Source organism: Lycorma delicatula, chromosome 8 (assembly GCF_047948215.1).
Source record: "Lycorma delicatula isolate Av1 chromosome 8, ASM4794821v1, whole genome shotgun sequence".
Taxonomy (NCBI): domain Eukaryota; kingdom Metazoa; phylum Arthropoda; class Insecta; order Hemiptera; family Fulgoridae; genus Lycorma; species Lycorma delicatula.
The window spans coordinates 11,466,519-11,583,811 of record NC_134462.1 but is presented as its reverse complement, the minus strand read 5'-3'; the positions used below and the strand labels follow the sequence as shown (position 1 = coordinate 11,583,811).

The 117,293-nt window shown below is 27.9% G+C and overlaps 1 protein-coding gene across 1 annotated transcript; it reads right to left on the bottom strand.

Annotated features, from left to right (window-relative positions):
- Positions 1 to 22,962: 22,962 nt before the first annotated feature.
- On the bottom strand, positions 22,963 to 102,723 carry LOC142328780 (protein SCAI). The gene is made up of 15 exons (XM_075372807.1): positions 102,263 to 102,723; positions 81,828 to 81,923; positions 75,437 to 75,523; positions 57,934 to 58,032; positions 54,801 to 54,897; positions 49,196 to 49,353; positions 46,103 to 46,196; positions 43,884 to 44,003; positions 41,315 to 41,480; positions 38,501 to 38,587; positions 35,416 to 35,506; positions 34,731 to 34,885; positions 31,587 to 31,757; positions 26,765 to 26,865; positions 22,963 to 24,008 (listed from the first exon to the last, which is right to left on the bottom strand). The coding sequence occupies exons 1-15, from the start codon at positions 102,361 to 102,363 to the stop codon at positions 23,865 to 23,867; spliced, it is 1,767 nt and encodes a 588-aa protein (XP_075228922.1). The 5' UTR covers positions 102,364 to 102,723; the 3' UTR covers positions 22,963 to 23,864.
- Between the last annotated feature and the right edge of the window lie 14,570 nt (positions 102,724 to 117,293).

Sequence of the window (117,293 nt, the reverse complement as noted above, 5' to 3'; positions counted from 1 at the left end):
CACAACCAAATTATAAATTTTATTCATTTAACATTACGATGTAAAATAACTATTTTTTCAAAGTATCAGTAATTATAAATGACACTTTCAAATTACATGGAAATTTTTCTTTCATAGGAATTTTCATGGTTAATTATGCAGTTCCTCTTCTGTGAGTTTAGTGGTTTTATGATGATAGCAATTTTCTTAAAAACATTAAGAAACCTCTTTCCTAAGAAGTTAAACAATCTATTCTATTCAACTGTTTTAAAAAAAAATTAATTCTAGATAAGATAGTTAATTGAAGTTCCTTAGAACGTGGTGATTCCACTACATCTGGAATGTCAGAAATTAGCTTCCTGAAAATTGAAGAGTGTAAAGTAAGGTAAAATGTGGGTTCTGCTCAGGATAATGAAGTAGCATGATTTATTCCAGTCAATAGATTATCCTTTCTTACTATTCACCACTTTTCTTTAACCTTGATCACTTTTTCCCAATCAGCTCTACGGATGCTTGATCCTACTAGATAATCAATGCTAAAGATATAGAAAACTTAATGATAGAGCCAGTGTATTCTTGGTATTATCGTAGGGTACAGCCTGTAGACCAACTTGGGATTCCTGTTTGTTGTATGGTGTCATCACAGTAAGCCTAAGAACTGAAGTGTCTACTAGGTAATAATTTTAAATCTGGCCTCCCTAAGCCTGTATAAAGAAAACTTTAAATGTCAACTGCCAAAATCACGTTCAATAAACTAGTTCCTGCAGATCACCAAAGTTAGAATTCTGGGTGAAATTCAACATTTCTGTTGGCCTTTTTAGGCTAATTACCAAAGCAGTTGATGCCGCATAAATACTTGATAAAAACATACATATTCAATTTATGTTATAGCTATTTACACAATTTTATTTTTATCAAATTTTGAAAAGTTCAAATGTCATACAGTTCAAGCATATTGATATCTCCTTACGCTTAAAATTTGTGTTTTATGTGAGTACATAAATGTCCTTGTACAAGTCTTACTTGAGTTTTGGTGGAAGTTGATTCTGCTGCTGTGTATAGTGCCTTATACAGTTCTTTTCATTTGTGGATGAATATGCATCCAGTATATCTGGTGTAATATTTAATAAGCACTAAATAACTTAAACATAATATTTTGAAAAAAAAGTGTCTGTGTGTATATATATATATATATATATATATATATATATATATATGTGTGTGTGTGTGTGTGTGTGTGTGTGTGTGTGTGTGTGTGTGTGTGTGTGTGTGTGTGTGTGTGTGTGTGTGTGTGTGTGTGTGTGTGTGTGTGTGTGTGTGCATCTGCATGAATGTGTGGTTTCCTAATCTTTTTTAATGTGGTTGCCATTAACAACACCATTTCTTACTCTATTGATGATGGAACTGCATAATTAGCTCCTTAGGGTTCTTAAATAACAATTTCCATGTAATTTGAAAAGAAGCTTTTATTTCTTTAGTATTATATATTCAATTGATAATTTTTTTTTCACTTAATATTATAGTTTAGTTGAAGCTAATATTTAGGTTTAATTGTTTTACAGGATAAGTTTCATTTTAATTTAGATTAACTGTATTTTATAATGAAAAAATTCAAAAGAGTTCAGAAAATAAATGTAAGCAGATCTAACATTATCTCTTTGGCAGAATTCCTTTTGCTGATCTCTATCATAATGGTTGTTTGAATACTATCAAATAATTAAAACTTTTGTCTTAAGACCACTTGTTTTTTCCTAATTTTACTATTCATTTTCTTATCAATAAAATTTAATTTAAAAAATATGTTTCATAATAAAAATTGGCAAGGCTCCCATTTTCTAAATATACTCTATATTGTTAATATTTATATTTCAAATATGGAATGAATTCGTTTTTCTTATGATTGAAAGTAAATATTTTTGTATTGTACGATAGTAATTATTATAACACTTAAGCAAAAGATAATTACAAAATGCTAAAATTTAAAATTTTTATTAACAATTTGATTTTAAAAAAAATTACATAATTTATTTTATTACAAGTAATAATAATTATCACTGCAATAATCTGTTACAAACTTTCAGATGAATACTATTGTTATTATAATATGTATTTTATTAATTTAATTACATATTCTAATTAATTTATATAAATGTATCATTAATAACGCAAGGTATTAAATATCATGCTCATAAATATTTTACTCTTAAGTAATTTCTTTTTAAAATTATCATTATTATTAATTATTATTGAATTTATACTTTCTTAAAATTAATAGTTATAGTAAATTTTATAATCCAGCTGATTTTTTTTTTTTTTGTAACACTATTTATGATAATAATAATAATAATAATGTTAATTTTGTTGTTTGTTATTATTATTATTATTAAAATACATATATATAATAATTATTAATATGCAAGCAAGTCATTATAAAGTTATTCAATTATCACATATAATATATGTATATTATTCATTATATATATATTTCATAAATATATTTATTTATAAAATAAACTTTAAATAAAATAAACATTAATATATATATATATTTTTTTTAATGTATTTATAAAACATTATATAATATCTAATAATTACATTTCATTTTTTCTTTTATAATTTAATCAGTATTTTATAATGATATGATATTAATAAACTGAAACTTATATTTTTTTTGTATTTATTGGTTAATGGTATGCAATTTGTCCTTCATTCAGTATAAATATTTGATAATATCATTAATGCTTAAGCTTAACTCAATAGACTAAAAAAAATAATAATAAATAAATACCTATAATCTAAATAATTTTTAGTAAATAATAAACTTGTACTGCTTATTTCCCATTTTAATTTATTTTCATTACATTGATACTGACCTAACCTTAACAGACATATATATTCTTAAGGTTAGGTGAGGTTAAATATATTAAGTCTTAGACACTATTATGTGAAATTAATTTGTTAACAGATTTTTATACAAGTATTAAATACTTTACAATTTCTGCACCATTTAAGTGCATTTTTATTAAGGTAAATTAATAATGATACACAACACATATATATATTAAACGGAGAACAAGTGATATACACCATTAACCTATAAATACATAGTTTAACAATTATTATTTTCTTTTTTTTCTTAAATAATAGAAGGAAGCTGATTATACCATAATAAGTTAAGCAATTTTTTTTTACATTTGAAAGAATATTTACAGAGGGAAAAATCAAGTTTAACTTATAATTTGTAATAATTAAATATTCATAATTTTATGTTATTTATATATATCATATATAATATATGTACACTGGTTTTAAACATTATATTGCTTCCCTGAACTCATGTAACATCAGAGATGCTTATTTATTATTATTTTTATTATAATTTTTTTTTAATTAATTTTTTTTTTCTCTAACTGAATAAAATAAATCTAGGTAATCAATTTATTAAAATTTCTTCAATATTTATATACATGTATTTTATAAATATTATTTATTATGTGGCAGATATATAATGGTATAACTATGTGATGAAGGAATGTTAAGATAAAACAGTATAACAATCCTTCTGATTATAAAAGAAAGATGATAAATTAACAAATCTAATGATTCCTTGTAACAGACACATTTTATAATTGCCTTTTTATTAATTTTTGGGATTATTTCTATTGTACAATATATGTCCTCCTATCAGGCCTTGGTTATACCTACTACCATTTTATCTGATGTCATTAGGGAGACTGATAGTTACAGCTGTAATTTTCTTGATTGATAGCTAAAAGATAACATTAGTACAGGTAACTTGTACATTTCAATTAGACATGTATTTAACTACAACATTTAATTTATGGTTCACAGAGACATATTTTCTATAAGGAATGAACATTATTTTATATGAAGAACTTTCAAGATAAGATTGTTAAAAATTACTCAATGAGATATATGAAAAAGTAAAATAAGGAAATGGTAGGGAAAGTAGTTACGGGAAAAAAGAATTTTTATAGTGTAAATGGGAAAGACATCTAGTACGTAAACATCATAAGCTATATATAAGACCTAGAGTATTGTGTTATAAAACTACTTTTATAAGGAATAAGATGAAGAAGGGAAAGAAAAACTACACAATGGAGAAGTAAATTAACAGTTTGGAGGATTCCACAGAGAGTAAGTTTTGAGGGATAGAGAACAGTGGTAATGGATGAATATCATTAATTAATAGAAACTTTGACAGGACAATCAGCACGTTTTTGTTTAAGGGAATAATAGGTTACTACAGTTAATAAAAAATTATAAATCAGACTCATTAACAGAAATTAAATCAATCATTAACTGTAGTGGCTCTGAATAAATTTAAATAAAAAAGCTGCAGACAAATTTAGTGAAAAAATATTTATGTCATGCATTGTATCATCCAAAGTTATAATGTGTACTGAGTCTACAAATACCCTTGAACCAAAAGATACCTCAAATGGACAATAGAAGACCATTATCTTACATTTTCTAAAAAAAAGACAAAAAGAAACCATAACAGAAATCTATTTATTTATTTAATAATTATAATTTATAAAAACCACTTAACAACTTTTTATATATGTTAAAGTACATTTGGATACCAAATCCATCTTCAGGAACTCAAAAAACGTTTATATTGTTCTTAAAATAAAAAAAATAAAATTCATTCATCATATGTAAGTCGTTATGTAAAATGTAAAAATGTATAACAGTGACTGTTATGTTTGAAAAATTATTGTGACTGGACGCTAAGTCAACATAATTTTTTAAACATGACGACCACTGTTATATATTTTTACATAAAAGTTTTTTGACTTTCTGAAGATGGATTTGGTATCCGAGAGCACTTGAACATACATAAAAAGTTGTTGGTAAGTGGTTTTTGTAAATTATTATTATTATTATTATTATTATTATTATTATTATTATTATTGTATAATCATATCAGTGGGTCATGTTTGATAAAATTATTTATTTATTCTTACAATGATTGACAGGTTTACATCTAATCACAACCACATTCATTTTTTTATAGTGGATGAGATGAATATTGAAGTGTATAAAAAATATCAAACCTGACCAGCATTCCAACCCAGAACCTTCCGGTTTAATTTGTCAATAATAGCAAACCTATAAGTACAGTTTTGGAAAAAAAAAAGTTAAGATGCATTCTTGTTAGCACCAACAACACACATGATAGTTCTCCACAAGTCAGTTGTTCCTCTTTTTATACAAATTTTAATGTGATAGGAAGGTATCTAAACTATATTAACATTTTCAAATTTACTTGAATGTAGATTGTACTTGATTGTGTGTAGTAATGACAATGAAATGCATGAACAGTGCCCTAAAATATGTTTAGTTTTACAATTCCTTTGGTGTTCTGAGAAAGTATGAATAATAATTTTATCAACAACTGTAGAAAATTGCTAAGAAATAATTATACATACACAGTTCCAAATAATACCAGAGTGCTGCATAAAAATAGAAGTGGACATTCCTGAAATTTAGAACATCATTACTGATACTTTTAATTTATGTTGCATATGGCTGAATATTAAAGCAAAGGTAATGGAAACCACCAACATTCATCAATTGCAGTGAAATTGACTCGCCTAAAGTTAATATCTTCTGCACCATTTCCTAGGCAGAGGTTGATAATTTGTTTTCATTAAATAAAACAGTTACTCTTACGGAAGTATGATAAGCTTCAGAACAAATCAGTTCCCTCATTGAATGAAAGTTCCAGCAATAGAGATGTCTCTTCATCAGTGTTTGAGTGCTGAAAAACAGTGGACTTGATTTGATACTCTATATCTGGCAGCATAGGTCACTGAATTTTATCACATTTGGCTTATTATTCTTGTGAGAGATACAGTGTAAATCACCATTGCCCACAATGCTGAACGTGCTCAAAAATGATATTATTACTGTTGTGTGTTACAATCTAAACAAGTACAGAGGAGTATGACACTATCATCTTAACATTGCTTGTATAAAGATATATAATCTGAATAATTTTTCCATTAATTGATGATTAAATGACTAATTAATAAGTTCTTTATTTTTGTATGTTCAAGTATACATAAAATTATTACAATTGAAATGATATTTATAGTTGGATGGATGTGTGTATAATTCCACATCTTGCTGAAACCAATAACAACCATTACAATTTGAAAGTGTTTGCAGTCATGTATACCATTCCTAAGATAAATATATTCTTATAGAAAAGCTATTAATGTATTACATATTACTACAGAGTTAATGCCTGTACACTACCAAATAATTTTTTTAATATTGTTTTCAATTACACTGTGTGATATTCCTTGAAAATTTGTTATTTATTAGTTCTATTGTATTTAGAAATCTTTGATCTATTTTTTTTTTTTTTATGTAGAATCCAAAGAGATATCTTTTACTCCTCAAGAACACATATTGTTTCCTGTAGATCTTTACAGGATTTTTCATTTATACCATATTAATTGATTAACATGATTATTTATCAGAATGTTATAAACTTATATAGTAGTAAACTACAGAGCAATTGTAGGAATCTCACATTCAGTACAAAAGTATATGTTACATCATAGAATCATTATTTCTGTTTTTTATGTCAATTGATGTTAATCTTATCTTAATATTGCAGTCATTTGAAATCAAATGAATAATGTCGATAATATTAACTATTACAAAAGAACTTCTAGACTTCATAGTAAAATACCCTAAAATATAATTTAAGACATCGTTAAATTGAACTGATACATATGAGAATAATTAACTTCAGTGATAAATTTTTAAAATTTAATAAGAAAAATTAATTAATTCAAATGTTTTATTTATGACTTGTATTTGGTTTTATTTGTTTTATTTATGTGTTGAGTTTTATTTGTGGCTAAAAATAGCTTAACAGTTGACGTCATCTAAAAAAAGTTTGTGAAATTTTTTTTAAATAACAAGATCATTAAATTTAAATTGTTACTATACTTGGTGTTTAGATAGGATGACATTATTTATGTTCACTAGACTATTGGTTAAAAAGTTCCTTTGCGTCGGAAAATTTCTCCACAAGCCTTGGAATACTTTAGTATTGTTGAAGTTTATACATATTTTCAAGACTTTAAGTGTAATCATAACAAAGTAAAATTCCATTAAAATCATGTCTGTAAAAAAAGATATAAAATAACAAAAAAAATTGATCTACATTTTAATTCGATATAATTAAAATAAATGTAATAGAATCTATGTATAAAAAAGTAGGTTTTGTAATTGAATTCATTGATTTTTATATCACATAATTGTTTTATCTATAGTATGAGTAATTATAACTAAAATTATTCCCTGAACTCATTTTTAAACACACATATTATAAACAATAATTAGTTTTAAGTTACCAGACACAATGATTTTTAAAATGGAAAATGATGAACACAATTACTGTAATTATTTATTGTAAATATTATTGTTTTATATAAGTATATTTCTTCATTATAAGGAAAATATTTCTTTATACTACCATTATAACATTTTTAGATAATTTCCTAATTGTAAAGTTGCACTTGATAATACTCAAGTGTATTAATTAAAGATTAAAAATTCTACTCATTTTACAGTTAACTTCATCACAATGTAACATAAGAAAAAATATGGAACTGATTAACAAAACAGTAATGATCATTTACAAAACCCATATTGTTACTACACATAGACATAATAAAACAAATAGTAAAACACAATAAAACCAACAACAGTATCATATTAAATAAGTGAAATGTTTTCAGTCTAAACATCATTGATTTAAAGATATCAATTTGAAAATATATGGCTGTTAGTGAAATGTTGTATTGTAAAACATAAAACAACTTAGTTGATGGAAAATTTGCTGCAATAGAAGTTTGATAATATGACTCTTTAATTAAAAACCATTACAAGTTGAGAAATTTTTGCTACAACTGAAATATAAAATAGACAATATGATAATACTTTTATAAATGATGATGACAACAACAAATTGCATGGATGATGAACAAATTAATGAAGACTTACCTATAAGCTCTGAAACTATTATTTAACAATTTTAAGAACCTGAAAAAATTATATAACCAGATTGTGGATGTATTTACAATGATTTTCTTCAAAACAATAATAAGCGAAAGAAATTGCAGTTTATATAATAATGGATTTAATAATTTTATTTGTAATAGAAATTATATTTACAACGGCTTACAACTGAACAGATAGTAGAATATATGTATTCAGTTTTAAAACTGTATATATGTATCACATTTTGGGCTATTGAAGAAGTGTAATCTTATTCAATTAAGCTTTGGAAATAACCAGTGGTAATCTTTGACTGCTGTATTTTTTAATAAATTACAGGTATACTACAAATATTGAAGTATACATTTACATATAACATGTCTGAAGATTTAATGTATGTTTACAAAATGTTCTAATAGCTTTAAGTGACCTGACACAATACTAGTCATTTTCAAAAATGGTACAGGCATTCCCAAGAATTGTATACTGTGCCATGATTACTAGGGAAAGTGGGAAGTGAAGTTGCTACTGAAATTCATCTCTGTAAAGTAACAGCTTCACCATAGGGATTGGTAGTATAGTAAACATAATTACTCTCAAAGAACGTAATTAACACAAAAAAGCCATTAGAAAGAGTGAAACACATAGAATAAAGCAATAAATTAATATATCTATAATGTGAATTTCGTCTCCAGTCTGTGGAAGACATATTTTTTATGATTTCCATATCTCTATAAACATCTGCTGAAGGAAAGTCTCTTTAAAAGTCATTGAGACAGTCTAAGAGGAAAAAAATTTAACAGAACATTATAAACAAACTGGTGTATTGTACTGTACATAATATAAACTAAACAAACAAAGAAATTCTACCCAATATAAAATAAAATTTCAATATTATAAATATAATATAATAGGTTATAATGAAGCCAGAAAAATTTGCTTAAAATACATTAATCACATTCTGAAGAATACACTTATCTCAACATAGTCAGCAAAATACTTGACAGCGTCTGAAAGAAAAAGGTTTAATTTATACATCCCTACCCAAAGGTGTTAAAAAAAAGACTGTTGCATTTACTGAAAAAGTCTATGGTTCCTCATTCTATTGTATTACATTTGTAAATAAGTATTAGTTATAACAGAGTTAGAGAAACCAGACCGTGAAAATTGCACTTTATTTCATATTCAGAAGATGCTTCTCATAAGGAAATATAAGTATGAAAGGAAATATGTTTGAATAGCTTCAACTTCACCAATAGTGCAATTCTTATCAGAGTTCAATATCAGAACTCAAGATTTAAGAACATGCCTAACCATTACCTTGAACAATTTTAAGAGTAATTGACATTCTGGAAATAGTGATAAATAGTACAACAAATCTTCCTAGACTTAGATGTAAACTAAGACTAAGATGCTTATGTCAAGTCTGACTCAACAAAAGCACAATGTATGCTGGGAGGAGAGTTATTAGAAAATGTGGATTGCTTTACTTATTTGGGATGTAAAATAATGTCAGATGGCCAATCGAAAAAGAAAATAGTGAATTATATCAACCAGGCTTTTAAAAAAGCGTAATCTATTCATTTCAAACTAACATAATGATGACCTCGAGAAGAGGAAAAAATTTTGTGGGAAGTGTGTTTTTTACAGAAACAAGACATTGACTTTTGGAGTGGAAAAGGAAAGGAGAATTAAAGCTTTTGAGACATGATTCTACCACAGATCAAGAAAATCTGGTGAATAGAAGGTGGCATTGATAAACCTTGCCTCAGGTTAAAACAAAGAAGAGACTTGAGGCTCAAATTTATTGAAGAGATTATGAAAGATGTGGGATGTAGTACCTATAAGGAATTGCTGAAAGAGATTTGCTGAAAGTCGGGAAGACTGGAGATTAACTGCAAACCAGTCCTAGGATTCTCAACAAAAGAAGAAGATTTATATAATTATAAAAATCATTTTATAATTTTTAATAATATTTGTTTATGTTAGTACATTATTCTATTTAAATTTACCTGTGAAAATAAAAATTACTCATCACTAATAATAATGGGTTATTAACTTCAAGAAATGCCAGTAAAATAGTATTAAATTATTGCAGAGTTATGGAATACAAAAATACTTATAAAACTTCCGTAAATGAGATTGTCAAATAAAAGTTAGCAGTATATTTATGTGAATAGAATGGCAGGCATCTTTCCTTTAATTAAAGAATTTAATTCAATAAAAGCAATTACAAAAAAATTATTTGCTAATGGAAACATCTTAGATTAACCACTCAAGTTCAGACATTTTTAGATGACATTGCTTAATAATAACAAGCACTCTACAGAAATGTTAATTTATGAGTAAATTTAGGGAATGATGTAACTCTTAAGACTAATAAAATCAATTCAAAGAAATGTTTACAGCTACAGAATAAAGATAAAATAATTGATACATTTGAAATCATATTATGGAACAGAGCTTGTTATAATAGAACCTGCACACACATGCACAACTCTGAACAGAATTTCTTAAAAGTGTAGAAAAACGATAACTTTATTGAATAAAACATATTTTAAGAATATGAGATTTTAAATTTCTAATATAATCTTTTGTTAAGGTAAAAATATATATAACAATTTTTGACCTTGGTAATACAATAGTAATTTATTTTAATGAAATGTAAACCTTAAACATAACATATACTTATTCTCCAAAAGTATTTAAAAGAAAAATCCTGATAAAGGTGAAAAATTTAAAGGACGATTCAATGGAAAGATAGGAAGTATAATCTAATTATTAAGGGTTTCTCTGAATGCAAGAACATTAATTGGCTGGTACATGTGCTCAGAATAGCTGCATCATTGATTATTTTTATTATTTTTTTTTACATTTTTTTCTTTACTTCTTTCTTTTTTTTCTAGGTTTAGAAAGTTCAGTCGTAGCAAAATTTTTGCAGATAGATGTTCTTCTTGACACCAGCCTGCTAGAGGTTGCTGGAAGCACATGATGCAATGACCTTCATTCGTTAGTCTACTAATAGACTAGTGATCATCTACTAATGACATTTAATTTTACTTTACCTCAGTTTCTTACAGGAATCAAAATATTAACACATTAAGGTTACTGGTTGCTTATATGTATGGCTTGTCATACTTATTCTAGTATTTCACTCAGACATTTAAATCACTTATTTTAATAAATGAAAAAAAAATGAAACTGATAAAAAATGTTGCTTACTTCAAATTGAAGCCAGAATTAGCTGATCTTAAGGTCATCAAAGAAAACAATTGATTACAATAATAAATTCTCTGTGAAATGATAGTAAAGTGAACTTCAGATTGTTTTATTAAGATCCTTTTTTTCAAAGATCAAGAATACACTGCTAGTTAAATGACTTGAGAATAATGAGAAAGGATTTTGGAGAAAGTTAATTCAAGGAAGAGAGAATTGGAGACAAACTGTGAAGAAGGACAAGTAGGTAGATAGTAGTGCCAGGATAAGCAATAACATCACCTCACTGGTACCCTGTTGTTAAACTATTTCATTTCAGTATTTCATATTTTTGCAAATTTCATTAGTTGGAAATCTAGGAATAAATAATATATTACATTTAAACTTACTGCCAACCAATCATAGGAGACTTACTGCCAACCAATCATAGGATTGAATACCAAAGAGAGAGCGAGAGAACTGTATAATGTAAAATGCATTAGAACTGAAAAAAGATTCTAATTAAATTTATGAATTGTTGGGTTTTTAGGAGCTGTTTGAAAAGTTTTTTACAGTGTTCTGATTTTATTCAACTAAAATTTTTTCCTTATTTGGATTACATTCCTTACTTTGAATCTTATATTTCTTTTTTAATTAGATATAAATGTTATATCTTTTGATACTTCAAGGTAGGATTGAGAATATAATGTATTAACACAGATGAACAGTAAATGTTGAAAGCCATGTTTAAGGGATTAGTAAGAAAAGCTAACCAAATTAAATATTTTTATATCACTCAGATTCTAGAAGGAAAATCATTATTAAACTTAATCATTATTAAGAAGAGTATTGAAATCTCCAGTAAGAAACATAGTCAGCTTTAATTAATTTTACTTATTAAATCTGTTTTTTTTTTCAGTTGCAGAATTGAATTTTTACAAATATGTAATCTACAGAATGTATTGGGAGAAGAAGATTTAACGTATTTAAAGAACTAGAGAGAAAATTTTAATGTTAAAATATGTCTGAGAATTCAAATTGTTTTTAAATCTATATTTTCTAAACGGATTTATTAAAATTCATTAATTTATCTCATATTTATTAAGTGAATCAGTTTATTTACATTTAGTTTTAATATCTTGAAGCTATTATTTAGTATAAAAACTACCTTGTAAATATATTGATTTCTTTATATAGTCTACACACGTATCTTTATCATGTTTCTTATTTACTGTAAAACTTTTTTATTGTTTTTCTTTTACAGTTTCTTTGCAATCTGCATTTTTTGTAATGATCTGAAGATATCTCAAAATACTAATTTGCATATAAAGTTACCTCAGCTGTTTTATTCTTTATTTTTCTAAAAAATAATAATAACAATGTAAGAAATGTTTCATATTTTGAATTAAATAACATTACTAATTTCTTTTTATCGCTCATATTAGTAAAATAATTATTAATATTTCTTATTTGATACAATAGTTTACACTTGTAATATTACAGTTTAAGCTATTTTTTAACTTTATACTTTATTTTTAAAAATAGAAAAGTAAAATAGGGTTTAAAAAAGTTCAAGCTTTTTAGGCTGAACACCGGGATAATAGTTGAAAATCAACTTTTTATTAATATCAATATTTACTTTTCATTTTAATGACTGTTTGTTTTTTAAAGATTTTATTTAATAATTTCATTTAAAATGTTCAGAAAACATGATTTAAAAACATAAATATACTAATTTTATTAGAAAAACTAGTGAAGAAAAGTAAGCTTAGTATATTATACATAGTTTAATTTTCTTGATTTAAAAAAATGTTTTAAATTTCATCATTTAATTTAAATAACATTAATAAACTTGTTTTCATAGTTAATTTTAAAATAATGACCATTCTTTTTATATTTAAGGAAGATGTATTTCATTTTCATCTGTTATTGCTAAATAGAATGATTAAGAAACATTTATGTATCGTATACTATATAAAACACATTCCACTGATCAGATTTCAGTTAAATATGACTTATTTTCATGAAACCTCGTACCTCCACTGGAATCATTAATCCAATTTCTGGTCAATGTCTACCAATGTATTACTTATACTAATACTGAGATTAAAATTCTCCGTTGGTTGTGTGGGTGGGAATTGTTTATTCACAAAAGAAATGTGGTCTTATTTTTTGTTACATACTCTTACTTTAGTGCATGATCTGTAATTGCAATACAAGAATTGTTTTTCTTCATAAGTTATCCAAAGATACCAGTATTGGTATTTGTAATAAAATTCAGGTTTAGTTAAAGTATACAAAAGAGATATGACAGCTTTGAATGCATAAAATTACCCTTCTACAAGTGATCACTGACATATCAGTAACAATTATCAGTTGAACTTAAATCTTGGAAAACCAATCTATCCTTTATCATGCTCAAAATTATTTAACTTCAACAAAATTCAATTCAAACTGTGCATCAGTTTCTTTGGGCTGACAGATATCTGTATTTTATATGGGATATTCTGTAGTACTTAATGAAATACAATAAAATAGTGGCATTGATGATGAAGTGCATCCAGTGTGATGAAAATAATGTTGGTTTGCTGTTATTAAATTAAAATTCTTTAGAAATTAACCAAAACTAATACTATTGATTATTATGAGTACATAAACTATTAAAAGAAATATTTTTCCATGTCAAACTTGTTTTTGAATTACATTATTACCAAGTGATTGATAGAATAAAAAGTTGATTGTTATAAAAAATTTTATATAAAGATTTTACATGTATATTGTGAAGCATACAAACTTATATCTTTCAAATAGTTTTCTCCCATATATCATCCTTGTAAACAAAACATTATATTGTAATTATACGACTATCATTTATATCTCATTTTCTGAATTTATCTCTTTGGGGGGGGGGGGTCAATTTGTGTCTCACTCATTGAATTGCTGTGAGGCCCAAATTTATTTCTCACCTTCTTTTTTGTTATAATTACAAAGAATTTAAGATTTTTTCAAAAACATTTGAGAAAAAAAACATTTTATAAAGTATAGTCAACTACTGCTGTTTTGGGCAGTCAACATCTTAGTATAAATTTTCTGTTTCTGTAAGCCGATTGCAAAATTTGATTTTATACACAGTAACAGAATCAAAGTTTCTTAATTACCTTGTAGAAGAAACAGCAGTCGCATACAAAGAGATTAATCAAAATATGCAAATTTTATATTGCATATAATAACCATCTCTCAGCACACATGAACAATGAAATTTACAAACGCATTAAATTCTGTGAAAACAGTATACTAAGTCAACAAATATAACATAGATTGAATATCCTGTTTGATTTCATAGTTAAGGATTTTCCCAATATTTTTAAGTCTGGCACCATTTTAAGTCTACCAACAGAACAGTGCTATAGGTAACTTTACTAAAGATGGAGTACTAATTAATTCAGAGAGGTTCTTTGAAAAAATGTCATTATTTTGAATGTAATTCTCTTAATAAATTAGTCATTTTAAAGATTCCAATATCTCTTCATACTCTTAAATTTAATACTGAAAATAATAAAGGTTCAGACATTTAAAATATGGTACTTTTTCAAAAGTGCTGTTATATTTTGACAAAATGTTTAATTTGATAAATGACTGGCCAGGCTGATTTTAACAGAGGTTTTTGAAGCCTGCTATTCAGTTTCATATATTACCTTTTTCCTAGGGTACATTTCAGTGCTTTTACATATTAAACTTAATGATCATTAATTTTTTTAATTTCTTTTGATCCATAAAGATGTTGACCAGCACAATTCTTATCATGAATAAATTCATTTTTTAATCAGATAACATAATTAGTAATTAGTGATTTTAATAAACATATATTCTGAGATGATCCCTGGATCCTAGTTTAAATCTAGTTAAAACTAATTATTAAATTAATTTTTAATTGGATTTGAACACTAATGTTTTACCAATATATTTTTGTCTTTTAATTAATGACACTGTTTTAGGTATAAAGCTTTAAAAGTTGTTTTGCAGCAGTATAATTTTAAATTAAAAATAAATAAATCAAAAATAAACATTTTTCTACAACTGTGCACTTAATATTATACATAAATAATTGTACTATTTAAATTTAAAAATATGGATGTGAGTTGTCTAAAGTTGTACAACTTATATTATAATTTGTTATACTACCATTTTAATTGCTTTATTCATAACATATTATTTACTCATATGATTTATAAACAATTTTATGTATATGTTTAATTAATTATATTCTGAGAAAAGTTTAATTTTATTATTTTTAATGATTATTAATTATTACTTTTATATTAACCAAATGCAGTTTATATTGTGTAAATTACATGCAGTACAACCCCATTTACCTACATTTCAAATTAACCAAACTTCCTGATAAAATAACTCCACATGATGAAAGTAATGAGTTTACCAATCGCTTTAGGTCAGATTTCAACAGTTCAGAATGTAACAACTTTAAAGGAAGATAAACTAAAGACTTAGACCCAGAAATATGCTTAATTATTTACTCCACACTGGTTCAGATTCACTTTGCCCTTAACAACTGCAAGTCATTGCAAATGGTTGCAGCACTTGATCCCTTGCAGTAAAAATTTATTTAAAAGCTGATATAATTTGTTTTTCCTAAATTCTTTATGTTTATGAGTTCTTGAAGTAAAAACTTAATATTGTATTAATAGGACATTACCTAACTGATAATTTTAATACGTTGCTGATAATGTGTATCATTCTAACTATAATAAAAAATTGTTTTCTATCATTTTTGAAATTGTATGCAGGTGCTAAATTTATGTGAAAAATGTTCAGCATTATGAAACATGAGAACGTTTTAAAAAATATTAAAATTAACAATACACTTTCAAACTAGATGGAAATTATTCTTCAGTTCTTTTCAGAGTTAATTATGTAGTTCCTTCATCAAAGGAATATTAGAGACAATGTTTGTAATTGTCCTTGTCTTTAAAAGGATAGGAAACCCCCTTTGTATATAGTTTAATAATATATCCAATCTATGTTTTTTATTCATTTAATATACATTTTATAAATTAAATATCATTACTGAGTTTATAAATTTAATAATGTGCATTTCATTGAAATTTTGAAACTTGTATATAAAATATGATAAAAGCAACATATTAAACAAATATATAAATCAAACATAGATATTATTTAATTACATATGAACAAGGTTTTCTAACCTTTTAAGGTGAGTGCTGTTAACAACAGTACCACTCAGCAGTAAATTAAATTTATTGAAACTGAATGAATAGTTTTAAGAAATTGAGCTTAGAAATTTGGGTTTGGATAAGATGATAAATTACCCTGATGAGTAGATTATTGTTTCTCACCCTTCAAACAATTTCAAAATTCTTGATTCCGTCTTCCCCATTGTTATAGGGAAGTAGTTCTGATCTTGGCTCAATTCTTAGCCCTGAGGACCATGTCAGAATCTTGATGGTAGTCAGTAATGGCTTGGCAACTTGAAAACTGTTTCCTATCTGGTGGCCTAAGTAAGCCTAATTTAAAAAATGTCTTTCAGGTAAACTTTGGATTCCTAATCCCTCCCCTGGTGCTTGGTTTTATGGGGGTACCATAAAACCAAGCACCTTTTGTGATTAACTTAATACAAAAAAATTATTTAAGATAATTTGCTACTAATTTTTGTTTCAATTTTTAGATTACAATATTTTGTTGATTTTATTTTTAAAATAATATGAGATGTAATAGATTCCATGCAGTGGTAAAGTAAAAAAATCATAAAATAAAGTAGGTTAAAGTATTACAATAAACAAAATAGTAAAAATTTATATACTGAATTTTTAATAGTATTGTTCCAACTAACTGGAATATTTTACTGCTGGTGCATTATTTATTTTTTATTATTATATTTTTTGTAGGAAATTAAAAAAATGTAAAAGTTTAAAAACCAATCAGTGGTGTATATCGATCTTGTGTGATCACATGTATAATGTATAAAAAAGTAAACTTAAGATGTATAAAAATATTTCTAGTAGTAACTGTTTATTTATTCATAAAATAACAACAGATTGACGCCCAATAATAGTCACTATGATGGATAACAATGAATCTTGTAGCATATAAATAAAAATTCCATACCTAAGCAGAACTTAAATATGGAACCTTCAGATGAAAGACAAAGATGCTACCATACTGCCACAGATACCAGCATTATAAAAAAGATAGTTGTAATACGAAATGGTTTTGTGACAATTACATTAAGTTAGCCAATTTTCTATAACTTCATCTTCAATAGTTTATAAAAAACTAACTCTTCACAGGGTATGTCAGTTAATAATCAATGAATAAATAAATGTGTGAATTTTTTAGTCAAATATATTTATAATATATAAAGTTATACAAGTTTCTTTCCTTGATACTTAACATCAGTAAACGTATTTGCTAATAAAAATAAATTATTTAATGAAAATCTGCACTTTTTTTAGTCAGAATGAAAGTTTCAGATTTAGGTTAGTTTTCTGAACATTTTGTTGATGCAATTGAACAATTTTCTTCAAAAAAATTATTATAGAGGAATGGTTATTTCTATAATTTTTCTTTTATCTCCCATAAATATTTTAATTATTCATTGATGATATGAAAGTTTGGTTATCAAAAGCAGTTCTGTTCCTAAATTAAATGCGGTTGTACTGTAATAACTAATGCAAAATCTTTTGTAACATTTAACAATTTTTTTTATATGATTTATGACAAATAGTTAATTAAATAAAATTAATACCATTTTTATTATTTTTAACCGTTTATTTATATTTATTTATTCATTACATAGTAATCATTATTATTTAAACTTATTTACTAAGATATTGGCAGTGGTGTTTTTTCTTCTTTTTTTTTAATATATGAGTAATCATAATAATGTTGTCAACAAAATATGATTTTTTATGATATAATTTACAAGCAAAGCATTGAAATCTGCCAATTGAAATTTGTTTAATAATATAACTACAGTAATAAATAAGTGTTTTTAAATTAAGATTTATTTATTTTTATTTTTTATGTGTACATTTTTTAACTAGTCCACATAAAAAGCATTTTATCTAGAATATTTATATATATATAATCTTATTTATTTATTTTAATTATTGTATAAATATATGATAATTTGAAATCTAACAATCTTAAATCATCATACAACCTTCTGTTATTATTTATTTATTAATTATTATGGTTACATAAGAATTAATTATTTGTACAATACTATGTATATATATATATATTTTTATTATATTATATATTTTAAAAATTAAAGCTTTAGTATGAGTCAATCTTTTATAATTTAAAAATTTGACCCAGTTTCTTGAGGTTAAAAATACCTCAATTTTATTGAATATAGTATTAACTTCAAATCACAAATCGCTGAAGTTATTTATTAATGATACATCGCTACAGTATATTTTTCTTTTATTTATTGTTAATCAATTGTTGCACAACCTGAATCCATTATTAAACTGTTTTATTGCAATGAACGTTATATTTTTTGATAATTATAAATAATTCTTGTAATTTTATATTTACTACATGTTAGTTTTAGTTATATCACTTTGTATATTTAAGCATTTCCAGCAGAAAAATTCATATATGATACAATAGCAGAACTTGTTTAATGTGTGGACAATAGTTATTTCATAATATTTTCTTTGTACATGCTTAGAATAAACATTTTTAGTTTTGTTTTAACTTTTAAAGCAACTATTCATGTGTTAATTAAGCAGAATTGGGTGTTCATTTGTTTTTACTTAGTAAATAAATTGTAGAAAATGAAACTGAGAACATATTTTTTTTAAATTATTTTTTTAATGTATGTTTTACATAAAAGTATCTTATGTATTTTTATTAAATTATTTCTGTTGCAAAAGACAAAACATTGTTGACAAAATGAGCTATATAAATGGAAGAAGAGTAAGAGTGTGGGTAGGTTTATGTGATAGATTGGGAGAACTGTTATATATTATAATATACTTATGAATTCAAAATACATTAGCGAGCATTAGCATTAGCGAGTCGGATAATTTAATAACACTGATCTAGCTGATATTTTTTGAATGGGACTGGTAGTTTCTGCTCTCCTACAGCTCACTGTAAAGCATTTAGTTGCACTGGAATCATGGATCACATCACAATCTGCTTTTGTTGTAAAATCTAATAGCAAGAATAATGGTAATACTGTGATGCTTGGCATTCATTTTAAGCACTGTAATTATCTTATCCAATCATCCCATGATATCAAAATTTATATTAAAAAGAAATTGTGATTGTATAAAAGCAGTGCAAACATTTCAGAATGTAGTGAGGCTGTTGAATGGAGATTTTAAGCTCTATATATCATAATATAGTGTACTCAGGCTATCTCAAGTTACCATTTGGTGAATTTTAGATCAGTCTTTAAAAAATTCAGCTTACTAACGAACTACATGGATTGGACTAAGAAAACTGAGATAATTTTTGCAGTCGGTTAAAGAAAATTAAAAATCTAGAACATAAGTTATGAAGTTATTTTTAAGTTATGAAGCTCACTTCCATTATCAGATTTTTAATAAGTAAAATCTCTGTTATTGGTCTTATATAAACAAGCGCTTCACACAAGATCACTTCAGTTCTACTGTTACAATATTATGTGCAACCTCTTCCTTTGGAACTAATGATCCTTAATTTTTTTTTAAACACTTTGAGAAAAGACTACAACCAAAGGGCATTCATTATAAAGGGTTCACATGTTAAAGGGTTTTGTAGTTCTTAAACTGTCTTACTATCTGCTAAACGATGAAATTTTTTTGAATGAGATGGAATACGTGTCATAGAAGCTGGTGATTTTAAAGGATTTATTTCCTACCATGTTATCTCGTGATATTTACGTTAATGTAACCAGCTGTATCCCTGAATTCACATGATATGATTTCTTCCTCTCAGAGGTATTTGAAAACTAAAGTATTCAATGTACCAGTATGGTTTAAAATTCCTGAGTTAAAACATTAAGTTCTGCTTGGAGATAATCAGATTCCTGCAGAGGTGGGTGAACTATGTCTTACACTTGCAGACTGCCTGCAGTGAAATTGTGGTCACCTGAGGGATGTTATTTTAAGATATAGAATATCAGTGAGGTAATTAAAATGCTTTTGCATAAAATATATGTTGATGTAATTAGAAATTAAATGAATGAACAAATTTGTTAACTATATTTTCAAATTATTTGTTTCACTGATACATGTGCACTAGTAATTGAATGGAAATACAAACCACAAATTCCAGTCAGTAATACCCTATCTTATTTAAATACACCTAAATTAGATATAGTATTCAGGTTAGAATCCTGAATGGTGAGTAACCCAAAGATCCAAACTGATTTAATCACTACCAGATAGTCCATGAATGTTGTGTTCTCAGAAATTCATATTTACATATCACAACATGCAAATGTAAAATCTTAATCAGTTTTCCAAGAAGTTTTTTATGTTTATATAAGCAGAAAATAAAATTTTGCTAATGGTATGGGAGGTATGAAATTAAATTGTTATTCTTAATTCAAATTTGGTTAAGTATTAATAAAAACTTATCAGGTACTTAATCAACAGAAATACTGAAATAAAAAAACCACTTTTGTTGCATACAACTATATTATGCAGTAATGGATCATATCATTGTTATGTTGATATATTCAACAATCTTCAACAAAAAACTGAAATAACTATGAATTTATCACACTGAGGCTATCCTCAGTCTGCTATTATTCATCATTTTAATGGATGATGTTATTAAGCAGGTATAAAGCTACAAATAAAAAGAAATAAAATTAGAGATTGAAGGATGAGATCCGTATATGTGTAGGCTCTGAAGTTTGAATTACAGAATCAAGTGACAAAATCGGAAAATATCTACTTGGGTAGAAGTTTGATGTTTAAAGAACACCAACTGAGCATGCTAAAGCAGTGAATATAATGTGTTATAATTATGTTTAGAACAAGTTAAGAGTTTTGAATATTTGATAACTACTTAGTTTGGAAACAATTTAAATTTACCATCATCTGAATAATATACTGTCAGGAAGAAAGGAACTCAATACTGAAAAATGAGGGAAATGAGGGTGTTCAATAGCATATTTGTTCTGGAGGATATTATGACAAGGAAAAAAGTAAAAACTGTTCAGGAACCAAGACAAGATGGCTGTGGACAGGAAACTGTAAAATAAATAGCTGATAAACACTTAGCAACACAGGAGAAATTCTTGGGCCTTAATTTTTTTCAGTGAAAAAACTTAGACACAAAGTTTACCTCTAAATTTGGGTCCCAACAATTTCAGTATGGCTTTGTTTTACCCTTGCGGCAGAAATTAGTGTGAAATATTTCTTTAACTAAACTTGAGAACAATGCATCCACACATTTGTTTATAGGGACATTTTTACTTATGTAATATCTAATATTAATCCCTGAAGTATTGCCATGTTATTTTAAATCATCTAAATAGTAAATTCAAATCAGTGCCACAAAGGTTCCATGCTTGTGTTATAATAAATTTGTTAATAATGTAAAACGATTAGATGTTTTTTATCGAGCCACATGTACATTACGAAGGAGACGTCATCATGTTTATAATTACTGCTTTATATGTTTATAAATTCTGTTATAAACCAAATATAATCTCCTACGTTCTTGTCCATTGCAATCAGCAATGATATTAATTTAATGCAAAGATAAAGGAAACCAGATTTTACAACAAAATATTTTGAAGTAAATTTTAAAAAATACAATTTTAGCAATAATTAAACTTTTCTCCATAATTCAAAGTCTGTGCATTCACCTTTCTTTATATAATTTCAAAAATATTTTGTTATATAATATAGATTAAATATAACAAATGCTCTTTACAATTTGTAGTCTTATTGTAAAGTAAAATCCTATTTTCAATTTTTGAATGACTAATGAAATTTTTCTCTGCTGGTTTTCCAAAGAAATTTTTTCATAGGAGTATTCTGATTGATACAATGGGAAAAATAAGAAAATATTTGAAAAACGACAATTTTTTTTTCTTAAAATGGAATTAAATTTACAGTATTATTTTAAGGAAATTCAGTAATTGAGTAAATTACCCTCACCAAAATATTTAAAACTGTTGTTACTGCATACTTGTATTCTGTATTTCATTCCCTGCCAATTCCAGAAACAACAGTAAATTTTGCCAATGGTAAGTTTTTGTTACAGTAGAGCACTGTAATAACAATAACGCAAGAAATGTAATATTATTTTTACATACTTATAAAAATCATTACTATATAATAAATATACATATAACTTTTTATTTAGTTGAGATTTAAATGTATAAAGTTTTTATTTTTTGTATTTTTCTAGTGACTGATTGGCTTTGTTATGGTTAATTAAAGAAAAACAGTATTAAAGTTATTTGAAGTCAATATTTTCTGACACATAAGATGTGATATTCACTAATTCTTTTTTGTAACAATCCTGTAAATTAGACTCGTGTTTTATTTCCATCCATTAAATTCCAGTTTTGATAAATTAATTCAATGTATAGAAAACATTATATTTAATTCCTGACACTTATGTTTATTATAATTTATGTTAATATTATGACAGATAAGACATTAAGAAAAACATATAACATTTTTTAGTTTTTTTTTAATGTAAATGTTAACATTTTTGGTTACATTAAGTTATTTATATTACTCTTAACATTATTTACATTATTAATAAGAAAATAATAAATAGAAACAGGTTGTGCATTTATACAGTATTTCATAATATGAGATTATTTGTATTACCTCAATAAACTCAATGTCTTGTTAACTATTCAAAAAGTGTCTTAAATAATATGTATTTCTGATAATCAGTTCAAAGACACTTTTAATATAAGGGACGTAAACGGTTATCAGTTTATTATATTGTTTATTATAGTAAACATTAACAAGTCTTTTATTGAATTTATAAGTGATATCATTCCAATAAGAATAATCATGAGTTTTCACATTTCGATATGATGAAAAATGATTTATTGTTATTATTTTCACTGCACATAATTGATTTCTTCTCATATTACCATCATCATTTTTATTATTATTATCATCACTATTATTATTTTTATCGTTAATAAAAATAGTAATATTAATAAATATTTCAGTCGTTGCAGCAGCTATCGAAGATCTGAAGAATGACTGAAAAAAATGATTCATTATTATGGGACATAACCGAGGAAATATGAATATTACAGTATTTGTGTTGTTTCTGTTGTTTGGTGTATTGTTGTGTAAATTATTTATAGTTATAACTGTATGTATCGTATTTAATATTATTGTAATTATTAATAATATATTTTTCTTTTGTATTGTATTGTCAATTAAGTATATAAAATGTAATCTTGCCATCCCTCTGGAGAGATAACTTATTATATTATAGTTTGTATTGTAATTGTATTTGTTGTACATATTGTTAATGTTATGGAAGTAGTTAAAAATATTAAGTATTAAAAAATTAATGAACAAATAATTATAATAATAATAAAACAGTAATGGATACGAAGGAAAGGACCTATCATAATAAAAGGTGGAATATTTTGTACTCCTGGCCTGTAATCAGTCCATCTCATTTGAGTCCATGAAATGAGATCTGACTTCAAGGTGTGCTGCAAGATCAAGTACTAAATGTTGTAGTGCCGGGTGTTCTAGAAGATCAGCATCAGGAAGTGGTGGTTGACATCTTGGTCTTAGTTGTCGACCCTATGTTACAAAAAAAGGAAATATTTAGTCTCCTGATAGACTAACATGTTTAAAATAACTTATTTTAATAAACTAAAAAATATCAGTCAGATAGAACAAAGAGGAGATACATTATGTCTATAATATATATTTTTGTCTGGCTGAAGCACAATCATTGATTATATTTGTAGTGGTTTATATTTCTGTACAGGAAAGGAGCCCAGCTGTGTTGATTAATACTTGGATAAAGGATTGGAACTTGGAGAACTTTTAAAATGTATTCTTCATATAAAAAAAAGACAAAAACACTCTTACCTGTTTACTACAGTGTACTCACCATACCTAATTAATAAATCTGATAAGTCAGTGGTTTGAATAAAGTTACACACACATACACCCACACACACACACATACACACTCATGCACACACACACCCAGATGCACACACACACACACAAGCACATATTTCTTACTCTAAACTAGACATTTTCTCTTATTTATAAATTATGAAGTGAATTAATGTTAAAAAATTGAAGTTAACGAGGAAAAAATGACCAGCTAGCTACAGGTAGGGTTTGAGTTAATTAGTTTACTTAGGGCAAGGCAATAAGTAAACATTAAAGTATTACTTATTAAAGATAATAAGTAAAAATTAACATTTTATTTATTTAAAATGTTAATTTATATTTTTACTTTGTTTCTGTTGGCAAAAAAAAAACTAGCAACATATCTTATGATATAAAATTGTCATAATTTATCTGGAATTGATGCTAAGACTAGTAAATTTAAGCGAGGATGTTGACCACAATACCAACTGGAGTAAATAAGTTTGATAAGTAAATTATTTTGACCAATTATAGTGAATTATATGGTAATTATTTAATTATATAATATAATGTTGTAGCCACATTTACTCATTGCAGTTAAAGATAAGTTCTCATTAGGAATTGCTTAGAAATTACAACATGCTTCATGTTCAGATGTTTGTGATAGAAGAGTTGAAGTGTCTGCATGTCCCACATGTACACAATAGTCCCTAGCTTACATGGTATTATGTATTATTAAAGCTGTGTGTAATTGAAAACCAGTAAATTAAGAGATTAGGTAAATACAAAATTTTGGGGGTAAGTTTTGATTAAAATATTGGATTGTATTATTAGAAATCATTTTATTTTTGAAACTGTGTCTCCTCATCCAATTTGGAAACTTTAATGACTAAAATGTTTTTAGATAAAGCAATGTCATTTTCCTATTTTGTTTTGCCACCTTCACAATCATATTATCATTTTATCAATTCTAAAATTTCCTTATTGATGAGTTTAATATCATTTAGTATTAAAATTTGTTCTCTCTCCCCTACTTGTAAATCACAAAAACATTCTCCCAGTTAACTGATTTCATATTTCAGCTACTACCTCACAATAGTGTTTCTTCATTATTTTCTTTTTTTTTTACAACTTTCTGTGTCTGTAATTTTGGCCAACAGACAATTAATGTTTTTAACTACAGTTTATCTCTAACATTGTTTTATACCCTCAATGCTTACAGATTTTTCCACTCTTGCTTAAATCTTACATTTTCTATTTTTCAAATCACCGTGTAATATATACGAGCACAAATTAAGTATACTGTATGAAAAAATAACACAGTAAAAAATTCTAAAAAAAAAAATAGTAAAAAAATTATAAAAAAGTACAATATTAAAAATATTAGCAGTATATCCTTCTACCATATTTAAGTAATTTCTAATATTTCTAAAGTTGTTAATATCAGAAATAAAATGTTTTTGTTTGTTATATGGTCTGCAATATTAGATAAATCTAATTTATTAATTTTTATAATTTATATTAATAGAATTTAAAATGTAATTTAATAGTACAAAGGAATAATATGAATCTTAAAAAGATTAATTTCAGTAGAATCAAATGTCTTGTTTCAGATGATTTTTTCTCTCATCTTTTAACTAATTTTCTTGCAAAAATACTCAGAATAAGAGCATTAGCTGTTTAATATTATCCTATAATAATCCAGCAGTAAGCAATAATATGACAAAAAACTATCTTCAAATCAACTGTATAAACCACGTAATGTTTTGTTTAAAAAACCGAATAAATATGTTATTGATAGTATGATAACCAAAGAAGTATACAAAAGAATGAAACTACAATATACATATCCGTACAAGTTGAAATATGGACTTTCTCTATTTATTGAAATCACCTCTAATATACAGTAAAAAAACTCTTGATGTTATTCTAGTTAAAAAAATTCACTATAGTATATACAATATACTATATATGAATATATATATGAATATATCATATTATATATATATATATATATATATGACATGCATTACCATTGGTAGGGGAATATTTTGTAGAAAAATATCATAATGTTTAAAATGAGGTAAAGCAACTTTGATACAATTTCTACAAAGTTTTTAATTTCATGTAGCTTTCATTTGAATCTCCAGGAAAAATTTCAATTTTTTTCTATACTCAATATTTAATCACTTGTGGCAGTTTTTATTTACATACTGATGTTTTTTTTTTTGTTGTCAGTGATATTTTATGAAGTATTGATGTTCTTCTGGATTATGATTCACAATAAACTATACAGTTTATAAACTATACAGTTTCTACTATACAAACATATGTATGTTTGTTTCTATATGCAAACATACTACAAATGCAAACATACATATACTAAAGTATATGTTGGTATGGTTAATCTTAAATTTGTTTAAAAAATAAATGTTTTCATTTTTTCTTACCTTAAATGATCTATGAAGATGAAGTACGACATCGCAGAATACATAACGTAGTAATAAAAGTCTTAAAAAGTCATCTCCAAAAAATTGTAAATATACAGGATCTGAAAGAAATACTTTTTTACAGCAATCATAGATGCAAAATTTAATTCAGGATATGAGAAGTGGTTGGTTGGATATGCGAGGTTTGTCCCAAAAGTAAGTGTACTGATTTTCTTATGGATGAACAGGTAATGTAAAACTTCTTTGATGTATAACAGCGTGTAGGTAGTGAACCTTGGTTGCACGTGCATACTTGTTCAACTGGATTGGTTGAGTCAGTCGCACGCTGCTGCTGTTCGTATATGATTGTGTTTTATAACCTCATTACTTTTGCAATGGAGGAAAATATTGAACAACATTACTCTATCAAATTTTGTATGAAACTCAACAAGTCTGCCACAGAAACATTTGATTTTTTAACCAAAGCTTATGGAGATGCCACTCTATCGAGAACTATGGTTTTTAAGTGACTCAAAGCTTTCAATGAGGGCCAAGAAAATGTTGAAGATGACCCTCTCATTCTGGAAGACCAATCTTGTCAACAAATTATGAAAATGTGAAAATGGTGTGAGCTGTGCATTGTGCACAAAGAATTTGTACCTCCAGGATAGACAGTTGAAGACTTTGAAAACAGGTCCAGTGAGTTCAAACGGGCACTGCACATGATTGGATGCTGCTCCACAATAATGCGCCAGCTCACACTTTGCTTTCAATTTGAGAATTTCTAGCAAAGAAAAACATTCTCCTACTTCCACAGCCTCCTTACAGCCCAGATCTAGCTCTGTGCAATTTCTACCTCTTCCCGAAATTGAAGAGTCATCTTTTTGGGATGATGGAAAACATAAAAAGAACTGTAATCAATGAGTTACACTCATTTAAGGAAAATGACTTCCAATACTGCTACGAGCAGTGGAAGAAACGTTGGAACCACTGTGCAACTTCCCAAGGGTTATACTTCGAAGGAGATAACTTGTAATTTCAGGTCCAATAGATAATTAAATAAGAAATCAGTATACTTACTTTTGGGAAAAACCTTATGTGTGTATATATATATATATTACTAATAGGCAGAAATAATGATTGTAGTCCAAGTTATAAAGATTTTATTAAAAAAGTAAAAATGAAAGAAAGATCATATGACATATATACAATGGAGTAATGATTAAAGTCTATTCAGTTAAAATGTAACATTATTGACAACAGATGCTAGTGGCATCAACATGTATTAATTATTCTATACTATGCATTGTAATTATATAACTGTAGATTTGTTATTAAGTCTTTTACCAGTTTATTTAATACATATGTTTATAACACATAAATATGTTATTTTTCATTTTATTTATTTATTATTGTTTCTGATGGGTGATATTAATTTTGTACCGATATAAATTTGCTATGCTCGGCTAATAATTATGTTCAGAATTTTTCAGGTGAAAAGCAAAGAACTTGCCACAGAGGTTGAAGAGTGATAGATTATATTTTAGCTTATACAGAGTTTTGTTTCATGAATATGGAGATGTTGAAATATATTAATTTATAACAAGTAGCATCTGATGCCTTGAAAAATTCTGTAAAAAACCAGCAATAAACTGATGCATTTCAATCAACATTTGATGCCCTGAAGGAGTTTGTATGAACCAATTAACTCTGTAACTGTAAATTAACAAACATATTTGAAGATACATCTTACAATCAGAAGGATTTTGTATAAAATCAGTAATTAACTACCATTTTGCCAAGTGTGACTGATGCCTTGAATGATAAATTAGATAATTAAAATTATTATACTTTATTTATGATTGTGCTTCTTTGCAGGTTTACAACTAAAAAGCAAATCATAATACATAAGAGTAACATAAAATGAAAGTAACTGGTTCAGAGGAGTAATGATGTTGGTTTTTTATAATGATGATTTTTTTATAATGATGTAATTATGTTGGTTTTTTATTTGTTAATCTTTCAAATTTAAATGATAAAAGCATTAAATTTCTGTTTATATCTAAAAATCAAACCAAAAAACTCAGAGTAAGATTCATGAATTTAATTTTCTGAAAGGGGAATGGAATTTTATTATTGCATGATTTTTGGTAAATTTAATATATGTTTATATTACAAGCAGAATTTTATTATAGATTTGAGATTTATGTATAAATTGAGTTAACATACAAATAATTATTCTGGACAAAATCTTCATCAGTTTTTTACAACATTACTTTCGTGTTCAATTTCAGCTGCTGCAGAAATAATTAGACATCGCAAAATAGCCTTAGCAAAAGAAGGCTCATTCTCATTTATTTATTCTTCTTGGGATATCAGGGCATTGTTCAACTACTGTTTATGGATATTTTAGTTTTTTCTTTGAGTGTCTACATGAAAATATGTTTTGTTAGTAAGAATGATAGTATGGTCAAGCAATACTGAAAAATCTAACATGAAGTCAATACTTTCAACCAACAAGTGGATTTTTAAAAACTTGAATCTCTGAAAAATTCTGCCCATGGATTTTTCAAAGATTTTAGCAACACTGAACATTATCGGTAATGATAGATCAGTAATTAAAACTAAAATAAAACAAACAGTTGCCAACAAATGGTTTTTATAATAAGATGAAATTTCATTATATTTTTAATACATATAAATTACATTATAGAATTGGAAACTTTCAAATTGTGGTCCTAAAAGTTGTATTTTATGACAAATTGTTCTTCTCTTCATATATTATATATATATATATATCTTTATCCTTATAAAGATAGATTTCCATCCTATTTCCTTTTAATTCCTCCTAAATAAGGAAATAAAAGTTGATTAAAAATATTTCAATATTAGCTGCATCATTTCATTTAGTTTCAGAGCAAAATGAAGTAGCTCTGCTGATCCCACCCCAGTGTATGAAGTTACCTTAAAATAAGCAGCATACTTATACTTTGGTAGTTGATATAATATTGGATTTTACACTGATCAATTCTGTTGCAGTGCCTTTAACTAAACTGTAACTAGTGCAGTACATATTTTATACTACTAACAAATGCACTTACTTTTGAAAAGTGTCTATATTTATTAACTAGATTTGAAGTTGTCCAACATCATAAAATGTTTAACAAAATAAAATTAAATTTAACCATCTTTAGTACTATTCTGCTATAAATTGTATTCATGTGCATAAATTCAAATATCAAGATAACTAAATTGTTATCAAGACTCATTCCTCTGTCAAATAAGTAGTTTTATAATTTTACTAACTCCCTGTTGTACCTTCGCCCATGCTATATGGTTACTTGCATTTCCTATAGCGGTCAATATTTTTATTTCATGTTTTTAGTCAAGTAACCAAAGGCAGGTGCAGGCAGTCACACATACAGTAACAGTGGCAATGGCTGTGTTGGTTGAGCCACAGAGCCCATACCCCTTAAAAAAATCAGAACGCAAAAAACCCAAAAAATGGCTTTTAAATATTTATCTGAAGAGTATTTGCAAGCCCAAATCTACTAAATATCTTGTTAAGTATAGTCGAGATTGGAAAAATTTACAATCATTATTCAAAATCTTTTTTATCTTTCTTCACCCCATTTCAAGGTCAAATTTCAAAATATAGAAATTAGTTTATTCACATGAAGATTACACTCACCAAAAATCAGGTTGATTTCTTTATATGTTACTGAGAAATTAAAAAAATAGCAATTTCAAAAAAATTAAAAAATCCATTTAACCCTTGAAACTCGAAATTTAAAAAATCTAGAAATTGGTTTTGATATTCACATGAATATTACACACACAAAAAAATCAAGCTGATATCTTTATTTTTTACCAAGAAATTAAAAAAAAATAGTAAATTTCATTGTTATTCCATTTTACCCCTTTAAACTCTGAATATCAAAAAATTCCTTTCTTAGTTGGCAGTTACACCGTAAGAACAACATGTATATAAATTTTCATCAAATTATCTTCAGTAATTTTTGCTTGGCGTTGATTATGAATCACTCACATTATGTTATCTTCAATTTCAATACGACCTTTACTGAAAATATTTCAACTGAAAAATATCTTAGAAACGGCTTGCTGTAAGAAAGGAGTATGAGAATTTAGTTGCCACCTAGTGGCCCAAATGAGAAGTGTAGCACTGTAATGGATTATTTATTATTTACACGTCTTAATAAATAATTTTTCATTTAAATAATTTATTACTTTTAGATAACATTTCCAAATTACCATGATCTGTCAGATTGAGAGTGTAACTTATGAATGCAAATGTTAGTCTTCAACTTACTAACAAATACCCAGTATGAATTTTGAAAATCAGATGATTGTTAGATGAGATATTTGATGATCATGATGATGATGTTTCATGAGCACCCCATTGCACCTCCCACAACAGCACCTCATGGACACCTTGTTTGTTACTGCTTGATGGTGATGATTGGTCTAGCCTCCCATGAGTTGCTCGCATACCTCACCACTCTAGCCATTCTAGCATATATAGATTTTCAAGATTTTTCAAGATGAAATGCATCTAAAAACCTTCTTATCTATGCCAAGAATCATGGGTAAAAATTAGGTTGTGATTGATAGAGTAGTTTTTTTGTTTATTCCCAAACAAACAAAAATCCTCTTCCTCTTTATATAATAGATTTCTTATCAATTATGAGTTTATATTATAATAGAAAGAGACAAGAGGGATAACTTTTCTCCCTTCTAACCACTTCTTATTGTGTTGTAATTGTAAACTTATGTTTAAAACTTGAAAATTTTATATAACTTGCTGTTACAAATAAATTCTTACCTATTCTACTACGACCAAAGAGTCTACTAGCTTCAGTAACAAATCTATCTATAAAAGATTGACATCTTTCCCAGTGATGTATAGGTACATTAAGAATGTTGCATATGAAACAAAATGCTGTAAGTGGACTGTGCAAGAAAAGGGTAAACAAACTTCCATTGTGATGTTGATCTGTAAAAAATATAAAACATTATAACTCAATAAATATGTCATTTTTAGATTGTTGTTGTAAGTTATTTAGTAATATGATTTAGGCATCTTACATAAAAACATTTTTCTCATACCTTATTTTACTTCCTTGTACAAAATAAAGGAAGTATTGTGAATGCAAAAAATTTCAGTTTTTAAATTTCAACGGAAATATCCATTTTGACCATCCCTGAATCCATTTTGACTAGTTTCAGTGTGACATATGTACGTATGTATGTATCTTGCATAACTCAAAAACAATTATGCGTAGGATGATGAAATTTTGGATTTAGAATTGCTGTAACATCTATTTGTGTAATTCCCCTTTAGATTGCAACCGACTGGACCAAAAGTGTCCAGAAAAGCCCAAAATCAAAAAAAAATTGGATTTTGGACTTTTTCTTTACTGCAGTAATAAGCACTCATTGAGAGATTTTCAATGATATATCATAAGTGGTACTTATTTTCGTTGGTTCCAGACTTATAGCCAAATAAAATTTTAATTAATGAAATATTTGGATCTTACAAGGGGAAGGCACATCGGTTTGAATCCGACTTCATATACATACTACTTGAGGAACAGAAACAAATTGATATATAAACTAATACAAATTGTTGATATGGACACCAAAAAAAAATGTGATGCAATGAGGTGTCCACCACAAAGCAATTGTGTAACTGTCCACTTTATTATGTAATTTAATAGGCATACAAGGAAGTCATGTGGTGTTCACATCAGATTTTTTATTTATATAAATCAGTTTAAAAAAAAATCTACTGAGCAATGATGCCTAGTGTTCAATTTGAGATCAGACTAAATTCCTCCTAATTCTGCTTACCTTTTTTTCAATTGCACTCGAGAAGAAATGATTTTTTTTTTTTAAATATGGAGTTTTAACAAAATAATATGAAGTTAAAGTGAAATAGGTAATAGCTTTTTACAAATTTTTCTTTTTGTAATAATCATGATAACCTAGAAATAATTACATTAAATTTAATTAACTATAAATAATGTATAAAAATATAACTTTTTACTACAGCAGATTTTCTTATAAGGAAATTATAAATCATATGTTCTATATTAGTATTTGTTTCCTGTAAAATCTTATTTAATATCACTTTTAAAAATGGTTTTCTTGGTGAAATTTTATCAACATTCCAAAGGTTTTCTTGGAATGTTTGTGAAAAATCTCTTACAATGATTATTTCTTTATACTCTAGTATAGTGTACATTGGGTAGTTATCTCTTTGATGGGAGAAAACTATCCAAAAATCCAAAAAGTGTGTGATCTATCATCATGTTGAATATATTTTTGTTTCAGTGACATAGAATCTAGGAAACAAAATGACTACTTTGAAATATATGGGTGAAACATTCCAGTTTTTCCTGTTGCTTAGAAAATAAAGGCCCAAAAATTATTTTTATATTCTTGATAACTTTTGATTTTATCACCATTTAATTATTTTTTCAACTCAAAAAAAAAGAAACATAAATCTCTTTATTACTTACAATGGCACAATTAACATAGTACACTTACAACGATTTTTATAACAGTAAAAATATTAATAATAAACAAGTTCTTTATTTTGTTATACGATAAAATTAATAAACAGCTCACTAATTTTGAGAAAATAACAAAAAAAATGAGTCGCTACCAATTTAGATATGTTAATAAAATTTCTCTCTGAAATAAACTAAACAGCTCATTTAAGTATACCTTAAATTCTAGGTTTGTGATAAATCCTCTTTTAAGAAATTCATCTTTCAGAATTTAAAAAAATGAACTAAATCTTTGAAGAAAGAAAGTCAAAAATTACGTTTACTACAAAGTTCAATTTTTCCCTATTTCGTAATCTTTACAATACAATTTATGTTACTAAATTCTCATGCATGAATTCCTGCTGTAGAGTGTAAAAGACACATTTAGCATGATTACAGAATGTACAGATTCCATACACTATTTTATACAGTTACACAATCTAGAACTTTCACTAGTCAATACTTTTTAATGATTTTTATAATTCTAAAATATTATTGCTTTTATTTTAAGCTTTTAATTTTTCTATTTTAGGATCAGCATTAAAAACAACAGTCTTTACTATTTATACCATATATAAAATGAAAGTGATTATTGCCTCTTATTTTTATGTATAATAATTTTTCACTATAAATTACCAAATTGCTATTCGTGAATTCAAGAAATGGTAAACTCTCTCTAATAAATACATTTTATATCTAATCAATTTTTCTTTACTACGAGGATCTATTTTTCATTTTATTTCTTTTGTAATTTATTTTCTTCTAATTTTCTTTTCTTATATTTTTTATTTTATTTCTTTTGCTATTTGCTTTCTTTCTACGTACAGAAAAGGAAGAAAACAATAGATTAAGCTGTTAGAGAAAAAGACCTCTAAACAAAAGAAAAATATTTGATAAATAGCATTAATAAATTTTAAAAGATAACATACTATACTTAAGGCCTGTGTTGTGCTTTGAAAATGGTTTTATATGTGGTTTGAATGTATAGATTTTTAAGGAAAGAAGTTGAAATTTTTTTTTTTTAAATCAAAGAATAATATCTAAGAAGGGATACTGTCTGAAAGTTAGATCCCAAATGATTAAGTTACAATAAAATAAAATTCAATTAAAACAAAAATTTAAATAACAAAAGGCATCTGAAAACATCACAAAACAAAAAAAATAAAAAATAGGCCAAAAAAACAACAAAAAAGAAATTTTTGCATTAGCTATTAAATTGTATCTTTGGTATTTACGTACAGATACAGTTGAAGACATCTAGAAAATTGAAAACATTTCTAACTCTTAAAGTAGTTTACTTAAGCCTAATCCGTCTTTTGTCATCTGCTGATAATGATTCAAAAGACTTACAGTCTAATGTTACTACATATTTTTTAAATACTATTTATACCAATAGGAAATAAAAAATTCTTTACCTTGGAATGTTGGTGGAATATCTTGAGGTGACATAAGTATTACTAAAGGTTGTCCAAAATATCGTGGAATGTGTTGAAATACAAAACTGTTATCAGAATCAACAATAACAAAAAATGGTTTTCGTGTAAATGGATAAAGATCTCCTGGATATAAACTGTAAATAAAAAATATTAATTTAATAATCTATATTAATTAATTAATTAAAATATTAATTAATTAATAGATAAGTAAGTACATACATATAAGCATAGACAAAAGTAAAGGTATAATAACAAATAATATATACTGATAAGTTTTATGTAGAGAATAAGTGAACAAAATTTGAAACCTAGGTGATGTTTAATTTATGCAATATAAGACCATTAAAATCTACGAAATATGTGAAATATATGTAGATATATTTATATTAAAATCACTGTCATGGAATTTTTCATAAGCTACAAAATTCCATTTCTATGTACTACACACTAGCTTCAAGGTTATATGTTGATATCAAAAAATAATAAATAAAATTTTAAACTTGAGACAGAACTTTCATGTTTTAATATTTATATATTTTTTTTATCTGAATAGTATTTTTTGAACAATATTTTTTTTACTAAACAATTTTTATGTTCTCAATACTATTTAAACTAATACACAAATGAAAAAAATTAATGGTAAAAAATATTTCTGATTTCTTACCAGTGCATTTCTTTTAAGTGCATTCCTTTTTTATTTGTATGTTCTAATTCTCTTTTGCTGCTAGTAATTACTCCACCTAAATCATAACCCACTGAAAAAAAAATGCAGTAAATTAATTTTTTTGCATCCTTCTGCTAGTTTAGTTTTATTGAAGTTTTATAACATTAATAAATTTAAATAATTGAGAGTATGTTTTTATTAAATAATTATTTTAAATAATTTTCTGTTATATTACAATCAATCCAACAGTAAACAAAAATATATTTTAGCATTTATTTATTTTTAAATATGATTTAAAATTTTAATTTTGTAACAACAAACCAAAAACAAAAATTGAGTAATAAAACTTATTTAAAAAAGTTTTCAGTTGTCTTTGCAATAAAAAAGTAGTTTTATAAAAATCTGGTAAGATAACAACATTTTATAATATAATTTTCACTGAGGTTGTTTGCAAAGATGACTAATATTTTGAAGTATACTTAAATATTTATAGTTATGCAATGTGGTTCAGTGTTCCAATACAAAATTTTGAATTTCAAATTAATATTTTCCCATCATAAATAATATAATTTCATAATTTTTTACTTACAATAAATATTACAACCAGTTCTTTTATACATATGTACTATGGCTGACAATTTGGAAGGCAGAAATTTGAGAAAAAATAAAAGAAATTAATATCGTACAGAAAATCATCCAAAAAAATAGTGTAGTTAATATCATTAAAAAAACATGAGATTAAATTTTTACTGTTGTAATATCTTATCAGAAACAAAAATTAAAACAGATTACAGCAATTAAATTTATAGTATAATAAACAATAAAAATAATTTAGGTAGCATTATTATTTAATAAAGGTGAAAATTTAGATGTGTAACATACAAAAACATTTAAAACATGGCAAAGATAATTACTTTCTTTCTTTTTCCTGTTTAGCCTCTGGTAACTACCGTTTAGATAATACTTCAGAGGATGAATGAGGATGATATGTATGAGTGTAAATGAAGTGTAGTCTTGTACATTCTCAGTTTGACCATACCTGAGATGTGTGGTTAATTGAAACCCAACCACCAAAGAACACCGGTATCCACGATCTAGTATTCAAATCCGTGTAAAAATAGCTGGCTTTACTAGGACTTGAATGCTGGAACTCTCGACTTCCAAATCAGCTGATTTGGGAAGACGCATTCACCACTAGACCAACCCGGTGGGTAAAAGATAATTACTGGTTTATGATAAGTACACAAATACTGTTAAACATATTTAAAGCAACCTACATTCTATATTAAACATATATGTGTTATGTATATATACACTGACGTAATCAGCAACCCGAAGTAATGTTCTTTGAAAGGGGTTTGCTAATTCATTTTAAAATTTTTAATTTCATTCATTTTTAATTCATTTTTTAATTTCACTTTAAAAACAAACATATACTTCAAAATTGAGCAGAGTTTCTGATGCTATAAATTTTTTTTTGCATGTCTAGTTATTTTATTACAGAAAGTTGCACACTTATTTACTGAAGATTATGTTAAAGAAATTTGAGATAACTGAAAAAAAAAAAAAAAATAATAATAGAAGATGACAAAGAATATGTCATTTTTCAGAATTTTTTAAACTGATTTCATTGTTTTACAATATCAGCTTATATGCATTTTCAATAAAAAACTAAATAATGCAATAAGAAATTTTTGGAAATATTTTTACAGAGTGGGTTATTTATAAAATGTTGTTCTCTTCCACATTTTTTATAAATCTTTTTTTCTAAAAGTAATTATTTTTTTCATATTCAAATTCCTATCTACAAATCTGTTTAAATCATAGAAATTTCAATTTCTTTTTAGCTATAAACTGGATGAGAGGCAATCTTCTTCTTTTTGGTATTATCTTATATCAGGGTTGGTGATCGTCCTGAAAATTGATACTTTAATTTCTGTGGCTCTAAACAACACTATGGATGTTTAACAGGATTTTATTAAATACTTGTGCTACAACATTCTCTCCTTTCTGAATTTCTTCTATCATTCACCTCCCCTTCCTAAGTATATGACCTAAATATTCAAATTTTTTTTCACAATTTTCATGAATTACAGCCTTTGTATATTGACTCACCATATTATTTATTTTATCTGTCCAAACCATTTTAAGTATTTACTGGTATGCCACATTTCAAAAGCATCTAACTTTTTATTCTCATGTTTAATTTTCCATTTCTTCTATAACCTACAGTAGGATTGAAAAAATATAGTAACTGACCACTCTAATTCATAACTGTAGACTACGATTTCTATTGGAAAGCTTGTACTTAGTATAACTAAAGAACTGCTAGAAGTTATTTCTGTATTACTTCTCACTTCAATAACTTGGTTGTTGTGTGGTCAGTTTAACCAAATACAATACATTTATCTAGAAATTTATTTTTTATTAATTTTAAAATTCTTAAAGTGGCATTAATTTAGTCTTATTTAGTTTGATGTTCAAACAATTCATTGCTTGCAACATTTGGGAAAGTATCTAACTTAATAAAATAACCTAATAAAGTTTTATTGATATCTGATAGTATGAATTATTTATGGAGTAGACTAACAGATAGGAAAGGGTTAACAAAAAAAAAGTAAGGAAAGAGAAAAGAAACTTTCTTGAGTTCAAGGTATCTAAGAACATGAAATTTGGCTTTGTACCATTTACATTGACATGTACAAGATTTCTTAGAGATTTCAGGATTATTAACTCACTAAAAGTGAGCTGTTTAGATGCAGTTCATTTTAAACAAATAAAAAGAAATAATAAGCTATCCAAGAGAAAATATGTAGTTGAAACAAGCGTAAGATCTTATCCTCCTGAGGAAACTTTAAGACAACTCAAACATTGTCAGTTTTTAACTCATAGAAAATTGTTAAAAGTATTAATCCTGACACATCTGTCATGTCCTGGACAACGCATCAGTTTTCTTTACATCACCGAGTATAAATTGAATTTGCATATTTTGAAAGAAGTACTGCATTTTGTATTTTATTGAATTATAAATATACATTAGTTTTTCTTTAGAATTGTGAAACATATCTTGTTTTCCAATACTTACTATCTTCTGGATGTTTTGATGTTGAAAAGCACCCATCAGCTGAAATATACAGTAAAAGTGCTCCATTTGCTGGTAATTCTTTAAACCCTGAAAAAAATTAATAACCAGCATTTTTTACATTAATACCAATAATAATGTTTTACTTTTTAAAATTGTTAAAAATTATTAATGACTTGGTCTTATGTTACTTTGATTAATAAATTCATTGTAAATGTTTTAGCCTAACAAACCTATTACAATTAATCTGACTTCAATATATTTTATATTTTAATATATTAGTTCATATACTTTTTTTAATGGTACATGTACCCAAAGTAAGAGAAAAGATTCTAGAGGTTGATTTAACCTCATAAAATGTATTGTTTATCTAAATGGGATGCAACTCTAGTTCTCTTTACAATGCATTAAAGAGACAAACTTATAACTGTACAGTTGTTTGTAATGCATACATACAATTAGGTTATATATTTATTATTATACAGTATAGAATATAGAATATAAAAATTATTGCAAAAATAAAATTTTTTTCATATAAAATCAATTTATGTCTAATACTGAAATGTTATTTTGTATTTAGTTGAACTAATGGTTAATAAATTGTATTATTTCATAATAATAACACAGTAAATTAGGCTATTTAAAAAAATGGCAATAATGAATTTACATAAAAAAAAAAAAACAATAATTCAAGTTGTATGTTAAGTTCCGTAAACATAATAGTATTAGATGATCTGATATGAATATCAAATCACTCCCAAAATTTTATTTTAAGTACATAAAAAACAGTTCTAATTTAAATTCTTAGCCAAAAAATCAATCGGTTATAATAATGTCATAAAAGCTTCTTAATCTACCATTGTATATATATATATATATATATATGTTAATATCCATAATTAATCACAAATGTAATTAAATGTAATTTTTTAATTACATTTTTTAAAAAATGTAAAAAAAATAAATCTATCACATACCTGTTATCAAGAACAAAAAACATCCCATGCAAAGTTTATTAAGAAAAAAAAAGGAGTGAAATGAATTCATGTGGCCTTTTTCATTGAGCCATATGTATTGCTGCATATCAGCGTGCTAAACCAACCTAAAATTAGGTGATATTCAGCCCTACAAACAACGTCATTCTGTTCATTCCAGTGATTGCAACTCTGAGTGGTATGTCTCCTACCTCAGTTATACACTATAGCAATAAGAAAGACTGGGACTAATAGTGCAAAGCAACAAATGTACATCTTTCTAATAATAAAGAATGCATATTACTTCAACTTTGTAGAAGATAATTAAACGACATGTAATATAATAATTTTAAAAGTTTTAAAAGTAATATAAATACCATTTATTAAGTAATTAGTAAGCATAAATTAATAAACACTTGCTTGTTGAAGTTATCCAATTACCTCTTCATTCAAGTCTAATTTTTCCTCCTCCCCACATTTTTTAATTGGACAATATAAATGATTGTAGGATTGCTAATCTAAAGATGGGGTAGTAAATCCTAGCTAAGCTCTTGTAGAATTTCCATTGTTAAATTAGCTGTGTGGGAGAAAATACTGTCGTATAATAAATAAACACAAGACTGGAAGACTCTCTTCTTGAAACAAATTGCAGGTTCCAATTTATTTTATAAATTCATTATAGCCAGTAGTAACACTTATTTCTTTGTTATATCTTAAAGTCGAGATAGAATGTTTCTTAAAAATCCCAAAAGAGGTTCCTGTTATTTTTACGAGTGAATATGTGATTTTTGCTTTCCATGGTAGAGGTGAACTCAAATGTCACCACTGCATATTTGCTCATTTTGATTCTGATGGGAAATAGAGTATCCTTGTTTTATTACACTTTTTTATAATCAAAATTCTTTTTCTCTATCGTTTTCATATTTGTGCAGAACTCATGTGACAGCAGCCAATTGTGTTTTTTATATTCTGTCTATAGAAGGCAGAAGGCTGAGAACTTTCTTAATATTCAGTTTTTTAAATTTCAGATGATCTTTTACTATTCTTTCTACACTCCCAACACTTCAACATTTATTTCAAGTTTCTCAAAGATTTCACAAATAGTAATTGGTATATTTTCTCAAATAAATGCTTTAACTCTTATTTGTTTGTCTTTTCTGACTGAAATTCTTGGCCAACAAGTATATACTTAATTCTTTACTCTCTTCACATTGAGAGAGAGAGAGAGAGATAGAGAGAGAGTGAGAGAGAGAGAGAGAGAGAGAGAAACAAAGACATTCATTTAACTGATATTTAACATTTATGTAAACCTGTGATAGAATAATCTCTTTGTTTATAAAAAAAATCAATAATCATTTTCAGTACAGCAGTAAATCATTATTCCTCCTGCTCAAACATGTTGATTAAAACTGATATTGAAGACAGAAAGAACACCCAATACTATGATGACAAGCTCATCATCTTGCATGATGATAAATTCAATATGCAAGTCCTTGCATTAATTCACCTTGCATTCCTTATAAGGGCAGATCATGAAAATTCCTTTTTACATTTTATCTCCACATTCTAATCTAATGTTTAGATCAGAAAAACTAGATACATTTGTCACCAAAACTTCTGTCATACTGATTTGTAATAAAACAGAATCCACTCACCAATTAAATTCATACAAGAAAATAATCCCATTAGTAGTGCATTTTAATTGGACATCCTGTTTATAAAACAAATATGTGACATCAGCAAATTTACTACAAATGTGTATGTAAAACAGTATAATTTTATTAGAATATAATAAAATATTTAAAGCAATTCAAACAAGGAAAAAGAATTTTTGAAAGCATACCTGAAGCAAGAAACACCATAACTTGGCTGAAGGTTGGTTTATATAGAAGATATTTGTGCGGATTCTCCCTTTTTAATGGTCTATCACCATTTTCTTGACACCCTGTTACAACTGGATAACCTCCTACATTACCTCCTTTTGTACTTGCAACAGAGTAACTTTTTTCCTGGAAAAAAAAAACATTACTTCTAACATTTATTTTTAATAAAACATAGTACTTATTATTTAATAGTAGTTTAATTGCGCTCAAAGATATGTAGTAATTTGATATTTTATTCATTGTGTCTTCATCATTCATATGGATTATTCAAAAACAGAATGAACAAGATTCTTACACATAAAAAATATGTTTCTTTATGAGATGTACTAGGGAAGATTCATACTTATAACTAAGTGTATAAATATAAATATTTTACTTTGATTAGTATGTAATAACACATTATATAGATCATGTCAGGTTCGAGTAGCTGTGTTCTAAGAAGGGATTTAAAAAAAAGTAAGTTCCAAGAAACTTATGATGACTATGCAGAGCTTTGTATTCCAAACTAAGGATATAATTATCTCACTAATTATTTACCAAACTATACTTAAGAGATCATCAAACTAGTTTCTTTGCCAATTTTTTTTATTGTTTGCTTTAGTGATTTTTTTAAAAGTAACTATTTTACAATTATAAAATTAGTTTGAAGTTATGAATTTCATTTATGAAAATCAAAATATCTCTTTTTATAAAATCTTTTTAAAATCTTGGCAATATTGAATTTATTCTGACTTACATAAACAATCAATTTTAAACTCCATCTTAATATTACAACCTCAAGCATAATGACATGAAGCACTTCAGTAACACTTGTTAACGATTGAAATATATTATGAACTTATAAGTTTTCCCTTTAGTCTATTCAATTGTTAACCTTGCTGCAGTTATTTTCTATTTTTAACACTTCTGAGTACAGAATAAAAAAACTGGTTATGATATTTTTGTTATTATTTTATTTATTATCAATAAAAACACCTAAGATTTTCAGGGCTATCAAATAAATAAATTACTATTTTATTATGATTAGTACATAATAATACATTATATAGTATTATAATAATACATAATAATATACATTATATATGTAGGAACAGATAGATGAAATAACCACGGACAAAATAAAAGGAACTGCCCTAAAATTTACCTGTATGGATCAAGAGAAACCATGGTAAAAACATTATCAAAGCAGCATCACAAAATACACAATTATTCATAAATCATAAAAATTAATGTTAATCCACTAATACATGATTAGACTCAATTTTAATTCTTTGCAATATAAATGCATGAAATAAAAGTTAAATACATGAAAATAATAAATATAAAAAATAATTCACAATTTAGAAGGCTTTAACAAAAATTATTTGAATACTATTTTGTACATGTTGAACCAGAGGAAATTCAGGATTTTTTAAAACAAATTAATTAGTATTGTTTGAAAATTTATTGACAGAGTAATATTATTTCTGTAAAAAAATCTTTTAATTGTATTTTAAATAAATTATTGAATGATTTTTTAAATGGTTCAGTAACTTATTAAAATTGATTGTGGAAGCATAATAAGTCCTATCACTAAAGCCTAAATATTGTGTTGAGTTAATACCTTTTTTATCTAAAAATAAACAGAGTGGCAGTTTTCTTCTTTTCCTTATTTACTATTCTGGTAATACATCAACTAATTAACAACTATAATCTAGCATCGATTTACTTTCATCCTGAATTATTATAGGCATCAGATACAATTCTATAGCAACTCCAGAGGCAATTTATAGATATTGCCATTGAAAATATATCTCCGCTATTTTATGAGTCTTCTGTGTTAGTAATTGAAAAAAGTAATTACTCATAATCAAGAAAAAATGATAAATTTCAAGCAAAGTAGTAGTTGTAACAGTTTACATGGTACCGTACAACCCATCATAATAATAAAATTAATTTTTTGTTTTAGTGCTAGTGTGATATTACATATAAAATATAATTCTAATTAGTACAAAGGAAAGTAAAATTTCATGTTAAACACCCTCCAAATTCATATAAAGTACCATATTATAATGCAAGCAATGTCTTTATTAAGAGAGCTGATGTTATAATCAATGCTATATTATAAAATAAATGTAGTTAATGCAGTACAATTTCAGTTGACAAAAGAATGGTAAAATGTTTGTGGGGAAAAGAAAACTTTTCATTAAAGCAGTTAAAAAGTTAGTCATCTATTAAGAAAGACTACTATTTCTTACTTTACAGTGCTTCAAGAAAGTCAAATAATTAATACTATAATACCTGTACTGTATACTACGCTTACATGACATTTAGAATCAGTTGTACGTAGGGTATATATCACTTATATAAGGTAAAAATCTTTAAAGGTTTCTGAATGTAATATTTTATTATAAACATCAGAATTGTTACAGAAAACTGTTTATTATACATAATTACTTCTTGTATATTTAAATTGAGGCCAATAACAACACTTATAATGAAAACTTTTTATGTACAAAAAAAATGCACCGTATAAAACATTATACTTACAAAAGGAACTCTGCCAGGTGCTGGTGATGCATCATAAATGTGATTGAATTCATCCTGAGGCTCTCTTTCTAATGTTTGTAACATTCTAAACATATCCATTGTTAATTCACTAAATTTAACCTGAAATGAAATTTGTGTATGTTACTTTAAAATTAAACTTGCGAAAGTAAAAATTAAAAAAATATAATAAAATAATATTTTATAATTTCATTATCATGGAATCATTTCTTTTTTTAATTTTATTTTATCATAATAATTTGAAATATGTTTAATATATTAATCTTATCATTGCTGAAGAAACTAATTAAGGTATCCCAAAAATCATGCAATAAAGAAAATCTTTGGTTTTCCACTTTATATAATAATAAATTTAATAAAATAATAGGGGAGATGACAAACTATATTCCTTACAACTTGGTGGTTCTATAACACCTGAAATGTCTTAAGCATTAGTATTCTGGGAAGTGAATGATGTCAGGTAAAATAGCTAGTGCCAAAGCTATCCACGCTCAATTAACCGTGCCTGTAAATCAATGAAGTTGAGAGCACTAGGTACAGTTAACTGTATTATGTTGATTTTTTTTTTTAATGATTAATATCCTCAGCAACAAATGACACTTAGAAAAAAATAAATAAATGTATCATCATCTGTTGTTCTACCTAGTGGCAGGTCCCTTAGGCCATTGTTGGATGGACTTACGTTCCTTAGGCCACTATCTCAGTTGATTTCTGTTCAAAGCCTTCTCCTTTGTCCCTTTGCTGTTTCCAGTCTTCACCACATTTATTTACTTCATCCTTCTTCTTCTTCCTCCCTTTCTTTTGCCTTTTACTGACCCTTCCAATGCACTTGTCAAGATTCTACTTCCTCCAACCACATTGCCTGACCATTTTCCTTTCCTTTATTTCCCGCATAGCAGCTCTTCCTTCTCTAATCCTGTTCATTACTTCCTCATTTACTTTATCCGTCCATCATACTTTCACCGTACTTTTCCATATACACATCTCAAAAGCCTCAATTCAGTTTCTCTTCTTTTTCCTCAATATCCAAGCTTCACTTCCAGACAATAAGATCAACTTATAAATTGATCTTTCTTGAATATATATATTTATTTGAATATAAATATATATAAATAAAATATAATGTAATATATATACATAATTTTCTGAAAATTGAAATAGTTCATTAACATATTTACCAGTGTGTTAATAAAATTTAATATTATATGAGACATAAACCAACAAAACATAGTAATTAGGCAAGTTAAACTTAACCATATTAATTTCCAATAATTAGTTATTGCGGTATCCTGTATCTTCAGTTGGTATTAAATTCTATTTCTATTACACATAAACATACTTTTAAAATTAAAAAAAAAATATGGATATATATTAATTTATTTAAATTAAATTTTTTGTAGTCCATATTTCCATATTTATTTGTAGAGTGGCTGAATAATTTATATTATATAAATATAAATAATATAAATATGTATTATTAATAATAATAATAATGTATGTTTTAGCATATATATATAATAAATTATATACATAAGCGTATAAGAATGTTAAGTTTGAAATTATTTTGTTTGAAATCGCCTATAGACATAGGTAAACATAATTTTCTATGAAAGTTGTACCCACTTAAATTTTTAATACAAGAAAAATGAGATTAGAAATTTCTTTAATAAAAATTTACTTATAGTACCATTTTTTTATGTTTGTTCTCCTGCTCTCCTGGGCCAGATAATTGTAGCACTACTGATAAAAAATGGAATATCCAAAATAAATTTATTAGAAAATGCTTTTAAAAAAATGAAAACACTGCATGATTTATATTTGTTTAACTTTAAAGTTGACATATAAATTTAGATAGTAAGAAATTTAAAAAGAAATGAAAAAGGATACTGCTCCACAGATATCTTAGGTAATAATATCTAAATATTATAGAATACTGTCATACTTATTCAAAATTTAATTACAATTGCTGAAAACCTTTTGAAAAACTTAAATTTTGAAAATTTGACCAGTAATAATAACATTTACCTGGATTTTTTTTTATTAATCATTAATTAACAAAAGTTACATTTGTACTATTATAATTGTTATGCAGTGTAAAAAAGATTACTGTATTTAATCCTTTGTATTGATATACTCATATCAAAGAACAAAATACACTTTATTAATATTCTTCATTTAAAATTAAAGTAAATCCAGGTTACCTGATCGTTACAGTTCCCAACTATTAATATTTCTTGTAGCGACAGGTTCATTAATGTTGATTTTTCAACAGGAGGCGTTGTCAATGGGCTTAACCTAAAAAAAGAGTGACAATTTTTATTTAATGCAAACACATCACATATAATGTGAATAAAATAATTTATAATAAGAAGGAAATGGATTTAACATCTAGATCGTCAGAATATAATATTATTGTTTGAATTACAATGAGAACTCTTGTTTTCTGTTCCTTCAAATCCAGAAAAATATTTTAAAATTTGTATGTTCTGTAATGAATGGAAATTTTGCTTGTATGACAAACACAAACTCAATATTTAATTTACAAACATACCAAATTTAAAAAAAAATAAATTTTATAAACAAGCAAAATTGTTTGATTAATTGTGTTTAATCAAAAAATCCCAAATTAAGATCCAGTGGTTAGAAGAGAAAAAAGAAACAGCACAGTGAGATGAAGAAGTATTAGATAAAGAGAAAAAACAAAAATGACAAAGAAATAAAATTTCTAACACAAACCATAGTGACCAAACTGAAAGAAACACAAACATAAATATGGAAATTTATTTGAATAAGTTTAATGAGTTTTACTATTTCACAATTTTTTTTTATTTTTTGTATTTCTTAATTATAATGATAACAAAATTGGTGATGCTTTTATAAAATTATGCTATAAATTCTTGATTATCATCAATATGGAGATATACTAACTAAAAGAAGCATTTTAGATTTAGTTTTCTAAACACTGATTGGCTACTTTAACATAAATTTAAACTGTCATTCACTAACAAATTAGCAATGCATAAATAAATACTAAAACCAGTTTTGATATTGGCAACTATGGGATGTATTTATTAACTCTGACAAAAAGATTTTTGACTACTTAGAATCAAGAACTTCAGAAAATATTTAATATTCTGGTATATCGACAATAAGATTTCTTACTTATGATCTTAAAACAAATGCTCTTAAATAGGAGAGAATGAAATTCAGTATAATAACGTAAACCTTTCATTCTAATTGAGACACAAAATTAAATTACATAGATCACATCAGGAATAAAGAGATGTTGCTCCAGAGATAACAAAAAGAAACAGTTCCAGTGTATGCCTGGATGGATCATGGAAAACCATGGAAAAAATGTTTTACCATATACGTGTGCCGATTCCCATGTGCATTTTTAATGGGATGCAGAAAATTAAGGACTTTGAAAAAATTTTAATTAGAATTATTTTTAAATTAATTAACAGGATAATATTATTTATGTAAAAAAGATTATTAATTTATTTTAAATAAATTGGTGGGAAGATTTTTTAAATGATTCAGTAATTTATTAAAAAAGTTAATGGAGGCATAAATAAGGCTCTTTCTCATAACCCAAAGTAATTAATTAAATTGCATGAAAACAGTTCTGTTGTCTGGTTTGATTAAGAGATAATTAAAAAAGAAAAAAAATAAGTGACCATTTTTTTATTAAAGATTACAGATTCATTATTATGGACACAAGTTCATTTAAAAGTTATTAAAATTATCTATAGACTTTATATTAAAAATATAAATAGGTTAACATAATTCTCCATTAAGTTGTACCCACTTAAATATTTAAGTTGTATAAAAAAATATATAGAAACTTCTTTAATAAAAATATACTTGTAGTACTGCTGATAAAATTTGGAATGTCCAAAACAAATTTATTACAAAATGCTTTAAAAAAAAAATAAAGCACTGTATGATTTATAAATGTTAAATTTAGGGTTGACATATAAATTTAGATAGTAAGAAATTAAAAAAAAAAAAAAAAAAAACATCAAAAGGGATACTGCCACACAGATATCTTAGGAAATAATATCTAAATATTATAGAATACTGTTATAATTGTTCAAAATTTAATCACAATTGCTGAAAACCTTTTGAAAAATACTTAATTTTTAAAAATTTGACAAATAATCATAACTTTTATCTGGATATTTTTTATTAATCATTTATTAACAAAAGTTACATTTTACTATTAGAATTGTTACGCAGCGTACAATTTATTTAATCCTTTGTATTGATATATCAAATAACAACATACAGTTTATTAATAATAAACTTTAAGTGATTAACATCTTTAATTTTCTAGAAAATACTTAACAAATGTCCTAATCTTTTTAGAACATAACCTTCTTGGTGATTTTATAAGACCAAAAGAGATAAAAAAAAAGTTGAATTAAAATATCACTTTGATAGATAAAATTTTAATTAATTATTCTGTGTTTCAAAATTTTATGTAATCACTTTCACATATTTTGTCTCGTAACATGTTTTTATTGCCCTTCATCTGATCTTACATATGGCTTTATTTTTGCAGCAAACAGATATTTTCTTTGTCAGTAAATTGATCTAAATCATTGAAAATCTTAAAAATATTTTAGTTATTTAATAATTTTCATTATTGTTTATCATTCATTTTAAGCCATACAATGCTGGACGTTTGGTTTAGTTATTTATTATTTCACTGTTTTAATAATATAATTATGTATTGTTCATTGTTGTTTAATAGATTGTAATGTTACACTGAGTAATATTTTTTTTAATGTAGTATAATATTATGGTAAAATTTTTTTTTTTTTTTTATTTACAAAGATTACATTTTATCATTCAGTAAGCTTATATAAGATCAATATAAACAATAACTGTGTAACACGTAATAAAAAAATCATATTGTCTTTAAACATCATCATAAATAATATGTATATAACATTTATATTTAGAAAATTATCACCTTTGTTTATAATCAATGATTCATTTCTGAAGTAAATCAGGTGTAAACATATTACATTAGATCTTTATGCGTAATAAATTTTATCTACAGAAATAAATTTCTTTGATCACTTTGTTATAACTAATGTGATAAATAAGGGATTAGCCTACAGAAAAAAAATAAACTACTGAAATAAGCTTCCATGAGAAAGAACTTACCTTTATATTTTTAATATTCATTTTTTGTTTATTTAAATAGTAATAATAATAAAAAACACAATAATAAATAGTAAAATTATTTAAAAAATTTGGATTATTATAATGTAATGACTGACCTATGTGATAATACAATGGTGTTAGAATCAGCATGTAAAACACTGACTATGCCATCAGCTTTAATAAAGCTCTTAATTTCTTCCAGTACAAGCGACCATTCTAGCTGATCATCAGGCTCATATGTACTAGTATAGTCAACTATTTGTTTATCCAACTCCTATAAAATAAATTTATTTATTTTTGAAGTCATTTTTTTACTGATAAATTTTTATTGAAGAGATATACAATCATCATTAAAAAAATTATAAATGTAGTATGAAATGAAAACTGTGTAAAATTACAGAAATATAATTTTATCCTATTATACTTTCAATCAAAAAAATTCCACATTGTTTCAAAGAACTGAACTTCAGAGAGACAACTCATAATATAAAGTAATCTAATAAACCCTAGATTTATTTTAATTAATATAAGTGAATTTTAAAATATAAATTGCTTAAAGACTGCTTAATAAAAATTAGATTAAAAAAGTGACTTAAAATCTGAAACAGGATGGTCATTTTGATTTTTAAACAATCATCAACTGATAAATTAATATTAAAAGAAATTAAACAATTAATAATAATTTAAAAAAATGAAAAACTGATAAAATAAGGAGTAAAATCATTTTACCCTTATTACATTTTGAGCTAAAAGCTATTGTTAATAACAATGCAAAATTGTATAATAGACCTGTGATCAGAGATAAAATAATGTTATTCAATTAGCCATATAAATTAATTCCTTATGTGTTCTTCCAATCTACTAAGCAACAATTTGGTAAGAAATTATGAAAAAAATCAACAAGTACTTAGACTTTTTAAAAAAAATTGAAGGAATTGTAGAAACAAGAAAATTAATTCCTCTCATAGTTAGCAACAAGTATAATTTCAAGGAGACTGCACAATGGTATGAAAATGCTACAGAAAGTGGTGGTGATGAAGTCAATATCAGTTGTAAGAAAATTTTTTAATGAAAAACAGTATGTTGTTTGTATTTGTTGCCTTTGTCACAGTCTTGGCTTGCACTATGTATTATATGATTATAATACATAGTGTGGTGTTACTGTGGTCAGTAACATAAGAGAAACGCTACTGTAATAATACTAATAAATAAATGAACAGTTATAATAAAAACAATATCTTTAGCTGTGTAACCACTTCATGCTTTTGACAGGGATTATCTAAGACTCATTACACAATAGACAATCAGTTGCTAGCAACCAAGTTGACAGGAGATCAAAAGGGAGACCAGAGTAGGAGACCATATCAGCAAATCAGAATTTGTCAGTATTCCATAAACCAGTCAGCAGAATGGGTGTCAAGGAAGTGCTGTAGTCATTTAAAAATATTTACATAATAGAAACAAAAAGAAAAGAAAAAAAAATCATTTGTTATTGGAAAAAACATAAAAAAAGGAATGTTTACAAATTTCTTTTTACAAGTAAAACAATATGAAGATAAATTTTGTAAGTATGTCTATAAAAATCATCTGATGATTTGTTAAATACATTGAGGTCATCAATAAGTCGCAGGGAATCAAATTTTAAATCTTGCATTTCTCCTGAATAAAAATAAATGAAGTAATCAGCTTCTAATTCTCTATGTCATTCATATTATCTTGATTGCCTGAAATTTATTGGTTGACATAACCAAGTGTGCATACATTCACATTAACCTTTGAGTCTTGTGGTTCCTGTCACCTAGTTTGGCAACTGATTGTCTAGTTGTTATAACCCTAAAACAATACTTAATAAATTTTCAACTGTTAGTAGTTATATTTATTTTATAAATATAAGTAGAAATACTTATTTGTTGTGTTTCATAAGTAATATATTTATTTATTCTTTTATTAGTGTTTAATTTTTTTTTGTATTACTTTCTAATTTGCTATTGATGATGACTATTTAACAACCAAAATGGCTATTAGTTTTAGATTTTAAATAATTCCTTTGTAAATTGTTCAATGAAAATCTTTTGTTATATATAACATTAATAAAATAAACAATTGAATTATATTTTAATTAATGCAATGATAGCTTTATTTTTTTTATCGACCAGCTTGACATGATATTCCATAAATGCTACTTTGTGGAATATTACAAAGGTAGTGGCAAAATGCAATCCATAATTTTACTCTGCTTATTATTCCAAAACAATTAATTATATATAATTCTATATATTATATAAATTAAAAATAAGACAACAGATCAAATTTATCAGAACAGTATTTATGTAAACATAAATTACATCATATACACATCCTAAATAAACAACACCAATGTAACTTATCTAACTTACTAACATATAATCTATCAGTGTAGCTAACATACTATTTGACATATTATTCAATTGAGATAGTTTTAATATCTCATCTCTCTTATAATAACCTTCCATCAAAACTTACCTCTCCTATGATGCTACATAGTTCGAACTACATTTATCTTACTACATAATATGTTTAATATCATAATGTAGTACTGAAAGTGTGCAAAAACAACATGAAAATGACATCTAAATATAATAAGAATTAAGTTCTAATAAAGGCAATACGAATTGCCTTTACACAGATATGAATTTGTATACAATTTAATTCTTAAAGGTAGCTCAATAAATAGAAAATAGTTCTAAAGAATAGTTACTACAAATTGCAGCTGTGGAGTAATTTTATAGGTTTTATCGTATTCAAATGGTTAGGTCATTTGGAAACTTAATTTAATATTAAATAAAATACTATGTATTTCTAATGTAATATGATAAAACAGAAAAATAAAATAATAAGTTAGAATATTTTTTTTTTTTTTTTACAAAACTGCCCTAGCATTTGTTTGGATGGATAAAGACAAAACATGATAAAAGCTTTCCTTTTTATTGTATGACCTTGGACATCCTTTTTGCATGCATTTTAATGAAGAATAAAATTATTAAATAAATCCCTGACCATTGCCAGAAATCAAACCCAAGACCAAATGATCTAGCAGCCATTTTACTAATCACTTATACCATTCAGCTAGCCATGAGATCAGAACGTTGTCACAACGTATATAAATATTAATCACAAAAAATTAAGAAGTTAAAATTTAGAAATAATATATAAAGTATCTAGCCAATCTGGGTTTGCTTGGCTCACCCTTTCCATTTAACCAGGGGGCTCTGCCCTCTGGACCCCTTTGTGATCAATAAACTCATGCTTATGGAGTAATAATGATAAATAAAAATTTAAGCCTGTTCAATTTATAAAAATTATCAGTGTATTGTAATTTCTTCAGAGCAACAATTTGATCAGACCTGAAACTTTGAGTGATCTGAAGAAAGCAGATCAAAATAGTCAACATCCATCTTAAAAATAATAGTTAAAGATGGTTACCCATCTTTCGTATGGATAAAAATGTATTTCGTCTGGTTCTTAGCATTACCCAATGTTTCTCAGGTGACTAGGAGGTGACCATACTCCATTTCTCTTTTTTTAATTTTATGCTTTTAGTCAAGTAACTGGAGGCAGGTGCAACAAGTAGTGTCATACAGTAACAGTGACAGTTGCTGCATTGGTTGAGCAACTGCATCATACACTATTGCACCCCTTAAAAAATTCTAATTTAAAAAACCCAAAAATGGTTTTTAGATACATATCTGAAGAGTTTTTGCAAGCCCAAATCTAGTGAATATCCTGTTTAGTATAGTCAGAAAGGGAAAATTTGTAATCATTCTTCAAAATTTTTATACCTTTCTTTACCCCTTTCAAGATTGAATTTGAAAAATCTAGAAATTAATTTTTAGATATTCACATGAAGATTACACACACACCAAAAATCAAGTTCGTATTTTCATTTGTTACTGAGAAATTAAAAAAAAAATTGTAAAATGTAATGTTACCCCATTTTAACCCTTTAAACTTGTAATTTCAAAAACCCTTTCTTAGTGTGCACTTACAAAATAAGAAGAATATGTATACAAATTTTCATCAACTTTTCTTCAGTAGTTTTTGCTTGGCATTGACTATGAATCACTCATGATATGTTGTCTTCAATCTCAATAAGACTTCTATTGAAAAATATTTGGGAGCGGCTCGCCATAAGATGCATAATATGCATGAGAATTTAGTGGCTAGCCACCTAGCTGCCTGAATGAGAAGTGCAGCATCATAACGGATTATTTATTATTTACATATTTTAATAAATAATTTTACATCTTAATATAGCCCATGACACTTGGGATTACATAATGAAGCTATTGTTAAAACTTGGTAGAAATTAGTTTTAGCGGTTCTTGAGATTTTTGCTAACATACAAACAAACTTTTCCTCTTTATATAATAGAGAGATAACTATAAAAATAATTTACAATTCAGAAGGTATTAATGAATTATTTGGGCACATGTTTATGAACAGATTGATTAGGAGATAGAGAAAATTCAGGGGTTTTAACACTTATAAATAAATATTATTTAAAAATTCATCAATAGATAATAATGTTTCTGTAGAAATAATTTATTAATTGTATTTAAAATAAAGTGGTAGGAAAGTTTTTTAAATGTTCAAATTTATTAAAAAATGATAATGGAAGCTTACTAAGGGCCATACTTTTAAGCAGGAGTGTTGAGTAACATGAAAACAATTCTATTGTTTGGTTTGATAGAGGAAAATATTGTAATTTTTTAAAAATGGCTATTCTTTTCAGTAAAAATTATACATTAATAAATATAAACATAAGGATAAGTTAACAATTTAAATTATCTAAATACCAGTCTCTATGATTTATATTTTTAGCTGTCAAACAATGACCTAACAGCTCATTTCTAAATCTTGAAAACTTGTCTTGATTTCTTGAAGGAGTCCAGAAACATAATATTACTTAATGAAAATTTAGCATTTTCTTATAAAAGTTACATTTTGTGTTATTCATTATATATACATTCTTTGATTGTCTTGTTTGGTCAAAAATTTCTGTTCTGAGTTAATTTTTTCAATTTTTTAAAACATGCAACATCAACAAGTGATATATCTAAGAGTTATAATAGATTATAGAGTTATAATAATGTAAATTAGAGTATGTTGGTTTCTGTAACAAAGTTATCCTCATAACTTCAGAAAATATTTGTTCTCTTTTTATTTAATTAACAGCACTAGAGGTGATTTATAGCAAACTACAAATTTTAATAAGTTAAACATTTTCCAAGTCAGATTACATGCATAAATTGTCATTTTTTTTTTATTATCAATAAAGTAAATACTATAAATAGCAAACATGTAATTTAAAGAGAAATTTTTCCCAGTAGAATTGACACTGAAAATATAAAAGAATCCATGTGTTTGAAACTAGTGAAATCTTCATTCAGTATTTTTTCTTTTTACATCCATTATTTCCCCTACGATTAGGTTGAAGAAATTTGGCACAATTTTTGTAACTGCTCTTCCTGACACCTACCTACTTGAGAGAATGAAATACGGAAATTTGTAGATGCGATACCAAACTGAGATTTGAATTTGGAACCTTCTGGATGAAAGATAAAGCTGTACTACTCTTTCAGTAAAGTTAACAGAGTTTTATTCTCATTTCCTAAATACAGTTTCATAAATATTTTATCTTTTATTTTATAAATCAAAATTTTAATGAAAGAAGTTATTTACCATTACTAAATCTCTGACTAGTTTCATCTTTTTGAGCAGCAGACACACAACTATAAAACGGGCATAATAACGTAACTTCTTAACCATTAAGTCAGATCTGAAATAAAAATAATTATGTTACAACTGCTTAGTAATATTAACTCAACTAAGCTAATATTTTATAATCTTAGAAGCAGAGTAATTAAACTAGCTAAAACTGTACAATAATGTAAGCAATCCTTTATGTATTTGAAACTTTATAGATTCTTTGTTATTATTTCTTTAATTTATTTGTTGCTTATCAAAAAGCATCCTCTTGAAACAGCTTAAAATTAAATGATGAAATAATGAAATAGATTGAAAAGCAGTTTCTTGCAGAATTCTTCAAGCAGTGACACTGAAATTCAGCCATATAAATGCAGTTACTATAATTTTAAATTTACTTCATCATCATTTCATGAAATCTACACTTTATTTCTAATATTTATTCAGTAAAAAAATTCATTGCTTTTAGTATATTTTGTAAGCACAATTTTGTGTTTTTATTTTATAAAATTCGTAATTTTATGTTTTTATGTATTATTTTTATTGAAGGCCTACCATCGTTTTATGAGTTGAGGACTGAAAAACTGGAGAATACTGTTGAAACTTGTTGATAAAATTCATTATGATTTTATATTTGTAATGTCATTACTGTTATTAAAAAAAAAAATAAAAGTGTATGTCTTTTAAAAATAGGGCTAACGTGTGTTAGCTATTAGGATAACACTTTTTTCATTTCGTCCATCAGTATACCTCCAGCTAGTAACTAGTATTTATTATTATTATTATTTGAACAGGGTATTGATTTATTTAAGTAAAGGTATAGCCACACAAAAAATGTATTTTTGTATAATGATTAGCAAACAAAGATGGTCAATCAGTGTTTTAATTTATCTATAATGTATTTAAAAACAGTTAGAATATTTATTATAATAATTTACTTTTCTTCCAATTACATGTTTCATAATTATTTGTTATAAAATTAAACTAAAAAGAGAGTTGTTATTTGCATCAACAATTAAATTTGGTACTTAAATATTAGCCCATTGACCAATAAATTGCAAACTTTTCAGTGCCGGATTTACCTTGGACGAGGCCCCAAGCAAATCGATATTTTTAAGGCCCCCTCAAAAATGGTTTGCATGACAAACCAATTTTAAAATATACTGTCATTATAATCTGTGCTGTAAATATAAATGAAGCTTTTACATAATTGAATTTAACAATTACAATTATACATAAGTTATAAAAGTAATACATAAAGTATTATAAATATATTCTTTATTTTTTGTTAATTTGTCAAAGTGAGGCCTCAAGCAGCTGCTTGTTTTGCTTTATGGTAAATCCGTCACTGAAACTTTTGGGTTAATGTCAATATCACCTGATGTAACCATTATATTTCCATTTTCATAACCATTTATATCCATTTATTTTATAAATATAATTTAACCAAACTTAACCCACGCTCGCTAACCATGACTAATTAACACAGTAATGTTTTGAGTATTTATAAATTCAGTAATTATTGTAATTGTTTATTATATCAAAAAATTACTGTTAATTAATCGAGTGTGCAACCGAAGCGAGAGTAGGATAAATTTGGTTAATTTATATCTGTAAACAGTCATTCTACTTTCATAAATTAAATACTTTTTTGCCAAAAAAGTTATTCAAAGTCGAGAGTTACAGCGTTCAAGTCCTAGTAAAGCCAGTTATTTTTACACGGATTTGAATACTAGATCGTGGATACCGGTGTTCTTTGATGGTTGGGTTTCAATTAACCACACATCTCAGGAACGGTCGAACTGAGAATGTACAAGACTACACTTCATTTACACTCATACATATCATCCTCATTCATCCTCTGAAGAATTATCTAAACGGTAGTTACCGGAGGCTAAACAGGAAAAGAAAAGAAAAGAAAAGAATTTATATCTGTAAATATATATGCAATAATGCTTATATTTTTAATATGTTAATGATTCCGTAACTTTGAAAATATTTCAAAGTTATGGTCGACGGGCTAATACATAACTACCTTATATTAAACAAATAATGGTATTAAAAATTAATATGTTTAATATAATGTAATAAAAATTTAACAATAAATAATTTTGAATTTGTTTTGAAGCTTCCGCATTAGCAAACGGGACTATCGATACGTTAGATCGAAACGACCTTGTAATGACAAAATAAGTGATATCAACTGCACGTACGAGTGTAACAGGTTGTTTACAACATTGTAGTGTGTGTATGCGTTGAATACTTCGATTTTAATTTTAATTGCCGCGTTTTGTGTGACTGTCGTGATGAAGTTGATGATTGGGTCATCTGTATAGTAATAGTTACAACGTTGTGTATCTAATCTGTTTACTGCGTTTGCATTTTGTAAAGAACTCAGGTAATTTATTTACATTGCATGTATTACCGTAATGCTTTGTTTACTGAATTAAATACAATTTCAGTTAAAAACAGACAAGTGTTTAAAATGAATTGATTCAGTAGTTTTTAACATAATTTATGTGATACTAACGTTAGTTCGCCCCATGCAATTGGCCTTTGTTTTTCATGTTTTGTTACAAATTCTAACGTACGAATGACTAATTGAATATAGTTGTGGTAAGTCAATTTAGCGATCATTTATGAAATTAACTTTCTGGAATTTAAAATAATGTTGGATATTTCATTTAGTTTGCTAAGTAATTGTAACACTGAAGTAATTTAATATAATTTAAAGGTATGAATGAAATTAGTAATTTCTTTCATAGGGGTTTCTGATGAAAGTCTAGCTTTCTCGTTATTGAAGTAAAAATTAATCTGATAAATATTCTTAGTGAATTTGAAATAGACTGTTACTTTTCTTCTAGACTATAAGCTATAACCATAATTAAATATTTGCTTTTACGTAAACTTAGAAAATTCTTAAATTTATTGTAATACTGTTGGGGATAGAAATTTAAATATATTATTTAAACATACGCATTACAAAATGGTTTAAGACTGATATTAAATTGCTTATTTCTGTTGATCATTTTGCTTTTACTATTAATTTGATTGTTTCCTGTAACACATGAGAATATTAACAATTCAAAAAAATAATATTTGCATTTACCTATCTTCTTTTGATGCCCTGGAATAGTATGCTCTTCCTCTAATCGCAGCGTAGAAGGAATATGCTTCATTCAAATAATTAGTTTCGCTTGTTCGCAAGCTGTTAAAAAAAAAATAGTTATTAAATCAAAATGTTTTCTCGCTCATCATAAACTTAATCTAAACATAAATCTAGTATTAAAAAATGTATAACTAAAAATTATTAAAGCAAATTATGAATTGTAGCTGCTGGTGCTGTTTATTTTCTGTTTTGACAACATTTTTTGATTATTTAACATTAAACTATTTTAAGTGTACCTATTCGCAGATTCATTTGTGCCATTATTTTTTTTTTTATAAAATTATTTTAAATATCTGGATGTGTTTTTAGATCTTTTTTGAAGAAAAATTTGGTTCTGTAGTGGTGTAGCAGGTGGCATTATTGTTAATTTTGTTACAAGTGGTGGGTCTTATTGGATTTTAATGACCACTTCCACCTCATACATTTTTTCAACCGACCAACTTCACTTTACAATAGTACTGTAATTAAATTTTATGTTCTAATAAATACTGCATTCATCTTTGTGATGTCATTGCCTGCACCAACTTTAGTTCATAAAGTACAAGGGTAAGATTTGTTTTTATAGATTTGCAGGACATTACAATTTTTTTTCAACTAGAATAATTTCAATTGATTTTCTTATAAACAATAAATTAACATTTTTTTACCAATTTTCATATATTTATATTTTTCTTCTTGTTTTCTAATGATAAGTAATGAATTTTTTGTTAATTTTTAAAAATTCATGTTGTGCAAATCTTTTACATTTACGACATATCAACATCATAAATAAACAAGATTTGTTTGAATGTAAATTTTAAGTAAAAATTAATACATCATAAGAGTGGTGGTTGCACAACAAGACTACTGTGTAACAATTACTATAGAGTCAGGTAGTATATTTTATCAGAATTATATTAGTTTGTTGTCCATTTACACTTATTTTCTGTTTATAAATTTAATAAAATTATTGTGACTGGAGATCATAATTTGTGTTTGCTGTGTATAAAATTGGCATGTTGGGTTAAGTTGTAGCCTGTTTCAAAAACAATTTGATAAGGTTGATTCTAACTAAGTATTGGTATGTGCATTCTTACTTTTTGAATGCTTATAGTTTTAAAAATGTACAGTAAGTAATTTTCCTAAACTGTTGGTAATTTTGTTTGAATATTTATTCATGTATGGCAGTATTGTTTGTTTTTTGTCTTAGGTACATTTTCTAATTTTTGTTGTGCATTTATTTATATAACATATTGTACTTTTTTGTATATACTTGGATATTGACAGTGTGCCATTGATTAGATGTAGTGTGATTAATTTCTGCATTTAAACAAGACTAATGCTCTAAGAACCAATTATATATTATATGAATACTATATTGGAGATGTAGGACTGGATAAATTTTACACATCTTGTAAAAATTTGTGAGACTGGAGAGCTAACCTCAAATTTTAAAAGATTTAATTTTTTTCATAATAAAGAAAGCAGAAGCAGATAAATATGAGAACTATTACATCATCAATTTAATGTCTCTTGCATCAAAAATAGGATACTTTACAAACAGATAGAAGGTACAGTGGGATTTATGTTACATGAAGACCAGTTTGAAAGAACTGGACCTAGGTACACAACCCACCGGGTTGGTCTAGTGGTTAACACGTCTTCCCAAATCAGCTGATTTGGAAGCCACGAGTTCCAGCGTTCAAGTCCTAGTAAAGCCAGTTATTTTTACATGGATTTGAATACTAGATCGTGGATACCGATGTTCTTTGGTGGTTGGGTTTCAATTAACCACACATCTCAGGAATGGTCAAACTGAGAATGTACAAGACTACACTTCATTTACACTCATACATATCATCCTCATTCATCCTCTGAAGAATTATCTAAACGGTAGTTACCGGAGGCTAAACAGGAAAAAGAAAAAGAAAGGTACACAAGAGGCCCTCGCATTAATTTTTGAAGGTATGCTTAAAAATAATAAAACAACTTACATGGTGTTAGTAGATCTGGATAAGGCATTTGATAATGTAGATCGAGATAAAATGTTTATAATTTTAAGAAAATTTAGACTTAAATATAACATGTTATTTATAATCTGTATAAGAATCAGATAGTTGTTATAAGAATAAAAGTTAGTCTCTGATTCAAAAAATAATGAAATGGGTGTGTAGTCTCTTCCTGTCATTTTTTAAGAAGAAAAACAAGAATTGAAAGAAAAATTTAAGATCAGAGTAATCATCCAATGAGAAGAATTAACTTTTGCTATGTTCACATGGAAAAACTTATCTTCTAATCTGGTCAATTTATCAGTGAATATATTCTGTTCATTAGTGTTCTTCAAGCAATTACAATGATGAGGGATAAATAGTTGAAAGAAATATTGATGCATTGATATAGGAGTAAAGATTTATTGGGCGATCTAAATGATTTATTTGCCCTAATTAGAAAAATCAGTTGGTCAGTGTTCTTGTGAAAAAAAGATGAGGCCATTTTGTTGAGAGATGAATTGGTAAGATATTTTCTTAAGTTGTCATCCATTTACATATAATTCATAAAAGATATTCCTCACCTGTCGCCAGATATTAGTCATTGCCTTATATTATTATTATTTTTATTTTACAGTGCTGTTTGTTTTATATTGCTTCATATTTTATTTTTGCAGTTTAGTAAAAGTTTATTTCCATTGTGCACTTTATTTTTGGTATAATTTTGGTTTTGTTTTTTGTCACCATTATTTATTTATATTTTGCGAGTAGTTACAAATTTATCAGTAAAATGACATCGAAAAACCTTTTAAATGATTTTATAAAAATATCTGGAGTCATTGATGTCTATGAATAATAAACATCAATGACATCAACGTCTAGTCCAGATTATACAAATAGAAATCTGAAAATTAACTCATAAAAAGTATTAATTGGTTATAGTAAAAGACATTTCTGTGATACTGAAAAAGCTTTTATATAGAAAAAAATTCAGAGCCTGTATACAACCTTTCACAAAGAATAAAAAAAAAAAGAAAAATTTGAAAAGCAGATGTCAGGGTATGGAAGATGAATTTGTACCTAGGTACTTTCGATTTGCTAATTCTTGCAGCCAATGATATTATACCCTGGCCCAGTCTGAAAACCAGAAAAAAAGTAGAACAAACTTGAAGATTTACATGAGCTCTTGGAGCCAGTAATGATGTATCAGCAGTGAATATCTGCTGAATTGGATTCAGTCAATGATAGTATTGCAACTACAATTGAGCAAAGTCTAGAGACAACAGAGCCTGAAACCCATAATTCTGATAAGTAAAATATCCATTGTGGTGTTTCCACTCATATTTAATACACAATTAACTAAAAACAAGCAATAGAAAAACTTGAAAATTCAAAAGATCAATTTTCACAGATAAATTGGTCAAATCTTTATAAAAAAGAGTGATTGTTGTAAACCAGATTAATTGTTGTAAGAGCGGTTAATTGTTGTAATTGTGACCAATGGATTGGAAAGATCGCTTATACAAATCTTTCTGTCAATATCATAAACAATTTACCCTTACCAATAATTTTATAGGATTTATCTTTCCCAATTTTTTGTTTTGTGTATATGTGCGTGCATGTACAAAATGTCTGTGTGTGCACACATGCAAAGATAAGTGAGAGGAAATGCTGGATGGCAAGAAAAATAAGAGGGATAAGAAATGCTGAAAGTATAGAGAAATAAAATGTGACAGAAAGGATAATAATGAATTAAATTTACAGTTGGTAAACACAATACAGCAGTAAATAGGAAAATTTTATTAGTTAGAATGCAAAATTTCATAGGGTGGTTAATGTAGCAGACTAAAAAAAAAGCACAAAGATTATCGTGCAGGAAAAAATTCTGCTAATTTCAAACACTTTAAGACTAAAAAAATATGAAATTCTTGAAAATGTATGTGTAAAGCGTAAAGCTTTTTGGCAACAAAATTTGGACTATAGGAAAAACAAAGAAAACATTTGACCCCTTTGAAATGTGGTGTAACAGAAGGATATTGTAAATTAGCCAGTTTAATTAAGTCTAAGTATTAAGAGGTGTTAAGACAATCTGGAGAGAAATTTGTGGAAAATCCATATAGCAGATTATTGTTGAAAATCTAAAAAAAAAACAAATGGATTGTGTGCCTTGTGATTGTTTTTTTGTTGGTGGTTTTGTTGTATTTATATTCTGCAATAAACTCTAAGTTGGAATGTAGAATGTTAGGTCACTTTTGTATAAGTGTATGTTGCTATCAAAACAGCAATACTGGTGTAATATTTTGTGCGTGGTTTTTATGTACTATATAAAATATATTTAATCTGTTTTAAATGTTTTATTAAATATAAATATATCAGAGTCTAGAAATGGGATACTCATCACATCAACAGGGCTGCTTGAGAAAAATATATATATTTTGAAATACGTAGCTCTTTTTAAAACTTTATTTTTAATATTAGTCCTTCAATGTGCTTTTGCATGCATTTTAATGAAGAAGGTGAGGTAACGAATGAAATGATAGGTGAAAAAATGCCAGATGCTGGTCAGGAATCAAACCCAAGACTAAATGATCTAGTTGTCTGAATTTACTTCATGTTTATTCACTTTTGTAATAGCTGTTCAATGAGCCTCTAGTTATGAAAATATTTATGATATATTTTACTGTATTTTTTATTATTTAAAGATTAAGTTTCCAAAATATAGTAAATATATTTATATGTAGTATATATAACTACTTTAAATATTTTATGAGTATAAGGCTGGTGGCATAAAAAAAATTTCTAAAATTGTAAATTTTGTAAATTTACTTAGGTTTTTTTAATAAAAAACCATATATATATATATATATATATTTAATAAGTATGGGATTTTAAATAAACATACTCTTATCATATAATAGAAAAGTTGTAAAATATAATTATTGTTGTATAGTTTGTTACATTACAAAAACTTCCTCCTTTGTTAACTTTTTTCTTATGTTCTTATAGTTCATACTAGGGAGGAGCTTATATCTGTTGGCTAATACTTGGCATTCTATACAGTACTTCATATCTGTACTACTATTGCTCATCCCAACAATTAAAATGTTGGCTGCCGAGCCAAATACAACCTAAATTGTGGCTTACTCATGACTTTGTAACATTATCATTATTATATTGTGCCAAACATTAGACATGCCAAGTTTTCATGTTATTATAAGCATTATGTAATAATGTAACATGTTAAGTCCATTAGTTAATTCATTGACCCTGTTTTAAATAAATCTTTCTTTAATTAATAGTAAGGAGTGTAGTATTGTTATTTATTTTTAGTTTGCAAAAAAATATTTGCAGCTTATGTTTTGTAAAAATAGTTTGTTTAATTTTGACTATATTTTTAACTTAAAGTATTGTGTTACTAGTTAACAAATTGTTACCTCCCATGGGTGCTTTATACTTTCTTTATACTTAATAATTTATTTGTAATTTTCTTCTAATTTAATTTATTTAATTCTGTAAATTTAATGTATATATGCTATTACAATGCATAATAGTTGTAATTGACAATACTTTGGCTTATTTTAATTAGATTAGGTTTAATTTAATTTTAGAAACAGTATCATTCACTGTTATCCATCAAATTATATCAAACATTTCTTAGTTTTGTCTAACATTATTTTTTATTTTAAAAATAATGTTAAATTGCATGTTTGTTAACAACAAAATTTAACAATTATAAGTTTATTGAGTAAATTACTTTTTAGACTGTAGATCTCAGGTATTTTTTAAAAAATAATTATTTATTTTTATTCTCTTGTTCATGACAGTGGGCAATGGTATTAATTTAAAAATTGCGTTTTGCAATAAAATAAAAAAAAAAAAAATACGTAAAAAAAGTTTTTTAAATTTATTTATTTGTTTTATAAGTCTTTTTATCTTAAATAACTGTTGCTGCTGCTGTCTTTTCACAGGCATCATCATCTTGTTTCCATAGAGAAACAAAGAATTTCAGGACAGCAAACAGAAATGTAAATCAAGAAAAAGGTTTGTATTAATATGGCTCTAAAAATGTTTTGGTCTCAAATTATAGCTTGCAAAAATGAAGCCATACTGAAATTCTTGGAGCTTAAATTAATGAATAAATTTGATGGTTTCAAATGGTTTTTTGCCTGAAACATTCAATGAAACAGGTTCCTTAAGTTAAGTGTGTGTCTAGTAATTTTTGAGGAAGTAAAATACAAGAAATTTGTGTTGCAAAGTATAATTTTTTAATTTGATGTACAATAACTTTGTTAAATTGCAGTAAACAAATAAAATTTAACTTTAAGATGTGATCCTTTTTTTATGAATGTGTATATCAAGGTTATAATTTTTAATGGATTTGTGATTTGTTTCTTTGAAATGGTTGGCAGATATTGAAGCTATTTTGTTGCATAGGACTTTTAAGTATCCATTGCTTGAAACTGTCTCCTGTTTGGTCATTGTCAAACATTGTTCTACAAATTCATCGCACATTTTTTTTACACGTACTATTTATATCAGAATCTAACTGAAGACAACTGTCAGAAATAATATCAACTGCCAGTTAGGTGGCAGTGTAAAAGCAGCAGCTGTTTAAGATAGTTGCAAAGACGATTGAAAAAATTTTGAAGTAAGTTTTTAAAACTCTTTAATTAGAAAATTTGATTCAGTTTGTCATTAAAAAAGTTTATATTTTTAGATTTATTTCTTCTTATGTTGAAAAGTTAATAAAGCAGCATAAAGTGATTTAAAGAAAATAAAATTCTAATAGGATAATTATATGGGTTTGTTCATTTGTTAGTGGTATAGATGGTTAAGTACTCTAACTTTAGAGGCAGGAGATCAGTTTTAGCTTAGGCTACCATTCTGTTTGGCTCAAATTAACAACACTTTCTGATCTGGGTATGTTACTGGTACATTCATTGCATAAAAAAAGGTTGCAGTTGCATGTGAGTTTTAAAATCAAGAGAGCTGCCCTACATAACAGCAGACTTTCAGATCATGCAGATCTATTAAAGTTTGTTGTCCATAGTTAGTCAAGTGCCTGTAATTTTTTAAGCAAAAATTTACAGCTTAGGATGTATCTTAAAGAATACTAATTATTTATTTATTTGACTAACTAGGATGCAATTCGTATTGATGTTAGTGTAAATAAAACGAAATGGTAAGAAAAGGAATGTAGAGGTCATTGTTGTCAGTTGGTTAAATTATAAATAAATAAATAATTTTGTTACTAAAAAGGTTGCTTTATTGCTTATTCTCTGATGGGTAATCGGTGGATGTACTGAATATATTACATTTTTTCTTCACGGTGAAGTCTAGCTCTTACTAGGTCTTTGATGATATAAGGTATCTTATTTATCATCTATTTTACTTCCATCCTGTGATTTCATCCTTACTGATGAAGCAATATGGATGGTGTAACTTGCCAATATGGTTGCTTGTAAAAATAAATATTACAGATGATAAAAATTAACATAGAAAAAAACAGTTTCATTAGGAAATTTATAGGTGATAAAATTACAAAAATTGTAAAAAAATCTTTATCAAACCTTTTGCTTATTTATTTGTATTTTCTTTGGAATTACAGGTTTTCAGGTTCCTAGGTTTAAATCCTGGTCAGGCATAGCATTTTTCATACGCTAAAAAATTTCATTTCCATATCTGACTCAAGCTTGAAGCTTATGTGATTATATAAAGAAAAAGAAATTATACTTTTACCTAGCCTTTTTTTAAGATAATGATGTTTAATAACTTTTTGAAATGTGTTTTTTTTTTTAAGAACATCTTACCTAAATTTTTAATTATATTCAGGGTGCATCACAAAGTTCTCTCAGGACTTTCATAACAGGGTGTATCACAAAGTTCTCCCAGGACTTTCATAACATATTCTACTCATGAAAATAATGGAAAAAGTTCATAAAAATATATGTTCTAAAATGTTTCGTTAGCGAAAGGTTTTGCTCAGATTTCAGCTACCTCGATGAAATGAGGTCGTACTGAAATTTTTAGGATGTTAATTAAGGGGCAGAATCAGTGATTTGTTGTGCTTTTTGACCTGAAAAATCAAATAAAGAAGGTATCAGAACTGTATCTGTAGTCATTTTTGAGAAAAATGGGTGAAAACCAATAAGTTGGATAAAAAACCCCGTTTTTTTATGTTTGACGTACAATAACTTTGTTAAATGGGTAATAACACTTACTGGGTTGGTTAAGTGGTGAACTCATCATCACAGTTCAGTGATTTTAAAATCGAGAGTTCTAAGGTTCAAATCCTAGTAAAGGCAGTTACTTTTTTATAAATTTCAATATTAGATTTTGGGTACCAGTTTTCTTTGGTGATTGGGTTTCAATTAATCACATCTCAGGAAAGGTCGAACTGAAACTGTATAAGACTACACTTCATTTACATTCATACATATGATCCTCTGAAGTATTACCTTACAGCAGTTTTAAAGTCTAAACAGAAAAGAGAGAATAAGCACATAAAACTTTTAAACAAAAATTATAGAGAATTTAATTTTTTGAACATATGGTGTAAGATAAGTTGAATAAAACAAAGAAAAATTAGAAAAATCTGAATTTATTAAGAAACAGTACATTACTAAATTTTTCAGAAAAGTACTTATTTAATGTAAATTAAAAGAAAGAAATTAAAAAATTATTATCTTTGTAATCTTTATCTATTTTTAGGAATTTATTTTTTACTTATTTTTTTTAGAAATAAATAAAAATTACTTAAATAATAATTTTTTTATTAATAACAGAAGTACAATAAATTATTTGAAAAAAAATATTATTTCAAAATTGGCAGTAAAATAACAGCTGATCAACAATGCGCAGTAATGCATTAGTTTAAAATATTAGTTACAAACGATCTGTCCATCATGATGCTGTCATTGAAGAAGTTATTATCAGTGCAGTTCAACTCAGTCCAGGTGTCAGTACATTACATCTTTCTAAGTGAATCAGAGTTTTGCATTCGTTGGTTTGGAGGACACGTAAACAAAACAAATTTTTTCATTCAGCCAGTTCAACATGTACTCCTAGCAGACGGTCTGTTTTGCTTGGAGTTCTGCAACTAGTGGAATACAAATCAACAACTTTACAGGTATGTTTTGTTTACCCGTGAAACAAATTTAATTCGAGATGGCATCAACAACTTAAGCGATAAGCAACATGGGCAAAAGTAAATCCTCATGAAACATTGGAAGGCAATTTTCAACACTGATTTTGTCTCAAATGTATGGAGCAGATTTCTTCACAATCAACTGTTTGGACCATTCATATTATCTGGTTACTTAAATGCTGAGGTCTACTTGCAATTTCTTCAAGAAGGATTGTTGCCAGCTGCTTGAAGATGTTTCTCTAATGCTGAGAAAGTATACTTCTAACGTGATGGTGCGCTTCCCCACTTCTCTTGTGCCATTTTCACTCACTTAAATCATCATTTCCTTGAGAAATGGATCGGTCATGGAGGTCCACAATCCTGGCCACCAAGAGAGCCTGATCTAATATCTTTAGATTTTTGCGTCTGGGATGAATGAAAAATATTGCATACAAAACAAAAATACAATCTTATGAGGAATTAATTGCCTGCATTATGTATGCAGCTGAGCAACATAGGACAGCCCTGAAGAACTAAAAAGAGCAACAAAAGCTGTACAGAAGCATGCCAAGAAATGTGTTGAGAGTGGCAGGCTCATTTTTGAACATTTATTATAAACTGGAATATGTATAATGAATGCACTTTGGTCTAGTATACCGTTTCTAAATAAAATTAAAATTTTTTTAACTTTTCTTTATTTTGTTTACCTTATACCATTTTGTTCAGAATTAAATTCTCTACAAGTTTTGTTTTAATTTTATGCGTTTATTACTCTATTAACTATATTGTAACAAATATTGTAGTTACTGTATGTCAAACATAAAATACAGGGTTTTTTACCCCAATTTATTGGTTTTCACCCCAGATATTTCAAAAACTGTTGCAGATACAGTTCTGGGATGTATTTTATTAAATTTTCAGGTCAAAAACTATAAGAAATTACCAATTCCATAATTAACTAATCTGTTAATTAATGAATTAAATTTTTAATCTTAATTCGCCCCTTAATTAATGATCTAAAAATTTCAGTACGACCTCATTTCACCAGGGTGGCTGAAATATGAGAAAAATTTTCACTAGCCGGATCTCACAAATGAAGCTTTTTAGGACATATGTTTGTATGAACTTTTTTATTATTTTCATGAGTAGAATAGGTTATGAAAATCCTGGAATAACTTTGTGATACACCTGTTTATTATTACACTTCAGAGAATTACCAAACACATTTCTGCTGATTGTTTTTGTATAATTTAACATAATATTCCTTATCTATAATAATTATTTGAGTTTGTCCGTACTCGAATAATAAATTTTTAAATAAAAAGTTGAAAAGCAATCGAGCAAAATCATGAAGATTAAGCAATTTTAAGTTTTTTTTTACATCTTGAGGATAATTATAAACATAATCTTATCTTTGTATTAATTTTTAATTGTACCACTGCATATAACTTTGTAAACATGGAAGGAGATTTTAAACAATTTAAATTTTAAAATAATTGAAAATTTTTAGAGCTCATTTATATATTAAGGAAAACACTTGTCTTTAAAGTGGAAAAGGAAAGTATTTTGTTATTTTATAATATCTTTTTGGTTTGTTTCTGCCATATGGCCAAGAATGTTAAACCTGATAATTTGACAAAAATTTAGTTGGAGGCTGTATATATGAGATTACTGTGATCTCTGGCAGGGAAAAATAAATTAGAATCACATGAGAGGTATTAGGATATTTGACATGAACTTCATTTAGTATATTAATTATCATTTAGGATCAGAGAGAAATGTTATACTTGTATATTTTTAATGTCTGATGATTGCATACCTAAATAAAATGTTAATTACAGATTGGCAGGATAGTGTAATATTGGGCGATGCTGGAAATTGTGAATTTTTTGAACTATTTGATCAGAGCTTCATTAAAAAATGTTTTGTCTGGAATCGGAACAAGTCTTAATATCTAGTGTGTGTTGTGATGTTATATTGGTTTCTCTAACTAAATTAGCAGAGATATTGGCTGACTTTCAGTACATCTCATTAATATAAAATGTTCAGATTCTGACAATGATTTATAATCTGGATTCAATCGATATATAAATGATAGGTGCAAAGTCAAATCCAGATTGAACTTGGCACCATTAATCTATTTAGTTTTTTAGATTAAAAAAAAACAATTATCCTGTATAATTAATTTTCCTGTGTAAGTTATTTAAAATCTTTAAAAGAAATTTTCCCAAAAACAAACAATAATTTCAAGGATGGCATTTAAGAATTATGTAAGAATGTATGTTATCAAAATCTTCACACTTAGTACTAATTTTAATTTTTAAAGTAAGATTTTTGTGCTGTTTGGCTCAAAACAAAAAAAAAAAAATGCAGAATTAAGTGAATTTTTAGTAAAAATACATTTCAATATTTTAAAACTTAATTTATTATAAGTTGAATTATTCAGAAAAATTTAATAACTGGAAACTAAATAATGTGTATATTGATATAAAGTATCTGTATTTATTGTTTTAATTAACATTCTTGTTAAAATATTTATTTGTTTTTTTTAATTAAAAATTAAATTACTTTTCTAAAAATCAAACAATGTATAAGTTATTCATATTTTTTTTTATGTTTTAACACAATTCTGACTTTTCAATTACTATGGTACAATGTGTTTGGTTCAGATAAGGTATATGGATCTATTCATACACGAGTATGTACAGCTTTTTTTATTGTTTACATCACAGCCTCTATTTGGAAACTGTTTGAACTTCTTTTTATTTACAGTATAGATTTATTATATTCAAGTTATTTATGAAAGTGACCAGTAATATTTATTTTCATTCTTAGAATGTTTAAAAAAATATTTTTATTTAAAAAAAAGAAAGGAAGTTCTCAGTTTTATTTATTTATAAATATTTATTCTCTAAAAGTTATTGAACTGATTTGAATTGATCTTTTGCAAATGTTTTAATGTTTTTGTACTTATGATTTAGAATTAATTATTGTGTAGTTTTAACTTTGTTTGAAGAGTTAGACTCATCTACAATTTTCTCTTAGTACTTTACTTTAGGTTCCATGTTTTAATTTGGTTATGTAATTTTTGTCACTGTAGTCATTAATTATTTTATTATGCATTTTGTCTTTATAAAGGATTTATTGTATAGTTTCCTTTTTCTAACTTTAAGTAGGCTAGATTATGTATAATTTGTTTCTGTTTCAGTGAATTTTACTCACACAGTACTTAGTACTGATTCACTAGGAAATGATATTAGAAAAAGTGGTGATTTTTAATTCATTTTCATGATGTAGTAGGAAAATTTAGCCCTTTAATTTTTTTAATTGTTTGGTTTTCATTGTTTAATAATTAAAATGATATTTTATGTACTAATGAAAGGTAAAAGTTTTAGAATATAGATCTTTAATATGGTACGAACTATTATCCCCTACTAAATGGATAAAGTATACATAATTTGTTTTACTTAGAACATATATATTAATTTGTTCCTTTATACTACCTCAGTCTTTCTTACGACTGTCATGTAAATATAACATCTAAGATACAAGTAACAGTAAATATTACATTTTTATATGAAACAGCATAGTGAAGAAGGTAATGGTAAAATACTCTTTCCACATTTTCCTTATCAATTTATTATGGGATGCTTTTTATTTTTGATTACTGTTAGCAATATATGGATGTGAATTTTGTTTCTTGTTGTTGCACTAGAGTACTTGACTTATGTAAACTGTTATAAGTATAAAATGTTTTTATCTAAGTACCTTATCTTTTTGTCTTAATAATTATAGTAAAAATTCTAAACTATTAGGAGTCTGGACCAAGCTGTGACAGATAACATATTACATGCTTAAAAATAATAGAATGTAATTAATATAAATTAAAATAATTATAATTCTAGATAAATGCAAATTAATAAATGAGGATAAGTCAAAAAGTTAAGTGAAGTTAAAAAAAGTGATTATTTTTATTTACATTTATTATAATTATTTTTCAGATAATTTTTTCCTACTTCTATTCATTAAACCCATCTCTTAATACGCTTTTGAATTCCTTCCTGGAAGATACCTTTTCGGGTTGGTATATATAATAATTTTACAAAAATTATGAAACCAAAAATGATTCCTTTGCAGATCTTCTTTCGGTGGGTCATAAACTGGTTGAAGGCAGGTCAGGACTGTTTGATGGATGGTTCAGAAGCTCAAATTTGAGATCTTGAAAGAAAAAATTATTTCTTTTTTTGTTGGCTATATGCGATCGAGCTGTATATTGAAGCAAAATTACAACTTTTAAAAATTAACCTTGCCATTTTTCATTGCACTAGCTCACAACACTTTTCAATGTTAATTGTTTCACTGGTGAATCATTTGTTTTACTGCTTCCATACTGTTATTATTCTTTGAAGTAGAACTCGTACATTTCTGTTGTTCATCACAAAGAGAAATTCTAACTTATATAAAGTGATCATCCATTTGTGGATCTTTCTTCCACTTGAACAATTTTCTCTGCATTGTTGTTACATTCTTTGAATACTGTCTGCTGGGTCACCCCTTCTGAATTGAGGAAATGTGTCGCACTTAACATTTTTTTCTTGGTGAAGTTAAGGTGGACTAATATTAAATTGATATTTAAACACTTCTATAAAGGGAACAATGAAATAATACTTCTAAAACAACACATGATATGAGGATATGTGAGATTTTTGATTGGGAGTTTTAATAAAGATTAACTGTTAACTTTTTGACTTTCCTTCATAAATAATAAAACTCTTTTTCATTTATAAAACAAAACTACCTGAGATTAATATAATGTACAATATAGTAATAATTTGGAGTGTTAATGTTTATAGGATTTAAAAAGGAAAACAATTGTAGTATAACAAAACTAGCCAAAAGACAGAACAAACTACCAAGTTATGCTCAAAATTGATATTTCCATTATTCTTTAATAACTTTGAATTAGAAAAGATTAATTATTAAAAGGGAGGTAGCTGGCCATATTTTAAAATTATTTTGGTATGTTTAATTACTGGTATAAAGTTAAAAAATGTTCAAGAGTAGCCAAAAAGGGTAATTTTTGTTTGTTATTTTTTCATGTTAATGTTGACTATTTTCTATATTGCAGTTTTAATATCAGAATGAAATAGCAAAGGTTAGCAGAAAAGTTATTAGGGAATAAAATAAGTTGCCCCTTCATTTTTAAAATATAATTATGAAGTAAGTTATTAACTTTCAAACTCATCAGCAAAGTTTAGTAGAGGAAGAATAATGTTTTCAGAGTACAGTTCTTCAAATAGTATAGCTTAGTAAATTACATACTGGAATGTTTATTTCTGTGGTCCTGCTGATTAACAGAGACCAATATTTAAATGGGTTATGGATAAAGCTTTACTACACTGTAAACCCAGCAAATTGGATCCCTTACAACCTCATGGTTCTGCAGTGCTTGGAACATTCAGATAGAAGTTTTCTACAAATTTAAATGGAAGTGCCATTTAATGAATATTACCATTGAATGACTATTACTGTCATTCATTTAATGAATATTGCCATTGATTATTAAAGTAGAATTATTGAGTTAAAATTATTAAGTTTCACGGTATGCTATTTACTGCCTTTTATTAATGACCATAGTTGGTGCTGTTTATAATTTTATAGAAAAAAAAAAATCTTAAGATTTTATATTAAGCAGAATTGAAATCAATTTTAACTTTGTAACTGACTAAACATTCTCATTATTCAAGTTTCTGATACATTTTTACCCTTTCTTTAGTTTTTACTTTTATATCACGGCATCGTTTTGTTTTATAGTCTTTAATGAATATGTTTAACATCAAGTATTATTAAGTTGTTAAAGGCTGAAACCGTTATGTTCTTGATGAAAAGGGAAGTGACTGTGTTTAGAAACATGCAAAGAGAAAATTAGTTTACTTACTATAATGATATAACTTAATGCAAAACATGCTAAGTGAAAAATAATTAAGTAATGCATTGTACTTTAAAAGGGGTTATTGAGGTTATAAGGTAGTGAAATATTCTTTCTACCCTTAAAGTTTATTCGTTTATTGATATTAAACCAGAAAAATATTCTACAGTTGTATTTTATTTTTATCTCTAATACATATTTTTATTGGTAACATTTTTTTTTTTTATTTTAAAATACTGTTACTGTTATCTTTATAATAATTCTGTTTTCCCCAATCTCTTTGTATCTTAATAAATCAGTATGTGCTTCTGTATGATTATTTGTTGGTTTATGCCAGTGTTCAAGTATAGTTCAAGAACCTCTGGGTTAATCTGAATGATTCTTTTATATATTTTCTTTGGACTTTGAGGATGGTTGTAGGTGTAAATTTTTACACCTCCATTATTACTTGATGCATTATAACAGATAACTCCATTATTAAATGAGTGGTAAAGATTGAACACAGAATATGTTGTACACTAAGGCTTCATATTTTCATGTTGTAATATTTCAAGACACTGATTAAATTGTTTTTATAAGATATATGACTCCATGACTTACTTAAATGAAATTTATCAATAAAACAAACTGAATTACATTTTTGCGTTTCATTTATCAAAATTGAGACTGGCAAGATATTAGCTACTTAATTTAAACATTTTATTTTTTCAGTTCGGTGAGTGACTAACATTTTTTTATAAGAGAATTATCAATGTATTTTATACAAAATTAAAATGTTTTCTGTTAATTGCTATGATATTTTCTATTTTCATGTTATCTCTGTGTTTTATGCAATACTAAAGGAAATGGGCTTTGTTTATTTCAATTTGCACTTTACATTTGTGCCTATTTATTGTTTGTATAGGATTATGTGATAACATAAGCTTTTTAATTTGTAGCGTGAACTTATTTTAACTGGATATAGCAGTTTACAAGACTGAAATCTTAGCAGTATCTGTAATTTCTTAATTTGAAAATTTTACCAGCGGTTATCAGGTTGTGGGGAAGGCAGTTGACTCCCATCTTGGATCTAACAGCTGTTGTGACTAACTAGAGACAGATTTTTAAGCCTGAACTGTTAGTGCAGAGTGTTCAAAAGGTTTGAACACTCGCTTTGCAGTGAGCAAATTAGTGTACACTGTACCTTTAATGTTTATGTTTAGTGCTGTCTGCAGGATAGTGTATGTGTTGAGCAAACCTTAATGAAATGAATGAATGGCAGAGTGTTCATCAATTCAGTTCCAAAATTAGGCAGCCCATTGTTTTTTTGAAGATAAACTCAAAATTTAAGGTGTTTGTTAGTACACTGTTTACCTAAGAAGTAGAATTCGTATAGAAATAGATCATATGATTTTAAGAAAAAAATAGATTATTTCCTTGCTAGTTGTCAAATTTTCAAGAATTACAGCTGACTGATTGTGCTATGAGAATACAATATTATAATTTAAAAATCTTGTTTAACAGTCTGTATTTGGAATAAAGGACTGAGTGAAACCCTTTTTACAGATGATTCTTGGTTTCACTTATTTGAATTTAAAAACTCTTATGTTGTGAAGTACAAAAGATGTTGTTTATGAGCAACCACTGCATTCCATTGAAAGTTGATTTCAGAATAACATTTTCAAGACAAGTTGTGGGTCCCGTGTTTTGATTTATGAATTATGAACATCATTGGTAGTTTGAAATTAGTGAAATATTGAATGAACAGTTAATTTCAACAAATGTAATAATAATGTGTAAAAATCAAACTTCTATGGTGCTACTTGAAAATGTCATTAATGATTTCATTATTTCAATACGACCTTAATAAAGGTTGTTAATGCTCAGCTTAACATTTTTTGATGTATTCTTCTGCAGGCAGTAAAAAAAGTTGAATAGAAGGACCAACTAAAGAATTGAAATAAATTATCTCCTCTTTATTAGTCTTACATTATTTGAAAGACTACTAGGTGTTCAGAAACAAGAATAGAAGAGCTGAATTATGTCTCAAATAAGAAGAGGGTAGGATTTTTAGAATTTAATGTAGAACTAATTTTCATTTTAATGGTGTTTTTTTGTGATTAAAATGTGTACCTTTTTTAATATGTAAAATATTCATTCTGTTAAACAATCTATTAATTAACTGTTCAGGGATTTTCTGATGGATTGAATAATGGAAACGGTAAGTGAATATCATTTTCCTGAGTTAAAACTTTATTTTACATTTATAATATAAAAGATATTAATTTTTATTGTCCATTAATTTTCGCTTTTATTATACATTTAAAAATCTGTATATAAAATTTGAAAGGTTTATATATTTACATATAAATGAATGAATATAAAAATTAAAAAAAAAAGAATATTTACTGATATAAGTATTATTAGTTAGTTTTTACTTACTAGTAATGGTAGTAAAGTTGACCAATTTTTGATGCAATCTCCCCGATTTGCCATCTTTTCAAACCATATTTAGTATCTAATATTTGCCTGAAAAAAAAAATTGTTGTTAGTTTTATTATGCCATTTATTATTAGATGAAACAATATTAAGCGAGATATTAATGTAATTTTGAAGTTCTAAAGATATTAAAGTATTATGTTATCATAAGTGAACTGTTATTAAGCGTTTCTTATCCATTCAGTACATTCTATGGATATTTAGAGCATACATATAAAAATCTTATAACCTCACTCTAATTTTGGTCTTGTTTGGTCATAAATTCAGGCAGCTTCCTGTCGTGATTTATCTATCACATAGATTTATGTGTGTATCTTAATGTTTGGTCACTTAATATTTTTCTTACAATTGATGAAATTTCTATTAACATTTGTGGGAACTGTGTTTAGTATTAATATTTCAAGCTAATGTACGTATTACTTAGTTGGGTGATTTCTGCTAAAGTGGATGGTGTCACTATGTCTTTAGCCATTGACATCTTGTCCATTCAGCTGCCCTTTGGGGTAATGGGTGACACAGGTGGTCACTGTGGCGGTACCCCCATCCTGGCAGATAATTTACTAACTAACTGATGGGCGTATTCGCGTAGGATGGGTGGCCTGTAGGGTAACGAAGTGCTCTCAAGAGGACCACTGTTTACGCTGTTGGAGTCCGGGCCATAGGGCTAAGTTCTTTAGTGGCTCAGATTGAAATGGCCACTGCTTTAACTGTAGGGAGGCCAGCCATGTATGAAGGGGCTGTAAGCAGGAAGCTGAATGTCCCTCCTGCAGCATGCATGGACATGTGCCTGGGGGTCAGGAATGTAAAGTTTCGTCTGGAACATGAAGGTGTGGGAAGCTCCGTCCAGGAGAGGATGGGATGCTCGGGTGCCCCACCATTGATGATTGGGCGGGGACTCCTCTGCTGTGGCACCAGGGGGGAAGTTAAGATCATAGTTCCAGTGAGGGTTCCCCTCAGGGGTTCCTTGCTTGAGGCGAGGCACTGGAAGACTGGAGTCCCGGTGGGGGATCCTTCTTGGATTCCTTGTTAAGAGGCATGGCATTGGATGACCATAGTCTTGGTGAGGGGATTCCTTATTAGAGGTGAGGCACAGAAGACCGAGTCCTGATTATCAGGAAGTGGGCCTTGCGAACGGCATAGCCAGGCCCTTGGTTACTGCCCATGCAGTTTGAGGCGATGGCACCTCCTGAAGCTGCATTTGTGCTTAATTGCAGATTTGGTTCTGGGAGGGGGGAAAGCTAATGCATTAAATAAAACTTAATTATTTTTTTGTTAATGAAGGAATCTTTTATGTTGTCAGTTTTGTTGTAAATTGTGTATTGTTTCAATTTACAAAATCTTGAAAAATATATATCATATTTTTTATAATGTTTTAACATAGTTAAGGTTTCCTATCTTTATAACTTAATGCCTTTGAAGATAAAATTTTAATTTATCTATATTCTAGTACATCTTCATCTCAAGATCACTAATTAAACAATATTCAGGTTAAGGCTACCCTAATGTCACGAGATGCTGATACATGAGGTAATAAATACTGACTAGACAAAGACTTGTCAATAACGCAACATTATGGCCACTTACATGCTGAATGCAGTGTAGGTTAAATTCTATTTCATTTTACAAGAATGATAATGGATCCAAGGAAACTCAGGAACATTGGAAACATTTCAGACATCCTGTAAGAGAGTGAAAATTAATTGGATGATTTTAATAATTCACTTGAGGATTACGCACCAGAAAGTTTGGAAGAGTAAGGATTTACTGGTACGTGTGGCTTCTCAATGTAAATTAAAAATAAAAATTCAGTTAAAAGTGGGTAATAAAGGGGGTCATAATTTAATTATCTTTGTTTTAGATTGCTGTACCGGTTCAACTTATTTCATTTCAGGTTCATTACTATATGAAAGTGTATAATATCCATTTATTAATATAAGTAAAATTAGGCTGAATTTTTCATGATATTAAAAATAAATCGTATTTTGTGGAAATCATAGGGCTTCTTGGACTTTTACATCTTACAGAGATGCTCAGAATGATACAGTAAATTTGGTTGACATAATTACTAATTGAAGAAAAATTTATTTTAAAAATTAATTTTATTATTTTACTAATTTGAAATACAGTCGTAATGTCTATGCATATATATTGAAAATTAAAATTTGATATTACCATTTTATATTACAGTTAAAATGAATTATGATCTGTAGAACTGACTTATCTTTGTTTCTGGTAGAAATATTTAACTTCACTTTTGTGTGTAAAGTACTGGGCGATTAAAAAGGATTTCACAATTTTAAAAGCTTAAAAAAATTTATTTAGATGATTTACAGATTTGGTTGAGTTCTCATTTCATAGCAAAATTAGTGATTTTCCAATAAAAATATATTAGAATTTAGATGAATTAAAATTCTATTCTTAAATAAATTTATTTTTAAATTTTATTATTAAATAACTTGAGTTTTGACTCATATAGTTTTAGTACCAAGGTAGTTCATCAGTGGAAAGGTGAACACCCATAACAGTCAAGTATGAGGTAGTGAAAATCCTCATGATAATTTACAGCACAATCATAATAACCCTAAGGTGAATGGTTTTTGTATTCTAAGCAAATAAAACTGTACGGCCCATTCTTCTTCTTTCAGGAGGCAGTTGTAAATGTTTATCTTGATGTGCTTAAAAATTTTCTAATTCCTCATTTAGATGATGATGATGATGATCAATATGGATGACTTTACTATCAGCAAGACGGGACATCACCTCACTACTGCTTGGAAGTTTGAGATTTTCTTGATACTTGATTTCCAGGTGGGAATTAAGATTCCCAGGTGGTGGATCGGTCATGAAGGTCCAATTGTACAGCCACCTTGCTCCCCAGATTTGACCTTAGATTTTTTCTTCTGGGATTTCATTAAAGATTAGGTGTATCTTGTTTAGGAAATACTTCAAATTAATGCCACAGCAGCAGAGGTAATGCTCGACTTGCTGGCTACAGTTTGGAATGAAATTGACTTTAGGTGGGATGTTGTTGCATTACAGATGGTTGCATATCGAACCAAAGTGAATGTTGGGTGCAAACCTGATGTGTTTTTCTATGACATGAGACCTCAACAAAATCTATAAATTATTTTAATAAATTTTTATACACTTCTAAAGTTGTGAAGTCTTTTTTGAACCACTCTGTATTTGTTCTCAAACTGTGGGAAACAAGTGGGTAAGTTTCAATTTTTTTTGAATTGGTCAAGAGATTGTGAAATTACAGTGTCATATAGTGTAACTAACTTTGAAAACTAGCAGAAATGGAAGGTACTTTTGGATACACGTTATAATTTCCATGTCTGTGTGATTTTCATTTTTTCAATTTCTTAAATATACTATGAAAACAGTTACATATTTCACAAGACAAGTATGACATTTATAATTCATTCTTATTACATAATTGCTTTACGTTTGCCTGTTTAATTTATACTTAGCATTTTTGGTGTTTAGTTAACAATGATGATATTTTCGCTACTTTTGTATTTAAGTAATGAAACCCATTTGGATTTTGATTATGGGTGTAATAATTTCAACTTTGTAATTCTGGAGTGTAAAATGTTATTGTAAATCAAGTTTATTATAGGGTTTAACAATGTTCTGTTTACTTTCATTATCATATATAATCACATTGGGTACATAAATAAAAATAGTTTTAGCTTTGGCATCTAACATATAGTTTAATCTCTGTAATTCATCATTTTTTAATTCATCACCCACTTGAGTGTGTGTGCGCATATGTGCCAAGTAGAGGTGTGAAATTTTTAACCATTCTTTCATTCTTTCTTTAATAATGAACATCATATAAAAAAAATTTTAGCTGGCTGCTATTGTTTATATATGTAATACTTTATTTATTTATTTATTTATTTTTTTAATGATAGCTTATTAATAAATAAATTGCTGTCTGTTTTTAAAGGCACTCATGTTTATAGAAAACAAGTACTTCATATCATAATTTAAAGAAATGTCAGAATGTCCTTAGGTTTAATACATATCACTTGAAGTCAATAAAATGGTGAGTGTGAATTTTGTTTACATTCATCCTTTTAACATGTACTTCCCTATAAAACTTACAAGGAAGAAAATGAAATGCTCATAAATACATCAGTTCTGTTAATGTAGAAAAAAAGAAGCCAAACTGATAAGTAGTACTGCCAGGTTTGCCAGTTTGGCAAAGAAAACAAAAATAACTCTTTATTCTCTTTAATTTTGTAACTTTGTCAAAGTAGAAATATGGGCAAGCCTACAAAAAAGATTGCTCTTAAGAGAAAAGAAAATTCTCTCAAAACAAAACTCGTTTGTTTTGAATGATTCTAAGGAAAGGATACATAGGATTCACAGTCAAAAGTTTGATATCATATATGAGCGGAGGTTGTCTAAAATGCAGGAATACATTAAATGTAAATTGTCAAAAGACACACATACTACACAAAGGAGCATTGACATGATTTGATGTTAAGTGGCTTTCAAATGAGACTTAAGAATAATCACACGGTTTTTCACTGATTCATAAACATATTCGTAATGAAGTGCATGAAATACATTCACATCAGTTAACTCGTTTACAATACACTCATTTATAAAAAATGTGCCAAATGTAGCGTAACCTAAGGCATATATTCACTTTAGAAGCTTAATGTTATTATTATATTTTATCTTGTTACTATTAATGGAAAAAAAAACGTAAATGTTTTGTTAAATTCAGTATGAAACAAATGTTGTTACTTATTGATTATACATTAAGTTGACTAAGTAATAATAATTGCTTAGATCAGAGATTTTGTTTAATACTTTCTTTTTAACTGTGCATTACCTAAAATTTCATTCAAATTGTTGCATTTCGTGAAAGTTTTGCCTAGAAAAAAAATGTATATATATATATATACATGTATTCAATATATATATTGAATCTTCAGTATAATATATATATACATTGGTCAAATTGAAAACCTCCATTTTGAAATTGGTTAAAAAAAAATTAAAAAAACTGATATCAAAAGAGGAGAAAGTAACATAGTCAGGTTTTTAACTAGTTTTTTTTTTTTATATATTCACATAAACAATATTTTGTTGTATACACTTTTGATTCCGTGTACCACAATTGAAGAATAGATTGTATAGCCAACCCAATCTTTCCATCTAGCCAACCCAGTGGGTTGGCTAGATGGCTAGAAAGAATAGATGGGAACTTTCATTGGATGGAACTGCCAAGCTAAACACCCATTAAAAATAGTAGAATGGAAAATTGTGTGAAAATCCATAAATTTCTAAAAACGTGTTTTTAACAGCAGTCTATATTTATTCTATATTTACTTATAAAATAATGTGTTTTATTCCATTTCTTGGAAAAGAAGCTGGTCTTTTGATTGGAGATTTGTAGAATGATGGTAGAAAGAAAAATATTTTTATACAGTAATACAGTAACAATACAATGTTGCATATCCTAATTATTATATAGGCATCTTTATAAGTCACATGCTAACATCTTAGATTAATATTAAAAAAAAAATTAGTTATATGGTAATTTTATGTTTTTGCAATGTTATAGTTGGCTTTAAGTTGTTGTTGTAAATTTTCTTCTGTGACCAACTGAAAGCATTATCATGTGAATCTTAAAAACTCTGAATTTAATTAATTTGGTTCAGTTTGTCAATTAAAAAGTTGATAGTTTTTAAATAATCTCATTGCTAACTGTCATAGATTAAAAACATAACAAATATAAGTAGTATACTTAGATTTAAGAATTGTACAATATGCCATTTTCTCATTTTGTCATGCTTATGGTCTTGAAGGTGACCATTGTCTTGAAGGTGGAACATTGTAAGATAAAGATCTAGCCAGTTAAATTTTAATGCTCTCAATAACACTTTTATCATGTTAACATCATTTATTGTTTGGATTCTATTTAAGAACAATAAACCTTGGATGCACATTTAATGTAACTTAGACAAAATATGTTATCATCTAATTTTCTTAATCAAATAAACAATGTCAAGTGTTCCACAGACTTCTACATTGTCATGAAACTCACTTTCAGTTATCAGTTAGTTTGGATTCCATTTCGTATAGTTATGGAATCACATTGTTGAATAATGTTATATAGTTAGTTAGTGAAGGTTATAAATTTAAAAAAAGCTTGTTCTTTGGAAGGTTGTTCTTATATGTTGGTAAATTCTGTGCATAAATTTTTGGAATTTTTAAGCATAAATGAACAGTTATACATTAAAAAAAAAAAAAAAATAGTAATTATAGAAATAGTATTAAAATGTAACATAAAGAAAATATTGATTCATACCTATGTTGTTGCTGGAATTTCCATAACTTTGTGTATATGTCAAATGTTCTGCCAAAGTAGGCCTGCCATTGCTTATGACCATACTGTGGCAAATCCCTGGAAAAAATAAACATATATATAATTAAATGTTCTAGAATCTGTACTGCAGTTTTTATGCTGGTGTGTGTGTGTATGTGTATATATGTATGTATGTTTAATTTACTTTTTTCAATTTGGAGAATGATGAAATTAAAAAAAAATATTTTAAATTAGAAATAGAAAGTAGTTATATTTGTTGAATGGCGTGATGAAATGAATGAGCTTTTTAAAAAATAATCTTTTTCAAAATAATATAACTTTTATTCAAAGGCCTTTTAGAAATAATTATTATAGGATACTTTGTCTGTGGAGTATCCGATAGCATTATGATTAATGGTACCCCATATTAAAAAGAGGGTACATTTTCAGGAAAGAAGGTTAATGTGTCGCTTTCAAAATAACTACCGAAATACATAAGGTCATTCATTCAAAATTCCAGCAAAATGCACACCAACAAACAAAGGAACACAAAAGTATATAAATTTAACCAGTTTAAATAATATATTGGTCAAAGTGGGCCCACAGATACAAGACACGTACAGGGACTATGTGTATCATAATAAAATTTTCCCATTCACCTTGTAGAAATTGGACACATCCAGTTAAGATGTTAACTTCAGCATTTAAATTTTATATATATATATATATATATATATATATATATATATATACACAAAAATCTCAACTTGTACATAATAAATTTATAAACTCACAAAATTTAAGAAAAATATGTGTATTAGATACCAATACCAATAATTTGGCCCGAAAAATCTTTGAAAGCAAATTTCCTACTTTTTTGAGTCTTTTTAATTATTATTGTCTCAGTTAGAGGAAAAGTGTCATAATATGATCAGCTGGTTTTTAAGGAATTTTGTTTTAATTTTAATTGTAAAATTATGATTGTGTTGCTTACAGCAAGTTGTACGCATGTACATTAATATTTTATATTTCTATTTACTTCTCTTACAAATGTTTCTAATGTGATATGAGAATCAGAAGTCTGTGAAAGAATAATCCTAATATTATAATAAGGAATTTGGTTTTTTTAGAAAATATTGATGGTTTTGTATCTATTGTATATATGTTTTCGTATTGATGGTTTTGAAAGTAATATAAAACAATATTTACTTTTAGAGTTTATAGGACAGCAAGGATTTAAAAATGTTAGATGCTCTAAAAAAATAAATGTTTTTTTATTTTTGGAAAAATTTGGCTTACAGTCAACTAGGCTGGACTTACAAATAGTAGTTAAATAAATTTGGCCATTGTGTGTGTACTGTCATCCCTAAGTGATTAAAGTATGCATGTGCTGCTTTATAAAACATCTTGCAGTGGGTATTTCTTCAAGTAAAGTTCTTCTAATTGACTGGTGTTTATTGCATTTTTATTATAGTCCTCATTTCTTCTTTTATCTTGTCACACAGTTTTTATTTTAATTGTTCAGGTTTTATATTTTGAAGAAAAGAGAAAAAAATTAAGTTTTTAGAACAGTTATTTTATATATATATATTTTTTGTTTTTTTATGTTGGGCTATTTTATAGTTACTAATTTTTTATAAAACTGTTCAATGAATTTTATTTATTTCTATCTATACTATTATATAAAGAAGAAGAGGATTTTAGTTTGTTCGGGATACACAAAAAACTTCTCAATCAATCGCAACCAAATTTTTAGTCATCTTTCTTGGCGTAACTGAGAAGGTTTTTACATATATTTCATCTCAAAAAAAAAATATATATATATACATGTACTGGAAATTTGGAAATTGAAGCACAAACTTTAATGACTTGAATTTATGAACTGTGAACTGTGAGTCTGTATCACTGTGTGAACTGGGTTTGAACTAAATAATTCGAATCAATTGATTGAATAATATTACAAAAATAATAGAATTAATTTTATATTAAATAAAATAATATTAAATAGATTAAAAAATTTCTGTTAAACAATAATGGGCTTTCCATGTGGACTGCGTATGAGGCTAGAGTGGTGAGGTATGTGAGCATCTCACGGTAGGCTAGACCAATCATCACCACCAACTGGTAACAAACAGGGTGTCCCTAGGGCACTGGGAAGTGCAATGGGGGTGCTTGTATAATATTTCTGCAAATAATCATCCGATTTTAAAAATTCAAATGGGGTATTTGTTAGTAGTTTGAAGGCTAACTTTTGTATGCATTAGGTACACTCTCAATCTAACAGATCATGGTTATTCAGAAATGTTGTTATATCTTCACAACCAATCTTCTGACTTTCAAAACTTAAACGGGATATTTGTATATATAAAGTTTGTCTGTTTGTTTGTTTTCACATCATGTGAGAACTGACTGACCAGTTGCTTTCAAATCTGCAGGATACATTTGTGTTATCCAAGGGAAGGTTATAAGCCATAGTCTGAAGTCCTAGCTCCCTTGAAGGTTAAGAAATTAATGTACTCATTATGTCTTCATCTCCAAGGAGAGGCAGTTTTGAAAAAAAGATATTCATTAAGAAAAAAAATCCTTTTACTTTATTATTATATTTCTACCACCATGACAAAGAAATAAGTTATGAATTTTTCGTCATTAAAGGTTTGTACTTCAATTATAGTTACTACTGTTCTGTCTTTTGTAGCTTAGTTTCGTTTTCAGGTTTCTATAAATCCTGATTACTTTAATTGTTATTTATCAGTATTATTCTCCCAACCATGAGGATAATGGAATAGTGTGGGGGTCCAGGGGGCAGATCCCTCTGGGAAGACGGGAATGGGGACCAAAGTGAGCTCTGCAGGTGTCCAGGGTGCGGTTCGCCTGGCAATGCGGGAATGGCAAGCAAAGCGAACTCTGTAGGTGCTGTGGTGCCTCTGAGTTGGCAACGTGGTTTTTCTGGATCCTGAGGGTCCAGGTTCTGGCTTGATGGGCTGGCTAGTATGAATATTTTGTTTAAAAATGTTTTAATAACATTGATAATATAGATTTACTTTAAATCAAATGATAGGATTTTTTTTGTTAGGTGCTACTGACCCTTTGAACTACTTTCTGTAACTTAATACAGAAGAGAGATTATGCTAAATAAATTGTAAACATTTAAATTAAAAGTATGTTTAAATCAGTATAAAACAAATAACTAATACTTATTGATTGCATATTCTTGTCACTTCATTGCTTTACTTACCTCTCATAACTAGTTTGTTAATTGTAACAATAACCAGTTTCTGTTACCAGTTATCATGTCAGTTATGCGCATAACACATATTTTTATATCATTTGTGATATACAATTGATTTGTGATCTAAAGGAAAGTTAGTCAATTTTATTCGTAAAGAGTTTTGTATATTTGACTTTATCCGAAAGAAATGAGTATCTCTTTTGCTGAGAAGCATGATCAATAGAGATGCAGAAAAAAGATACATTATAGATTAAATATAAGTGTAAGGATTGAAATGTACGAGGTCTGTAAATAAAGTAATGAGACTGGTTCAGAAAACGTTTTATTTACTATCCAATTATACATGAACTCTTTGAAATAGTTCCCTTAAGAAGCCACACAACGCTTGAAATTATTTTCCCACTTTTCATAGCAGTGTTGGAACTCAGAAACTGGAATATCCTTCAAATGGTTGTTACACTTTTTTTTTTATGGTTGGACACCATTTCCAAAATGGTGTTCTTTGAGGTGTTTTTTTAAAGTCAGTAACAGGAAAAAGTTGCAGGGACTTTCAAGTCAGGTGAATAAGATGGTTGAGGAACTACAGAAATGTTTTTCTTTGCCAAAAACTCATTAATTGAGAGTACAGTGTAAGAAGATGTATTCTGATGATGCAGCATCCAGTTGTCTTTGATGGCTGGTCACACACGGGCAACTCATTTTCGCACCATTTCATGCCTTGGTAAACATATTGATTTACAGTCTGTCCTGTAGGAAAAAACTCTATTGGGCAATGCCATTACTATCAAAGAAACAAATTAGCATGGTTTTGATTTTTAATTTGCTGATTTTTGTTTTTTTGGGACGTGGTGAGTTTGAAGTGTGCCACTCCTTGCTCAGGCATTTTGTTGCTGGGTCGTACTCAAATACTCGTATCCAAGATTCATCACCACTAATAACATTTTTTGGAAAATCAGGATCAGTTTCAATTCACCCTAGAAGATTGCTGCTCACTTCTACCCTGTTGTTTTTCTGTTTAATAGTGAGGTTTTTTGGGACCAATTTTGCACTACTTTTTTCATGTACAATTTGTTTGTCAAAATTTGATGGATTGTGGTATGGTTCAAATTCAGTTGTTCTGCAATCATTCTGACAGTTAATCGCTGGTTGTACCATATCAAGTCTCAGATTTGCTTAATATTGTCATCACTTTTGACATTAATGGTCCAGAGAGTGGATTATTTGCAACTGATTCCCGGCCAACAAAATGCTTTAAACCACCTAAAAATTTAGGCTCGTGACAGAGCATCATTTATTTTCATATGCCCTTTTCAATTTTTATAAAGTTTCTTAGCATTCTCACCGAGTTTAACACAAATCTTGATTGCATAACATTGCTCATAATTAGTATCATTCATTTTTGTAATGAACAACAAAAACTTGTTTCACGAAAAGTTTGTTTACGTCTCGCATGGCAACAATAGACTAAAAATATGAATACCTAATATAAATCAGCTGTTCATATAACCATATGTTTTTTAATAACTTTACTACAGTGTTACCATTTTGGCTGCCAAAAAAAAAAAAACACTATTCTCATTACTGTATTTACAGACCTTGTAAATGTTGCAAAGCAATGGCTGTAAAAAAATATTGTATATTTTCTTGTACTCTATTTCAAAGACTAAATAAAAACTAAATTTTGTGTTGACAAACTCAGTATTAGTCTAAAGGTTATCACAGGCAGAAAAAATTATTTTTAAAGTTTTTAATGGATTTATTTTTAAAAAACCCAAAATTAATTTGAGCATCTAACAAAACTCCTCCAGTCAGGAATACAGCATTTATCAGTTTATCAGAGGATAAATCAGTAATCAACAATACCCAAAAATAACTTTAATTGACTTTAGCAGTGAAATTTAATAGGATCTGTTAAAAGGATAATAATTATTTCTTATATAATCCCCAACTGCACTGTAGAACTCTTATTAGAAAAGAATGCTTTCAGCCTAATATCACTGTTACTTCAAATATGTTGAAGTTGTAAGTAAGAATAAAAAGTGTACTTTGTATGAACACACAGCATATGATTACCAGTCATACCAAGTTAAGACTATCAGTCTCTTTCAAATAAAGGAATCTGAGAGTTGCAAGAAAGGTAGAAGAATATTTATGTAGTGTGTGTAGTACAAATGACATTCAGAACAAACAAAAAGGTCACTCTTTGATTGTTCAAAAGGATATCAAGGACACTTTGACCTTCTGAGCAGTAGCTACTTTCATTGTACAAACAAAACACAAACTAACTTTGCTTAGATTAGGTCAGGTTAGGTTTAAATTTTCTAAGCCATTCATCAATAACACCTACTCATTAATAATGCTGTCAGACCTTTACATCAATATGTATTCATTATTCTGACTTGTTAATAGTTCAAAGGAATCAGTGTGAAGGTGGGTGCTTCATATAAAAAAAAAATAATGAATTAAGCAGTTGGACTTAACTGGATGGCTTAATTCAAATTAATAGAAGCTTTAATTCTAATTTCTATTGACATTAGTTTATGTTATCAAATTTCATTTACATTAATGTAGGTTTATTATTTATACAGACTTATTTTAACTGTCGTATAAATTTGTTGTATTTAATTTTTAAGGTTAGTTCAGAATATGGAATTACATTTAGGCTTAGTTGAGGATGGTTTGATTTTAAAAGGAGTAGATGATCCAGCCTTATCTTATACGCACCTCAGATTCTAGTTTGGGTTAAACTGTAATTTAACCCTAACTAGTGCCTGTGAATCATAATTCATTATTAAATTATCTTGATAAACTTAAACATTTTTATACTGGAATGACCTGGAAAATTTCATTAAGCATGTTTTTATTTATAATCTGTAGTACTAATTTTATAACTATTATATATATATATTTGAATAAAACATTGACTTTTATAACAAAAAAAGGAACATAATGTGATATAAAAAACTACGTTAAAAATGTGAGATTTATACAAATTTCCAGTGTTGTATTTCAGTATCTGCATAATCCTGGCATAAGTCCAAGTAACTGGGATCGTTTCATACACAGTTTTGCTCATCCTTTAAGTTATTTGTATTTTATTTGATATTCAGATATGTTGTTTATATTTAGTTGTTTTTTTTTATGAAATAAAAGTGATCGTTACAAGAATATTGGAAAATTATATTGTAAATGTATCTTTGAATTAAAGTTCATTTATTCTTGGATTATGATAATGTTTTATATTAGATTTCATGTTGGAAGATTGAAAGATAGTGTGGAGAATATTTTTTAAGACTAATATTCATTTTATTATAATATCATCAACTGCTGTGGTTATTAGCCAGTTATAAATAACAACAACATGGATTGAAATTGCAGCAGCTAATCGTTGTTTAACTTTAATGATTTACAGGAACCGGTTTAATTAATCATTGGCATTTTATTCTTATTCCCCATTCTATTGCTTTCTGGGATGTTGTTCTCTGGAAATTGTCAGTTCAAACAAATAAATACATTTTCTTGATCTTCACATAAAGCAACTAAAATATACAGAAAATCAACAATGTCAGACACTGTCATTCCATTCACCACATCTCAATCATCCTACCATCCAAACTAATTGCATTTAGTACGAGAAATATGATCCATAGACTCATCAACAAGCCCATTTCTCCTGAAGATTAAATCAATGAACATGATGTTATATAATACTTATCTCAACTAAACAGATATAACACCACATGCATTGACACACTTGCACAAAATAAATAAAAATGAAAATAAAAACAAACAAAACAGAAATACATTGTGTTAACATACATAAACAAAAATATTGAGAAAATAGCTTCATATATTTAAAAAACTGGGTTAGGTACAATGTTTATAAGAAAAATAAGTATATCACTACAAATTATTGTATACAGAACATTAGCAACAAACAAATACAATGCTTCTGGACCACATCATCAACAGCTTTGATATTTTACAAACGTATAAATAGAAAATATTTAGTTTAGTACTTGAACATTGTGACATTATGAAATTAATTTAAACATACAACTGTGACGTACAAAATGAACAGACACAGTTCATATCCAACATACTTTGTGGTCACTTCTAAATATCAGTCTTCCTAATTCAAGAAAGCTACCATCAATAAAATCAGCTCATAGCAGGGTGAATGCAACAGCAGTGAAGTTGTCACTTACTGAGGTAGTCATAAGAATGAATGAGAATGTTTCAAGTCATTGAAGTGTTTTGTTAAAACTAGTGATTTGTCATTTTTAAAGTTTACTGTTTTAAACATTTTCAAGTGTTGTGCAACCATTAGATTTTAAAGGGATATAGATTACAGTCTTACCCAAATCATAATTTAATACTAATTTGGTACAGTTCTGTTAACATTATTCTATTTATAGCTCTTATAGTACAGTGTAATCGCATGGTAAATAGTGTCCATTACCTCTGATGACTTATGAATTGGTTTATGGTGAAGTTATATATTTTTTTTTTATAAAAAATTTCATCTGCATGTGGAATTTAATGCAGAACCATAATATGATTGTCTAATATTTCATTTAAAGTTAATGGGTGTTTAAATTTATTGTTAGGAAGTCATGTCAATATCTGTTACATCATTAAAGCCTTTATTTTCTTTAATATTATTAAAATTTTTCTGATTCTTGGCAGATTTGTACTGTGTAAAGATTGGAAGGTTCTTATAAACATAAATTATAACATTATTGACATCTGGCTGTATGAAATTGGAACATGCCTTTACTAGTATAAATTCATAAATAGCTCAAACTGTAGAATTCGAGTGTAAAATCAAAGCCAAAATTGAACATTATTGTTGAAATTAAAATGAAAACAAACAGAATAATATATAGGTATTATATGTTAAGTTTATGATGTTTTCCTTCAGGTCGTAAGATTAGAATTTTATTTTGACTGAGTTTGTGGAGAACAGAGAGAGGATTACCTTATTGATATTGTTTTCTGTTGGCAAAACTTAGATATTACCTCTCTGATATTGTGTAGTGCCAATCGTACTTAATTCCTAATAACTTTTTTATTTCTTTTTTTTTTAAACTGAGATTTCTTAGATTTCACATCCAATTCAAACAATTTTTTAGCAAGGTTCACGATTAGCATTTAAAGTTTATTGCTATATTTCATGGAGAAAAAAATCCTTACAATACTATTGCCTAAATAAAATTTCTCCTTATCTAATCTGAATATTGTTTAATAAATTTTCAACTTGAAACTGAAGATTATAGAAAGAATTGGAAAAATTTGTTTAATAGTTTATGAAACTCTTTTGAGCAAATAAATATTTGTCTTGCATTGTATAATGAAGTAAATCGTTTATAAATATTTTATTAAACAATACTTGGAAAATTAATTTTAACAGAATTAAGATTATAATTTTTGTCTTGACAATTATTTTGTTAGTAAATAAAATTATTGATTTAAAAGCATAAAAAAGTCAGCAGTCTAGTACATTTGAAAACTAGTGCTTTTTTATTATCAACCTAATTATAGTAAATGTATAACATATTTATGTCTATTGTTTGTTGTGTTAAGTTATGTAATTATTTTATCCTCCTGGCAGAAGGGAAGAAGGAAGTGAATTTTAGTACCTTTTAATTCTAAATGGCTGTTTTTTAAATTTTATTTTGGTATCAATATTGTTTTACAATTAAGTAAAATCAGTTTACTGTTTGATATTTTGTGCAAAGTTTAAAATGGGATGCATTAGATTATATAAAACATTTTTTGAAACTCATTGATGAGGATTTAAAAAATTTATATTTTATTGTCTAATGAAGATTATGCATGTAGAATATATCTATATAACTTAGAAAATATTTTAATCGTAATAATATAGAAATATTACTTTGTACTTTTTTTTTAATCCAGTTTACAAGACTTTATTCTATTCTCTTCCTGAACACATTTTTACCTTGTACAAGATTATTACTTGCATAACATTTAGAAAACATATTTGCTTACGAATCACCTCATTTATAGTTTATTTTCTTTAACAAAAAATTTTTCTTTACTACTGTAGTATGGTGACAGTTTTTCCTCTTATATTCAGTAGTCACCTTATTTTCAAGATATTTTTCTCTTATTTAATCATTAATCATTTGAAATTATCCTATTTCATTATTTTGTTTTATGACCTATACTTGTCATTCTTATGTGTTACTCTCTTACCTAACTGTTTAAAAAATTTAAAAAAAATTATTATTCAAATCAAATTTATTAAAAAGAAAGTTTTTGAAACACATCATAGTAATTTCAGTTACTCTTATAATAATTGGTGCAACGCTTATATATGACTGGTGCAACTGTTTTCTACCTTGGATCAGCTGATGATTTTGGTTGCAGATTTTTTTGAGTTAGGCAGACATGTATTTAGGATGTGGTGGAATTGTGTATCGGATTTGAATTGTGTTTGTTCATTTAGTATTCTGATGTATACTCATTGGCACACTACGAAATAGAATAAGTGTAAATAAAAAGAAGGTAAGCTTAACATTTGTAGACAAAGTTTCAAGGAAAATAGCTCTGAAATTAAAAAAAAAAATTGGTTATAGTGTGGCTGTTGTAATAAAACAAAATAATTATTATGTACAAAACACAACACCAAACATGTGCAATCCCCCAGAGATATTGTACAAATGAATTGGTCCTACCACACAGTAATGCATATTGGTAAAAAGAATTGTAGTTCTAAATAAAGGTAGAATAAACACTTAAATTCCCTCCAAAGCAACATAAAATCTAAATTTGTCAGTCATCTAATAGATGGCTTTCACAAATCTCTAAATATTAATATTAACCTTGATACTGTTGACGCATACAAAAAACGGATCGTATATTAATGCACTTATAGGAGTATATATAAATACAACAGTGACTTGATAAACAAACACAATTCAAATCCTTGTTAACTAAAAACCTGTTATCAACAGGAACAGTAGGTGGTGCTAGTTTTAGTACAGTATTACTAAGAGCAGCTGAATGCATTATGACAAAATATATTTACTTAATAAATTTGTTTTAGTTTGGCATTTAAAATGGTGAAGGTTTTATATAATTTTCATTACTGTGCATCATAGAAAAAAAAAAATTTTTCTGTTGTATTTTGATTTTATGTTTGTTATTTTTTTCACTGTTTCTTCATAGAAAGTATAAGTATTGAAGAATTAATAATGGTTATTTTCATTCATGAAATTTGGTGAACTTTAATCATATATATCTTACAACTATGAATTCATTGTTATATTAAAAAATTGACCACCTTATGTCATAACATCTTGCATATTAAAAGGTTAGTCAAACCCAGTGACTACTTTACCAACAACATAGGCATTCAAAGTAAATAGCAGTAACATTGTATTGGTAATTAGCACTAATACTGGCTATTTATTTCAAACCATCTGTTTGTATACTTTCATAATTGATGTATGTTTTATTTAGTTTAGGTTGGTCCATCTTTATTCAATGAATACTTCAGTTGTTAGGCTTTGTCAGCCATATGACTGAAAACTGAGTTTCTGGATCAGTTCAGAGGTTTCTCCTCACTAGATTACATTCGGGGTGCATTGGACTGCAGTTTGTATCTCATCCATAGAATTTATACTAATTTACAGAATTCATATAATTCTTTATAGGACAAACAATCCCACCCAAAGGATAGCCTGAGGCCCTCTCTGGAAGCATAACATTCCGCCTAAGTTCCTTTGATCACGATATTTTGAACAAGGGTAGAAGCAGCACATAATTAATTAAATTTTGTGTTGACTGGCTTATAAATATACTGGGAAAAAATTTTTTTCAGAAATAAAACATCTGGGAACAGGTACACATAACAAAACAACCTCGTTTGTCCATGGGAGTGTGTGATAGTATTTGAATATGTTCAGTAATATTTAGAATTTGTGTGTAAGTATTCAGTTGAAAGCATTTATCCAGAACTCCTGCTGGAGATAAATTTGAATTTTAAAACACAGTCTATCAGTCTTTGGGGTTCATTATCATTGTCTCAGAGAAATACAAAGACTGGAAAAGACCAAATTATAAATTATTTTGGGCTTTTGGTGTATGGTGAGACTATAATTTCAAATTAAAATTATTATTTTTAAATCAGTCTTAATTAAACAAAATGTTTTTAATAAGAATGTAACATAAATAAAATTGGGATCTTAAAAATTATTGAGTTTAATCAAGAAGTAAAGTCTGTAGAAAATAAATTTAATCTCATTAGGATTTAATACTTTTAGAGTAAATTAATTTTATATAAAAGAATTTGATTTAAATATATATATTTACTATTTTTTAATTAAATTTACTGATTGAATTGCTGCTGGTTTCTTTTTTTAAATTGAATCTATTTTTAAGTGCAAATGATTGTTGTTTTTTAATCAATTTAAAAGAACTTATTGTTTTATTACTGCAGATAACATGATGTTTATTTTTACAGTGCAGTTTAGGATTTTTAAACTTATTACTTTTGACAAATTGCCAAATATATTTTTTTCCTTCTGTCTCTTTCTCTCATATATCATTGTGTGATATATATTTATATATATATATATCTGTATACATTTTCAGTTATTTTTTATTATGAGATTATGCTCGGTAATGGTCTCTATTGCCAGTTATAGTTATGCAGTTTCATGTCCAGTATTGAGTCAATCATTCCTAAGATAGTACAATTAAATAATCAAATAACATAAGAAAACTGATATTCAAGTTATCTAATTATGTTAAAGATGTTAAAGATATTAAAGTTATCTGATATGATAGTTATCTACTTAAAAAAAATTACTATTCAACTTTGAGACAATATTGTATTTTGAAATTTTCAAACCGATTGCTGTTTGTTTTTTATTTTTTTAGGATCTCTGATAGAGTAGTCTCTAAAACTAAACCAAATATATTTAAAAACATTTTGGCATAAAAAGCGATCAAAAATTTATTTATTTGCTTTGTTATGGAAGAAACCCCATTGGTTGATATTTGTTTTTTTTCTTTTCGTGTGTATTATTATTATTCCTTAGATGTTTTAAAACTTTTATTTAATTACTACTTGTTGTGAGAGTTGACAGCCTTAGTTGAGCTAGTATATTTGAGTCCTACATTATTATCAAAGGTTAAAAGATAGATTATGAGTGATTACGCCAAATTCTTCATCGATTATTAATTTAAAAAAGAAAATTACTTTTCAGTGTTGAGATTCATTTTATATTGCTTATAAAATATTTGTGTTTTCTTCAGCCCCAATCGATCCCACCATGTGTGCATTAATCGTTCCCTTTTTCTATTTTCCCTCTTTTCTTAATCTTCATCCCTTTTTAATCGGATAGATCCTTTAAGGATGATGTTTGTTACCTCCGTGACTATATCTGTCTGTGCCAGTGCAATACAGCACCACTTTTTTCCTAAGAATATATAGAGTCCTTTACTAAACAGTAGCTGCATTTTGTATCCAGGTATTGTACTAAAAGTCAAACTAGCGATTATACTGCCTGTTTAGTAAAGCCAAGTCACCTACTACTACTACTACTACTACTACTAAAATTTAAATATGTTAATATGAGTTGTACTGAAATAATTAAATTTGCAAGCGAATGAATTCTGCCGTCTTATATAGGTTTCATACATATTAATATTTAAAAAAATTTCATTGCCAGTTTAGTTATTAATGTGATATATTCATGTATATTTTTTCAAAGTTATTAGTTTTTAACATGTTTAATGGAATAAGTTCTAGTTTTATATAGAAATGAGCAATTTTTTTTTTGTCTGAATAATGTAGTCAAATTTTTATGTTATCCAAAATTTTCAAATATGTTTGGTCGTGGGTAATATAGTAAATTGCATCTGTCTTACAATCTGATGGTTCAACATCTTGGTGAATACTATCCTGTAAATTAAAATTTGTGAAATAAGGATTAAATGAATACGAATGGCTGTAGGCTCTCAATAAATCAGAACTCATAGATTACTTAGGTAATTTTGCAAATAACCTAATTGTGTGATGTTGCCAGTTTTAGTGTCAATAATTATAATGGACTGCTTAAAAAATAATAATATTAAGAAATATTTATTGGTGATTGCAATCTATAAGAAGTGTTTAACTGAAGCTGTATTTCTTTTAGTTGTGATTGAAATTTTAAAACTATTTTTATTATTTTTTTGTTACAGGTTTTTTTCTAGGTCTGAAAATTGGTAAATGTTTTTTTTTAATATCTATGCTTTCTTATGGAACACTTAAAATTTTACCATTGAAGATAATTTTCAGTTTACATTATTGTGTTTCTTCATTATTGAGTATTTTTAAAATAGTCTTCAGTGTTGTAGGTTTTGAATTTATGTCCTTTAATACATAATATGAAACAGCCTGAATGTTTTAGTAAGGGGTTTTATTGCTTTTTAGTGAAAATAGTTGAACAAATTTTAATTAAATGTTTTTGTATGTTCAAGTATTTTTATTTGTGGAATATTTTTATTTTCTATTTTAAAAAGAAAAAAATTTGCAAAGTAGGTGGTTAAGTATAAGAATAAACTAAAATCCATTGGTTATATTAATTAATTTATCCTCTTTTAATATCAAAACACTATTTATAATGCTTGAAAAGATGATTTAAAGTTTTAACGACGTGTATATGATTATATTATGTATAAATTTTGATATTCAAAATTTTAGGATTTATAAGTTATTTAAACAAAAATTATAGTTGATGACCCGCATGAATAAAAACAGAAACCATTTTATAACATTCCATTTAACAATTATGTATTTAGTTAATTTTATAAATATTTAAAAAAAGAATTAAGGTGATTGTACAGAAGAAATCAAAGCCTATTGCGAGGTTAACTCTGGTTTTTTTTGCATAAAAAACAAAATAATTGATATATTCGTTGTACTATTGTACTACATTGTATGTTACTCATTTTGCTGCAATTTTATTGAAGCCTACATTATGTTATGAATGTGATATCTATAATCTTACTTAATGGTTTAAGAAGATTTAGTAAGAAATTTCTGTTGTGTTATTTATTTATTGTACATTGCATTATATATCGTTAACTGATTACTACTATCTTGCTATATATTTTTTACAGTAATAAAGAAACAAACTTCAGGTAATTTTTTTTTTTTTAGCTTACTCTTAGTGAAATTTGTTACATTGAACAGTTGTACAAAAATAAATCATCACCTTAGGGGCCGTGCGTAATGAAGCATACCTTTTTTTTATCTTTCTTTTCCCTGTTTAGCCTCCGATAACTACCGTTTAGATAATTCTTCAGAGGATGAATGAGGATGATATGTATGAGTGTAAATGAAGTGTAGTCTTGTACATTCTCAGTTCGACCGTTCCTGAGAAGATGTGTGGTTAATTGAAACCCAACCACCAAAAAACACCGGTACCCACGATCTAGTATTCAAATCCATGTAAAAATAACTGGTTTTACTAGGACTTGAACGCTGTAACTCTCGACTTCCAAATCAGCTGATTTGGGAAGACGTGTTAACCACTACACCAACCCGGTGGGTTGATGAAACATACCTACAAGTTGTACATATAACCATGTAAATAAATTAATGTTCAGAACACAAAACACGTTTCACTATAAAATTATATAATTGTTTTTATTTTAAAGGAAAACAGTAAAGAAGTTGTAAAGAAATTATCCACGTTTGGTGTAGTTTATAAATGAAAATAATTTTGCATAAACTTCTAAAAATGTAAGATTAAAAAAAGGATGAATGAAATATAAACAAAATTTCCAACTAAATTAGGTATGATTTCATTAAAACAAAATAACTAAATTTATGTGTAGCATTGATGAATAACCTTACTTATCAGGTTATCATGTTTGCATTAATTTAAAGTGTAAAGTGCTTTAAGTTGATCATGTATCCAGTTTTTGATATGTATTTATAAATTGAAATGAGATTAGTCGAATGGAGCAGCTGGTTGAAGAAAATAGAAATTAGTGAAAAGCATGATTAAACATACTAAAACTATAAAATTATAGACAAATTTCTTTCAAATTAATAGAAATATATTTTCAATGGGCTTTTGGAACTAATTGTCGCATCTTCTTTGTTGGAGTTACCTTATAGATATTGGAAAATTCACTGAGTGAGAAAGGTGCTGAAAATTATTCTCAAAAGGCCTTGGAAGTTAAGTTCCAGAAATTTGAAAATATTATACAATGTTAACAGTTTTGTGGTATGGTGTAAAGTTATGTAAAGAATGAAAAGTGATGTTTTGTGAATGTAAAGTAATTAATATAGACTACTTTTAGTAAGGGTAATTTGGACAATGTTGCTGATAAAATTAAGGATAAGCAGTTATTTAGGTATTCATTATAAGGTAGTTGATAATGGAGCTTAGAATCAGACTAATTTGATAATTTGTGCAGTTATAGTGAAGTGAAAGAGGGTAGCGAGTAGTTATTGTCATTAGATTACATTTTACAAGAATTCAAGGTTATTTGTTTTAGATTACTTTTTAGGTCTTCATAGATGTAGGTGAAAATTCGGCACGTTTTGGATGGTATTTTAATGAAATACTTACTTACTTACTTACTGTTAACAGTTAAATTTAATTGCTGTTAAATTGGCTCAAGATTTTAAGTGAAAAACATTATATACTTTTTACAATATACCTTTTTTTTCTTTATTATTTATCAACTATTTAACTTAACAAGTGGTGATTTTTCTTTTAAGCGCAGCAAGTGTTGCTTGCTTGGTATTTATTGTCCTGTGTACCTTATAGTAATTCTTTCATTGTTTAGTTAATTAAAAAGTTCCTTTGTTTTTGTTTAAAGTGGTAGTTGTCTTGAACTAAGGTTAAATTACTTTCTCTCTTGTTTTTCTAAATTATAGTTAACATAATTTTTTACCCTGAGCAATTCTTACGAACTATTTCATAATTTTTAACTTAATTTTCAGACTTGAGTGTGTTAAGATTGAAAATTGTTAAGTTGTATTCATTGCAGATTAGTTGATTACAGTGAAAATTGACATAAATTGAAAGAAATTATTAAGGAGAATATAATGAAAAATTGAAAAAATGTGTACAATCTGTCTTATTGTAGGACATTACATGGTGACAGAATTTTGATTAATTGGATATTAAGGAAATCTGTATGGTATTTATAGTTATATGATATTTATTTAATGAATTGAAATCTCTAAGCATCTGTGGATTTTCTTTATGCGTTGTTGATATACGTAAAGTTGTGTTGTTTGATCAGGGGTGGTGTAGATTGTTCGTTAAGTAATAGTCAAGAGTCAGTTTAGGTTACTGGAGAATGATAATTAAATTTATGTCATAATTTTTTATTATTTAGAAAATAAGTAAAGTATGAAAAAATTATCTAATGAAATAATTAAATAAATAAAAAGTAAGGTGCCCAGAAATATACTAAATAATAAAAATGTTGTAATTTTAGTTGGTCAAATCAATTTAATAAATGATGACAATAACCATGATGAAATGAATGTCTAGTAAAAGAAAAACAAGATAGTTGTTAAAAAATTATTGCTTTCTTAAATGGAATGTTTATTTGCGGAATAATTTTAGATGGTTTAACCATCTAATATTAAATATTAGATATTATAAAACTTTACAAAACTGGTGATAACAGACATTAAATAATGTTTTCAGGTTCTCATGAAAATACAGTTGATGGGAGGGTGTAAGACATTTATACAAACAATACTTGAAGTTTCTAATCATTTTCATTTTTTTTTTGTATACCTATGTTAAACAGTTCTCTAATTTTATCTAGTTCATGGATGGTCTTCTAACTCAAACCTATCAGGAAAATTACTTTTATATATTATGAAAATCTAGTGTTTTCATTCAGTTTTTTTTTCATTAATTGATTATTAATACTATTTATTTATTATTTTAGTTACCGTAGCCTTATTTCCAATTAAGTTGTTAAGTATTTTTGTTATAATTATTATGAGAAATTAATCTTTCTACTGTGAAAAAATTGCCATACTTCTCTGTGACTTGAACCAAGAATGTTGTAGATGAAAGACTTTACTACCCCATTATTGTAATGTTTAATATAACACACATATTTTATGCACCTTTTTTAAAAATTTAATCAAGTATATTCGTAAAAATGTGTAATTGAATCTAATAAATTATGCAGTACAACTTTGGATATCTGACATTTTGATTAAATTGTTTTAAAATCTAATTTGAATGCAATTTGGATGATTTTTGTTTGTTTTTTTTTTAATAGTTATAGCATATATCTCTATGAATGCTTTATATACTTTCATTGGTATAGTTTTACAGTTATAATTGTTAAATTTACAGAGAATATTGTTAAATTGTAATAGATGCCACAAAAAATGTAATTTCCGAGAAAGGCTAGGCATACAGAACCTGATATTTAGATGTTTGAAAAGATAATTTATTAAAATCTATTTTTTTGAGCATGTATTCAGAAAAACTTTTGTTACTAGATTTTAAGTGGAATATACTGGTATGGTCATTAGCCTCTCGTTCTTAAAGAGAAGGATGTATGTTGATTTATTAAATATATTAAGAAAATTAAGAAAGATGGTAGAATATTGCTTAAAAAGAATTTATTGTTTTAAAAGGACTTTTTGATGGATTTGTTTCCTGTAAAATAAAAGAAGGAATGAAGAGGAGAGGATAAGATTAACTTTAAGTCATATGTATGGAAGATTAGGTTTTTGAATGGTAGAGCAGAGTGAAAGGATAACTCATAACCTTGGTGAGCAGTTGTCTCTTTTATGATGCTGAAGGATTAAAGTTCAAATCAAACTGAAACAATTAGTACCTTTATTTTGATTTGATTATCCTTGTTTTGGTGTCTAGTATTTTGTTCATTTAACGAGTCTTATTAGTACTGAGAGATTGAAGCCATATCAGTTTTCTCATACAATAGTAGACACAGTTACATGACTATAACTGTGACCTTGATGTAATGATAGTTAATGACCTTGATGTAAAAATAACATTGTTTTAGTGTTGGAAACAATGCAACTGGTTCAAACTGACCCGCTTAAAGGCAGGATAATAGTTTTGACTGAAAAAGAATTGCTAAAAATATATTTGAACAAATAAGACCATAGTAGTGGTTACTGAAATATTGCCTTATTATTTTATTTAGTTCTTTGTTAGTCATTTATTTAGTTGTTTGTATGTAACATATTAAAAAGGTAGTTTTTTAATCGATGGTAAGGTACTTTACGGTGTAAATCCTTGTTGATAACCTAAGTTACGTTTTATATTTTTCTTTTGTATTTCTGTAATTTGAAAAGAGCAATGTACATTTGGAAAAGTTTGAAAGTTTAAAAAAAAATTAAATGCTGAAAAAAGTGTACTTTTGTCAAAAATAATGAAAAAGTGATGTTTGTAAAAATTTACCCTGTAATTCTCTTGAAAGTCATGTTAAATTAAGTAAACTTATTTTAAAAGTAAAAAGAAAAGTAAACAAAATGAATTTGATATCATTATCAAAATAACCAGTGGACCATATTGTTTCACATTGTGTATTAATTGATCGCCAATATTTTCATTAGTCCACCGGGCTGGTCCAGTGATTAACTTGTCATAACAAATCAGCTGATTTTTGAAGTTAAGTGTTCTGAGGTTAAAATTCTAGTAAAATTCTTCATTAAATTCTTATTACACCTCATGTTCTCCTACCAAAGGTACAATATGAAATATTTGGGCTACTTTAAAATAATACAGTGGCTTCTGGAAATAAAAATAGGCTGTCAGATCTTTATTTCATGCCAGTAAATATAATTTGTGTAGATCTATTTTAAGCAAATTTAAAATTTCAACATTTCCATGTAATATTTGTAAATGTTCAGCTTTTACTAAAATAAAATAATTAAACAAAAAAAAAAAAAATATATATATATATATAAATATATATATTAATTTGTTTTAAACCAGGTAGTTCTCATATTTTCTTATTTAATAATGTTTATAATATTTTAGACCTTAAGAAAGGGCTTTTTGCTGTTCTTTCCATCTGATAAATTATTTTGGTTTTAAAAACTTTCCTGTCAATCTACTAATAAGTAAACTGAAAGATTCCTTATTAATGAAATATTATTTTTGTTGAATGAGTTTTTACTATTAATTAGTAAATAAAACTGGACTTTTCCCTCCTTCCTTTCTGGAAAGTGCCTGAGTAGTTCTCTTTTACTATAATAAAGTTGCATAGTTATTTATTATTGACCCGGTCTATATAATGTTTAGTTATGTGGGGATCTAAATAAAATATTTATTTATTAAGTTACATTATGTTTTTTGTATTCAAGATGATGAAGTATGTCTATTTTTTCTGTATTATAGTTCTGTTTATCTTTAAAAGATGAGTTTAAAACAAAAAAATATTCATACAAACAATTAGAGTAAATATTAATTTGATGACCTATATGTTTTTGTTTGTGGTATAATGCTTATTTAATATTTTTTTTTAAAAGTACTTTAATGTAATGTTGGTGCAGTTCTGTAAGTTAAAGAAATTAGATGAGTCATAGGTATTTTCATTAATCACATAAGTACATGTTCACATATATAATTGTGCTTTCATTTCTACAAAATTTCTTTTCCCGTTAAGTAACATGCTGCTTGTTACATATGAATTTCTATTTTACTTGTTATATAACCCTGTTATAATGTTTCTTTGCGTTAAACTTATTTCCTTTTTTAGATAATGGTTGTCTGTTATTTCTCTACATAATGTAAAGAAATCTATGTTTATTGTTTTACTTTTTAGGTGTCATTATTTTCATGTTATATTTAATATTTATGTGGAACAAAAAATAATTATATATGGTGTTATGTTTTAATATTGTAAATTAAAAAAAAATCATTTATTACAATAGATTGTGTTAATATTAAAAAGAGTATTGTAATAACCTCATAGTCTGTCTTTATTATATTATAAAATAGTAGATTTAAAAAAATCAAAGTACATTTCAAAATAAAAAAAAATAATACACTTACATATATTTTTAAAATTAGGTGGGGTTAGATAAATACGTGGGAGTGTTCATTTAAGTTTTGATTTCATTTCTATAGTTGTGTATATATATTTAGTTTTCTCTTAAATGTTAATTATGACATGTACATATTATATGTTTACCTTATTATAATAAATATCATACCTTAGTCCATTAAATAGTTGCTTTGATTTTTCTAATAAATGACAAAACTCTATAACAATTTTTCTTTCATGATCATCCATTCCTGCCATTTTGACAACCATTGCTGTGTTTCATTTGTTCAGAAGGAATATGTTACCGTAAAGAGTAAATCATTGTGTACGTTTTCCTCGCTACGTTTGTATTACTTAATCTTTCCAGTATTTTAAGGTTGATTCTTGTGTTGAACATGACACAGTCGGCGGACATCGCATCAGAACCCTTTTATACGTGATAACCGATACGCCGAACTGTTACGGTCAACCCAGGTTACGTACGATCACACCCCACTGATATAACACATTACACGTTACCGTTTAACTATGTTTTTAATTTACGATATGCGAACCGCTTTGTCATTTCAAAACGATGCTTTATATACGTATAAACACACACGATACAGCAGCTTGTCGACTGTTATGGCTTCTTGGACAAGACTGCGCACAGAAGCGGGGGTGGGATTGACAAAAAAGTGCAGAGCGAATTATTGATTGGCATTTTGAATGAGCCGAATATAGCAGAAGACACACACATGGCGCGTACAAATGGTACTTCGTTTTAGCGGGAGATAGTAGCACTGTTTATTCTAACTACCATCGCCCTCTTTCATAACTTCGGTATTAAATTGTCACCCTTTGATTTTGTATCTATGTTCATAGATAGCACTGCAGTATTTGGTAGTGAAAATTGCGATTCCTGAACTATGTACATGGATTAAATTTTTTTTCTAATAATCGTGGAAAGCTTAGTCTATTAATTATTCCTTTTTTTAAATTGCATTCATATTTGTGTTTATGAAATATGTGCTTGTGTGTGTGTGTGTGTGTGTGTGAAATTATATTTATTAATTATATATAAGTGTTTTTATTATGGTAATTGAATTTTTCATTGTATATTATAATTTATTATTGTTAATAGTATTACTTGAAACAATATTTTAAAATTAATATATCATTTAGTTTAGTAAGTGTAATGCCAGTTTGATATTAATCATATGCGCGCGAACTACGAATATAATCATTCATTTTTTCATAATTAAATATCTACAGCCGATTTTCCGTGGCGAAGTGTTAGGTTCTCTGGCTTTCATTGGGAGGTTGTGTGATAGGGATAACCTACAGTATTTTGTATTTTTTCAACGCTACAGAAAATTTATGGTATAATCAGCTGTTACAAGTATATCATCAAGATATGTATCATCAGCCGGCTAGAATAAATGGAATATGGGTGTTAATTGCTTTCCCTCATTCGTCATTTATACAAAGGACACTGGTAATTTTTACAATACGTCTTAACTTTTAAAAAATTTTTCAAAATAATTTTCACCACATTATACAATTTTCCGTCTTTCGAAAACCTTTCATGTTTTGTCGGATTTTTTTTTTAACCTCCCAGACCACAGTTAGATATTGCTTCAGAGGATGAGATGAATTAGTAGCCGGTGTGAAAATTCCATGCCTGACCGGGATTTGAACCAGGGACCTCCAGATGAAAGGCCGAGACGCTACCACTCGCGCCACGTAGGTTGGAAATCTGGGCATACTCATCGTCCAAAGTTCTTAAGAGATCACATCATCGCTCGTAAAATACCTCTCTTTCAGTTTTTTCTTCAGCTGGGGAAACAGCGCAAAGTTGCATGGAACGAGGTCAGGAGTATAGGGAGAATTCTCCAACAGTTTTATTCTATTGCTGGCCAAATAGTCGGAGCAAACTTTGAAGAGTTGCGGTGGAGAAATAATAAACTCTCTTTAGAATAAAATTAAGTCAAAATATATTGAGTTCATATTTGTACATTCAGACTATTATGCAGAAAAACTTGCAGTTCAGATTTATTTAATTATTGTTATAACGGTAAAAAAATATTTTATTTAATTCGTGTTACATTTTATTTACGTAAAATCTCATTAATTTTACATTTATAAGTTAAACATTTTTTTGTAAAAAGTGTATATTTAGGTAGTAAATCCAAGTCAACTTATTTTCACCAAAACGGTTGATTTCTCGTGAATTTTACCCAAAATAATTAATGGTGTAAATTTAAGAAGATTATTTTTGCATTGTTAAAACTTTTTGAGGTTAAATTGTAAAGTGATGCAATAAAAAAATTGAATTATTAACCGGATAAATGTACATAATGTAAACGAAATCAGTTTAACGGTTTAAATAGGTAAAACCAATGTATTTGTGTTTCGGCGTACAGAATAATTGAATTTTGGAAAAGATTTTTATACTCATATCCTTAAAACGTTAAGGTCTAAAATTGGAACAAGAATTTTGTCACGGTTATAAATTTTCTTCTATAATATTTATATTATACTTAGTATTTGAGAAATTAAAAACTTGTGTTAATGTTGGCAAGTCGGTTTTTTTACCGACTTGCCGAAAAGTGCGGTGTTACTTTCGATCGCATGGTGGGAGGGGGGGTTGAGAACGAATTTTCTTTACGTTTTTAAGTATGAGGAGTAGGAAAATTTTCTTAAAATTTCATTTCCTTTATTTATATATATAGACCTAAAATAAAATAGTATAGCATTTTGTGGCTCGAAAATACCTTTACGATTAGGACAATTTCAATAAAATTTTGATATGTTGTAGTATTGTATCTCGAGTTAACGCTTAATTTAAAGTTGAAAAAATTTGAGCGGGGCAAGTTTGAAGTGTGGTTCGTTATGATGCTGCAAGTTGGAACGTCGGCTTTTCTTTAGCTGCGCTATCTATTGTTAGCATTAACTAAATTAAAGCATTACATTAAAACCAAATGATATTTACGAAAAGTCGGTCTTCTTGCCCAGAACTGTGTAAGATTTTTTAGTTTAACAAAATGTATAAATGAAGTATTACAGGGACAGGTAGTTACATGAAGGATTATTGTAACATCCAGAAGTTTATATTATGTATATCTGATAAAACGTTTGTTTTATTAAATTACTAGCCGGTAAGGGCTCGCTACGCTCGGTTTTATTTTCTAGCCAGGGAGTGGAGTAGACTTTACAAGTACCTGAAAAAGTAATTAAATTAAAGACACAACTAAAGTACACAGACTTTTGATGAGGAAAAATTCACAACTTCACCCTCCAAGGGGACTAGAATCTCCATGTATGGATTAAAACTTTCCCTGGAATAAGACAGAAGTATTTGAAAGCAATTGGTCGGTTAGTTCTCGCGAGATTCTGTTGCAAACGGACAGACAGACTCATCACAAACTTGGATTTATGCAATAAGAGTAGCGATCTATTTTTAAAAGAACAAAACGAAATATATTTATCTTATGTACGTATTTGAATATGAAGCAGTATATTTTTAGTATTTTAATAAAATTGTATTGTTTTATTTGGGTACTTAAAAAATACATTATTCCAGCTCTTAAATAGATTTGTGATTGAATGCTTGACTCAAAACCACACGTTTAAACTGCGATGCGAATTTGTGAGCTTACTCAATTTTGCATGTAATATACAGCTAATTCAGTGTTTTATCTGTCTTCTTCTAGGAGGGGGGGGGGGTCAGGACGTAGTAAAATGTAATTTTTGCTTAATATTTCAGTATTATTCAAATAAAAAAATCTGATGTGGATAACAAATGACTTCTTTGTAGCCTGCTATAAATTACATTACACATTTTTGCTGTACTTATTTAAATTTATTTCATTTGAAAGTGAGATACGATCCTAAAATTCTTTAATAAAAGTGGACAGTTACACAATTGCTAAATTATCAGTTTTGTTAACATCAAATATCTATACAATTATTAATTCAACAACCTTGCGTGAAATATTAGGTTAGAGTAAAAGTCCCTTTATTACTCTTTAGATAAAAGTAAGTCTTATATGTGTCTAATATTATGTTTTTTAAATTATTATGGTGTAACCATCAACAAAAACGAAACAGGAGATTACTAAATTTTATAGCGATATTTATTATCAACTAGACTGAAACAATGCACAAATAAAAATAATACGGTTATAAATTAGAATTTTCAATTAATATTAAATAATCAGATGTTTCATCTAATTTTCCTTGTACGCCTATTAAAATACATATATACATTTTTAAAAGTACATAAAATCTCATATCACTAATAACTTCTGATTTTTTTCATACTTTTTTTATTGCTATTATTGAATTACTATTTATTTATTTTAACATTTTTTTACAATCAGAGGTTCATTAATAAATCAATATATAAATTTAAAAAAAAAAGTCGGATTCGAACCGATGTGCCTTCCCCTTGAAAGATCCAAATATTTCATTAATTAAAATTTTATTTGGTTATAACTCTGGAATCAGTTAAAATAAGTACCACTTATGATATATCGTTAAAAAGCTGTCAATTAGGGCTTATTACTGCAGTTAAGAAAAAGTCTAAAATCCAAATTTTGGGGGATTTTGGGCTTTTTTGGACACTTTTGGTTCAGTCGATTGCAATCAAAAGGGGAGGTGCGCAACTAGGTGTTACAACAGTCCCAAATCCAGAATTTCAACATGCTACGTATAATCGTTTTTGAGTTGTAGGAAATACGTTTATACATACATACGTACGTATAGACGTCACGCCGAAACTAAACAAAATGGATATTTCCGTTGAAATCTGATAAACGAAATTTTTCGCGATCACTACTTACTTCGTACAAGGAAGTAAAAATCAGAAAAACTGAGTCAAAATTATTAATTATATGGAGAAGTTGTTAGCTAAAAGTGGAAATGTGCAAATTTTTCACTGATTTTACTTACGGAATCCCATAATATTTTGAGGAAAAAATTATATATATATATATATATATATATATATATATATATATATACAGACACAATATATATATATATATATACACACACAAAAAAGATAATTAAAAAAAAAATCAAACAATTTTTTCCACTTACATAAAGAAATATGCTTATTTTACGACATAATCTGTTCCTTCTACTGTGGACTTAGTCTATTTTTTAACAAAGTTTTGAATTCCTTCCTGGAAGAAACTATTCGGTTTGGTGCGTAGCCAATTTTGAATCGCTTCCATGACTCTTCATCAGAACAAAAATGATTCTTTCCTAGCTCTACTCTTCTTTCAGCGGGGAAAAAAAAGAAAATTAATTGGAACCTGGTCAAACAGCTGGAAACCGAGATTTTGAAAATAAAGGATTGTTTTATTACCCGCACGAGATCGAGTGTTGCCCTGAAACAAAGTTACATCTTTTAGAAGTTTATGTCCTTTAGACTTGAGTTTTACTTTCAATGACTCGCAAAACTTAATATTTATAGTTTCATCGTTGAATAATTTGTTTAACCGCTTTGATATTTTCATTTTTTTTTCTTTTAATTGAAAGCTGTTCATCATTGAGAGTGGTATTATTTTTACAGGGATGAATTCATTCATAGATCTTAATTCCATTCAAACTGAAAAAAAACTTTCACCTTATTACTGCTGCATTCTAGGAATAATCTCACCTGGATTCATTCCTTCAAAATTTAAAAAAAAATCTCATTTCTAATTTTGTGCAATCGAAGAAGTATTTATTTTAAATTGATTTTTAAACACAGTAAAAAATAACTAGCAATGCAATAATTCTTTCAATTAACAGCAGAATAATCAGTGTTGCGAGAGAAATAATAAATAAATGTACATGCGCGCGTGTGCGTGTAAAACAGAAAGGGTAGAAATTTATTCTTTAGCATTATTGTTAGATTTAAACTTGGATATAATAGATTTCCTTTAATTTAACAAAATATGATAATGACCGAGACGATTGTGTTCTTCTGTATGGTTTACTTTGTTACTTTTAAAAATATTTTATTAAATCTACTTATTCTGAAATATTCTGGTTTTTATATTAAGGTAGGAAATTATCAGTCATCGTTTAATTTGTTTTTTCATGATGTAATTGTTATTAGAAAACTTTGGAATTTAAATTTAGGCTTATGTTTATATCGTAAAATATGTTGAATGGGTCGAAAAATATTTTTGTAATAAAAACTATTCAAAATTTTATGAAGGGGTTTCTTACTAAAATGAAATTTTAGCTAGAGATTGTATAAAATGTTTCTTATCAAGAAGAGGGAAATCATATCTAAAGACAAAATGTCCTATTCGTATTTAAATTGGTTGTCTAAGATTAGCAAAAGGTTGGGAGTATAGTACACCCAGACTTTTTAAGAGTAAAATAAGAATACTAGTCCCGATTAGATTCTTCTTTGCCGATCTGTTGATTTAAGTTTCTAAAAGTGAGCCGTTATCATGGTAGATGCAGCTGGGAATTCTCTTTCAGAGAAATTGTGCCTTTTCTGAACATATTAATAGAATATGCAATAAAGCGGACAACATGATAAAAGGGTTAAATATGATCATGTCAACAAAGAAGGCTCCTAGAGCGTACAAAAGAAAGGTGACAGCATCGGCAGTTGTATCATCTTTATTGTATGCAGTGCCTGTATGGTGGACTTCATTACGAATCAAGAAAAACAAAAATAGACTTGTGAGAACGCATAGGAGGCTGTTGCTGGGAGTGGTTTCCGCTTACAGAACAGTCTCCTATGAGGCACTTTGCGTTTTGGCAGCAGTACCTCCAATCGACTTAATGGCCCATTACAGGGTAGAGATATCGCAAGGACTGGAAACTCAGGAGGCTAAGCGTAGGCTGATAACTAGGTGGAAAGAAAGGTGGAGAGAGGTAGGACCTGCTAGCAGGACAAAACAGCTAATCCCTGACCTTGAGAGTTGGATCGATAGAAAACACGGGGAGGTGGACTTCTTTTTGTCGCAGTACTTTACGGGCCACGGTAATTTTAATTATTACCTTCACAGAGTTGGGAGAAGACAAACGCCGGCCTGTATGTACTGCGGCATTGAGGACGATGCAGACCATACCTTCAAGGAATGCATCAGATGGATACAAAATAGACGGGACACAAATTTATCAACGATGAGACCTGAGGAGATTACGAGTAACATGTGAGCATGTTACTCGTAATCGGAAAAGAATTGAAGGAACTATCAGGAATATCTTAACAGTAAATACGAAGACGAGAGGAAACTGGGCTTCTGAGTGAATAGATTAGGGTAGGGTGGATAGCCCCAGTGGTGAGGGCTGGCATGCGTAGGTGTGTCAGTTCCAAGGATCCGCTGGGGACTCCGAGGGAGAATAGGTCTATACAAGTGTAAAAGACCCATCGATGCGTCACGACTTTCCAAGGTATGGCGTAGCGATACAGAAGGGCAAATGAGACTCAAAAGACCTGACCGGTGGGCCGACCTGCCTTGCCGGACATACAGCCGGTAGGTGGGGAGGCCCATTAGAGTATAACAGGCACTACCCTGGGTGGCGTAATACCAACCAGTCGGACCGGCCCAGGGGAGCAGAGTCAAGGGGGGGAAAAAAAAGATGTAGCTTTAAACGTAAAGAGTTATAATTATAAATCCCCTAAAGATAGTAATTCTATTGATTTTTCAAAATATTTGTAATTAGATTTATCAATTTGAAATTATTTTTTATTATTTTAATCTAAATGAGAATCAGAATGAAAATATACTCAACTTTTACTAGAAAAGCAGAGTATATATTTTTGCAACATATTTTTTTTAAATGTGAAAAATTAAAAAAAAAACATTCATGTTTACTATACAGTCAGTCTCTGTGGATAAAAAGTTATTGCGTCCCTCGCAAGACCGAATTTGATTTTTGTGGATTTGCCTTACCGATATGAAACAGTATATTCGGCTCAGTAAAAAAGCTACAGAAAGTCGCTTCACTCCTTTGTTTCCTTAATAAGCCGAGCACGGGATTATTGTTATTCCTGGGAATCGTTTTACCGTTCTTATGTGTGAATTGTATTTTACGTGAGGACGACTGTCTCCCTTCGATTTTAAAATGAAAACAAATTTTGTTTCGTATTTTCTACTACATATATATAGCTATCAAAATATATCTACAATTTTTTAAATTTATAAATCCCGGATCTTAAACAAAGAAAGATTTTTTGAAAAGTTTTACGTTTTTGTTTTACTTTTTATTGAGGGATTGTTAAATTTAGAGAAAAGTTTACTTTAAAAAAATTTATTAAGCTTGACCTATATATGAATATTGGAAAATTAAAAAAAATATTCCCAGTTTCTAAAAAAATATAATTTTCTTTTTCCTTCCTGGTATGAAGTAAAGTGAATATTGTGATCTCGAACAATTTCGGTTTCCAAATTTCAACAGAAATATCCATTTTCACCATCCCTGAATCCATTTTGACTAGTTTCGGCGTGACGTCTGTACGTACGTACGTATGTATCTAGCATAACTCAAAAACGTTTAGCCGTAGGATGTACAAATTTTGGATTTAGGAATGTTGTAACATCTAGTTATGCACGTCCCATTTCGATTGCAATCGACTGAACCAGAAGTGTCCAAAAAAGCCCAAAATCCCCAAAAATTTGGATTTTTGATATTTTCTTAACTGCAGTAATAAGCCCTCATCTAGAGATTTTCAACGATATATCACAAGTGGTACTTAATTTCATTGGTTCCAGAGTTATAGTCAAATAAAATTTTAATCAATGAAATATTTGGTTCTTACAAGGGGAAGGCACATCGGTTCGAATCAGACTTTATCTTCTTTTTTTTAAATTTAAATATATTGATTTATTAATAATTATTAACCAGTAAAAAAAAATACGATTAATAGTAATTCAATAATAATAATAATAATAATTTTTTTTTTGTGGAGGGAGGTGGAAATGCATTTACACACAGAGTGTCGGGCTCCCGCTGATGGTATTATCCAATCACTATCAGCAGACTACCGACTAAAACCACCCCCCCTTTCTACCAGGACTCGACCCGGAACCGTTTAACACATTACTTCCGGTCGAGTCCTCCTATACTAGCCTGATTAGGTGCTACCTAATTTTCAGGACTATCCAGGTCAACCTTTTTGGCCCTGAGAATGTTGCCGACGAATCGGGCTGCACTTTCCCAGCCGCTCAAGTCACGGAGCATCATCGCAACCACGTTGTGGGGACTCAGTGCTCCGAGACCCGCCTCTAGTGTCCCTCGATTTGCCGCCCACCGAGCACATTTGAAAAAGGTGTGCTCAGCGTCGTCCCGTACACCTGGGCAATACAGGCAGTCGGGAGACGGCGCTTTCCCTATGACATGGAGGTAAGCGCGGAAGTACCCGTGACCCGTTAAAAATTGCCGCTTCCAGTTTCTCGCAACTCTTAATGGCCAGCAGAAGGCCATCAGCAATCGCCGTCTACTGGCCTTCGGTCCGCCGACATTCGCCATAAGCCGGCTGAGAGCAGTACGACTCTCGCAGCTTTGTCCGTGGCTGTATGAAACTGCTCAGTAAAGCTGAGTTTCCGGTCAATCATCATACCGAGGTACTTTGCGGCCGGCTTGGTCTCGACAACCTCTACCCCGACCCGCAGGGAGAGAAGGGTGTCGATACGCTTCTTCGTGAGAACTACGATATCCGTTTTGCTGAGGGCTAGAGACAATCCATGATCGTCCAGCCAGGCACCGACTCTGTGCATGGCTCGACTGAGCCTCAGTTGGGCGCGCTCCACGTCGCGGTCTCCGACAAGTAACGTAACGTCGTCAGTACCCAATCAAGGCAGATTCTTCAGGCATCTCCAGCCTCAGCAAGCTATCGAAACGGCGTTCCAAAGGTCGGGGCCGAGAATCGACCCCTGCGCCGCCCCTGACGTGATCGTAGTCCTACGCCAGCCTGCTGCGGTCTCGTAAATGAGACCGCGGTTCCTCAGGTATGCGTTTACCATTTTGAGAAGTTATTGAGGCACATGGAACGAATGCTCCAGGGCCCGAATCATATCTGTCCACCGCGTGGAGTTGAACGCGTAAAAATAATAATAAAAAATATATATATATAACAAATTTTATGTACTAATATGTACAAATATTTAAACAATATGTATATGTAATTCAATAGGCGTAGAAGGAAGTCATGTGGTGTTCACATCAGATTTTTTTATATGATCAACAGTTTCTGGTTTTTCAATCCAAATTTTAAATAACCCTGAAAGCTAATAATTTTTTTCAACAAATTTATTATAAATTTTTTTTTAGTTTTAACATTTTGTTGATGTGAACGAATGTTCTATTTCTGTTATTTTGAAAATAGCTTTTTAAACATTGTTTCAGTGATAGAGGTTAAATTATAATTGTATGAAAAAAAATTATTTTAAAAACGATTGATAACAGGAGTGATTTGTGCTAATTTTACAAATGATATAAATTTACTCTCAATAATAATAATAATAATCCCTCTATTGAAGTGCAGGTAAATTTCAGCGAAATTGATACGAGCTTTTTGAAGGTGAAAACAATTTAATAAGAAAAAAATTTCAAAACTTTTTTTACCTTAATAAACAATTTATTAAATTTTTTTTATGAGAGATTGCGTGCGCGCGCGTTTGTACGCAAACGGTTCCTTAATTTGTACCGGATATGTGGTTTTAATTTGACAGATTTTTTTATTATTTCTATTTTACGTATACCGTGTTAGTCACATGTTTACATTGGCGGAAGGGGAATCTGATAGAGTGCACCGAATCGGTGTTGCCGCTATACAAGGTAGTACAAGTATAAACTACTGGTCATAGGAGGAAGGGTAAGCGGTGAGTTTTAGGCGCGTGCATCGTCAATTAGTAAGTAAGTAAGTAGAGAGGTGTGTAGTCTGTTGGTGTGAAAAGCTAACAGTTGCTGTCATCCTCTAATGGTTCCCCTGGGGTTAATTGACCCCTGTTTGTGTTTACCTTGAACCTTTCCCCTCTCGCGTCTACCGCTGTTCTATTTTATCTTCTCTCTTTTCTTTTACCCTTACTCCCTTTGTTTTGCGGTTTGCTTATCCTATCGTTTGGGGTCAATCCATTTTTACTCTTCACAAATTAGTATTGACGATAAGGGTGTGAACACTTTTGACTGATGATCGATCAACTTTTGCTTTAACTTTTACGGGGTGGTAATGTGCTTGTTTTACCCTACGCTAATATATACTGCATAAACTAAAACCTATTTATTTTCTATATCCGATATTTAATTTTCTTGTCTTATTGTATTAACTAATAATAGTTTTATGCTTTTTTCTTCTTATCATAAAAATTATGTACATCAAGTTATAATTAATGTTATTCTGTTTTTTTTTCTTTCAGATTTATACTAAAGTAATGGTTAAATCGTTAATTACTTGTAAAATGAGGAGCTCAGTTCGTGACGGGATACACCAATGTATATTTTTACAACGAAATAAGTAGAATATGTTAAGGGGAAAAGTAATAGTTTTAAAAACGGGGTAAAAATATAAAAATGAAAAGAAACGTATACATGAAGTTCTTCCTATTGTTAGAAAAGCTTTCTAATAATTAATTTCTTCAGTATAATTTCTTATCATATTCTGTTTTTGTTTTTTTTGAAATATAAAAGTTGAGTACATGTCATATATAATTCCGTAGTTTGTCTGTTTTTTGTTTGCAACAGCATCATGCGAGAACCAACCGACCGATTGCTTTCCAATTTACAGAATACATTCGTGTTATTCCAGAGAAGGTTTAAAGATATAGATCGAGGCCCTAGCCCTCATTGACTCAATTGGACTGAAAGGGCAAACGAAGCGAGTATTGTGGCTTCGGGGTCCAAGCAGCGGCCTCCCTGGCTAGACAGTAATGTCGAGCGAAACAAGGTCTACGGCCCTGGATTCGATACCGGAATCCCGCGGGAAGCCCCGGAGAACCCCGAGACCTTCCAGGTAATACCTTCCAGGTATTAAATATACCTGGAAGTCCAGGGGGCGAAGCCCCTTGGCTTGACAGTCGAGCGAGCAAAGCGTATATATATATATATATATATATATATATATAAATAATTAAAATGATTAAATAGTGTTAATTCTCTAAAATTTAAAAAAAAAATACAATATTCTTGTAAATCAAATGGAACCTGTGCTTTCAGAACCCCTGCTCTGAGTACGCCAAAGATTTTACAGAAGGAACTGCTTTATTAGCTCCGAATGATTAATTGTTAGAAAGTGGAGGGGTTTGTAATTTAAAATACTCTATTCTTAAACAGGTAATGTACTTATTTATTGGGACTCTATTTTATTTTTCTTCTTTAATCTTAAACGTATTTGAAAAAGTATGTATTTTCATAAATAAGTAAATAAATTATTTATTTATTTGCCTATAATATAAAGGTTTTTTTACTCCAGAAAGTTCTTGACGTGACTAAGGAAAAATGGGATATTTATGACATTTCCTCATACATCAAGTTTAACCGTACGAGGTAGATTTCACTTATTCATCCAACATTTTCATTATTCAACAATTATAGAGAAAGTGAAGAAAATCTTACTCTAAAAAAATGTAATTTGTGTTTTATACATATAAACTAAAAATAATGTTAACTAATATTTAAAATAAAAAGTCATAAATAATCTGTATTCATATTAAATACGCTGGATAAAAATACTTGCCAGTCATTGTGCGTATTTGTTAAAACAGTCTAAGCGTTGACGATTGACTGGGCATATCTTACGCTATTTTTAGAAACAAACTTTCTGGTTTCGTTAATAACTAGAAAGCAATATTAATATCATGATAAGCTACATTAAAAAAAAAAATGTTTGTTAGCCACATTAAAACAGATTTTTTTTTTTACTACGTTATTATGAGTGCATTTTTTCTTCACAAAAACTTACAAAATAGTGAAAAAGGTTTACATACCACTAAATTGTAATTGCTGAAGCGGTTTAATAAAAATTAAACAGAAGTGCAGAAAATTTAATTATTATTAATTTTATTAAATTTTTAAACGCAGTCGGGGGACTGAATAAAGTAATTGGCCTACATTAAAGAGTTCTGAATTGTAATTATCCTATATTAAAGAGCCTCCGAATCCATTTAGAAATTTTCGTTGGACAAAATTTTCTTATTGATTTAAGACTTTGTACAACAAGAAAAATATATTTAAAACAAATTAAAACCGTTTGAAAGTTGATTGGTCACCCATTATTTTATTTTTTATTTTTCTATTTTATTTTTTATATACATCTATAGTTTCATCGCCCGCGGGGGGGGGGGGAGATTGCCTTTGTCTCTAACTACCTCGGAAGGACGCAAGGCCCCGCCCAGGCAGTCGGGCCGGGACTTGGTCTTCTTCAACGCCATGTCTCAAACGAAGAGTTTCCAAAAGGGAACTCCCCACCGGGATTCCGGTCTTGACACCTCGCCTCTAGAGGAGAACCCCCCAAAAAGGATTCCCCCATCGGAACTACAGTCTTACATTTCCACCAATGATATCTCAAAGGAGTCCCCACCCGATCATTGATCATTGAAGGTGGAAGACCGAAGCCTCCCACTCCTCCCGGGTGGAGCTGTTCCTCAAAGACACCATGACCCATGACGTTAACGTGAAGACAAAACTCCTGCTGCAGGTGGACCCATCTTGCATCCTCGACCTACGGGCACATGACCGTACAACTTGTAGGATGTACATCGAGGCTCCTGCTTACAATCTTTACGAATATGGCCGGCCTTACCGTGCGTAAAGTACTGGCCACTTCTGTCTGCGCCATTATAGAACTTGGCTCCTCAAAATCAGCCGTCCGAGGTCTAAGTCGTGGCCTCATCATCGATCGCCCGACTTAAATCCTCACCCGTCCTAGTCATGTTCTGCTGGCGTTCCCCGTCTGGTGTCTGTGAGGCCACATGCGTAATGATAAAATAAGTCTATGTGGCCTCATCCACCATGTCCAGTTATGTAGGCCGCCTTGCTGTGGCCCCACAGTTGTGTCGTCAAGCACGTCTTTAAAAATTTCCGCCATACGGGCAATACCTTCCATTTTGCAGGAGCACTCCTTTATTTCCAGCTTAGTTGTTGCGTTTGGCGGACAAGTAAGCTCGGTTCTTTGACATACCGAAGTAAAACTCCAGTTTTAAGCGCCAAATACTTGTTTCGTTTCCGAAGATCTGCATTGTACCACCCTCCGGTGGCACAATGCGGATTTCGCTTCCCCTGGCCACCCCTCTTCCATGCGGGAGACAAAACCACGTTCGAGATCTGAGGCGTCCTGACAGGGAACTTCTACTTCCGGCCTTAGATTTTTCATCTCTCCTTTTTTTTCCTGTTGTTGGGGTGGAAAGCCGCAGCCTATGTTTCCCCACCGTCCTTGAAACTGTCGGCCCATCGTCCTCAACGTCGCCACCCAACTTCATCGTTAGGGGCGGAAAATCTCTCTCAGTAGCCCTGCTACCCGACGCACCCACAGAGGCCAGAACAGTGAGTCGACAACCCTCTGCCTTCGCTGAGCTGACGCTTCTCCCTTCTTCTTCTCTTTTCGCCTGTATACTAGCCGATCTGCAAGTCGAATCTCTTTTATTACCATCTCCGCTAGGCTTTCACAGCCACTGCTGTTGGAGAGAACTTTCCGCAGTTGGAAACGAGAAGCTATCCTTTTGGGGGACCGTCCCCCCCAAGATATCGGAGAAAATCCCTCCTCATCGCACCCTCTGACCTTTCTGTGTTGGTCATGATTCCAACAACAAAAGAAAATCAAAAGCAACCAAAAATAAAAACGAAAGTCAACAGTAGTAGTTCATTGCAAAAAGTAATTAATTCGACACACGTCGTTGTAAACGAGTAAACAAACCAAACAGCTAGGTAACTAGGCAAATAAGCCCTAGTTACCGTATATTTTATATTTTACATAATCGCAGTCATCAAAGAGCTGAATATAATTTTACATTATCTTATTTAATTAAATACTGCATAACGATGCTTATTCCTTTATTTCTATACCTTTTCTTTTTTTTTTAGTTCATTTTATTTTTTGGCAGTCGGGTTTTTCAATTTTTATAATTGTTTTTATTATTTTCGTAGAAAAATTTCGCTAAATAATTCGTTAAAAGTTCTGAAGACTATTAAACGTTGGTCCTTTGTCATTCAACGAAACATTCCAATTAATTTCGGAAATTTTAAAAAAATTTAAGTTTTTAATAATG

Bases quoted from the DNA above. Each gene is read 5' to 3' on its own strand.
- LOC142328780 (XM_075372807.1), bottom strand. From the start codon at position 102,363: ATGGTTGTCAAAATGGCAGGAATGGATGATCATGAAAGAAAAATTGTT. The intron at 81,924-102,262 runs GTATGATATTTA...TATTTTTTCCAG, and splicing joins CAACTATTTAATGGACTAAG to GGATTTGCCACAGTATGGTC. The intron at 24,009-26,764 runs GTAAGAAAAAAT...TTTGTAACATAG, and splicing joins ATCTTCATAGATCATTTAAG to GGTCGACAACTAAGACCAAG.